We start from the raw sequence: 143,903 nt of genomic DNA, 5'->3' as shown, positions 1-143,903 counted from the left end.
CTAGAAAGGTTATGATCCATTTTATAAGAATAGTACATGTATTAAGTCAAAGACTTTTGCAGATCTTGATTTCTTTTCTAGCTGGGATGGTATTGTCCTTCCCACAAAGAGCAAAACTCTCTCTGAATACCACTCTTTTCATTCTCCCTTGGGGATTTACATGGGTACCTGAATATGTTGAAATGTTAACACTGTATTAAAATAGGACTCAAAGTATAATTATGTAATAAATGTTATGTCCAGGGAGGACAGAGTGGAATCATCTAATAATATAAGTAAGATTTTAAAGTTGAATGCAGGGGAAATTTGTAAGCAGTATGCCTACTCCCTTTGCAGCATCAGAAGGCATGTGTCAGGGTGGTTGTCATAGAAAGAGCACAGATTTTTCATGAAAATGTTCATAAAACTCTAAAATATTTGCTAAGTGATATTCTTGGGAGCTAGGGGTGACCATACACTATGAGAAAACATTACCATTTATGCTAAGAAGGCAAGAATGGTTTCAAAGACTCAGATGGAAACTAGGTCAGAAAAACATACGAGATTGCAGCTAAAGTTATAAAAATCACCTGTTTGAGTTTTTCTATTATCTTAGAGGGCCCAACAAGTGGTCTTCTAACATGAAAGTGCTTCCCACTTTCACCCTGAAGGTTTATTGTTGAGTAGATACTTGTTAATAGCCAAAAAAAGTTAACGATGTAAATGTAGCTGGGTGTAAATCATAATAACTTTGAAGCATATTGCACGTGGAGTACAGTGAGTTGTTCATAAATCTTGCAATGGTGGCTTAGGTAAAACAAAATTACTATTTGTAAAATGTGTAGAAATAAAGATACCAAGTCCATATTTTCTTGAGATCATCACTGTGTGGGTTATGGGCAAAGTGGACAAAGAATGGGTGAATTCTAAATATTGCCTTAGAATTCCGTATGCTCACTTACAGGCTAGTGAAAAATCACGACTTGACCAAATATAGTTAACCACCAGAGGACAAAGCTAGACAACAGTGCTTACACATTCACGCTAAGGAGGCACATAATATTATAGATTCAAGTGCTCATTGATAGTTAGCAATGCCTATTGTGGACAGGGAGCAATTGAAGAAAAAAAAGGACCATGGCCATATACCACCAATAGTACGTTCAGAAGTGAAATCCCAAGTATTGTAGTGATTCATAGAGGAAATCCAAGGCTAAATGCAGCTCTTTAGGATGCCAAGGTAGGAGGATCCCTTGAGGTGGAGTATTAGAGACCAGCCTGAGTAGCATAGTGAGATCCTATCTCTTAAAAAAGGAGGGAAGAAAGAAAGGGAGGGAGGGAGGGAAGGAGGGAGGGAGGAAGGAAGGAAAGAAAGAAAGAAGGAAGGAAGGATTAGCCAGGCATGGTGACATGCGCCTGTAGTCCCAGCTACTTGGGAGGCTGAGGCATGAAAATCACTTGAGCCTAGCAGTTTGAAGTTGCTGTGAGCTATGATGAAGCCACTGCACTCTAGCCTGGGTAACAGAGTGAGATCCTATGATAGAAAATTTTTAAGATGAGAGGAAACCCAGAAAGGTTTGGTCATCCAAGTTAGTCCTTCTTATTGACACAGATGTTTCAGGTAGTACAGATTGAGTACATACTTAACTACAAGGTATTATTTTTAATTTGTGGCCTCCAGAATTTATTATTAATAACCACATTCAAGAATATGTAGACTAAATTGGAAGGTATTCTATTTTTAAAAAGAGTTTAGCTAGAATTGATTTTCTTTTTTTCATTTCTAGTGAAGCCAACTAGACCTGAGTATTTCTTTGTGGGAATTCAATTTCTTTGCTTGTTATGGGTTTATTTAGATCTTCTATTCTTTTCTTGAGTCAGTTTTGGTAACCTGAATCTTTTTAGGGATGTGTTCATTTCAACTGAGACATTTAATTTGTTGGCACAAAGTTGTTAATCCTATTTCTTATAATTCCTTTAGCTTCTATAATCTATAATCTAGCGTCAGTAATACTGTTCCCCTCTTATTATTGATTTTGGTAGCTTTTGTTCTCTCTTTTTTATTGCCCGGCTTTTATTCTCTCATTTTTATTGTTGATAAAAGTGTATCATTTCATTTATATTTTCAAAGAACCAACTTTTGATTTCATTACTTTACTGCTTTTTTTTCTATTTAATTGAGTTTACCTTTGATCCTTCATATTTTTATCCTTGGGTTTAAGTGGCTCTTATTTTTCTGTGTGTGTGTGTGTGTTTTTTTTTTTTGAGAGAAGCTCAAATTATTGATATAAAACCCTGCTTAATTCTAATATGGGCATTAAAGCTATGTATGTTCCTCTAAACATTGCTTTGCTCTATCCCATAAATTTTGCCATATTCTATTTGTCATATTGATTCAATTCAAGACATTTTCTACTTTTCCTCACGATTTCTTATTTGATTTACTAGTTATTTAGTAGTTTGCTGTTTAATTTGCAAATATTTTTAGATTTCTCAAACTTCTTTCCATGGTTGGTTTCTAATTTAATAATATCATCATTGCAGAACATACATTTTATGATCGGAATCCTCTTAAATTTTTATTTAATTTATTTATCTGTATAATTTTGTTGGGTACAAATGTTACATGCATAGATTGTGTAGTGGTGAAGTCAGAGTGCTTAGGGTATCCATCATTCAAATAAGGTACATTATACCCATTAAGAAAATTCTCACTCACTTCCTACCACCCGACCCTTCCAGCTCTTCATTGTCTATCATTACACATGCCACATCCACGTGCACACATTCTTTAGCTCCCATTTACAAGTGAAAATGGGGTATTTATCTTTCTGTGTTTGACTTATTTCACTCAAGATAATGGCATCCAGTTCTACTCATGTTGCTGCAAGATATGAATCCAGTCTTTTTTAGGGACAAATATTATTCTATTGTGTATATATACCACATTTTTTATTAAATCATAACTGTATACATTAATGTATTTATGGGGCAAAATGTGCTGATTTGATATACAATGTGAAAAGCTTACATCAAACTTGTTAACATAACTATCATCTCACGTATTTGTTGTGGTAAGACATTTATACTCTACTCTTAATAGTTTTCAAATGTATCATTTCATTATGCACATTACATGTGCCACTAAATACCTCCCAGCCTCCTGCCACCCTCCCCCAGCCTCCCCTATCTCCACTCCTCTCCCTCCTCTTCCCTTCTTCTTTCTGGACTATAGTTTTGTTTTATCATTCATATGAATATGTAGGTGAATATATTAGTTTCATAATAGTATTGAGTACATTGGACACTTTTTCTTCCATTTTTGAGATACTTTACTAAGAAGAATATCTTCCAGCTCCATCCAGGTAAACATTAAAGATGTATGTCTTTATCTTTTTTATGGCTGTATAGTATTTCATGGTGTACTTATACTACAATTTGTTAATCTATTCACGGATCGATGGGCACTTGGGCTGCTTCCATGACTTGGCAATTATGAATTGGGCTGCAATAAACATTCTGGTGCAAATATCTGTGTTGTAAAATTATTTGGGGTCATCTGGATATATATACATAGTAGAGGAATTGCAAGATCAAATGGCAGTTCTACTTTTAGTTTCTTGAGTATTCTCCAAACTTCTTTACAAAAAGGACGTATTAGCTTGCATTCCCACAAGCAGTGCAGAAGTGTTCCATTCTCTCCACATCCATGCCAACATCTGAAGTTTTGAGATTTTGTGATGTGGACTAATCTTACTAAAGTTAGATAATATTGCAAAGTAGTTTTGATTTGCATTTCTCTGATGATTAAGGATGATGAGCATTTTTTTCATGTGTTTGTAGGCCATGCACCTGTCTTCTTCAGAGAAGCTTCTGTTCAAGTCTCTTGCCCAGAAAGAAATGGGGTTATTTGTTCTTTACTTATTGATTAGTTTGAGTTCTCTGTGGATTCTAGTTATAAGGCCTTTATTGGAAACATTAACTGCAGGGCAGCGCCTGTGGCTCAAGGAGTAGGGCACTGGTCCCATATGCCAGAGGTGGTGGGTTCAAACCCAGCCTTGGCCAAAAACCAAAAAAAAAAAAAAAAAAAAATGGAAACATTAACTGCAAATATCATCTCCCATTCCGAAGGCTGTCTGCTTTATACCACATTTTCCTTATCTAGTTATCTACTGATGGACATGTAAGTTGATTCCATTTCTTTGCTATTGTGAATAATGCTGTACAAGTGCAGATATATTTTTGATATAATGATTTATTTTACTATGGGTAGATATCCAGTAGTGAGATTGTTGGGTGAGAAGGGTAGTTCTATTTTAGATCCTTGAGAAATCTCCATTATGTTTTCCATAGAGGTTGTACTAATTAACACTCCCACCAACAGTGTATAAGTGGTCTTTTTTCCCACATCTTTGACAAGATCTGTTATATTTTGACTTTTTAGTAATACCTATTCTGACTGGCAAGACAATATCTCATTATAGTCTTAATTTGCATCTCTCTGATGATTAGTGATGATGAGCATTTTTTCTTATGCTTCTGACCATTTGCATGTCTTCTTTTGAAAAATGTCTAGTAATGTCCTTTGCCCACTTTTTAATGGGATTATTTGGGTTTGTTGTTGTCTGACGTGTTTTTTTGAGGCAGTGTCTCACTTTGTTACCTTGGGTAGAGTGCCCTGGCATTAGAGCTCACAGCAACCTCAAACTCTTGGGTTCAACCAATTCTCTTGTTTCAGCCTCCTGAGTAGCTGGGACTATAGACACTTGCCATAACACCTGGCTATTTTTAGAGATGGAGTCTCGCTCTTTCTCATGCTGGTCTTAAACTCATGAGCTCAGGCAATCCACCCAGCTCAGCCTCCCAAAATGCTGGGATTACAGGCATGAGCCACCATGCCTGGCTCAGTTTCTTATGCATTCTGGATATTAGTCTCTGTCAGATATATAGTTTGCAAATATCTCTCATTCTACAGCAGCCATTCTCAACCTGTGGGTCACAGCAGCCATTCTCAACCTGTGGGTCACAACCTCTTTGGAGGTTGAACAACCCTTTTACAGGGGTTGCCTAAATACATCCTGCATATCAGATATTTATATTATGATTTATAATAGTAGGAAAATTATAGTTATGAAGTAACAACAAAAATAATTTTATGACTGAGGGTCCCTACAACATGAGAAACTGTATTAAAGGGTCGTGGCATTAGGAAGGTTGAGAACCACTGTTCTACAGTTTGTTCACCCTGTTGATTATTTCTTTTTTCTGTGCAGAAGCTTTTTACTTTAATTAAAATAGTCCATTTGTCTATTTTTGTTTGTTTTTTCTTTGAGGTCTTAGTCACAAATTTTTTATCAGACCAATGAGCAGAAGAGTTTTCCCTAGGGTTTCTTTTAGTATTTTTACAGTATTTTTACAGTATCAGGTCTTACATTTAAGTTTTTAATCCATCTTTAGTTGATTTTTGTATATGGTCAGAAATAGGAATCCAGTGTTATTGGTGTAAATGCCAATGCTGCAGAGAGACAGCCTTGTAGCCTTCAGGAATAAGCTCGCTCCTGCAATGTTAAGAAAAGGGGGCAAGAAACAGACTACATAGCATGGGATGGCATGTAGCACAGTTCTTTATTCAGGGGTCTGATTTTATACACTTCTAGTCATGTACACACTTAATCTATCATCTGTTAGTTTCATCATTATCTTATTTTACCTATCTGAAATTAACTTGTAAGGAAATATCCTGTTATCACATCAACACAATCACTTCTGTAGTAAACATTCTTTTCTGGACACTGACTAATCTCTTGGGCAGGTATCTAAATAAAGATCACAAAGAACAAAACAGCCACAGGGGCACAGAGTTAATGGAAGAGTACCTTCAAGCGTTCACTCAGTTTACCCAGCATGAAGTAACGACTGCGTTTCTCCACAGGGGAGAACACCTATAGACCTCTGACAATGTTTTTAACATACGTCAACCCTCTGGCCCATATCTCTGAGGAGGAACGGCATGCCTTTTGGCCTCATGCTTAATGGGGTGCACAACTTCAGAGAATCGGCTTGTGGAATTTTAACTCTAGGCAAGTCAGCTCTGTGCGTGCCTCAGGGGTCTCAGGTCCCTTAAGCCTCTGTAAGAACAGCAAGCCATTTTAAACTCACAGTGAGTTCACTTTGTGTGCTTTATGTAGCATATGTTTATTTCTAAATATTATCCTACAAGTGTCATTCTGCATGTGGTCATCCAATTTTCCCAGCAACATTTATTAAAAAGGGTGTCCCTTCTCCAAGATATGTTCTTATCAACTTTGTCAAAGATTAATTACCTGTAAATATATGATTTTCTTTCTGGGTTCTCTATCCTGTTCCACTAGTCTATATATCTTATTTTTTATACCAGTATCATACTGTTTTGGTTATTATAGCCTTGTAGTGTAATTTGTAGTGTAATTGAAGCAATTTGATGCTGAACCTTTGTTCTTTTTGCTTGGGATTGCTTTGGCTGTTTCAGCTCTTTTTTGGTTTTATATGAATTCTAGAATTGTTTTTCCTAATTTTTAAAAAAATGACAATGGTACTTTGATAAGACTGCATTGATTCTGTAGGTTGCTTTGGGCAGTATGGCCATTTTAATATTAATTCTTCTGATCCATGAGCATAGAATGTTTTTCCATTTGTTTACATCATACTTAATTTATTTCATTAATGTTTTATAGTTTTCCTTGTAGAGATCTTTCACTTCTTTGGTTAAATATATTTCTATTTTAAAAAGCTATTATAAATGGATTGAATTCTTGATTTGGTTCTCAGTTAGATTGTTAGTTGTGCATAAGAATGCTACTCTTCCTTTCCTTTTCTTTCCTTACCTTTCTTTTTTCTTTCTTGACAATCTTGTTCTATTAGCCCAAGTAGAGTGCAGTGGAATCATCATAGAGCTTACTCCAACCTCAAATCCTAGACTCAAGTAATTCTCCTGTGTCAGACTTTTAGTAGAGATGGGGTCTTGCTCTTTTTGCTGAGATTGGTCTTGAACCCTTGGCCTTAAGTGATCCTCCTGCCTTGGACTTCCAGAGTGCTAGGATTACAGATGTAAGCTACCATGTTGGTGCTACTATTTTTTTGTATGTTGATATTATAGCATGAAACTTCACTGAATTCCTTATATGTAACAGTTTTTCTTTTCTTCTTTTATTATTTCTTTTTATTTGTTTATATATTATATTACTATTATTATTATTATTTTTTTTTGAGACAGAGCCTCAAGCTGTCACCCTGGGTAGAGTGCTGTGGCATCACAGCTTACAGCAACCTCCAACTCCTGGGCTCAAGCGAGTCTCCTGCCTCCACCTCCCAAGTAGTTGGGACTAGGGGCTCTTGCCACAACACCTGGCTATTTTTTGTTTGCAGCCATCATTGTTGTTTGGTGGGCCCGGGCTGGATTCAAACCCTCCTGCTCAGGTGTATGTGGCTGGTGCCTTAACCGCTTGAGCCACAGGCACCAAGCCTTTTTCTTTTCTGTTCCTTTCATTTCAATTCTTTTCTTTTCCTTCTTCTCCTCCTCCTCCTTCTTCTGCCTTTCTTCTTCTTTTTTGTGGAATCTTTAGTGTTTTCTAGATGTAAGCTCCCATTATCAGTGAACAGGGATAATGGATAATTTGAAGTAGAGGACAATGTGTGTTGTAGGAGGGTAGAGTGAGGACACTTAAGATCAACTCCTTACCAAATTTTGAGTAAACAATATAGTATTAGTAACTAAAGTTGCCATGCTATACATTAGAACCCAGAATTTATTCATCTTATAATGGAAAGTTTACCCTCTTTGACAAACATCTCCCCAAATTCCTTATTCCACAGCTCCCAACAGCTACCATTTTATTCTGTTTCTGCCAGTTAAACTTTTTTATACTCCACAAATAAGTGAGATCTTACAGTATTTATCTTTCCATGTCTGCCTTATTTTGTTCAGAATAATGTCATCCAGATTCATCCATATTGTCACAAATGACAGACTTCTTTGTTTCTTATAGCTGAATAATTTTTCATTGTATAAATATATATATTTTCTTCATTCATTTGTCCATTGATGGACACTTAAATTGTTTTTGTGTTTTGGCTATTGTGAATGATGCTTCAATGAAAATGGGAATGGAGGTATCTCTGTGAAGTACTAATTTCAATTCCTTTGGATATATATCAAGAAGTGGGCCATATATTCTTCTAAAAGTTTTACCATCCTAGCTCTCCCATTGATTCCTTTTGAATTATTATAGTGACTGAATGAATGGTCTTTTTTCATCATTTTACTATCAACCCATTTGTTTATAGTTGAATCAATGGATAATCTCAGAATCTCTACCCATTGACTGGCATATTTAGTGGGGGTCAGCAAGCTTTTCCCTTTAAAGGCCAGATAGACTTGATGTCTGTAGCTCAGTAGTTAGGGCACTGGCCACATATGCCGAGGCTGGCGAGTTTGAGCCTGGCCCAGGCCTGCTAAATAACAATGACAACTGCAACAAAAAAATAGCCAGCCATTGTGGAGGGTGCCTGTGGTCTCAGCTACTTGGGAGGCTGAGGCAAGAGAATCTCTTAAGCCCAAGAGTTTGAGGTTGCTGTGAGCTGTAATGCCATGGCACTCTACCAAGGATGACATAATTAGACTTTCTCAAAAAAAAAAAAAAAAAAAGGCCATGGTGGCACCTGTAGTTCAAGCAGCTAAGGCGCCAGCCACATACATCAGAGCTGGCAGGTTTGAATCCGTACTGGGCTTGCCAAACAACGACAACTACAACCAAAAAATAGCTCAGCATTGTGGTAGGCATCTGTAGTGCCAGCTACTTGGGAGACTGAGGCAAGAGAATTGCTTAAGTCCAAGAGTTCAAGGTTGCTGTGAGCTGTGATGCCATGGCACTCTACCCATGGTGATAGCTTGAGGCTCTGTCTAAAAAAAAAAAAAGAAAGAAAGAAAGGCCAGATAGTACTTGATAGTGCTTATTTTAGGTTTTGTAGGGCAATATCTGTTGCAATCATTTAACTTTGCTGTTGTAGCACAACAGCAGCAACAGATAATATGTAACTGGATGTGTTCCAAAAATCATTATCAAAACAAACAGCAGATAGAATTTGGCTTGTAGGCTACATTTGCCAACTCCTTCTTTAGACCGTTCACATTTACTATGAATATTGATATTGGATGTAAAAACAATATTTTGCAATTTGTTTTCTGTATGTTTCAGGTGGATTTTATTCCTCTCTTCCTTTACTCCCTTCTTTTATCTGAAATCAATAGCTTTCATAATCTCTAAACTTCTGTTGATTTTTTATAACAATGTTATTGAGTTATAATCTATGTACCACATAATTCACCTACTTAAAGTGTCTAATTCGTTGGTTTTTAAAAATATTTATTGTCCTCATAAGAAACATGATGTCTATTTCCCCTCACACTCCCAGCCACTGTCGAGCCCTAAACCATAAATTTCAATATAAATCAATATGCTTTCTGTCTATATGAATTTGTCTATTCTGGGCATTTTTTATTGCAGCCTGTGTCAGTGCTTCATTTATTTTTATTGCCATATATTATTCCATTGTAATTATAGACCACATTTTATTTATCCATTTATCATTTGATGGATATTTGGATTGTTTCTACCGTTTGGCCATTTTGAATAATGCTGTAACATTTGCATGTCAGCTTTTATGTGAGCAAAATTTTTATTTCTTCTGGGTATATACCTAGGAATGAAATTACTGAGTCTTATGATAATTGTATGTTTAACTTTTTGAAGAACTGCCAGACTGTTTTCTAGACTGGCTACCCATTTTACATTCCTATCAGCTGTAAATGAGGGTTCCAATTGTTCCCATCCTTGTCACACTTATTATTGCCTTATTTATTTATTCATTTATTTATTTAATTTTTGTAGTGGTGGGGATGTCTTCCAGTGGAGACCATAAAACCTGCTAGACAAATTCTAAAAGATCTGTAACACTTACTACCTCTTTTAAATGACAGGTATTCTAACGTGTGAGGTGTTATCTCATTGTGGTTTTGCTGTGTGTTTCTGTAATTATTAATGACATTGAACATGTTTACAAGTGTTTATTGACCATTTTTATTTCTTACTTGGATAAATGTGTGTTCAGGTCCTTTTCCAGTTCTGCTGTTGAAACTTGAATGCTTTTTTAAAAAAGTATTATTTTTAATTGTGGTAATATACACATAATAAAAAATTTATCATCTTAATTTTACATGTACAGTCCAATGTTAAGTATGTTCACATTATTGTGCAACTGTCATCACTGTCCAGCTTCAGACATTTTTTTATGTTGCAAAACTGAAATTCTGTATCTATTAGCAACAATTTCCTGTCATCCCTCTCCTATGCCCCTCACAACCACTATTCTGCTTTTGGTCTCTATAAATTTTAGGTAGGTACCTCACATAACTGGAATCACAGTATTTGACTTGTGCCTGACTTTTTTCACATAACATAATATTCTCAAGTTTCATTTATGTTATAGCATATGTCAGGATTTTCTTCTTTTTTAAAGTAGGTTAATATTCCACTGTTAATTATCCATCAACGGACGCTTGGGTCTCTTCCACCTTTTCGCATTTTGAGACAGGTTCTCACTCTTGTCACCCAGACTAGAGCACAGTGGCTCAACGCAACCTCAAACTCCTGGGCTGAAACAATCCTCCTGCCTCAGCCTCTAGAGTAGCTGGGGATAATTTTTCTTCTATTTTTAGTAGAGACAAGGTCTCTTGCTCTTGCTCAGGCTGGTCTTGAACTCTGATAGTCTTATCAGATATATGACTTGCAAAAACATTCTCCTATTCTGTATGTTGCCTTTTCATTCTCTTGATAGTAGTATTCTTAGAAGAACAAAGTCTTTAATTTTGATAAAATTCATACTCTTTCCTGTATGGTATCAGGCAAGACTTACAATTTCACTTGTTCACATGTGGGTCTTCAAGGTTTTCAATTATTGCTTGTCGAAAGTGCTCTTTCCCCCACTGAATGGTTTTGGCATGCTTGTCAAAAATCATTTGATCACATATTTGAGTATAAATTTCTGGGCTCTCTGGTTTTTTTTTTTTTTAGAGAGAGTCTTACTATGTCACCCTTGGTGGAATATTGCTGTGGTGTCACAGCTCACAGCGACATCAAGCTGTTGGGTTTAAGAGATTCTTTTGCTTCAGGCTCCCGAGTAGGTGTGACTACAGGTGCCCACTACAATGCCCCACTATTTTTTTTTGTTATAGTTGTCATTGTTATTTAGCAGGCCCAGGCCGGGTTTGAACCCGCCAACCACAGTGTATGTGGCTGGCACTCTAACCACTGAACTGCAGGTGCTGAACCTGGGCTCTCTGTTCTATTCCATTAGCCTATAAATCCGTCTTTATCCCAATTTCAGACTGTTAGGATTACTGTTGTTTCCTATCAAATTTTGAAACCAGGCAATGTGAGTCCTTTAGTTTTGTTCTTTCTCTTTTTAATTTAATTTTTTTATTTAGTCATATACACATAGATCATGAATACATTTATGCATATGTGGGGTACAATGTGTTGATTTTTTTATATAATTTGGAGTGCTTACATCAAACTAATGAATATAGCTTTCACCTCATTTACTTGATTATTGTCTTAAGACATTTATGTTCTACACTTGATAGATTTGACTTGTAACCTTGCAATATGCTCCATAGGTGTGGTTGCACTGATTACCCTCCCTCTATTAAACCTCCTCTCCCCTTTACCTTCTCACTCCATTTCTCACCTTCATCCTGGGCTATAGTTGTGATCTATCTTTCATAAGAAGGTATGAGTAAATATAAATTGGTTTCATAGAAGTACTGAGTACATTGGATACTTTTTCTTCCATTCTTGAGATACTTTACTTAGGAGAATATGTTCCAGGTCCCTCCATATAAACATAAAAGTGGTAAAATCTCCATTTTTTTTAAGGCTGCATAGTATTCCATGGTATATATATATATACACCATAATTTATTAATCCATTCATAGGTCGATAGGCCCTTGGGCTTCTTCCATGACTTGGATATTATGAATTGAGCTGCAATGAATAATCTGGTGAAAATATCTTTTTTGCAAAGTGAGTTTTGGTCTTTTGGATATACTCCTAGTAGAGGAATTGCAGGATCCAACTGCAGGTCTATTTTTAGATCCCTGAGTGTTCTCCAAACTTCTTTCCAAAAGGAATGTATTAGCTTGCATTCCCACCAGTAGTGCAGAAGTATTCCCTTTTCGCTACATCCATGCCAACATCTGTAGTTGTTATGTGGGCTACTCTTACTGGAGTTAGATGGTATCTCAAAGTGGTTTTGATTTCCATTTCTCTGATGATTAAAGATGATGAGCATTTTTTTCATATGCCTGTAGACCATACACCTATCTTCTTCAGAGAAGCTTTTGTTCAAGTCTCTAAGAGCTCATAGTGAAATGGGATCACTTGTTCTTTTCTTATTAATAAGTTTGAGTTCTCTGTGGATTCTAGTTTTCAGGCCTTTATAAGAAATGTAACCTGCAAATATCCTCTCCCATTCTGAGGGCAGTCTACTTGCTTTGCTTACTTTGTTCTTGGCAGTGCAGAAGCTTTTCAGTTTGATCAGACCCTAGTAAGGTATTTTTGGTATTACTTCAATTTCCCTTTGGGTCCTTCTCATAAAGTTTTCTCCCAGGCCAATTTCTTCAAGCTTTTCCCCTGCACTCTCTCCAAGAATATTTATGGTTTCATGTCTTAAGTTTAAGTCTTTTATCCAGTGAGAGTCAATTTTCATAGAGGTGAAAGTTGTGGGTTCAGATCCTTTGCAAAGCTGCAGGGGAAAATCTGCAGTCACCAGTCCCAGCTCTTTGGAAAAGGGCTGGTTAACCACAACCTCAAAAACCCCCAATCCAATATCACCTAACATTCTCATCTAGCCAAATGGTGAAAAACAATCATGGAGCAGAATCAGCATAAAAACTCTGGCTACATGAATAATCAGAGCAGATCAACTCCCCCAAAGAACAACAAAGCAGCCACACCAGAGGATCCCATTCATAAACAAATGGCTGAGATGTCAGAAATCGAGTTTAGAATTTGGATGGCAAGTACAATTAACAGAATGGAAGTAAAGTTGGAATTAGAAATTCTAGGAATAATTCAAAAGTTGTCTCAAGAACTCAATGAATTCAAAGACAAAATCATCAAAGATTTGACACATTGAGAAAAGAAGTTGCAGCCTTCCAAGATATGAGAAATACAGTAGAATCCCTCAGTAACAGAATGGAGCAGGCAGAAAAAAGGATCTCTGACATCAAAGACAAAGGTTTTGAATGCTCCCAAATGCTCAAACAGGAAGAGAAGTGGAGAGCAAAAATGGATCATTCTCTCAGAGAGCTCTGGAATAATTCCAAGAAAACTAATATTTGCCTTCTGGGAATTCCTGAAGGCAATGAGGTTGCTTCAAAAGGACCAGATGCTCTATTCCAAGAGATAATCGAGGAGAACTTCCCAAACATTACAAGAGATTCTGAAATTCAGATAGCAGACAGTTTCAGAACCCCAGCATCACTCAACTCAAATAAAGCATCTCCCAGACACATTATAATTAACTTCACCAAAGTTAATATGAAGGAGAAAATCCTGCAAGCAGCCAGACATAAAAGAAAACATAACCTATAAGGGGAAGAATATTAGAATGACTGCAGATCTCTCTGCTGAAACTTTTCAAGCCAGAAGAGGATCGTCATCTACCTTCAGCTTCCTAAAACAAAACAATTTTCAACCCAGGATTCCGTATCCAGCTAAACTGAGTTTGATTTCTGATGGAGAAATGAAATACTTTAATGACATTCACATACTAAAGAAATTTGCCATCACTAAACCAGCTCTCCAGGATATTCTCAGACCTATCTTCCATAAGAACCAGCACAAACCTCCACCACAAAAATAAACTCACTCAGAAACTTTTGATCAAACTCCAACTTCCACAGTGGTGAAAGGATTAAAAATGTCCACTGGCTTTTCAAAAAATTTGACACCCAAAATATTACCAGGCTTATCACTACCCTCAATTAAAGTGAAAGGCTTAAATTGCCCTCTAAAGAGGCACAGTTTGGCTGACTGGATACAAAAACTCAGGCCAGATATCTGCTGCATACAAGCATCTCATCCTACCTTAAAAGATAAATATAGACTCAGGGTGAAGGGATGGTCATCTATAATTCAGGCAAATGGAAATCACAAAAAACTCAGGTGTTGCAATTTTATTCACAGATACAATAGGCTTTGAACCAACAAAAGTAAGGAAAGATAAGGATGGTCACTTATTTGTTAAGGGAAACACTCAACATGATGAGATTTCAATTATTAATACATATATACCCAACCAGAATGCTCCTCAATTTGTAAGAGAGACTCTGACATGAGCAACTTGATTTCCTCCAGCACTATAATAGTTGGAGATTTTAACACACCTTTGGCTGTGTTGGATAGATCCTCCAATAAGAAACTAACCAAATAAATTTTAGGCTTAAAATTAACCATTAACAGTTGGATTTAACAGACATCTACAGAACATTTCATCCTAACAAAACTGAATACACATTCTTCTCATCAGTGCATAGAATATCCTCCAAAATTTATCACATCTTAAGTCACAAGGATAACCTTAGCAAATTTTAAAAAATATAAATTATTCCTTGTATCTTCTTGGACCATCAAGGAATAAAAGTTGAACTTAGTAACAACAGGAATCTGCAAATTCACACAAAGACATGGAAACTAAATAATCTTATGCTAAATGATAGCTGGATCGTAGATGAGATGAAGAAAAAAATTACCCCATTTTTGGAACAAAATGATAATGAAGACATGAACTACCAGAACCTGTGGGATACGGCAAAGGCAGTCCTAAGAGGGAAATTTGTAGCATTGCAAGCTTTCCTCAAGAGAGTGGAAAGAGAGGAAATCAAAAACGTAATGGGACATCTCAAGCAACTGGAAAAGAAAGAACACTCCAACCCCAAACCCAGCAGAAGAAAAGAAATAACCAAAATTAGAGCAGAATTAAATAAAATTGAAAATAAAAGAATTATACAACAGATCAATGAATCAAAAAGTTCGGTTTTTGATAAGGTTGCTAAAATAGATAAAACTTTGGCTAACCTAATCAGAAATAAAAGCAAAATCTCTAATTTCATCAATCAGAAATGACAGAGACAAGATAACCACAGACTCTGCAGAAATTCAAAAAATCCTTAATGAATATTAGAAGAAACTCTATTCTCAGAAATATGATAATATGAAGGAAATAGACCAATACCTGGAAGCAGGCCAGCTTCCAAGACAGCCAGAATCAAGTGGAAATGTTGAAGGGGCCTATATCAAGTTCTGAAATAGCATCAACTATATAAAATCTTCCTAAAAAGAAAAGTCCGGGACCAGATGGCTTCACATCAGAATTCTACCAAAACTTTAAAGAGGAATTAGTACCTATATTACTTAACCTTTCCCAAAGCATAGAAAAAGAAGGAATACTTCCCAACATATTGTATGAAGCAAACATCACCCTGATCCCCAAACCAGGAAAAGACCCAACAAGAAAAGAAAATTATAGACCAATATCTCTAATGATCATTTATACAAAAAATATTCAATAAGATCCTAGCAAACAGAATCCAGTAACACATCAAACAAATTATACACCATGACCAAGTAGGGTTTATCCCACAGTCTCAAGGCTGGTTCAATATACATAAATCTATAAATATAATACATCACATAACAAAATTAAAAAACAAAGACCATATGATTCTCTCAATTGATGCAGAAAAAGCTTTTGATAATATCCAGCATTTTTCTTGATCAGAAGAATACTTAAGAAAATAGGTATAGAAGGGACATTTCTTAAACCGATAGAGGACATCTACAGCAAACCCTCAGCCAATATTGTATTGAATGGTGTAAAATTGAAAACATTTCCACTCAGATCAGGAACAGGCCAGGTTGCTCACTGTCTCCACTGCTTTTCAAACTGTAATGGAAGTCTTAGCCATTGCGATTAGGCAAGAAAAGGCAATCAAGGTTATCCATATATGGTCAGAAGAAATCAAACTTTCACTCTTTGCAGATGATATCATTGTATACCTGGGAAACCCTCGGGATTCAACTACAAAACTCTTAGAAGTGATCAAGGAATACAGCAGCGTCTCAGGCTACAAAATCAATACTCATAAATCAGGACATCAGCATTCATATGTACCAGCAATAGTCAAGCTGAAAAAATAGTCAAGGACTTTATTCCCCTTACAGTAGTGTCAAAGAAAATGAATTATCTGGGAGTGTATCTAACAAAGCACATGAAAGATCTCTATAAAGAGAACTATGAAATTCTGAGAAAAGAAATAGCTGACAATGTTAACGAATGGAAAAACATACCATGATGAAGGCTGGGAAGAATCAACATTGTTAAAATGTCCATACTATCCAAAGCAATCTACAGATTTAATGCAATTCCTATTAAAGCACCCCTGTCATACTTTAAAGATCTGGAAAAACTAGTACTTCATTTTATATGGAAACAGAACAAACCTCAAATAGCTAAGACATTACTCAGAAATAGCAACAAATCAGGGGGAATCACGCTACCAGACTTTAGGCTATACTATAAATCTATATTGATCAAAACAGCATGGTACTGGCAGAAAAACAGAGAAGTAGATGTATGGAACAGAATTGAGAACCAAGAGACGATAACCAGACACTTATCGTCATTTGATCTTTGCTAAGCCTATCAAAAATATAAATTGGGGTAAAGACTATTTAACAAATAGTGCTGGGTTGATTTGGCTGGCGACTTGTAGTCAGTTTTGTTCTTTTTCAAGATTGCATTGCTATTCAGAATCCTTGAGATTCCACATGAATTTTGGGATAGGTTTTGCTATTTCTGCCAAAACCCCCAACTCTTTGCTTAGTTTTAATTGTGTTGTTTGTCTTTTATTGCTCAGTTTTAAGAGTTTTTAAATATATTCCAAATACTCTATCAGATATATGACTTGTGAAAACTTTCTCCTATTCTGCGTGTTGCCTTTTCATTCTCTTGATAGTAGTATTCTTAGAACAAAGGTCTTTAATTTTGATAAAATTCATTTTTGTTGTTGTTGTTGTTGTTGTCTGTTTCTGGGCTTTTGATGTCAAATCTAAAAAACAAATGCCTAATCCAACCAAGGCTACAACAATTGCACTTAAGCGATTTTTGGGTCATCTTCAGGTGACGTTTGTAGATAGTGTGAGGTGGTGGTGCAACTTCACTCTTTTGCATGTGGCTATCTAGTTTTTTCAGCAGTATTTGTTGAAGAGACTCCTCTTGCCTCTTTTGTTTGGTGTTCCCTTTCTGTGTCTGTTCATGTACTTAACGTGACCCACATTTCTCTGAGGTTCTGTTTTTCGTCAGGTTTTCTCTCCCACTATCTCTCCATCAAGCTATCTTTAAGTTCACTGACTCTTCTGCCAGTTCAAAGATACTACAGACCTAGCTCTTCAGTAAGATTGAAATTTCCATTTTTCAGTTCCAAAATTCTTGTTTTTGAAAACATGATTATCTCATTAGTGATCTTTATTTGATGAGCATTGTCATCAGTATCTTTTACTTTTTTTTTTTGGCCGGGGCTAGGTTTGAACCCGCCACCTACGGCATATGGGACCGGCGCCCTACTCCTTGAGCCACAGGCGCCGCCCAGTATCTTTTACTTTTAAAACATATTTTCCTTTAGCTCTTTGAACATATTTATTTCTGCTTTGAGCTCTTAATCTAACAGTTGTGTCCCCAATAGGTTTTGTACCTTCCACTCTACCCCAACCCTGTGTATGTGTCACATGTTCCCATTTCTTTACAAGTCTTACATTTTTCTTTTTTGAAACCTCGACACTTAACATATTACAGCAACTCTAAATATTGATTCCTCTCTTCTATGAGGCTTGTTTTTGTTTGCTTGTCTATTTTCTAAGTAACTTGGCTAGACGTTTTTAGCAAAGGCTATTCCTTGGCAGTATAACCCCTATAATGTTTATCCTGAATTGGTACAGTTTTGAGAATGCAGTCACCCTTGGGACATTAGTTATTGTAGGGCTCTCTTTCTCTCTCCCCTAATCTCTGTTAAGGTCTCTTTTTTTGGCATCACACCCAGGTCCACTAATTGATGACTGCTTAAAAAAAAAAAAGAAAAGTGGGGCATTAATTGCTCCAATTGGATGCAGTTGAATTCAGGTAGGACTTATACTTGGTCATTCTGTTTTTTCCTAATGCAGAAGTGCTCTTCTTAGCTGTCTTTCATTGGTTTTTGTCCAGTAAACCAGCTTACATTTTGTTTCTCTTATGAAGTTACAGCCCCCTTAACAGCTTTCCACTAAAAATTTCATTTTTAGGATACTCTTAGCTTGAGTTTCCCCACATTGTTTCAAAAAAAACCCAATTCCTTTGGAGAGCTTTGGGACAGTTTCCTTCTGGTCAAAATCTCTAAGCCACTGCTCTAGATACTAGGCTGGGGAGTAGGCAGCCTCTGGTCTTGTAGCCTGCCTCTCCTAATGGTGAACATTGAGAGCTGTGGTAAGGGCAATCGGGTTCGGTATTCTTGGTCTGCCCCATCTACGGTGGAATTTCTGTTCTATGCATGGAAGCTTGGTGGGGAAAGAACCCCCTAACTTTTGGCTGTGTTCACCAGGAATTTAGCCTCTGTAACTCTTGAAAGGGATGAAGGCTGCTAGCCCACCTATCCAGTAAGTTATCATATCCTTCGACTGCGAGTGGAGAGGGAGAGGAAACCATCTTCTTGGCTACAACCAGCTGGTGTGGATCATAAAGGCTAAGCTGAGGATGGCGGGGAGAAGGTCTTGACTCAGTGCCACAGGCTTTTGCTCTTAAGAGATTTAACTGTTTTTTCTTGAATGAATGATTCTTAATTTGCTGTATGCTAAGGACAATTTCCAGTGATTTTAAATGGTTGTTTTAAAAATATTTTTCACCAATTATGGTTGTTTTCATGGGAAACAGCTCGCAGAGATCCTTTTGTTGCTATTCTAGAAGTGGAATCTTCACTGTTTTTAAAAAATGTATGAGTGCAAATAACTTCTAGTGATAATGTTCTAGTGATTATAATGTGTTTTAGTTTTTATCTTTAGGGTAATATTATTTGATCTGGTGAACTACGTCAACTTTACTTCAACATAGCTCTATTTCCTTCCCTCAACATCCACATGCCCAGCTATTTTTAGAAACAGGGTTTCACTCTTGCTCAGACTGGTCTCAAGCTCCAGAGCTCAAGCAATCCACCCATGTTGGCCTCCCAGAGTGCTGGGATTACTGGTGTGAGCCACTAACCCACCCTTTATAGTCTTTTATATAAAAATTTACCAACAAACTTAACTCATTACTATCTGGTATAATTTTATTTAAGCCTTTAAGATTTTCTTTACCATTTCTCTTAAGGCAGGTTGGCTAGCAGTTAAGTTTTCTTTAATTTGCAAAGGTTTTTATTTTGTATATATTTTAAAGATAGTTTTGCTGGATGTAGAATTCTAGGTTGATGGGGGACCTCAACCATGTCACTTCTAGCCTCCATTATTTCCAGAGTCACAAATCAGTTGTTAAATTATTTTTCCTCTGTATGAGAGGCAACATTTTCTGGCACCTTTTAAGATTTTCCCTAACGGTCTAACTATAACATGTTCTCTTTGTATTTATCCCAGGTTTTATGAAAACTTGTGTTTATAGGCTATTTTTCATCAAATTTAGGAAGTTCTCCCTCCCCCCTCCCTCTTGACTCCTACTACATGTGTTCGCATGTTTGATATTGTCACATAAATCACAGTATGAAGATTACTTATAATGACATACTCTTCATGAAGAATCTACATTTTTCTGGTTCTATATACTCGAGTTAAAAAATGTGGTACTTACTTTTCCTCTCAGAACAGTAGGGGGGCATGGTACTTAGATTTTTGTTTTGCATACATGCCATAAGATGTGACAAAAGTTAAATAGTAATGATGATTTGGTTATGAAATGAGTAACCATTTCCAATTGCAATAGCAGAATTTTCTTCATGTACAGTGATTAAAAGGGAGAAAGAGGGTGGAACAGCAGTGTTCCTCTCCAGGAACAGACAATATTTATAAAACCTTAAATGTAATTTTTAATAAGTCAAATGCATTATAAAAAGGGGGTAATTATGAGTGACGGAGAGATAGCTATACATGCTTTCTAAAGAATGCCATATCTTTTATAATACAGATTTCAATGCTTTTGGCTACACTTATAAGTACTTTAAAAAAATAGAACTGTATCACCTAAATGAAAACCAATAAATATAATCAGTTCTTCATCAACAAAATAAGGTAACAACAGTAATTAAAATACTTTCCCTTAGATAGTCAAAATACTAATCTTTTCACTTACAAATTAGTAGGCAAATGTGTAATTACCAAACAATGTATAGCAAAGAAACAAGAAAAAGTGTTGTAAATCTAATTATGATAGGTTTTTCTAATACACATAATTATCAACAATTTATTATAAAAACCTATATATACAATACTTGATCAAAAGTTTTAAAAAATATATTCATAATAAAATGTGTAGAAAGAGACATTTCAAAGTCATAGCAGTTACTACTATTACAATATTTAATCATTTTTACAATAGGTCTGCTGGTCCATTTCAATCAAATTTGTTGGCAGAATCATCACATATCTTGCTGAATTTCATTTAGAGCAAAAGCAAGTTGCTTAATTTTCACTTCCATTGCTTTTTTGTTCTTGCATGTTTCTTCCAGAAGTCCACGCATTTCTTCTTCAACTTGAAGAACCTAAATCAGTATGTAAATTTTACATTTTAATTTCTTAAAGAAAATGTATTTTAATTAATTTATTTTTTATTAAATCATAGCTGTGTACATTAATGCGATCATGGGACACCATACACTGGTTATATAGACCATAGACCAGATATTTTCATCACACTGGTTAACGTAGCCTTCCTGGCATTTTCTTAGTTATTGTGTTAAGACGTAAGAAAATGTATTTTAATGATGCATCCTGAAAGAACAAAGTCAACCATTTGTTCTTACACATTTTGGAGTTTAGTAAAATGTAACTTGTTTAAATGGTAATAGGAGATGTATACATAATATATAAAGTACTTTCATGTACATTATCTTAGTTCTCATAAGGTTCTTGTGAAAAAAACACAAGCAATATATTTTAACTCTATTTTAGAGCTTAGAAAATTTGTTGATGGCCATGCAGTTTCTATATTATCACAGCTAGGAAAGAAACATTGTCTTCTGATTTATTCTATCTTAAATAATCACCTCTAAGCAATACCTCAGAATCTTCCCCTGTACTCAATAACTGATTATATTTAAGTTCTGGTGCTATTTCTCCAACTCTTTAACAAACATGTCCCTTTGCTATTCATTACTTCATACTGACAGGATGCCCAACACTCAACTCAGTTTTCTTTCAGTGAAGGGCCTAATCCTAAACTCTATTTTAGTATTACCTGATATAACATTGTTAAACATTCTATAGATTTTTTTTTTTTTTTTTTGTAGAGACAGTTTTACTTTATCGCCCTCGGTAGAGTGCCGTGGCATCACACAGCTCACAGCAACCTCCAACTCCTGGGCCTAGGCGATTCTCCTGCCTCAGCCTCCCGAGTAGCTGGGACTACAGGCGCCCGCCACAACGCCTGGCTATTTTTTTGTTGCAGTTTGGCCGGGGCCGGGTTTGAACCCGCCACCCTCGGTATATGGGGCCAGCGCCCTGCTCACTGAGCCACAGATTTTTAAATAAAACATATGACTGTCAAAACATCTGTTGACTTTATTTATTTTTTAAACTTCTTTTCCCCCCTTCCTTTACAAAATCCATCATTGTCTTTCCTTTTTTTTGAAGTTTTTGGCCGGGGCTGGGTTTGAACCTGCCACCTCCAGCATATGGGGCTGGCGCCCTACACCGTTGAGCCACAGGCACTGCCCTATCTGTTGACTTTAAATAAAGAACTAAATTTTGGACAGGTTCCTATTCCTTATGATTATTTCAAATACCTTATCTCCCTCTTACTTTGCATACAGTCTGGAGGATAATGTCATTTAAACACACACATTGCTTACAATTTCTACATGGAATATTACTTTGCCTTTCTCTTGGACTCTTTTCGAAATGCTGATTTCTGGATCTCTTGTCTTATAGATACTTTAGTTTCTTATTATACTATTTCAAAATTAGGAAAAATTAAAAATTCACAATAATCTCCTAATGTAGATTTCAATAGAGGGGTCACATAAGAACTACTTGTGGAATTTTAAAAATACCTGCATTTGACCCCAGACAGTGACTCATCAAGTCTCTGAGGTGACATTCATGAATGTATATTATTAAAAAGTTTCATAGATGGTCCTAACTTTGTCCCCAATTTAGCATCACCCTATACTCATACTTTGCCAATAATATCAAGATAATAAGTCTGATAATCTTGAATCCTAAATAATAAGGCAGCTGGGCATGGTGGCTCATGCCTATACTCCGAGGCATACTCCTCCGTTTTTGGAGGCTGAAGTGGGAGAATCGCTTGATCCCAGAAGTTAAAGACCAGCCTGAGGAACACAGTAAGACTAAATCTGTACCAAAAAATGGAAAAATTAGTAGGATGTGGTAGCGCATGTCTGCAGGCATTGCTACTTGGGAGGCTGAGGCAGGAGGATTACTTGAGCCTAAGAGAAAGGAAGAAAGAACTCTTTGATAACTTTTTCCAAGTAGTGATGAATTATCTTTAATACATTCACTTTCTTACCCTGTCTTTGTATAACTAAAGAGACTTCTATCCAAGATTGGTTAGATCTCTGGTTAGATACATAGATATATTTTTATCTAACAATCATGGAGCAGGTGAACACCAGAATCAAACTTATACCATGGTGGTTTAATTAGAATTATTTTTTATAATTAATGTAAGTATTATCAACACGTTAACCTGATTTTATGATAGTTTTGGCAACATCCTTCATATCTATTTAGTCATGAAATCATGCTGCCTTTTCTCTTTGTAATTCTCAAAGAGCCAATTTATTTAGTTATAACAATTAACAAGTGATTATCAAAGTATATTTTATTTATAGTACCTTGTAATTTGCAGTATCAATACATTTCTGCTTTTCAGTTGCCAGATGTGAAATTTCAGCCCGATGAGCTTCAACAATTGCATCAACTTGTTTTTTAAAGGCATCATCCATACTATGAAGCTTTTCTATTGCACTCCTTAAAACAATCAAAAACATCTGTGTATGTAAATCTACATGTATAAATTAAGATGTTACTTCCTTTCAGATGGCAGGTTTTACGTTCACACTTTAATGGAAACATAATTCAGTACAGTGAAAATATCAAAGGGCTATTATAGAGTAACTAAAGAGGTAAGTAGTTTACTATCCAATAAAATCTATTAGGTAAACAAGATAGGTTAGGGTAATATCATATTCTAAAAGCTAGAATACTCTGTTTCTCTATTTATTGTGAGTCTGAATATATTTTATAGGTACCTTCACAGATGACCACTAACAATCTTTTTTTCCTCTATGTATTTGCAATGTGATAATTTGATTAGGTTATATTACAAGGGGGTTTATGAGTATGTTTTTCTGATTTCCTAATGCTAATGCTTAACAGATAAAACACATTTAATGCTATTCATAAAATTTTATTTATTTATTTAGAGACAGAGTGCTGTGGTGTCACAGCTCACAGCACAGCAATCTCAAACTCTTAGGCTTAAGCGATTCTCTTGCCTCACCCTCCCAAGTAGCTGAGACGACAGGCGCCTGCCACAACGCCTGGCTACTTTTTAGACACGAGGTCTTGCTCTGGCTTAGGACGGTCTCAAACTCATGAGCTCAGGCAATCCACCCGCATCGGCCTCCCAGAGTAGTAGGATTACAGTAAGCCACTGCACCCGGCCTATTTACAAAATTTCAGTGCTAAAAGTATCTTGAGGCAAAACACTAATTCCTTTACATAAATATGAATAATGCTATTAAAAAAGTCTGGATAGTGAACATTTTCTGGTTGTGGTATACTCCACAGTAATAAAAGATTAAACATTAGGACATGCATTGAAAGCTGTTCTTTTACCGTAGTACTTAATAGCTGTGTGACTGAAGCCAAGTCACAAGCTCTGGTTGAAGTTTTCATAAAACAGGATAATCCTGCTTATTCTGCCAATCTTACAGAATTACTATTGTGTTCAAAATTAGATAGAAAAATGAATCAATCTGTAAATTATAGAAACCTATACAAAGAAAACCTATTAATAATAACTTGTAGGCTTGGCGCTTGTAGCTCAGCAGTTAGGCGCCAGCCACATACACCGGAGCTGGCAGTTTCAAATCCAGCCTGGGCCTGCCAAAAAACAATGACACCTACATCCAAAAAATGGCCAGGCATTGTGGTGGGCGCCTGTGGTCCCAGCTACTTGGGAGGCCGAGGCAAGAGAATCACTTAAGCCCAAGAGTTTGAGGTTGCTGTGAGCTGTGTCGCCACAGCACTCTGCTGAGGATGACAGTGAAATTCTGTCTCAAAAAAAAAAAAAAAATAAATAAATAAAATAAAATAAAAATTTGCTTATCTTATTATAATTTCATTAAATTAAAAATTATATATACCGGCTCGGTGCCTGTGGCTCAAGCGGCTAAGGCACCAGACACATACACCTGACCTGGAGGGTTTGAATCCAGCCTGGGCACGCCAAAGAACAATGATGGCTGCAACCAAAAAAATAGCTGGACGTTGTGGTGGAAGCCTGTAATCCCAGCTACTTGGGAGGTGGAGGCAGGAGACTTGCTTGAGCCCAGGAGTTAGAGGTTTCTGTGAGCTGTGATGACACAGCACTCTACCCAGGGTGACAGCTTGAGGCTCTGTCTCAAAAAAAAAAAAAATTATATATACCAATAACATAAAAAAATCAGGTCTACATTGTTTTGTTATTACTAACACGATAAAAATGGAATGTAAAAGATTCTGAAAATTCTTAGGCTTTATAAACTTTATTAGGGTTTTGTTAATTATAGAAAATAATTGTTTCTTTTAGGATATGAAAGACTCCTAATTGTAAAGCTGGATAGAAAAAGGATAGAAAATTGCAATAGGATTCAAGCCAAGGTCTCCATAACTATTTCAAGGTTAAGTTGAAAGCAAAGTGGAACAGAGTCCATTAACGACAAGTAACTATGCTATCAACCAAAACTTTTTGTAGAATATGATCATACTTTTCTATTACACTGAATTAAAACATAAGAAATCAAATCTCAGGTCCTATTAGATTTGACCTAGTAAGAACCTACTACTAGATGAGATTTTGGGCTAGCCACATTGTATCTATACCAGTCTTTATCTTGACATCAGAACTGATCTTTAAATGACACTGCCTATTTTTCAAGAAACCTCAATTTTATAAATTATTTTAACAAGTCTAGTTATGTAGTATACAAAATAAAACCTTATTTCCTCTTCAATATTTTATGGAATCCACACAAGGGCAGTTAGGCCCACATTTTCTTTTCTCTCTTTAAAATCAACTCTTGGGGGCAGGGCTTGGTGGCTCATGCCTGTAATCCTAGCACTTTGGGGGAGGCTGAGGTAGGTGGATCGCCTGAGCGAGTTTGAGACCAGCCTGAGCAAGAATGAGACCTCCATTTCTAAAAAAATAGCCAGCTGTAGTGCCTGTAGTCCCAGCTACTTGGGAAGCTGAGGCAAGAGGATCGCTTGTGTCTAAGAAGAGGTTGCTGTGAGCTATGATGCCATTGCACTCTACCAAGGGTGAAAGAGTGAGACTCCATCTAAAAAAGAAATCAACTCTCTAAGGTTGAGGTGGGTGGATTGCTTCAGCTCAGGAGTTCAAGACCAGGCTGAACAAAAGTGAAACCAACCTCATCTATAAAAATAGCTGGGCATTGTGGTAGATGCCTGTAGTCCCAGCTACTTGGGAGGCTGAGGCAAGAGGATCACTTGAGCCCAAGAGTTTGAGGTTGCTGTTAGCAATGACGACACCACAGCACTCTACCAAGGGCATCAAAGTCAAACACTCTGTCTCAAGAAAACCAACTCTTATTCTCAGTTTATGCTGGGATTGCTATCTAGATTGGCTCCAGCCTTTTTGGACACTCAATGATTTTCTCCTCTAAATTCCATTTATGACAACTACACCCAGTCCCTGGGTTACAAAGTTGGACGAGGTGCATTTACCTATTACCTATAGTTGCCCGTATTTGTACATATGAGTTATATGTAAGTCAGATTTTTGTAACTCAGGGACTGCCTGTAAAAATATCACTAGCTGCATTTAGTTTTAAAACAATATTATAGCAATAAAAACAAAATACTTGTACAGCAATTACTGTGTGTCAGGCACTTTCATACAAGCCATATATACTCACAACACACATACACATATATAAAAGTTCAATCTTACATCTAACATTGAAAGTAGGAACTACTACTATTTTCATTTTATAGATGGAATAGAAATAAAGTTCTTGGCAAATAACCATGTCCTACATGTTTTTTAGCCCCTCTTTCTTCATTCATTTCACCCATCATTAGTGCTTATGATTAAAGAGATCCCACATCCTTTAGACTTAATGCTTACTTTTGTAGTTCAATACTTTTGTCTCTTTCCTCTTTAAGTTTCCTTTCCTTGTTTTCAAATTTTACTTTCACGTCTTTTACTTGTGATTCAAGATGACACAGAAGCTCTCCTTTATCCTGCCACTTCTGATTAAGTGTACTAATATGAAAAGAAGTAATTTTAAAAGTAAGTTGGGTATACGAAATTATTAAGCCACACTTTTATATATTTTATATATATATAAGAAATATATATTATATAATACCTGTAAGCATTTCGAATTTCTTCAAGTTCTAATTCCTTTAGTTTCAATTGATGTTTTAGTTTTTCTTTTCTTTCATTGTGCTTTTCCAATTTCTCAAGTATACTATCCAGCTGAATACATTTTTCCTCAAGTTGTTCTTGATTACATTTTTCTATTTCAGTGATCTTTTCTTGTAATATTTTGATCTGTTCATCTTTTTCTTGTAAACACTTTAAGGAAAAAAATTAGTACTTTATTAACCTTAAATCTTAAATGCCTCCTATTCTGGTTAATTATGTATGATTTAAATTATAATTTAAGGATATTTTAAATACATAAAATACTAATTTTCTTGTGACCCCTAATCTTTTATTGATAGAGTATTTACAGTTATTCTAAGGCCACAATAAAATTCTCCATAAAACTCAAGTAAAATTCATTTCAAATTAATGAATATCATATAGAACTTTTAACAGTAAAGAAGCAGATATTATAAAAGGAAATACATTGACAGTCTGTCCTAAATTCTATAACAGTTGGGAAACAATGAAATGAGTATTTCTGGATAGTTTAATCCACAGATTTTTAAACATGTCATTTGTTCTTTAACCAAAATGTCAAACTTACATCTTTTAATTTTCTAATAGTTTGAGTTTGGTCTTCTATGATTTTGCACTTTATTCTTAATGTATCATTATTACTTTCATTTGTCTTTCGCAGACATTCATTCTCTCTACATAAACTTTCAATTTGGGCCTCCAATTTTCCACGATTTTGGGCTAGAGTAGATCCTAAGGAACAAATATCATCAGTTACAAACTTTAATACACCTTGAAGGTTTTGTATTTTATGAAAATTTAACAATGTACAATACAGTAAATAAAAAGAACTAAATAAAGAAATAAAACATAATTGTATAATATGAATAGTTAAGAAGTAGTGAACAAAAGGGCCTTCTAAACACTTGTGCCTATTTAAAAACTTTTTTTTTTCCTTTTTTCTTTTGGCCAGGGCTGGGTTTGAACCCACCACCTCCGGTATATGGGGCCGGCGCCCTACTCCTTGAGCCACAGGAGCTGCCCGCTATTTAAAAACTTAAAACCACGCATAGAGTCAAGAACAAGTAACTCAGATATGTAATACTTCATTCATGTTATGGTACTCAAACAGAGTCATATTTTTAATTCCTACAGTAGCCTGGGTGTGGTGGCTCATGCCTGTAATCCTAGCACACTGGGAGGCTGAGGCAGGTGGACTGTTTGAACTCAGGAGATCGAGACCAGCCTGAATAAGAGTAAGACCCGTCTCTAAAAATAGCTGGACATTGTGTTGGGCGCCTATATTCCCAGCTACTCAGGAGGCTGAGGCAAGAGGATTGCTTGAGCCCAAGAGTTTGAGGTTGCTGTGAGCTATGACACCATGGCACTTTACTGAGGGTGACAAACTATGACTGTCTCAAATAAAAATTCCTATAGAGAATAAATAAGCAATGCTCCCTTTAAGACCACCATCTAGTTATTCGTAATTTTTAAGGTTATCTATGAATGGCATAAAACGGTATATATCTCTTTATTTCATAGTGATTAGAAAGGCACTAGGTTTAGCTAAACCTGAAGGTGTTTTCATTCATACACTGCTTCACACTTCTGCATGTACAATAAAATGCTCCAAATGAGGAAAAACTTAAATGTTGCAAACTGTACAAATTACTTAAAATCACTGTGTAAGACTTATTTTTAACAATCTATTTAGCTGTAGAACATGGTTAGAAAGGTGACCAAATTGTGATGGAAGGAAAATAAAAAGAAAAGTCAGAACTATAATTTCCTAAATAGTGTAATAAATTATTTCCCATTTCCCAAGGGGACTTTATTATTGTTTGGCAAATACAGTCAAATTAACAGTGACACTTTCAGATAAGTGTCACCATTTTCTTGGCATCTCTAGGCAGAGTCAAGTTCTTCCTGTTTGAGTTTCCTCCAGTACCCAACTTTGTAATTTTAAGAATAAGCTAACATTTTCCCTTTAAAAATCTGAGAATTTTACCTTGTTGTGCCAGCTCATGTCCCCATACTTTTCTCTCAGACCTTAAACCAATAATTAGCGATTCCTTGGCTGCTAGCTCCGAAATAAGTTGCATTTTTTCGTGCTTCAGAAGTTCTATTTGAATACTCTTTTGCTTGTCATCTTCAATTAAAATTCCAAGGGTGTTCATTTGATTCTGTGTATTCCCCCCAAAAATTGGGGAATAAAAGCAAAGTAGTTAATCACTTATTTTCTATATTTTGCATTTCATAATGAGAAAAATATTACACATATCCAGAGTAAATAGGACCAAATTTTATACCAAAGTTTCAATTTTATTAAGTAAAGATAAATATATTTAAGGAAATAAAAGTCAAATTTTAAGAGGACACTCTTTTAAAGGTTCTGATTTTTAGTCTAAAATTGTAAAAGAGCAAATATAGTTTTAATACTCAAAATTTTTCACCGTTTATTATCAAGTATAAATTACTTTTTAGTGTTTAAAGTAACAGCAATGAAGATATTAATTTAAAAATTATTATAGCTATGTAGATCTAAGTATATCTACTAGTAACACACCACAACAAAACAGTAATCCAAGTGGTCTTTCTTAAAAAATGGTATCATCTTCACAATACTTGCTGTGTTACAACTGACACCTACTTAATTAACATGCTTCTCGAAAAAAAAAAAAAAATTTTTTTTTTTTTTTTTGTGGTTTTTGGCCAGGGCTGGGTTTGAAACTACCACCTCCGGCATATGGGACTGGCACCCTACTCCTTGAGTCACAGGCACGGCCCTGCTTCTCAAAATTAATCCACTTATTTTACTTAAATACTATTTTAAGATAAGCAATATGATCTGTGAAATTACGACTTTAAATATCCTTAGTTATACTACTTTTTTCATATACATCTCCATATTATAGTATCATTTAAAAGTTCCTTTTCTGTACTTTCTAAAATCATCACACTTGAGAAAATGATATAAAAAATTAAAAAGGAAATGCAATGTTACAAAGCTTTACCTGTAAATTTGCGGATGTTTCTTGTTTCAATTTGGAAACTTCTGCAAGTTTTGTTTTTTGCTCTTTCACCATACAGGTCAGATCTCTAATTAAAGAGGAAGACTCATTTTCTTTTCGCTGAGCCCAAATAAGAGCATGTTTGCTTTTTGCTAACTCAGTTGCAACATTTTCAAAACCATCTTTAACCTATATTTCAAAATTACATCATAAATAGCAGTTCTCTAAATAATTAGAAAATATTTGCTTCTGGAAACAATTTATAGCTTTTATTTGTGTAATCACAAAGTTTTAGCAAATAAATAAAATTTAGAGATGATTTGTTCTAATCTGTCAATACTAATTTCTAGATGATGAAACAAAAGACCCAGGGAGGTTATATATTCGCCCAAAGTCCCCTAAGGAATTGGTGTCAGTTCTAAAACCAAAACATACTCATTTAACAAATATTTACTGAGGGTTGCTGTATGCCAGACATTGTTGTGGGTGCTGGAATGCATAAATTAAAACATAGATTAAAACCTCTGCCTTTGTAAAGCTTACATTCTAGTGTAGTGGTTCTCAAACTGTGGGTCGCGACCCCTAAGACCATCAGAAAACACATCCTGCATATCAGATATTCACATTACGATTCATAACGGTAGCAAAATTACAGTTATGAAGTAGCAACAAAAATAATTTTATGGTTGGGGTCACCACAACATGAGGAACTGTATTAAAGGGTCGCGGCATTAGGAAGGTTGAGAACCACTGTTTTAGTGGGTAGAGAGTGACAATATAACAACCAGGAAAATAAACTATATATCATGTTAGATGATATTAAATGGTTGGGCAAAACAATATTAGAAATATATGAAGTGTGGGAGATACAGGTTCAATTTTGAGTAGTATAATTTTTGAGAAAGAAAACACTGGACAATGGTTGAATGGGGGCTATGTGACCTGAATGTTCTAGGCAGGAATGTCCCCGGGATGTTGAAGGAATAGGAAGAAGGCTGGCATTACTGGAGTGGCATAAATGAATGGGAGGATAGTAGCAGAGGGTTAGATTGTGAAGCATTTTGAATATCACTCCGAGTAAAATGAAGGGACACTGGAGGTCTCTGACTTGACTTACATATTAAAAGAACATTCTAGCTACTGTGTATAAACAGAAAGTTGGGTGGGAGGCAAAGATAAAGCAGGAAAACCAATTCAAAGCTCTTAATATAATACAGGCAAGAAACAATGTGAGTTATGGTAGAATTGCAGTAATAGAGGTGGTAAGGAATGGCCGGATGATAAAATCTCTTGAGGCACTGCATGTGGAGGGTCAGAGAAAGAGGAGTTGATAATAATTGTAGTGTTTTTTGTCCTAAGCACGGAGAAGGATGGAATTGTCATTAATTGAAATAGGAAGACTGTTGGCAAGTAAAAAGTTTGGAGGAGAGGGATCAGTGATTTCGTTGTTAAATAGGTGGTTAAACATACAAGCTGAAATTCAGGCAAAAGGTCTAGGCTGGATATATAATAAATAAAGCTGGAGAAATTCACCAAGAGAATGAGTGTATTTAGACGTTTAAGGACTGAAACTTGGGTATTCCAAAAATGAAATTTTGAAGAACGTAATGGAAACCTATAAAGGAAACTGAAAAGAAGTAAAATAACAGAAAAATTAAGAAATGTGATATGTTAAAAACCAAGTGAAAAAAGAGTATAGAGAAGGACAAAGAGATCAACCCTGTCAAATGCTGCTCCTAAGTCAAACCAAATGAGTAATTGATGACTTTCGTAGTGTGGATGCTCATTAAAAAAATCCCTTGTGGCTTTGACTACTAGAATAAAACTAGAAGAGCAAAGAAGAGAAGAAACAGTAAATACACATTGTTGAGAAGTCCTGTTACAAAAGGAAGCAGAAAAATGAGGTGGTAGCTAAAGGGGAAAGTGGAATTAAGGGAGTTTTTTCCAAGATGAGAGAAATCACAGCATGCTTATGTATATGTTGAAGGGGAATAATCCAGTAAAGAGTAAACATAACTAATGTAAGAGTGAGAAAGACACACGAAGCCATAGTCTTGAGTAGGCGAGATGAGATCTAGTGCGTACCTGCTGGGACTGGCCTTAGGAGCAAGATTGTTAATCTATGGTAGGAGTTACACTTTTTTTTTTTTTGTAGAGACAGAGTTTCACTTTATTGCCCTCGGTAGAGTGCCGTGGCATCACACAGCTCACAGAAACCTCCAACTCCTGGGCTTAGGCGATTCTCCTGCCTCAGCAGCCTCCTGAGTAGCTGGGACTACAGGCGCCTGCCACAACGCCCGGCTATTTTTTGGTTGCAGTTTGGCCGGGGCTGGGTTTGAACCTGCCACCCTCGGTATATGGGGCTTGCGCCCTGCTCACTGAGCCACAGGCGCCGCCCTACACTTTTTTTTTTTTTTAAAGAGACAGAAAATAACCTATTTGAATTTATAGGCCAGGCCATATGTCTCTGTTGCAAGAACTCAACTCTGCTTTGGTAATACAAAGCAGCCATAGATAATATGTAAATAAATGAACTTGGCTCAGTTCAAATAAAACTTTGTTAAAAAACAGGCAGTGGGCCATATCTGGCCTGGGGGCTTTAGTTTTGCCAATGCCTGCTTTATAGTAATAGGAGGAAATTTAAGTTTCCCAATTTCTATTCTGGTACTCTCTTTACCATTTATAATCTTACTTAGCTTTGCAACAACCAAAAATTATGGCTATTATTTATTTGCAGAAACTGTAGTCCTAAGAATCTATGTAATTTGCTTAAGATCATATAGCCAACATGTAAATACAGCTAGGATTCTAAAACAAAGTCTTCTCATTAAATCATATCTGGCTGATTCTGTTTTCAGTAAAGAGCTAGATGCTGATTCTTACATCTTGAAATCTTCTGGCTTCAACAGTTAATGCAATGCGAAATTCATTTTCTAGTTCCACATACTGCTGGTTTAATACATCAATTTTATCTTGGTATTCTTTTATAACTTGCTCATGCTTTTTCTCTTCTTTGGCTATTTCTTTAGCTAAGGCATCCTGAAACTCTGCATCATTAAAAAAATCCCTTGTTTCAAGTTCTTTCCTGGAATAAAAAATAAAAACCAAAGGATGTTTTCTTAAAAAGACAAACTTTTTAAGTCTTTAAATAGTTCTTAATATTCTATATTTCCTATTGTTAAGATCAACTTCTCATTTTCAAATTAAGAAACTGGGCATAGGTAGGTACAGAAAGAATATGAGTTTTATTTGATGTGTATATAATGGTGCTGGGGATAAGAGGAATATGCGGTCTGATGATTAATTTTGCAAACTCATCCAAGAAAAAGTGCTACATATCTCCCTGAATATCACTACAGTCATCTCTGAAGTACTCCCGTTCGGAAGCTATGTGCCCATGCCAGTGCTTAGTCCATCCTTCAAAGAAATTTTTGAACTCCTTCTGGAATAACCATCAGAGTTGTTAATGTATGGCAGATTAAAACATGTAAGAATAATGAATGCCACTCAACAAGACACCACCACACATCAACAGGAACACAGCTGTGAGACACTGGTATACCGAGGTTACAAAACCTTACCAAGCTGTCTACGTATGTGCTGCCAACCTAAGTGCATGGTGGCAGGTTCACAAACTTAACTGTCAGACTTTGTACAATGACAACTTTGATGGTCATTCCAAAATTTCTCTGAAGGGTAGACTAGGCACTGGCATTGTCTAGTCCACTCTACCAAAGGGGAGTACTTCCAAAGTGACCACAGTGATATTCAGAAATGAGGTATGTATGGCTTTTTCTAGGATCAGTTTGTGAACTTAATTATCAAACCTCATGTGTCCAATCTTAACTAAGAGATAGCTCAGAATCATTTTATGGCTTCTGAAATTCTTTAGGTACCTTTGCATAAGCTAAGTTCTGCTTTATCATAGTGACTACTCTGGCTGAGTCTATGATTTATAATACAGTCTGACTAGCATTGGTGGTTGGTTAATAGAAAAAGTCAGTTAAAATATAAAATTACTAATGAATTTTTTGCTATTGGGCCAGTTTTTTAAAAATTTAAATATGAGTTCATTCTTTAGCATTTTCTATTATTTTTCTTGCATGATTTAAATCCATAATGCAACAAAATTCATTATTCCTAGTTTTGGTTTCTTTAAACTGGAATGAGAACTTAAAAGATATTTGTTAAGGAAACTAAATGCAAGATGCTAGATTTTATGATTATTTCCCTCCCCATTTTTTTTTGTAGTGACAGAGTCTCACATTATGGCCCCTGGTAGAGTGCCGTGGCCTCACACAGCTCACAGCAACCTCCAACTCCTGGGCTTAAGCGATTCTCTTGCCTCAGCCTCCCGAGTAGCTGGGACTACAGGTGCCCGCCACAACGCCCAGCTATTTTTTGGTTGCAGTTCAGCCGGGGCCGGGTTTGAACCCGCCACTCTTGGTATATGGGGCTGGCACCTTACCGACTAAGCCACAGGCGCCGCCCCCTCCCCATTTTTTATAGTTATTGCTCCTACATACAATGACAGTTTTCCCCAGAGCACCAAAATTAATTTTAAGCATTAAAATTTTGTATAAATAAAAAAAAAAATTGGTTTGAAAATACATACAATTAACCTATGGCAATCACACAATTCAACTGGTAGGACAGGAAATAGAAGTTTATTGACCCCTGCTTCAGAGGAATAAAGAATACTAATTTAACAAGTAACTACTTGTTAAAAGTTATCTCTATATATGTATAATGATCAACTTTTGGTTGGGTTTGGAGAAATGCAATATAAGGTTTGTTGTAAGTCCAAACCTCAAACTCAGGTAACAAAGTCACCTACTTGTTCTTTAAGTTCTTGCTATAGAACTGATTCTAATGCACATGTTAACATGGTAATTTCCATGAGCTAATTCTGTCAAACTTCCAATGCTTAATGACTATCCTTAAATATGGAGGGGAGGAAGGAACCAATACCCTTCTTTTTCTATTTTTAATTGTCAATATTTTCCTAGTGCAGTTTTTATTTACCTGTGTTCCTGCTCTTTCAGTGCAAGAAGTTCATGAAGCTGTTGTACTTGTTCCTTTTCTTGATGAAGTGAAGTTCTAAGTAAGTTTATTTCTCTATCAGCAGCTGAAGCTTTGAGCTCTACCTCCTGAATAAGTCTTATCTAAATAAAATACACACAACTATAGTATTTAGATAACAATGTCCCCTGTTATTTTAATGGCAGTTCCCATAAAAAAGTGCCTTCTAGATGATAGGACTTACTTACTAAGCTGATTTTCGAAATTTATTAAATTGATGATGTTATAGTCACACTAAGTACAGTCCTTGGAAGCAACAAAGACTTATTAGCATTAATGACTGCCTACTTGTACTACATATTTTAATAATGATTTCCATCCAGAAAGCATGAGAATGAAATTTCTTCAAGCCCCCACAAAGACTTTTAAAAACTAGCTCTCTCAGAATAGAAGTCTAACTACTACTATTTCTACCAACTTTTCTTTTAATTGCTTTGGGTAAGTGCTAGTAGCCTTGATTTGGACACAATTCAATAGACTATTATCAGCAGTTCTCAATCTGTAGGTCGCAACCCCTTTGTAATAATGAAAATACATTGTAGCATTAGGAAGGTTGAGAACCACTGGGCTATACTGTTAAAATTTAATTTTTGTATATAGCCTACCACTTTTCAGATTTACTAAATGGTACAGTCTGTTTCAAGATAGAAGTTATGAATTTTTGTTAATCTGTGTCCCTGATACATTAAAATAGAAAAATACCTGTGCTGCCTGCTGCTGCCCTCTTTGTCTCTCCATTTTTTCTAATGCCTTTTCCAGGGTTCTTAAGTGTTTAAGATGATCCTCTTGTTGATCTCGTGCTTTCATTAATTCAATAGTTAGTTTTTTAATTTCATTTTGAAGTCTGTGCACCATAACTTCAAGTTGTGCTTTGGAATTTCTCTCTTTAAAAATAATTTCTTTTAGCCTAAAGTAGAAATTATGTGGTGTTAAGTACACTACCTATGTAAAAATGATAAAAACTGCAGTCAGTGTTAAAACTTACAGTAGAGAAGAAAATCTGAAGTATGTTTCTAACTCTAATTACAGTAAAAACTAGCTGAAAAACAATATCCTTTTCCTCCATCCCTGAACCCAAAAGGGAAAATGACCTACATAACCAAACTTTATCTTATGTGAAATTCAATAGCAGAACTTTACTAAATACCTAACTTGTTTCAAGTGCTAGACATTGACTTAAAAGCAAGGAAGATGAATAAGACACAATCTTTGTCTTGTAATAACTCTGAATCTAGCAGAGGGAACAGGCATGAATACATTTATAAAGCTGTATGACAAGCTAACTGCAAGTCAACTCTGAATTTCCCTCTATCTAACCCAGACACCAAGTATTAATTCCAGCTTTGTATAGATTAGAACCCTTTAATATAATGGAAAACTCTTAGCTGGTTTAGATAAAGAGGAGAATTTACTGACCCACATAAGCAAACTTAAAGGATAGGGATATCCTTTATTCTGAGGGATCACTGAAGCCCAAAACAAGAATACCATCAGGACTCTCTTTAAAGGATGATTCCCTAGAGGCTATAGCTTCAGTTTTTCCTCCTTCAGGCATCTTTATGTATGGGGTGGGGTGGGGTGGGGTGTACAAGTATCTTTGGAATCATAGTCCAACAGCTCTGAGAACCAAACAGGGAAGATTTCCTTTCTCTAAGAAGAGTTTTCGGAAAGGCTCTGATTAGTCCAATTAGATTCATATGTCTACCCTATGAATGAATCACTGTGGCCACAGGCTAAGGCATGTTTACCCAGTTTGGGTCAGGTACTCACTTATTAACTAAATACTATAAGGAAGGAGGCAGGTGGTTGATGATATACTACCAATCCAGTGTTTACAAAAGGGACAATGACAAAGACACAACCTCCTGAAGTAACTACTGAGCTAGTAATTATTCAAATGTGTATTTACTGTAACTTATAAATCACATTTAAAAAATGTATTCATCAACTTCTGTACTATGGTCATTTCTCCAGTTCTCATCCCTTATCATCTCTCTTCTTACCTTTAATGACTAGTCTCCAAAATGGTTTTCCCTTGTTCACTCCCTCAACTCCTGCTTAGTATGTTATAGGAAAGAGAGTTGGACTACATGCTGGATAGGAGCAGAGACACTCAAGACAAGCAGAACTGGAGCAATTACTTAAGCAAGAGATAAGGGCCTAAGCTAAGGTAATAGTTTTGGGATACAGGAGATAGTAATAGTTCAACATAGTTTAAGAAGTAGAAAGAAGAAGAGATCAATACCAATTGGCTATGGGATATGAGAAACAGCGAAAAAATAACTCCAAGTTTTTTAGCTTAGGTGGCTACCTAGATGCTAGATAAAACATCAGTTATTAGGGCCAGGAATATATAATAAGGAGGAGGAAGAGTGCCTCTAAGGACATGCTTATTTTAAGACACTTTTGAGAAATACAGACAAGGCATTTTTAATAGATACTTAGATGACAGATCTGGTCATCAAGGAGGTCTAGACAATAAAGATACCAAAGTAGTTAAGATTCAATTTTTTAAGGTAACATATACATGTAGCAAGACCTAGAAGCCAGACTCTGTATTAGGTACCAGGAGGTATACAGAGTCCCTACCAAGCCACATAAGGCAATATAAAGACTGGTGAGGATCTAATCTGGAACAAACATCTGGAGTAGAGATAAAAGGAGGATAAGAAAAGATTGAGGCTAATTTTTCAAGATAACAAATAATATGTAACATGGGAAACATGAGCACCATGGACAGGTTCAGTAAGGACAAAGACGAAGTGTGCTCAAAGCGTTCCAATTTAAATGGAATTTAGCTAAAAGTCCCACATAGCTTACTCTAATGTCTCACCAAGTAATACCTATAGAGTAAAGCAAAAACTCATACACATATACCTAAAAAACCCCAATAAAGATGATGTGATGTCAAAATCTGAGAGGAATTTCAGTTATAAGGCAAAAAGAACTAAACTGAAATAAAAACAACTCCTAGAACATTTAGGCTTTGCCTCAAAAAAAACTCCTTCATTCTGAAAAAAAGGATGACACACATTCTCTGTCTGTCCATGAGGGTCTCTATCAATCTGTCATTACCTAATGTTGGTTACCTACGTACCTATTGCAAATCTAGAGTGCTTCAAAGGTAAAAATAGTACTGTTTTTCAGAGGCAGAAATAGCACTGTTAATTTATCCATCCTTGCCCTTTACCCCAACCCAGTATCTTCTTCTATCAATTCAGAGGTAAGTTCCAAAACATAAATAATTATGGCAGGAAGTTGGTGGGTGGTGGTGGAAGGATGAGCAATAGCCATCACGAATCATGGCTTGCATAATTACTGAGGTTCTCGTTACACATGTTTAGACATCGTAATTTTCCTTATGCCCTAAAGGTATAACATGTGGGAGAAGCACATAGTGGGGTAGAAAATACCATGTCAGTATCACAAAACTTTCCCAGCTAAATGCTTAACACAAACTGGGAATTGGGCTGGAAATTATCAACAATTTACTATTCAAATGAGATCTTAGTTAAAAAGAAGAACTATCCATTGTATAATCACATAGGAAACAGAACCAAGAGCAACTTCCCAAACCCTATTTGTTGGCAAACACCCAGTCTACAAACCCAGTGCTCATTCAAGGATAAGAAGAGAAAAAAACCATCAGAATGTGTGGAAAAAAATCTATAACCATTTGAGAGAAAGTATAAATTAGAAATAATTGCTTATAGAAAACAGAAGAAAAAAATTCTTATTTAGAAATCAATCAAACAACACAGACCTGTATTAAAGAATGCAATAAAAAAAAAGTGCAGATAAAATGGGAGATGGAATGGGAAAGATAGAAAAATAAAAACATTAGAATTAAGAAACCTGGGCTATCTAGTACCAAAGCCCATTCATTGCATAAGGTGAATACATGGTAACTAACAGATCAAAAATGACTACAAAACTTAGTGTGCCAACCCATGTCCTTTACAGGAAAAGTGTGCCAACCCTTGCTCTAGGCTCTTCCTATTCTTTATGTATAATACTTATTATCTGATATTATCCTCCCAGCAAATAAATGTAGCCTAAATTCCTAAATGTAGATTTAATAAGTCATCTTCTAATAAAATTAGTTCAAATCAAACTAAAACCATGTATACTGTTTTTGATCAAACTATAGTAAGCTTAAACTAAACTATTTCAGTTCTAAGTTATAAAATATCTTTAGGTTTATATACTTTCCTCTTACCTATCTGTGGTAAGCAGAGCCAAGCTATGAACATCTTGCTTTTCATTTGCTTGCTTATGCAGCTCATCAATATAATCTATAAGTTTCTTTTCAGCTTGTTCAGCTTTCCATCTCTTTTCTCTCTCTTGGTCTAGCTGTTCAACAAGACACTGAAAGAAAGTAACAAAATTATATGAATTTAGAAAAGTTATTTAACTTCTCACTGCCTCAATTTTCTCATTTATAATACAGGAATATTAGTACCTCTTCAAAGAGTTATGGTGAGAATTACATTAATGGAAATAAAGCATATAGAATAGTGCAGAACAGGGCTTGGCAAATAATAATCACTCAATAAATGTTAGCTGCTATTATTGTCATAATGATTATTATTTTACCTGCTATTATTGTCATAATGATAATTATTATTTTTCTCAATATTAAAGTCTCCATAATTGAGAAAAAGGAGAGGAAACCAGTAGTCTGAATGGTGTGAAATATTTTGAAAGGTAATTCTATTACCAAAAGAACAGTGTACAGTACCATCAAAAGAATAACCATAACTTCAACAAATAAGGGCAAGTTAATGAAAAATATAAAATAACGAATCAACATGTTTCAATATAAGTTTCTCAATGTAAGAACTGTTAAAGCAAATATTGAAGAATTTTTATTTTACCTTTTTATTTTTAGATAGGGCTTCACTATGTCACCTAGGCTGGTCTTGAACTCCTGGCATAAAGTGAGCCTCCCACTTTCGCCTCCCCAAGGGCTGAGATTACAGGTGTGAGCCACTGAACCCAGCCTGAATAATTTTTAAATTCTCGAACACTGCTTACCTGCCATCCATGAGTCTAACATTTGATTTTAGGAGAGTCCATGAAAATCTGGAAATTATATGTAACATTTTTTTGAATGTATATAAAAGTATATTTCTTTGAGGAAAAGACCTCTAGATTTCCTTGATATTTAAAAGTGTCTAATACCCGAAAAAAGGTAGGAACTACCACTTCACGAAATAAAAATTTGGGGCGGCACCCGTGGCTCAGTGAGTAGGGCACCAGCCCCATATCGAGGGTGGTGGGTTCAAAACCTGGCCCTGGGCAAAATGCAACAAAAAATAGCCGGGCACTGTGGCGGGTGCCTGTAGTACCAGCTATTCGGGAGGCTAAAGCAAGAGAATCACCTAAGCCCAAGAGCTGGAGGTTGCTGTGAGCTATGACGCCACAGCACTCTACTGAGGGTGACAAAGTGAGATTCTGTCTCTAAAAAAAAAAAAAGAAATAAAAATTTGGAATATTAGAACTATCTCTCCCTCCACAAGCATGTGAATTCACTTAAAGCTGATCTTAAATAAATGTGCAATTTCTATTCCTTTAAAAAATTTACAAAACCAGGGTGGTGCCTGCGGCTCAAAGGAGTAGGGTGCTGGCCCCATATACCAGAGGTGGCGAGTTGGGGCGGGGGGAAATGACAAAAACAATAACATTTCACAAAATCTGAAATTTAGGAAGGGATTGTCATCACTCCAATAAAATTATAAACAATAATTTTTGCTCATGCAAACATACATAATTTTGGGGGGACTTTGTTTTTAAAACTAAGATTATTCACATTCATTTTTTTCTTAATCTTATAAATCATACCCGGTAAGTATTGTCTTCTGAAATACTTTGGTCTACTTTAATAATTTCAGTCTTTGGCTCTTCTGATTCTTGTAATATACGACAGTTTGCTAAAGATGATCTCACATATAAATCTCTAAAGTAAGGTTGCTTCGTTTTACGATTACAACTGTAAAGAAAAAAATACAAGAAATATGGGAAAGCAGAAGCCTAAAAGGTGCACACATTTGAAAGAAAGTATAGTGTTTATACTACTTTTACCTAACATTAACAGTTATAATCATATATGGAAAAAGCTTTTACAAAAGGATATTTATTAAACAACAGAAACTTGAAAAAACTTTTATGTGTAAAACTATACATTTTATAAAGGGTGTGCTTTGTTGATTAATTAATGAGTTCCTCAAGACTTTTGACAAAATAATGACTCTATAAATATTTAGCATTCAACGTACTCAGGTAGGGTAGAATTCTTGAGTATACCAGAATAATTTAAAAAGTATTCTAAGTATTCAAGACTATGGTAAGATGACACCCAAGAACTTGGAAAAGAGTAAATATAATTATCCTTTGGGAGTTAAAAGTTTAAAATCAACGCATAATAGATCAAAATAAATAGATTTTATTACTAGGCAAAGACCAAAGAGATTCCAGGGTATTTGATGCCTCATAAGTGAATATGTATCAAATGTATATATGTAAAAATAATTGAATAGCTATGGAAGAATTAAAACAAAACAACAAAAGAATAAATTTTAAAAAGGAAAGGAGAAATACAGAGTCAAAAGTTGACTGTATCTATCCCAGAGTACCAAGTATTGGTGATCTTAAGTGTGAAAATAAAGATATTAGACTCTTTTACCCTGACGGCATTAAACACAACTATCTTATTCACATCTGAGCCTAAGCTTAGTAAGTGCTGCCTGAGTAGGTCTTGGGTTCCATTCCCATCAGTATGCCCACAGAGAGAAAAGGCTAGTTATGGACACTCAGGTGTTTTAGTCTTATTTCCACTGTAAATGAATGTAGTGGAATTTTGGTTTTATACATTAATTTCACAATTTAGGTAATGACACAGAGATCCTTTTATATAAATTCGTATGAATGGACTGACCACACTTGGGCCACAAAGCCTAAAAAGTCAACTCTTTGCCCTTAGTAAAGGGAAAAAATATCACCATGAAATAACTAACTTTAAGGAATATGCCCGCCATATTAACTTATATGCCTTATTTGAATTTTTAAAACTATAATAAGTACCTTACAAAAGCAGGGTTGCAGTTTTTACTGTGGTGCTTAATAGTTTGAATAGTTTTGGCATAATATGGGATTTTTGATCTTCGAGGAACTTTTCTACTACACTCTTTTCTGTTTCCATAGTCACTGTCAGAAGTTATATCTGTGTCTCTTTTTGGTCTTATGTCTTTCTCAGGAATATTTTCTATTGAATTAGAAGTCTAGAATAAAAAAACCAACAAAGTTTGTTAAAAGTCAACTGAGTATAAAAAGATTGAAATGGGAAATTTAATAAATATTATGATTTTTTATAAGATTAAGGACTTATAAATTAGAAATGTTTGAAATTAATGATGGGGAATTTAATCAAGCAAGCTTCTGCCAGGTTGACTCCTTGCAGATAACAATTATAAACTCTGGGAAAAATACAAACCAAACCAAACTAAACCTACTTGAAGACTTTGAAAAGTGAATACATGTAGATTATACTACAGGAGAGTTAACACTTGGAAAAATGGACCAGAAGGGGTTGTTTCTGTTTTAAACCCAAGAATATATCACAATCAGTAGTACCATGCAGGGATTCTAAATCTAAGGCAGGAAAAAAACCACCGACTTTGGGGCCTGAAGAACCAGAGGGCAATAGGGGTATAATAGGGTCTGACTGCAAGTAGCCTGGTAAAGGAAAAGAAATAAAGTGAAATTTAAATTGTTGCCTAAGAGACAAATTTATAGTTTGAGTCAAAACAAGGTAAATTTTTGTTGAAACAGAAATGTGAATACTCTTGGAGAAGTAAAACAGAATCTAGAGTCACTCAAACATAACATTTGAAAAGGATGCATTCCAAAATTACTTACTATCGAAGAACCAAGAAAATGACCTATTCTGAAGAGAAAAAGAGATCAGTGAACATCAAATTTGAAATGACTGTTTGAATAAGCGAGCAAGAACTTTAAAATGATGATTATAACTATGCTTAATAAGATAATAAGAAAATATACCTGTTGGAAATAAGAAGATAAGGAAACTCAGCTAAGAAATAAAAAGTATACACAAATGGAAATTCTGGAATGGAAAATACAGTGTCTGAAGTAAAAATTGATAGATTGACAGTAGAAACGAAGCAATAAAAAGTAGATGAACTTGGCTGGGCATGGTGGCTCATGCCTGTAATCCCAGTACTTGGGGGGGCAAAGTGGGTGGACTGCCCAAGCTCACAGGTTCGAGACCAGCCTGAGCCAGAGTGAGACCCCCATCTCTTAAAAAAAAAAAAAAAAATAGTTGGGTGCTGTGGAGGGTGCCTGTAGTCCCAACTACTTGGGAGGCTGAGGCAAGAAAATTGCTTGAGCTCAAGAGTTTGAGGTTGCTGTGAGCTATGATGCCACACCACTCTATTGAGTGTGACAAAGTGAGACTCTGTCTCAAAAAAAAAAAAAAGTAAATGAACTTGAAGATAGTGGAAATTATTGTGAAAAATACAAATAAATAAAAGACGATAAACATGTATAGAGCCTTGAGGAATTGTGGGACAATATCAAAAAGTCTAAGTGGAATGTGAAAGAAGAGTATAAGGCAGAAAAATATTTGAAGAAATTATGACCATAAATTTCCCAAATTACATATAGACATAAATTTACAGATTCAAAAAGCTCAGAGAAACTGCAAGCAGGATAAATATGAAGAAAATCATCCTTAGGTACAATGCAGCCAAAATGCTAAAAACGAACAGCAAATTCTTGAAAGAAGCAAAGAAAAATGGAATAATACATACAAGAAATCAAGGATTCGAATTAATACCAACTTTGCACTCAGAACTATAGAGGACAGGAGATGGCAATGAAAAAGAAATGTGTTGATGTAAAATTCTACATCCAGCAAAAATGTTTTTCAAGAATGAAAGTGAAGGTTCGGTGCCTGTAGCTCAGCAGCCAGGGCGCCAGCCACATACACCGGAGCGGGAGGGTTCAAATCCAGCCCAGGCCTGCCAAACAACAGACAATGAAAACCAAAAAAAAAAAAAAAAAAACCCACTTCTTTTCAGTATTTCCCATATCTTTGAGTAAAGAAAAAAGATCTGGGGTGCCAGATCAGGTGAGTAGGGAGGGTATGTTAATTTACTGGCTAAAAACTCCCTAAACAGATAGTGCTGTGTGAGGTGGTAACAGCTATGTGATGTAAGAGCTATGTTGGCCAAGTATTTCAGCTAAAATTTTTGTAAGTATTTCTCTATCGATGTCTACTTGGTCTGCAATATTTCTCACAATCTGGTGATGATTTTGATGCATAATTCAACAAATGTTTGCAATGTTTTCATCAGTTCTGCTTGTTACTGGCTGCTCTGATCTCTCTTCAACAGTGATGCTTTCTCTCCCCTCAGAAAAAAGTTTAATACATTTGTAAACTGACATTTTCTTTACAGCATTATCCCCCTTGGACTAACATGTTACTGATTTCATGTCTACTCTTGCCAAGTTTAGCAAAAAAATTACTAATGTTTGTTGCTCTAATTCAAGCCCTGATATTCTAGTGACAGCACACAAAAACATGCAACAACAATGCCACTCAGCAAAACCACCATATGTAGACATGAACACAATACTGATATACCAAGGTTATGAAACCAAATGGAGTTGTTTGTAACAGTGCTGCCAATGTAAGCACACAGTGGCAAGTTCGCAAATGTAATTGCCAGACCTCATATGATGAAATAAGTATAAAATAGATATATGAAGAAGTTAAAATGTTAATAAATCTAGTTAATTGGTAAATATATTGGTATTCACTATGAAATCCTTTCAAATTTACTGAAGGATGAAAATGTTCATAATAGGGTGGCGCCTGTGGCTCAACAGAGTAGGGCGCCGGTCCCATATACCGAAGGTGCCAGGTTCAAACCCAGCAGCCCCGGCCAAAAAAAACTGCAAAAAAAAAAAAATAAATAAAAAAAAAAGAAAATGTTCATAATAAAATGTCTAGATAGAATTAAAATTAAAGGCAAAACAGCTTTTCAGAGGTTGTAATTATTTATAAAGTCTCATGATTAAGAAAAACAAATGTCCTTATTATAGTGCAGCACATGTTTCATGTTATGACTTTACTTATAAATTCATACTTTTGAAATAAAATCATTTGAGTACAGCTTAAACAAAATTCAAATCACATATTTACTCTTTATACCAAGCAAGACAGCAAACAAAAAGTTTCTTCTTAAACATTTTTAATATGTGGAGCAGGGAATCACATTTCTTTCCAGATAAACAGACTCCTATTCTTGGCTAACAAAGTAGAAAGAATTGTCACCATAGCAGAATAAGAAGCATGACATAGTGGAAAGAATGTGATTGGCTATCAGGAGCTTTGGGTTTGAAGCTCAACTCTTTCTCTTAATAAAAATATCCTCTGTTATTACTTTTTTTTGAGACAAAGTGCCGTGGTGTCACAGTTCACAGCAACCTCAAACTCTTGGGCTTAAGCGATTCTCTTGTTTCAGCCTCCCAAGTAGCTGTGACTACTGGTGCCTGCACAACACCCAGCTATTTTTTTTTGTTGCAGTTGTTTTTGTTGTTTGGCAGGCCCAGGCTGGGTTCAAACCCGCCACCCCCAGTGTATGTGGCTGGTGCCCTAGACGTTGAACTATAGGCGCTGAGCCTAAAATATTCTTATATAAGTTATTTAAACTCCTGAGTTTCTCTTCTATAACAAGGACAATAATACCTTCATCTTTATCTACTTGATTTGGGTTGTTATGAGAATGAATTGAGAATTGCTGAAGAGCAACAGAAAAGTTCACTTTGAATTTAAATTAAGCTTAAATGTAAGTTCTGACATTGGCAGAAGTCATCCATTAGAAAATGAAAAAACGACACCAAGGAAATGGAGTTGCCATATGTATCAATGATGTCAAAGAATATGTATGCCAGAATTCTTGTCCCACTTCTATCACTATCTACGTATGTAGCCCAGATTGAAATCTCTAGTGCTTTCTGACACACAGAATCCTCATATCCTTATTCACTCTTACTAATCTAAGGCACACCTCTTATTTATCCAACTTTGTTAATATTAGAAATATGACAGTAGTTCAAGATTAAAAAAAACCCAAAGTGCCATAAGCCATTCCATAAACATTTTTCACTCTTTCTCCCTCCCTATTTTGAGAAAAGAAATTTGAGTATTAAAATTCACTCAAAAATTTCTACATCTAACTAACATTTGACTAATAGCCTCTATGACCTGTACCATAATCTTTCTATCCTAAGCCCAGGTAGAAGGCAAACAAAGTAATAATAAATTGCAATCAGACGGTGTTGCCCAGGAAAACAACTATTGCTGTGAACCAGAGCAAAAATGCTGGAGCAAGGGTTAGAGAACCGAATAGCAGTAAATTCTAGAAATGTAATTCACCCAGTTCACAGAATCAGTAGCAGGGTGAAAAAGGATTAACAACTCTAATGGGGTGGTGGTCCGCTGAAAACTGAAATTGAAGCAGGAACTATATAATTAACTTGCCATTTTAGAAGGGGTTTTGACTATTAAATAACTGTAGAGATAGTACAAGCCAAAAGTAACTCAAATATCCTTTATGTTAACAAACATCGAGTCCAAATAGTTCTCAGCTTGCTTAAGGTTGAAATAAAAGGTGGGTAGGGTGGACAAGACAAAAAGATTACATAATGAAGATGTAAAAAAAGACAACAAGGAAAGGAATGAAAAAATGTATGTTACGTTTTTCTACCACTACTACTGTAATAAAATCCTATTTCTGTAAAGGAAAACAAAAATACACATATTGATGCATTCAATATAGATTGCTTCTGGTTGGTTAGCTTATACATAATTTTTATTTTACATTTTTTAACTCTTTTTTTTCTTCAATAAAGAAAAGTAGGAAAAATAGTTACTTCATTGAGAAGCTGTAAAAATTGATCATCTAGATTCTGAAGTTTCATATCACTCTGAAAATCAGTTTCATGATTAACTTTTTCTGGCTCAGAAGATGGACACCCAGATATAAAAGATGGCATATCAGTATCTGCTGGTGAACTTGCAAACTGCTCCAAATGAGCTAACTCACTGTCAGGTGCTGTTACCACTGGCATATTATCAATGATCTATGACACAGAAACAAACCAAAATCCTTTTAATTTCCATTCACTTATTAATTAAAATTTGGTATCTTTTATATTAGGAAAAAAATCAATACTATACCTCATCTTCACTTATATTTAGGGGAGATTCAGAAGAAACTAAATTATCCAAAAGACCTTCTAAGCACTGTAGGTGTGATGAATTTATTTCTGCCATATTTACTGGTTCACCAAATATGTTCTTACAATCTAGGATTCTAAGCTGTGGCAAAGTCTGGAGAATAATTGCTCTGTACCCTTGAAAACATTCAAAATAAAAATTTAAACATTAAAGGAAAAGGTTATTTGTAGAACAAACTAAACTTATCAGCTACCAGATACATAACATGGATGATATAATTAGTTCAAGAAAACAACCAATAAACTTGTAACAAATGCTATTTATTCAACTGCTTCAGCATCCAATTAACTTAAAAAACAAACAAACAAAGAAAAAACTCTCTCCACCCCTCCCAAATAACCTTCCTAATGAAAGTCTAAAAATTATCTTTAAAAAATTTAAAGTTATGGCTGGCCACCGTGGTGCTGTGGCGCTGTAATCCTAGCACTCTGGGAGGCTGAGGTGGTTGGACTGCCTGATCTCAGGGGCTTGAGACCAGCCTGAGCAAGAGTGTGATCCCATCTCTAAAAATAGCTGGGTGTTATGGCAGGCACCTATAGTCCCAGCTACTTGGGAGACCGAGGCAAGAGAACCGCTTGAGCCCAAGAGTTTGAGGTTGCTGCTGTGATACCATGACAGTCTACTGAGGGCAACAAAGTGAGGCTCTGTCTCAAATAAATAAATAAATAAATAAATAAAAAGAAAAAAATAAAAACAAACAAAAAATTAGTTATAAATGTATCAAACAAGTACAATTGTGTAAGCTAACCTTTTATTTTTAATATGAATAGTATAAACATAAATACTGTAAATAAACACAAAGCAGGATGATGTGAATAATGATCAAAGTGCCCAAATTTCCCTAACGAGGTATCGAGCATTACTAAAACATTTCCCTTTAAATTACATGTAACTAATATTAAGATAGGTCATCTACCAAGTATTAAAGAATATGTTTTTCTGGTTTGAGTTGGTGTTTGGATATTACAAAAAAAGAAATGTGTTTATTTTCCCTAAGAGTAATTAAATATGTGAAATCTGACAAATTAACAGTAAATTGGTATTTAGGGTAAAAGGAATGCTTTAATTTTCCTTAAATGTAATTTTAAAACTAAATATTTTGGCTCTCAGTGGTGCCAGCCACATACACCAGAGCTGGCGGGTCGGAACCCAGCCCAGGCCTGCCAAACAACGACAATGACAACAAAAAAATAGCCGGGCATTACTGAGGGTGCCTGTAAGTCCCAGTTACTTGGAAAGCTGAGGCAAGAGAATTGCTTAAGCCCAAAAGAATTTGAAGTTGTTCTGTCGCCACGGCACTCTACTGAGGGCGACATAGTGAGACTCTGTCTAAAAAAAACAAAAAAAAAACCTAAATATTTCTTACAAAGACCAATGGAGTGATTAGAAGAAAAGAACTCCAAAAAGAAGGAAAGAAGTCTGGCAAATTAGTATTAGGAATTTTCAGGGAAGATAAGTCATTTCAGGAATAAGTTTCCTCTCAATTCTGGAGGGAGGGTTACCATATTAAGTATCTAATTTAGAAAAGAAAGTAAAAATAAAAATTCAAATTGTAGAAACCAGAGGTTAAGACAAATTTATTAGGAAAAAAAAATCTAACCAAAGGGTTAGCAGAGAAAAGAAAAATAAGAAATTAATGGAAATCTTCTGCTAAGAAAAAGGTTTCCCCCAGAAAACTCACACCTGTCCCGATCTTAAGAAACTAATTCTTGACTATTATTTTCTTCTGTGAAGTAAAATTATCAAAACAAGTTTCTATATTGTGAAAAGCCTCTTTCTAGCTGCATGTGAATAACAAAATTGAGCTTCTGTAACAAACCCATACCCAAGCAGTTTTTTTTCTCCTTCCTACTGTAGGCTATTTAAGTTCCCGCAATGTTCATGCACATCTTTAAATGCATATTCATATTCTACACATTTCTGTCTTATTGGTGGTTAAGCAATATAAGATAAGCATATTCTAAAAACAACAGCCTAGTATGCTTTATCTTTCATAACTTGATTGATTCTAAATTGGATCAAATGGCATTTCAGCAGCATCATCTATGTATACAGAGTGGACACAAAGTTCATATGTAATTTAAAATAGTTTTACATAGTAAATTGCAACATGAACTTTAAGGACACCTTGTGTTAACTTGAAGCTTTAAAAAAATCAATACTATAATAAATTCAAATGGCATAAAATTAAAAAGATATACCCAAAAAGTATAATCTTTTCCCAACGTTACTTGATCTTGTTACCCAGTTCCCTTTCCTGCAGTTAGCCAATAATATTAGTTTTTCGATGTATTTTTCTAGATGTTTTCACTCATCAAATATGTGCTACTTTTCAATTTGCTTTTCTTTCTCCTACTCTATCTTGGAGATGTCCATTAGTAAAAATAGTCAATATTTTTTTTACGGCTGTAAATATTATATTAGAATATATCATAATGATCTAACTTTGAGATATTTACTTATCAAATATAAAACTATTTAAATAGGAGAACTACTGATCCATTCATCCTGTGTTCTTTTAAAAGCAATTTAGTTTCTCTTAATAAACTAATTTATTTGTTTCCCCAAAACATAATACAACATTACCAAGTTTAGACTAAAACCAAAGTCTAATAAACACCAATTTCAGAAAATGAAGCAGCTTTGGATGTTAACTGTTACAAAAAGCACTAATTGCTCATACCTGGTAGATGACAGACAGGATTGTCCTCTCCATCTTTTTCCAAAATAAGATTGGTCAAAAAGTGTAATCCTATCGTACACTGTAGTAAGTGATGAATACTATCTATACAATTACTATGTAGGTCTATATATTTAAGTTTATGCTTAATTCCATGAAGGGGGATCAACCCTGCAATAAGAAAAAAAGTTTTTAGATGCCACAGCAGTAGTCTTTTTGATAGCTAACTAAAAATAACTGTTACATAAGTTATACTTTAAGAGGCTAAGGAGTAACATTAATAAGAGCTTGCTTATTAATAAGATATTAATAACATATTAATAACATTAATTACATTAATTAATTAATAACATATTAATAACAGCTACCTCTAATGAATATAATATCAGTAAAGGTAATTGTTAGCCTGAAGAAACACAGGTTTAGCATTTCTTTGAGCTCCTAATTCTGAGGTTCCTAGGCTCTGACTCTCTACAAAACAAAACAAATTGAAAGAACCTTCCCACTCAATGCATGCACTTATCTGAGAACAAGCATGAAGCAATGGCTTTAGGCTCTTTCAACACATCATTTTTGATTAGCAGACATAAGCAAAATGCTGTAGTCCAATCCAATTTTGTCGGTTTGAATATAAAATAAATAGAAATAGCACTAATTTAATTTAGTTCTCTGGGAATTATCTTATCCGAGCATTTGGTAGCAGATACTATTGGTGCCTGGTCCACAAGGACTTCAGCTGTGGCTGCTGTGGACAAGGGTTACATACACTGCACTGGACTCCCATTCCCAACCACATAAAATCAACTCTCCACTCAGTGGCCAAAATGATCTTTAAAAACAAACCTTTCTTACATGGCAAACTTGATACTGCCTTAGTCTTTTCATGTTCTTATAATCTAAGTTGCTATCATTTACTGATGTATTTATGTATTTATAAATCATCATTCTAATAAGTATAGAAGTTACAAGGTTGCCTTTTATTTTCATCAGTCTTTATCATTATCTGATATTAAGTTACTAAAATCCACCCTTTTTAGGTGTAGAATTTGATGCATTTTAAAAAATATATGCAGTTGTAACTACCACTCTTCAATTGAAATACAGAACATTTCCATCATCCCCAAAGGTTCTCTCATATAATAATTTTTTTCTCATCTCCAGCCACTAGTAATCAATAATTTTTGATTTCTGCTTCTCTGTCTTTGTCAGAATGTCATAACTGGAATCATATAGAGTAGCCTTTTGAGTCTGGCTTCTTTGTTTTAGCATAATTCTTTTTTAGATTTATCTGTGTTGCTGCATGTATCATTGTTCATTTCTTATTTCCAAGTAGTATTCCACTGCATGGATATAGTGCAATTTGTTTATCCAGTTGTTGGACATATGGGTTAATTCCAATTTTTCAGAGGTTATGAGTAATCGTATAAATGTGGTCATATAAAAAGCAATAATATTAATATAGCACATGAATATACACATACAGGTCTTTATGAGGATATGTTTCAATATTTCTGGGTAAATACCCAGGAATGGGATTGCATGATTATATTTAAGTGTTCGTTTACCATTATAAGAAACTGTACCATTTTAAATTCTACCGGCAACTTACATAAAGTTTTAGTTGTTCCACAATCTTACCAGCACTTTGCCAGCTTTAAAAATTTTTAGCTATTTTAGGTGTGAAGTGGTCTTAATTTGCATTTCCTTTATCACTAAGGATGATTAACATTTTTTTCATGTGCTTACCTGCCATTTGTATATTTTCTTGGTGAGGTGTCTGCTCAAATCTTTGCTTACTTTGGGGGAGGGGTTGATATGATCTTATTTGTTTACTTGTTCTTCTTACCCACTATAATGTAAGCCCTGTGACTTTCTGTTTATTGTTATTTGTTCATCACTATAGAACAGTGTTTGATAGAGTGATCTTCAATAAATATTTGCTGAGAGAATGAACTACCTTATCCGATAACAGTCACATTTTTTAGATAAGAAAACCTCATCCAAAATGTAAAATATCTTGCTCAATATCATGCAGCAATAATAGGGCTAGGGTTGAAACTCAACTCTAATGCTTTCATATGAGTCTTTGGGGTAACAAAGGTTTTAAAAAATTAAAATATAGTTGCTACTTCAGTTTAAAGGTACAGACTAGGTCTTTATATTTTTGGTAGTCTAAGCAGCTGGCATAGGGTAATATTTTTCTAGTGGGGAGAAAAAGCAAGTTAATAAATGAATAAAACTATTTCAAATATGATAAAGATTATGAGGATAATTAGAGGAATTTTGCTAGTTTGAACAGATAATTTTAATAGTCACGAAATGTTGCTAAATTTATAAATTTTATCACTTTAATCAATTAAAAACAGTCAAATCTTCATAGCTATATCAAAGACAGAAAAAATAACTTCATTTGTTCCTTCATTTTTAACAGCCTTTGAAATGTCACATAACTTTACTGTTCAACACAGTAGCCTCTGCATGTGGCTTTTTATACTTAAATGTAATTAAAATTAAATAAAATTATAAATTCAGTCCTTAAGTTGCACTAGCTACACTTCAGGGGCTCAACAGCCAGATTGAGCTATTGGTTGGCATACCAGATAGCACAGATGTAAAACATTTTCACCACTATATAAAGTTCTGTTGGAACTATTCCACTCTATGTAACAGCATACTGATTAATTATGTAAGATTAAAACATTTCCCCCTAAAATGGGTCCTTCTCATCTGAGTTTTTCCTACTGTTTTTACTCAGCTGTGGCTTTGGCACCAAAAACATAAAACTATGAGTGAAGCACACTTTCCAGTTAGACAGTCAAAAACTGGGTTACTATTCCGAGATTTCTTTTTTTTTTTTTGTAGAGACAGAGTCTCACTTTATGGCCCTCGGTAGAGTGCCATGGCCTCACACAGCTCACAGCAACCTCCAATTCCTGGGCTTAAGCAATTCTCTTGCCTCAGCCTCCCGAGTAGCTGGGATTACAGGCACCCGCCACAACGCCCAGCTATTTTTTGGTTGCAGTTTGGCCGGGGCCGGGCTTGAACCCGCCACCCCTCGGTATATGGGACCGGCGCCCTACCGACTGAGCCACAGGCGCCACCCTATTCCGAGATTTCTAACATGCTGAGCTAACTCATCGCATGCAACAAACATTCAGCATTACAGCAAACATAAGCATATGTACTTACCACTAAGATCATTTATGTTGTTATAAGATAAATTTAGTTTAGTCAGATTTATTAGTTCTTCAAGTCCTAAAATAAAATAAAGTCTTTGTAGGATTTAAAGAATTAGAGAGATATAGCATTATAATATTATTTCAGACTATTTTGAAGCAAATCTATCTAGTCTTGTAACAGTGAAATCAATTTTATTGGTATTTTTGAAAAAATACTTAGTTTTTTGAAAAATTGATATTTTTTCCAAAAGACATTTTCTAGGGTTAGTTTTCAAAAGTTTATTCTAATATTTATTCCAGTCTTTTGGGAAGAAAAATGGACTTAAATCATCTTCCTTATGTTAAGTATTATATGAAAGTCACCTACAAACCTTCTATTCTTGTGATCAAATTGCAGGACAAATTTAAAGTGCGTAGTTTCGTCAGTGTGCTTAGCCCTTCGATTTGACTTATTTGATTAGATGACAGATCTAAATGTTGTAAATTCCAAATATGATCAATAGCTTTGATCTTGGAGATGTTATTGCAATGAAGATTGATGGCATGAAGGGATGAATCTAAAGATAATTCTGATATGCTACAAAATAACATAGATATTATTAAAAAAAAAAACAAGTAAAAAGTAGATTTTAAGAGTATGGTAGACTAAAATTAACCAAACAGCATGTAGATAGTAAACGTACCCTATTCATTCCAGAACGAAATCCTTATTTATGGTTGCTTTGAAATGTCTCATACAACACAGTGCTTCTTATCACACAAACCAGTATTCTGGACCATTTATGCCAATAAGAAACCATTTCTAGCTTCTATTTGCAAAATCATCAGCATAGAATGATAGCAGTATTGCATAGCAGTCAATAATTGTAAAGGCTCTGGAATACTAATACCCCAACTAAAATCTGTACCACTTTTTTGCTGTGCTACCTGAGCAAATAACATTTCTAAGCCTCAGTTTCCTTATCTTATTTAATTCTTTAAAATAACTCTAAGCAGTAGGTTATCAGAAGGAAACTCAAGTTTATAGAAATTAAGGCACTTCCCCAAATTCTTGCAGTTATTATGTTAACAGAACCCAAGTATAAGACCAGATCTTATGCTGGAGCTTACAAATTTATCTTCTTCACTGTCCGCACCGGCTATTTAATCCACATTGTAGCTGATTTTTCAAAGAAAGTACTGCTTATTGCTATTTCTAGTGAAAAAGTTCCTGTCTTTCCTTGTTGAAAGTTCGAGGGCACCTCCTCTACATAGAACTAATTTCTTCACTCCCTCAGTTACTATCTATAAATTCAAGCCTCTCCTGAAGGTAGTAGCTTCAGGAACACATAGTGTAGGTGCTGGATGAAGCTACAGTCAGGAACAGGGAAACACAATGTTTAGGTGTGTTGGATGGAGCTACAGTCAGGAATAGGGACACATAATTTTTAGGTTCTGCAGCAGCTATATCTAAGAATAGGAAACCTAACTGTATCAGTGGGGTATCATTTGTAAATTTCACACCAGTCAACCTCTAAAAGTGATCCATTGAAGCATTTCCTAATTATCTACCTTCCGTTCTTTACTAAGCTTACTTAGTACCAGACTTTATTTATGCTATTAACACACACTCTTTTTTTTTTTTTTTGCTTGGCGGGGGCTGGGTTTGAACCTGCCACCTCCTGCATATGGGGCTGGCGCCCTACTCCGTTGAGCCACAGGCGCCGCCCTTAACACACACACTTAGTGATAAACGCTTATTTTCTGACATACGTCAGTTTCTGGAAATAAATATGGTGCAGATAATGTAGGATAGTACAAAAAGCAGCGATTAGACATAAACAGGTTGGAATCTGAAGTTAATTAGTCACCAACTGCAAGCAGTTGGGCAAATTATTTAGATTTGGGGTCTCAGATTCATAACTTGTAAAATGAGAAAAATTACTACCTTGTACACACACACACAGACTGCATTCGGTACACGCAGCAATTATTAAATATAAATAACCCTTTGAAAAGCATTTTCTTGGGTTCATATGGCAAATTTTAGATCAGAATCCAAAACAAGATTACTTATCAGTTGCAATGTTAGCATAGAAAGGGTCACTCTACAAAGGAACAGCATGTGCAAAGGCACAGAGAACCTGACTATGAAACTGCCTGTATTTTAATATGGTTAATCTTAGAGCATTAATTGGAGAAATGGTAGGAGACGACTAAGGAGACAGAAAAGATAGAGAACAATCAGAAATTCAGAACAAATAATCTCATATGCCACGCACAAGTTTGGGCTGCATAAGACAGGAAAACAGCAAACTAAATATGCTATATTTAGTACTTTCAAAAACTATATGAACACATGTATTATAGTGCTATATAAAAGAGAAATTAGAATGGGAGAAAGAAAACTGAGGCAAAACTAATGCAATGAGGGGCAGCGAATGCTTTTTTCAGGGTAGGAGAAGCAGAGGAGACGAACACGAAATCAACAAAGAAACTGGACACAGTGGCCAAATAAAGTTGATTTTACTGCCAAAATAGGGGTGGGGGAGCAAAGAAAGGAATAATAACCAATTAAGAAAGAATAAACAGCAAAAGCAAGGGTGGTCAGGAATTGGGGGGGGGCAATTTCAATGCTAAGCAGAGCCGTGGGAAACGCCAGGCAGCAGACGAGGGCGGGAAGGAATGCAGGGCTCATTCAATCTGGCACCTGGATAGAGCACTTTCGGTGGCACACGGCAGCCCAAAGCCAGACTGCATTCATGTGCGGTCTTAGCGGGCAAAGCAGGGACGCCCCTCCTTTCCGCTGACGCCGCCCGCCGCCCACAATCCCAGGCTTGTGGGTGCGCGGGCCGCTCCCGACTGCGGAGCGCCCTTTACCTTCGCAGGCCTTTGTCCATGAAGCATATATCTGCGCAGCTGCTGACGCCGTCCTCATTTTCAACTTCTGCCTCCACCGCCGCCTCCATGGCACTTAACTGGCGACGGGGAGTAAGATCTTAACTGGCGTCCAGCGCTGGGTCCGAGAGACCGGAACACGCCTCCGGGGAGCGAGGCATGTCGGCCCGAGGGGGCGGGGCGAGGATTCTCCTCCAACCGACAGCCGGGAACTTTCCCGCCCCGACTCTGCCGGAAAGCTTGATCGTCACCAAGGGCTTTCCCTCTTTTACGGCATCTGTTGTGCTATTCTTGAGGCGTGCCGTATAGCGAAGCTCCTTTCTGGGCGTGTGGGAATTGAGGCGCGAAGGGATGTATCTTATTTCTGTATGATTTTTTTCCGTAATAGATGTGTGACTTCTGAAGCCGGTTTCATTATCTTACATAAGTGTAAATTGTTCCCTCACTGGCCATTGCACTTCCTGTTGATTCATCGGTGGGATGCCTTACTGTATGCCATCATTTTCCCTGTGGGATGAAGAATAAGATGAAGCCCATTATTGTTCCTGATCCAGTGAAAGAAACCCAGAATTGCTGTACAGCATGACGAATGCTACAGCTAAATAGCACAGGAACATCTAAGCCAACTGTAGAGTGTGGGTAGTGGGTAAATTTTCTAAAAGGTAGTGACGGACAACTGAGTAGTCTTACTAGATTAAGGGTATGGGGCAGGGGCAGGAATGATGTTATAGGTGGGAAAACAACACTTGTATGAGGTTAAAGAACTGCTGGCTAGATTGCTCCCTATGTCATGGTAATATTAAAAAATAGAGGCAAGGTACACTAGTCCTCCTTATCTGATAGGATTGCAAGACATTATAGCCCCCATCAGCCTGTCCCATAGATGCCTGAAACGGCAGATCGTACTGAACTCTGTTTGAACTATGTTCTTTCCTTCTAACATACCCATGATAAAGTTTAACTTATAAATTAGGCACAGTAACAGACTAACAATAAATAATAAAATAGAACAATTAGGACAATTTACTGTAATAAAAATTATGCAAATGTCTTCTTGTAGTGTACTTACCCCCCACCCCACTTTTTTAAATTTGTTTTGAGACAAGGTCTCACTGTCACCCTGGCTGGAGTGCAGAGGCATCATCATCATAGCTCACTGCAATCTCAGACTTCTAAGCTGAAGCTCCTCTTGCCACATACTTCTGAGTAGCTGGGACTACTGGCTTGGCACCACCATGCCCTCTCATTTTTCCGTTTTTTAGAAGAGCCGAGTGAGGGTCTTGCTCAGGCTGGTCTTAAACTCCTGGCCTTAAGTGATTCACAAGATCCTCATGCCTGGCCTTCAAAAGTGCTGGGATAACAGGTTTGAGCCACAGTGCAGGGCTTCTTCTTCCTTCCGTTTTTATTCCTTCTTCCTTCCCCATCTTCTTCCTATTTTTCCCCTCCTCCTTTTTCTTCCTTTTTCCTTTCTATTCTCCTCCTTTTCTCCTCCTCCATCTCCTCTTCTTCCAGAGAGGGTCTTGCTTTCCTCTTCTTTTTGTAATGATGTGAGATGACAACCTCAAGGGCTACTGAATCACTGATGGGCAGATAGCATATACTGTATGGCTATGCTGGTCAAAGGGATAGGGTGGAATGGAGCTGTTCAGTATTCCATCAGCTACTCAGAACAGCATGCAATTTAGAACTTATAAATTATTCATTTCTGAAATTTTCTATTTAATATTTTTGGATCACAGTTGGCTGCAGGAACTAAAACTGCAGAAAGCAAAACTGCAGATAGGAGGGAATTACTGTATATCTCAAATTAGTGGCTACTCATTAGGAACTAGATAAAAGTACAACTCTTTTCCTTTCTTTAAATTTTTTTCAAACAAAAATATCTTATTAAATACTTGTACATAGAAGAACACATTGCATTAGGTTGCCTATTTTATTGTTTACATGTAATGTGGAAAAATTGAGGTTAATATACAACAAAAATCTTAAAATTAATTTTGAGTATAATCTGATTTGATGGTTGGTATTTTATATTGAAAATGTTTTACTTTGTGTATTTTCTTTATATTAACAGTTCATTTATATGAACTACTAAGTCATAGTCCAATTATTTTATTTTATATTTAAAATTTTGTTTCCTAGCTTTCAAATCTAACATTGAAGATATTTCCAGGCTTAAATGCCTTAATTCAGCTACACCCACCGTATTCTGAAATTCATGGCCACAATTCACTGTTTCCTGCTGAAGGGTTAGGCCTTGATGCCCTATTCAACAAGAAGTTTAGAAATGACCAAAGTGCCTCCATTTTAAAAATACCTGTCCTTTGTATGACCTGAACAGCATAGCATAGCATAAATACACCCTGCAACTCTTTTTCTTCTGTTTTAATTTCCTGAAAGAAGGGTAACTAATGCAAGTTTAAAAGCACTAAGATAAATTCCTGTGTAGGAGCAATAAAGATTGGCATAAAAACAGCTGTCTCAAAAACGAGAGTATCATCAAACTAGGTACCCCTGTTGCACTTACATACATCTATAACCACCCTTCTTTCCCCCCTGCATATTATATTAAAATTAATGATCTGGCCAGTAGGGCAGTTACAACATACATTCCAAATTTCTTGACATCAACCGTCCATCAGTTTTGTGTGACCAAAAGGGAACAGGCTGTGGTTAGGTAATGGTCTTGGGGTAAAGGGTCAGTTCCAGTGGTTGGTAGGTTAAAGAATGACTGATTGGGACAAGTACATTATTGGTGGACAAGCTGGACATTACCAAAGAGTTTACAAGAAAATATATAAGTGTAAATCCATTCCTGGGTTGGTAGGCATTTAGGCTGTTTCCACATTTTGGAATGGATTAACAAGCTGTGGTATATGTATACCATGGAATACTATTCAGCCATTAAAAAAAATGGAGACTTTGCATCCTTCGTATTAATCTGGATGGAAGTGGAAGACATTATTCTTAGTAAAGCATCACGAGAATGGAGAAGCATGAATCCTATGTACTCAATTTTGATATGAGGACAATTAATGACAATTGAGGTTATGAGCGGGGGAAAGCAGAAAGAGGGATGGAGGGAAGGGGGTGGGGCCTTGGAATGTGTCACACTTTATGGGGGCAAGACATGATTGCAAGAGGGACTTTACCTAACAATTGCAATCAGTGTAACCTGGCTTATTGTACCCTCAATGAATCCCCAACAATAATAAAAAAAAAAGAAAATATGTAAGTGTAGAATTAGCTTTAGAAGGTGGTGTGTTGTTTCTCTCAACTACCCCTCCACTTACTGGAGCTTTTCCTTGTTTATCAGTAAAAATTCTTTCCTGCTTTTCCTGGTCTGTGATTCAATTCTTTGCATTACTGAGAACAAGAACTCACAAGAGAACTTCTTGGTGCCCAGTGTTTCATATAATCACATGCTTTGCAATGTGTCTGCAGCTCCTTCCAAAAGGAGGTGAAACTGGAATCTACTCACTGGCTTTACCATCCTCTAGGTCAGCCATTCTCAACCTGTGGGTCGCGACCCCTTTGTGACAATGAAAATACATCCTGCATATCAGATATTTACATCACGATTCATAACAGTAGAAAAATTACAGTTATGAAGTAGCAACAAAAATAATTTTATGATTGGGGGTCACCACAACATGAAGAACTGTATTAAAGGGTCGTGGCATTGGGAAGGTGTAGGTAATAAACTAGGAGTTGAAAATAAAATATTGAATAAAAGTTGTTTTCTGGATAAAAAGCTCCCAATCTAGGGAACTGCTGGGAGCCAAAATACCTCATGAAAATGCCCCTTGCTAGCTTGCTTGATTGCGGTTTTACGAGCAAACTATTCTCAGGAATTCAACCATAACAGCAACGGTACTTTCCCCTTGCATAACTCCTCAGAAATGCACCCCCCACCTTAGGGACCTTCTCCTAGTAATTCTCCAGAAACTAGCCCTCCCCCGCCCTGCTAGGAATAGCCCTTAGTTACTTCCTCGTTTGAATGCTTATAAGTCCAGCTGAAAAATAAACTCGTCGGAGCTTGATCAGACTCTTGACTTGCTCTCATTCTTTCGTGTCTCTTGTCCCCTCATTCGACTGACCCTTTTGTTTCCCAGGTCCCCATTGAATTCCCCATGGGCCAGGGCAATTGGCGCCCAAACATGGGGTGAGGGTACGGGGGTCTCATCGAACGTTGCTGCCAGTAAGGTTACCCTTATCATTGGATTGCTGCAACCCGAAGGTTGTGAGTGAAAATCCGCACTGTGATCGCCACGCCACAAGAAGGACGTGAGTGAAGATCCGCACTGCGATCGCTGCAGAATTGCCCACCTGTGAGTCTGATCCGTCAAGGTAAGAGAAAGCAACGAGTTTATGGGACAAACGTTAAGTAAACATGACTTGTTTATTCAGGGACTCAAGGAGTCCCTCAAGACATGAGGAACTCGGGTAAAGAAAAAAGATCTCTATAAATTTTTTGTTTTTATTGGTGATATCTGTCCTTGGTTCCCCCAAGAAGGCACTATTGATGTTCTGAGATGGACTAGAGTCGGTGATTGTCTAAAAGATTATTATAGAACATTCGGCCCTGAAAAAATCCCCGTTTAGGTATTTTCCTACTGGAATTTGATCTATGAAATTTTAAAAATTTACAACCAATGGCCTGATATCCAAGAGGTTGTTAAAGAAGGGGAGAAGGTGCTTAAAGAACACTCCAGACCACCCTCAGCCGGCCCTTCTGTTTCTGTTCCTATGCCTGAGCCTGACACTCCCCCCAATCCTGAACCTCCCAAACCTCCTGTTAATTCCCTATACCGCTCCCTCGAGGAGCCCCCCCGACTCCCTCTCCCCCGAAGAAACGACCACCCAGGAAGAGGAGGCCACTAAGTATCACAATTCTGACTGGCTTCCCTTCCCCTCGGTCCTAAATCATCCCCCTCCCTATGCTTCTGCCCCTCCATTTTGTGCTCTGATCCTAGGCATAGACACTCCAATTGAAAATGTCAAACACAAATTATGTCAAGAGGTCTCCTCCCTTAAGGACTTACTCCAAACAAGGAAGGAACATTTAAAACTCATTCAAGAGTTACGTGATTTAGAATTAGAATAAACCCCCCCACTCCAATGTTCCATAAACATAGCTCAAAGGAAAAACCTTTAAAGGCACTAAATGCCTTTCCTGTAACTAAAATTAAAGGGGACCCCCCTCCTGAATCAGGACCAAAACCTCCCTCCGATGGGGACGACCACCCCTCGGCACATAACGCCTCGGATAATGACCATGAGGCCTCTGATTCAGATGCTGAGAAAACAGAAACTGCTGATCAGCAGTATCTCTGCTTGAATTTCAAGCATGTTAAAGAATTAAAAACTGCTGTGTCCCTCTATGGCCCCACAGCCCCTTTCACTATATCTATAGTTGAATCTCTGAGCGAGCGGTGGCTTACCCCAAATGACTGGTTCTTTATAACCCGTGCCACCCTGTCTGGAGGTGATTATGTCCTCTGGAGAACCGAATATGCTGATAACTGCAAGCAGCCCATAATCTTGAAAATAAGACCTCCAAGAAATGGACTAGGGATAAACTCATGGGACGTTGTCCCTATGATACTAACATTATACAAGCTAAATTTTCTCCCGGTCTCCTGGCCCAAATACAGAATGCTGCCCTCAAAGCATGGAGAAAACTCCCTCCCAAGGGATCGGCAACTACCTCCTTGGCCAACATTCGACAGGGCCCTGACGAGCCTTATAGTAATTTCATCAGCCGCCTTACCCATGCGGCTGAGAGGCTCGTCGGCCAACACAAAAATGAAAGCGAGTTCATTAAGCATCTTGCATTTGAAAATGCAAACCCTGCATGTCAAGCCACCATACGGCCTCACCGCAGCGGCAAGACCATTTCTGATTATATTCAACTTTGTGCAGGTATCGGCACTGCTCACTCCATGGGACTCGCTATTGGGGCCGCCCTTAAAGAATTCGCTCAGGGAAACAACCCAAAAACTTGTTTTAATTGTAAACAACAAGGACACTTTTCTAGAGACTGCACGGCCCCTAAGGCCGAACGACCCATACCCCCCTCTCTTCGTCCACGATGCAAGTGAGGCAAACACTGGGCGTCCGAATGCCATTCAAAAACAGACGCCCAACGCAATCCCTTACCTCAGAAGCAGGGAAACTTCCTACGGGGCCAGCCCCTGGCCCCCAAACAGGCACAAACCCCTGGGGCTATCAGGTTTGTCCCCCAAAACCCGCCCCCTCAAGTCCAAGCCTCCTCTCCCTCTCCCGAGCAACTGCCAGCAGCACAGGACTGGACCTCTGTTCCTCCACCAGCGCAATACTAACACCTGAAATGGGCATCCAAATTCTCCCTACTTGGGTTTATGGCCCCTTGCCCCCCAACACTTTCGGACTTCTTCTTGGCCATGCCAGTACCACCCTGCAAGGCCTCACTATTCCCCCTGGCATCATTGATAACGATTACACCGGAGAAATTAAAATACTTGCTTCTGCCTCCCTTGGCCCTATAACCATTCACCCAGGCCAAAGAATAGCTCAGCTAACATTACGTCCCCTCTTACCCTCCAACCATCCTTATTCTCTAAAAACCCAGGGTACTCATAACCTGGGTTCCTCTGATGCTTATTGGGTCAGACAAATCACACAAGAAAAACCCCTACTTAAGCTACAATTAAACGGCAAAATTTTTGAAGGATTACTTGACACTGGGTCAGACGCCACAGTAATCGCCAGTAAATACTGGCCCCCTTCCTGGCCCCTCACTACTTCCCTAACCCATCTCCGGGGTATCAGCCAAACCTCCAACCCCCAACAGAGTGCTGAAATCCTCAAATGGACAGACGAGGAAGGCAACACTGGTACTGTCCAACCTTATGTTGTGCCTGGCCTCCCAGTCAATCTCTGGGGCAGAGACATCCTTGCCCAACTAAGACTAATTATGTGCAGTCCAAATGAAACCATCACCTACCAAATGTTGAAACAAGGGTTTCGTGCTGGTCAGGGATTAGGGAAATATTCCCAAGGAATAAAAGAGCCCATTCAAATAACCTCAAATATTAACTGCACTGGACTAGGCATAGAAAATTTACCCTGATGGCTATTGACCTTCCTGTACCCCACGCTGATAAGATTACTTGGAAATCCAACGAACTGGTGTGGGTCAATCAATGGCCATTAACTACAGAAAAATTAACTGCAGCAGCAACGTTAGTACAGGAACAGCTTGCTGCCGGCCATATTGAACCTACTACTTCCCCTTGGAATACTCCTATTTTTGTCATAAAAAAGAAATCTGGCAAATGGAGACTACTGCGAGATTTAAGAGAAATAAATAAAACAATGCTTTCCATGGGGGCTTTACAACCAGGTCTGCCTACTCCCGTGGCTATCCCTGCTGGATTTTATAAGATTATAATTGACCTTAAAGATTGCTTCTTTACCATTCCCTTACATCCGGAAGACAAGGCATGCTTTGCATTTAGCTTACCAATAACTAATTTCAAAGGACCCAAGCCTCGCTTCCATTGGAAAGTTCTACCTCAAGGCATGGCCAATAGCCCAACACTGTGCCAAAAGTTTATAGCCCAAATTATTGACCCTTTTTGAACATTATGGCCTGCTATCTATATAATTCATTACATGGATGACATCCTTTTAGCAGGAGCAGATACTTCCCAAGTACTCCTATGTAGTCAACAACTCTCACAGAAATTAATAGACCGAGGCCTCCAAATTGCCCCAGATAAAATTCAATTAATAGACCCCTATTTTAATTTAGGATTTGAGCTCCACCATCAGAAAATCACCACACAAAAACTCCAATTAAAAACCAGCCATTTAAAAACCTTGAATGATTTTCAAAAACTTTTAGGTGATATTAATTGGATTAGACCTTATCTCAAACTTACCACCGGAGACCTCAAGCCCCTCTTCGACATCCTTAAAGGTGATCCTAACCCCTCCTCCCCCCGCTCCTTAACCCCTGCAGCAATAACAGCCCTAAAAACTGTTGAGGTGGCCATCCAGAACCAAGGGGTCACTTTTATCTCTTATGACAAACCCTTCTCATTCATTATCTGTGCCACACCTCATATCCCTACTGGAGTATTTTGGCAACATGGTCCTCTCTTATGGACCCACCTTCCTACTTCCCCTTCCAAGATTCTCATCCCTTATGCTACCTTAGTTGCCAACCTTGTCCGTTTAGGACGCGAACAAAGTCGTCAGTTCTTTGGCAAGGATCCTGACAGGTTAATATTACCCTATACAAAAGATCAGCTAAACTGGCTCTTACAAACCACAGATGAGTGGCCAATTACCTGTTTATCTTTTTCCAGTGTAATTGACAATGATTACCCTGCCGACAAATAACTCCAATTCAGCAAAATTCACCCTTTTATTTTCCAAGAATAACTTCCTCTCAATCACTTCCTGAGGCATGCCTTGTATTTACCGATGGCTCCTCTAATGGTCTTGCTGCCTATACCATAGATGGACAAACAACCACTGTCCAATCTCCTTTTAAATCAGCACAACTTGTAGAACTTTATGTAGTAATTCAAGTCTTCTTAACCTTAACTAATCATCCTTTTAATCTATATACTGATAGCGCTTACATTGCTCATTCAGTTCCTCTCCTTGAGACAATTCCCTATATTAAACCCTCCACCAATGCCACCCCCCTTTTTATCCACCTCCAAAAATTAATCAACTCCAGAAATTACCCCTTTTATCTTGAACAACTTCGTGCCCATTCTGATCTGCCCGGTCCTCTCGCCAAAGGAAACACTTGTGCTGATGCGGCCACACGCCTCACCTTCCCTATTTCTGTAGATCCTATTGCATAAGCCCAGCGATGCCATGCCCTACATCATTTAAACGCCCAAACCCTACAGCTAGCTTTTAAAATTACCCGGGAACAAGAACGACAAATCGTTAAACAATGCCCAGCCTGTGTCTCACCCTACTACCTTCCCCTCATATAGGTGTTAATCCCAGAGGTCTATTTCCTAATGATATATGGAAAATGGATATTACACACATCCCTGAATTTGGCGATCTCAAGTACTTACATATAACTATAGACACCTTCAGTGGATTTATATTTGCTACCCTCCATACTGGAGAAGCCTCCAAAAACGTTATCGCCCATGTCCTTAATTGTCTCTCAGTCATGGGCAAACCTAAAATCATCAAAACTGACAATGGCCCCAGATATACCAGAAAAAACTTTCAAGAGTTTTGCCACCAAATGCAGATCAAACATATTACTGGCACACCTTATAACCCTCAGGGACAGGGCATCGTTGAACGTGCTCATCAAACCCTTAAAAATACCTTTCACAAATTAAAAAAGGGAGAATTATACCCCACGAAAGGATCCCCAAGAAACATTCTTCATCATGCCCTATTTGTCCTTAATTTTTTAAATATGGATGCCCAGGGCAGGTCTGCCGCTGACCGCCTTTGGCACCCAAAAACAAATAACAATTATGCCACAGTCCTATGGAAGGATCCACTCACCTCGAAATGGAATGGCCCAGACCCAGTTCTTATCTGGGGCCGAGGATCCGTATGCCTATCTGATACCAAAGAAAATGCAGCCAGATGGCTGCCTGAAAGATTAGTAAAGATTAGTGAAACAAATTGATAACAAGTCTAAAATCCAGGGAGAAGAACCTCCCTGAGATTATCTTTCTCCTTTCCCTTCCAGAACCATGGATTTCCATCCATGATGCTGCCTTATCTCCTGATCTTCTGCCTCCTGGCACTGGGCCAACCTGTTCCAGCGGTCACCAAGCCCTTTGCTTGGCGCTTCTATTTAACCGAAAACTCGACTGATGAAAACACAGATTAACAAACTTCATAAGCTTAGCTTAGATTTACAAAAACAAAAATTTTCTTCTGAGGCAAACGAGTGGTGGAAATCCTCCATGTACTCCTTACTCATGCCCCTTGCAGGTCCCCTTATTAGCTTGCTATTGATAGTCACCCTTGGACCCACTATTCTTAACAAAATCATGAATTTTATCAAATCACAGATTGACTCCCTGGCATCAAAATCCATTCAAGTCCATTATCATAGACTCGACCTTGCAGACCGGGGCCTTGCCGAACCTAACAACAAAGATATTCCTCCGGGAACTGCGTAAGCACTCAGAGCTATGCACGTTGACTCACCATCGTATGTGAGTACAACCTGGGTACCTTTTTATGGGGTGCAGTAAAGACACTGCAAAGGGAAGGCATAAACAGCCTCTCTGAGTCCCTTGGAAGCAAACCTGATTTACATAGAGGTTAGCGTCATAAAATTTCTCCTCTCCTCCCCAAAAGACGCTCAAAATTATCATGCGGTCATTATGCCCGCAGGAGGAATCAGGTCAATACTTCCCCCCAAAAGGTTAATGCCCTCTCCTCAATGCCGACAACTGACAGACCCCAACAAATTTAAAAACTAAAAGGGAGGAGATGCTGGGAGCCAAAACACCTCACAAAAATGCCCCTTGCTAGCTTGCTTGATTGTGGTTTTACGAGCAAACTATTCTCAAGAATTCAACCATAACAGCAACGGTACTTTCCCCTTGCGTAACTCCTCAGAAATGCACTCCCCGCCTTAGGGACCTTCTCCTAGTAATTCTCCAGAAACTAGCCCTCCCCCACCCTGCTGGGAATAGCCCTTAGTTACTTCCTCGTTTGAATGCTTATAAGTCCAGCTGAAAAATAAACTCGTTGGAGCTTGATCAGACTCTTTCGTGTCTCTTGTCCCCTCATTCGACTGACCCTTTTGTTTCCCAGGTCCCCATTGAATTCCCTGCGGGCCGGGGCAGGGAACCAAGAGATATTATTGTGTGGTTATAGATGTATGTAAGCGCAACAGGGGTATCTAGTTCGATGATACTCTCGTCTTTGAGACAGTTGTTTTTATGCCAATCTTTATTGCTCCTACACAGGAATTTATCTTAGTGCTTTTAAACTTGCATCAGTTACACTTCTTTGTCTTCCTTGTCATTGCCATAGTCCAAGGCCTTATCATTCTTTGCCTGAAATTTGCATCAACTTCCTACCTTTTTTTATCTAAAGAACCTAATTAGATTGTAAACACAGAACCACAAAACATCAGTATGACAGGCTCTCTGGTTTTGCTGAAGGGGAAACCAATGAGTTCAATGTGTCTGTGCTACACTTTCCTTGAAAAAAAGGGGCATAATGTTAAAGAAACTTGAAAATATACCTGCTTCTACTCTTTAGCCCTCCTTATTCTCTAAAGCTGACTTTGGAAAAAAACAAAGAAGTTTTGAGACAAAGGGAGGGGTCAGGGGTGGTAGTACTGGGAAGAAAAGTGAAGAAGAGAAGTCAAGGGACAGAAAAGCAGATAGATGCACTATTGTGCCAGCTGTATACAGGCGTGCAGGGCCTGTTTCACAGCTGGTGTAGCACTTGGGGCCTTCATGAGTAACACCTTCCCTCTTCACCTTGCTACAAATAGGGCTCCTCCTCACTTCTTATATCAAATGACTTTCATTCTCCCAAACCCACTCTGCTGCTTCACACTTTATGCCTTTTTATGGCTGTTGATACTTTGATTATTTCCCTCATGTAATTCTCAATACATGCTCAGGTCTGAGCAGCCTCCTGCATGTGAAGTGTAGCTGTGAGGTCAGTTTCTTAATGTTCTTATTGTTGGGTTTCCATAATGATTTCTGGTAAAGAGAGTTGATAAAATGGCAAATAGCAAGATTTATCTAATTGTATTTTATGTAATAAAATCTATTTTGCAGAGGTGTTTAATAACTGATAATGAAAAGTCAACTGTAAAAGTCAACTGATTGGAATGCTCAAATAACATTTTTTTCTTAATTTTTACTTACATAGAAAAATACTGTGACAAGTAAGCAACTGATATAAGGAACATGTTTTAAAAAGCTAGCAACTCTTAAGGTAAAGTCTGAGAATCAGCCTACAATCTATTTTTTTCTTTACACTTGGCATTTACATCAGTAGAATTGTGCAATGAAAACTAATGTTCAGAATGCATCATTAAGGAAGGATTTTATTTTATTTAATAGTCTAGTTAACAAAGAAAGAAGAAATATTGATATATTTTAGAAATACATATACCTGTTCTGGCAAGGCTTAAATAAAAAGGATTTCAGTTGCTCAAGTCTGTGTTACTGTGCTAGAACAATCAATTTCTTCAGACCACTGTTGAATTCATTTTGCTTTCACATGTAACCTGAAATTTCTAATTTATAAGAGTAGTTGGAAAATGTCTTGAATTAATATCTGATTTTCAAAAGAGATAGAGATCATTCTCATTTGTCATGACCTACTAGTGTAAAAATATTTGGATACGAAAATAAAATCTAAATCCCAATTTTATATCAGGATATTAAATGTCACTTAGCAATTTACCCAGGGATTTATTAAATTCTAGCAAAATTTAGTCTGTTCTCTATGAGAAGGAAAATCATTACATAGGTGTATCAAAGGGTCACAAGTGTGATGTAGAGGATTTTTCAGAGATTCTGTCATGTTAAAACCAAGAAATATTACACAACCAGATAAGTAAATTTGACTACATTAAACATATAAATAATGTTTAACAAAATATCTTTTATTGGTTTATTTAACTCCTGCCTTTTAAAATTTAGGACATTGTGGTAAAGTAATCATAGAAAGGAAAATATACAAAATAAAAGACAAATTTACTTTTAATAGAGATACATACATACAGATAATTTCTTCATTATTTGAATAGAAAATAAAATTTATAAGAAAAATACTAAAATTATCATAGACTAATGGCAATAGAAATTGGCCATTTCTATTGCCATTAGTGGAGAAAGGAAACACTGTGGAGAAAGGAAACACTGGCACACTGTGGGTAGGATTTTAAGTTAGGCACCTATTATGGAAAACAGGGTAGAGGTTCCTCAAAAAATTAAAAATAGAACTACTCTATGATCCAGCAATTCTATTACATCTAGTAATTGTGTATGTTCAAATAAATGAAAACAGAATACCAAAGAAACATCTGCATACCTATGTTCACTGCAGCACTATTCAATCTATATGTTTATCAATAGTTGAGCTGATAAAGAAAAAAATATATATATATGAGAGGACTTCAAAATTTTGTGTAAAAATGGAATTAAAAAACAAAAATAAGGGGGCGGAGACAAGATGGCAGACTGAAGCCAGCTTTCCACAGAGGCTACCGTCCAGAAGGAGAGTTAAGGGATGAAAATTTAGCAAGTAACCTGGTGGATTTGAGCTTCACCGAAAGAGAAGGTTGAAGAATGCACATCAACCCCGCTGAGGTGAGCTGCGACCACAAGGATGCAAACTAAAGGTACAAAATCCATCTCCAAGCAGACGGGAGTCCCCCCTTCCCCCATGAGACTGGCTCAAGAGCCCCACAAACAAACAAACGGGCAGAAATCAAAGGCCCTCCCACTACACTCCATGGGAGAGACCTTCTAAAAACTGGACCTACCTCCATGACTAGGGTGCCATGGCCCTCTCTTGCCAGGCATAAAACTGTATAAAACTTTAAATATCCTTTGCCTGCAACTCTGAACTCCCAGCACTCCCCTCCACTCACACTGAGGTCTAGAGGCCTGTCCCCCAGGAGTTTGGATTCCTGGGTGATTTCTCGAGGGGTGTGGACAGTGCCCAAGCTTTGGCTGGTCAGCTCTGACTCTGGGGCACGGGAGCGAGGAGAGGACAGGTAGCTCAGGGGGAGCCACACCAGGGTGGCGCTTCCCTGAGGTGTGGTGCAGCAGCCCTCCTTGGGCAGCAATACGGTCAGACATAAAACTGTGTGAAACTGTGTATCTTCCCTGCTTGCAACGCTGAGCTCCCAGCACTCCCCTCCGCTCTCATTCTGGGGTCTGAGGACCTGTCCCTCAGGAGTCCGGATTCTTGGGTGATCTATCGTGGGGTGTGGACAGTGCCTGAGCTGCACTGACTCTGGGGCACAGGAGCGAGGAGAGGATGGTCAGCTGGGAGGAAGCAGAGTTCCCTGGGCTGCAGTAACCTGGGATGTGGAGCAGCGGCTGTCTTCAGGCAGTGGTGCAGCCAGGCATAAAACTGTGTGGAACTGTGTGTGCTCGCTACCTGAAGCTCTGGGCTCCCAGCACTCCCCTCCACCCTCACTCTGCGATCTGGAGGCCTGTTCCCCAGGAGTCCGGATTTTTGGGTGATCTCTCGAGGGGTGTGGACAGTGCCTGAACTGTGGCTGGTCAGTGCTGACTCTGGGGCATGGGAGCGAGGAGAGAAGGGTTGGCTGGGAGGGAGCCACACCAGAACAGAGCGGTGGTTCTCAGAGGTGGATCAACAGCCATTTTCTTGTTAACAGCAAAACGGCTCACTCATGGATATTCTGAAGCCACACCCCCTGTCTCCCTGGGCAACCAGAGGAGGCCACCCATGAGTAAAGGATTTGCCTGAGGCGACTCAAAAAACCTCCAGGGCGGGGCTGACTCAGAGAAGTAACCAAATATAAACCTCTACCAGCAAAGACAAGACTTTGGAACTCAAAACAGCTTCTCTTCTGCAGGCGAATTTAGCAGGACAGACACAGAATCCCGCAAAGTTGTTCTGTTCTGTTCTGTCAGTTACATCAATCAGGGGTGGGGCTGGGCCTCAGTGCACAACCCCCCAACCTTCATCAAACGCCCAAGGATGTCAGACCTCACCTCCTCCTGCTAGATAGCGGCAGAGTGCGGAGGCCTGGCAGATTTCCTTGCGATTCAGGCAGGTGCAAACCCCTGGAGTATCTCTTCCCTACAGGCAACTGGGTCAGCCATCTGCAGGGATATCAGTGACTAGGTCCGACAGAGGGGCAAGGTGGGGAGGGAGGCATCAACCTTCCAAGAATGATCTATTTGCTGGGTGGCTCCTCCTGACTACACACAGAATGGGAGCAAGCCATATCACAGTAGTCACCAGACCCCTGTGATCCAGTTCCCAGAGACCTCTTGATCTCTCCCACCTGAGACAGGAGCTGACTGAGACAATTGATTTGGACCCTTTGAACTGAACCAATGGACTGAGGACTTTTCGGTTGGTGCCCTCGGTGTGCAGTTGTAGGGAGCTTTGATTTTCCTTTTCCAATTGTTGCCAGTGGCAGGTGAGGTGACTTTATTGCTGGTATTTCTCCACAGCTGAGACTTCAACTCAGAGTAAATGTTTCACTAGGGTCAAATATAAACCAGCTGAAAACAAGACAGACCCACTTATACCCACCACACCAGACAGGGCCCCAGTTTCTCAGGCCACAACACTGTACTGGCCCTTGTCAAAGGAAGTAAAACAACCATGGGGCGGAATCAGCGGAAAAACTCTGGTAGCATGAATAACCAGAATAGATCAACCCCCCCCCCAAAGAAAGATATGGCAGATGTAATTGAAGATCCCATTCATAAACAACTGGCTGAGATGTCAGAAATCGAATTTAGAATTTGGATTGCAGACAAGATTAACAAAGTGAAATTAGGAATTCGAGGAGAAATTCAAAAGTTGTCTCAAGAATTTAATGAATTTAAAGACAAAACCACCAAAGAATTAGACACACTGAAGCAAGAATTTGCAGCCCTCAAGATATGAAAAATACAGTAGAATCCCCTCAGCAACAGAATGGAGCAAGCAGAAGAAAAGATTTCTGACATTGAAGATAAAGCCTTTGAACGTTCCCAAACTCTCAAAGAGGAAGAGAAATGGAGAGCAAAAATGGATCATTCTCTCAGAGAGCTCTGGGATAATTCAAAGAAGGCTAATATCCAAATCATTAAAATTCCTGAATCCAATGAAGTTGCCTTGCTGGGCACAGAGGCCCTTCTGCATGAAATTATGAAAGAGAATTTTTCAGACCTGCCTAGAAATTCTGAAATTCAGATAGCAGACTGCTTCAGAACCCCAGCACAACTCAACCCCATAAGACATCCCCCAGGCATATCATAATTAACTTCACTATAGTTAATATGAAGGAGAAAATTGTCAAAGCTGCCAGGACAAAGAAAACCATTACCTACAAAGGGAAGAATATTAGAATGACTGCAGATCTCTCTGCTGAAACTTTTCAAGCCAGAAGAGGGTGGTCATCGAATTTTAATCTCCTAAAGCAAAATAACTTTCAACCCCGGATCTTGTATCCAGCTAAACTGAGTTTCATTTATGATGGAGAAATTAAATACCTTAATTACATTCATATGTTGAAGAAATTTGCCATAACCAAACCAGCTCTTCAGGATATTCTCAGATCTATCCTCCATAATGACCAACCCAATCCTATACCACAAAAGTAAACTCACTCAGAAACTTTGGATCAAACTCCAACTTCCACACTGGCGAAAGGATTAAAAATGCCCACTGGACTTTTGAATAACTTGATACCCAAAATTTCACCAGACTTATCAATATTCTCCATTAATGTGAACAGCTTAAACTGTTCTCTAAAGAGGCATAAGTTATCTGACTGGATACAAAAACTCAGGCCAGATATTTTTTGCATATAAGAATAACATCTTAACTTAAAAGAGAAATACAGACTCAGGGTGAAAGGATGGTCATCCATATTTCAGGTAAATGGCAATCAGAAAAAAGCAGGTGTTGCAATTTTATTTGCCCATGCAATAGGCTTTAAACCAATAAAAGTAAGGAAGGATAAGAATGGTCATGTAATATTTGTTGAGGGTAATACTCAATATGATGAAATTTCAATTATTAATATCTATGCACCCAACCAGAATGTGCCTCAATTTATAAGAGAAACTCTAACAGACATGAGCAACTTGATTTCCTCCAGCTCCATAATAGTTGGAGATTTCAACACTCCTTTGGCAGTGTTGGATCAATCCTCCAACAAGAAACTGGACAAAGAAATTTTAGATTTAAACCTAACCATACAACATTTGGATTTAGCAGACATCTACAGAACATTTCATCCTCAAAAACCTGAATACACATATTTCTCATCAGCCCATGGAACTTACTCCAAAATCGATCACTTCTTACATCACAAGTCTAACCTCAGTAAATTTAAAGGAATAGAAATTATTCCATGCATCTTCTCGGACCACCATGGAATAAAACTTGAGCTGAGTAACAACAGGAATCTGCATAGTTATACAAAACACATGGAAGTTAAATAACCTTATGCTGAATGATAGCTGGGTCAGAGATGAGATTAAGAAAGAAATCGCCAATTTTTTGGAACAAAACAACAATGAAAACACAAACTATCAGAACCTCTGGGACACCGCAAAGGCAGTTCTAAGAGGGAAATTTATAGCATTGCAAGCCTTCCTCAAGAGAGTGGAAAGAGAAGAAGTTAACAACTTAATGGGACATCTCAAGCAACTGGAAAAGGAAGAACATTCCAACCCCAAACCCAGTGGAAGAAAAGAAATAACTAAAATTAGGGCAGAATTAAATGAAATTGAAAAGAAAAGATTAATACAACAGATCAATAAATCAAAAAGCTGGTTTTTTGTAAAGGTGAATAAAATAGATAAACCTTTGGCCAACCTAATCAGGAAAAAAAGAGTAAAATCTCTAATCTCATAAATCAGAAATGACAAAGACGAAATAACAACAGACTCCTCAGAAATCCAAAAAAATCCTTAATGAATATTACAAGAAACTTTATTCTCAGAAATATGAAAATCTGAAGGAAATCGACCGATACTTGGAAGTACGTCACCTCCCAAGACTTAACCAGAATCAAATGGAAATGTTGAACAGGCCCATACCAAGTTTGAAAATAGCATCAGCCATACAAAACCTCCCCAAAAAGAAAAGCCCGGGACCAGATGGTTTCACGTCAGAATTCTACCAAACCTTTAAAGAGGAATTAGTACCTATATTACTCAACCTGTTCCAAAAGGTAGAAAAAGAAGGAAGACTATGCAACACATTCTATGAATCAAACATCACCCTGATGCCCAAACCAGGAAAAGACCCAACAAGAAAAGAAAATTATAGACCAATATCACTAATGAATATAGATGCGAAAATATTCAACACGATCCTAACAAACAGAATCCAGCAACACATCAAACAAATTATACATCATGACTAAGTCGGTTTTATCTCAGGGTCTCAAGGCTGGTTCAATATACGTAAATCTATAAATGTAATCCAGCACATAAAAAAATTAATAAACAAAGACCATGTGAGTCTCTCAATCGATGCAGAAAAAGCTTTTGATAATATCCAGCATCTCTTCATGATCAGAACACTCAAGAATTTGGTCTGGAAGGGACATTTCTTAAACTGATAGAGGCCATCTACAGCAAACCCACAGCCAATATCATATTGAATGGAGTTAAATTGGAATCATTTCCACTCAGATCAGGAACCAGACAAGGCTGCCCATTGTCACCATTGCTTTTTAACATTGTTATGGAAGTTTTAGCCACCGCAATTAGGGAAGAAAAGGCAATCAAGGGTATCCATATAGGGTCAGAAGAGATCAAACTTTCACTCTTCGCAGATGATATGATTGTATATCTGGAAAACACTAGGGACTGTAGTACAAAACTCTTAGAAGTGATCAAGGAATACAGCAATGTCTCATGTTACAAAATCAACATTCATAAATTGGTAGCCTTTATATATACCAATAGTAGTCAAGTTTAAAAAACAGTTAAGGACTTTATTCCATTCGCAGTAGTGCCAAAGAAGATGAAATATTTGGGAATTTATCTAACAAAGGACGTGAAAGATCTCTATAAAGAGAACTATGAAACTCTAATAAAAGAAATAGCTGAAAATGTTAACAAATGGAAAAATATGCCATGCTCATGGCTGGTAAGAATCAACATTTTTAAAATGTCCATACTACCCAAAGCAATATATAATTTCAATGCAATCCCTATTAAAGCTCCACTGTCATACTTTAAAGATCTTGAAAGAACAATACTTTGTTTTATATGGAATCAGAAAAAACCTCGAATAGCCAAGACATTACTCAGAAATAAAAACAAAGCAGGAGGAATCACGCTACCAGACCTCAGACTATACTATAAGCCAATAGTGATCAAAACATAATGGTATTGGCACAAAAACAGAGAAGTAAATGTCTGGAACAGAATAGAGAACCAAGAGATGAATCCAGCTACTTACCGTTATTTAATCTTTGACAAGCCAATTAAAAACATTCAGTGGGGAGAAGATTCCCTATTTAACAAATGGTGCTGGGTGAACTGGCTGGCAACCTGCAGAAGACTGAAACTGGACCCACACCTTTCACCATCAACTAAGATAGACTCTCACTGGATTAAAGATTTAAACTTAAGACATGAAACTATAAAAATACTAGAAGAGAGTGCAGGGAAAACCCTTGAAGAAATCAGTCTGGGTGAGTATTTTATGAAGAGGCCCCCCTGGGCAATTGAAGCAGCTTCAAAAATACACTACTGGGACCTGATCAAACTAAAAAGCTTCTGCACAGCCAAGAACACAATAAGTAAAGCAAGCAAACAGCCCTCAGAATGGGAGAAGATATTTGCAGGTTATATCTCTGACAAAGGTTTAATAACCAGAATCCACAGAGAACTCAAACGTATTAGCAAGAAAAGAACAAGGGATTGCATCGCAGGCTGGGCACGGGATTTGAAGAGAAACTCTCTGAAGAAGACAGGCGCGTGGCCTTCAGACATATGAAAAAATGCTCATCATCTTTAATCATCAGAGAAATGCAAATCAAAACTACTTTGAAATATCATCTAACACCAGTAAGATTAGCCTATATCACAAAATCCCAAGACCAGAGATTTTCGCGTGGATGTGGAGAAAAGGGAACACTTTTGCACTGCTGGTGGGAATGCAAATTAATACATTCCTTTTGGATAGAGATATGGAGAACACTTAGAGATGTAAAAATAGATCTGCCATTGAGTCCTGTAATCTCTCTACTGGGCATATACCCAGAAGACCAAAAATCACTTCATAACAAAGATATTTGTACCAGAATGTTTATTGCAGCCCAATTCATAATTGCTAAGTCATGGAAAAAGCCCAAGTGCCCATTGATCCATGAATGGATTAATAAATTGTGGTATATGTACACCATGGAATATCATGCAGCCTTAAAGAAAGATAGAGACTTTACCTCTTTCATGTTTATATGGATGGAGCTGGGACATATTCTTCTTAGTGAAGTATCTCAAGAATGGAAGAAAAAGTATCCAATGTACTCAGCCCTACTATGAAACTAATTTAGGGCTTTCACGTGAAAGCTATAACCCAGTTACAACCTAAGAATAGGGGAAAGGGGGAAAGGGAGGGGGGGGTGGGCAGAAGGAGGGAGATTGGTGGGATTACACCAGCGGTGCATCTTACAAGGGTATATGCGAAACTTGGTAAATGTGGAATGCAAGCGTCATGGCACAGTAACTGAGAGAGTGCCAGGAAGGCTAAGTTAACCCGTGTGATGAAAGTGTGTCAAACGGTCTGTGAAGCTAGTGTATGATGCCCCATGATCACATCAATGTACACAACTATCATTTAATAAAATAAAATAAAATAAATAATATAAACTTTATTTCTCAACATAAGCTCCATCAGGTTAAAGATACTTTTGTATGCCATGATACTAGCCATTTATTACATCCCTAAAGAATTGAGGGTTCTGGGAATTTAAACATGCCAATGCAGTCTTTTTTTTTTACATCATTAAAGAATAATTGATGGCTTGCCCGTAGCATAGTGGTTACAGCCTCAGCCACATACACTGAGGCTGGTGGGAACCTAGCCCAGGCCAGCTAAACTACAATGACAACTGCAACCAAAATAGCCAAGCATTGTGGTGGGCACCTGTAGTCCCAGCTACTTGGGAGGCTGAGGCAAGAGAATCGCTTGAACCCAGGAGTTTGAGGTTGCTGTGAACCGTGACTTCACAGACTCTACATAGTGAGACTCTGTCTCAAAAAAAAAAAAAAGAATAATTGGTATCTTTTAGAAAGTTTTTAAGATAAAGAAACAAAAAAGAAGGCATAAGGAGCCAAATCAAGACTGTAACATGGATGCCTACTGACTTTCCTTAGAAACTCTCACAAAATTGCCCTATTTGATGAAACAAATAAGCAGGAGCATTGTCATGGTAGAGAAGGACTCTCTTCTGAAGTTTTTATGGGTATTTTTCTGCTACAGCTTTGGCTACCTTTCTCAAAACACTTTCACAATAAGCAGATGTTATTATTCTTTGATCTTTCAGAAAGTCAACAAGTAAAATGTTTTCAACATCCTCCCCAAATGTAGCCAACACCTTTTCTCTTAAGTGGTCTACTTCTACTCTGACCAAACCATTTCTTTCTCTTTATAGCCATTGGTTTGATTATGCTTTGTCTTCAGCATTATACTGGTAAAGCCATGTGTCATACCCTGTTACAGTTCTTCAAAGAAATGCTTTGCTGCCTGGGTGGTCTCACATCTGTAATCCTTGCATTCTGGGAGGCCAAGGCTGATGGATTGCTTAAGTTCAAGAGTTCCAGACCAGCCTGAGCAAGAGTGTGACCCTGTTTCTAGTAAAAATAGAAAAATCAGTCAGCATTATGGTGGGCACCTGTAGTCCCTGCTACTCGGGAGGCTAAGGCAAGAGGACTACTTGAGCCCAGGAATTTGAGGTTGCTGGAGCTATAATGCCATGACACCACAGTTGGCTGGGACAGTGAGATTCTGACTCAATAAAAACCCAAACAAACAGGGCGATGCCTGTGGCTCAAAGGGGTAGGGCACCGGACCCATAAGCTGGAGGTAGCAGGTTCAAACCCAGCCCCGGCCAAAAACTGCAACAAAAAACCAAAAACAAAAACAAAACCAAACAAAAAAAGAAATAAAGAAATGCTACTTCAGAGTCTTAATCCCACTTCTTAAAAATTTCCATTGAAAGCCTTGCTCTTGTCTGCAGCTGATCTGGGTTCAATGGTTTTGGTACCCACTGAGTGAAAAGTTTGCTCAACTTTAATTTTCAGTTGGAATTGTGTAAGCTCAACTAATTGAGAAGTCTATAGTGTTGGCTGTGGTTTGTGCTGTTAATTGCTGGTCATCTTCAATTAGGTATGAACAAGATTAATTTTTATCCTCACAAATCACTGTGGATTATCTGCTGCTGTGGGCTTGGTTTTCAACATTGTCTCATTCCATAGTAAAAGGAGTTATCTATTTGTAAACTACTGATTTCTTCGGGGCATTGTCCTCAGAAACTTTTCATAAAGCATCAATGATTTCACCATCCATCCACCTGAGCTTTACTGTAAATCTGTAATTTTTTTTCTTTTAGACAGAGTCTCACTATGTCACCCTCAGTAGAGTGCTGTGACGTTACAGCTTACAGCAACCTCAAACTCTTGGGCTTAAGCGATTCTCTTGCCTCAGTCTCCCAAGTAGCTGGGACTACAGGTGCTCGCCACAATGCCTGGCTATTCTTTTTGTTGTTGTTGTAGTTCTTCACTGTTGTTTGGCAGGCCTGGGCTGGTTTCGAACCTGCCAGCCCCAGGTGTATATGGCCAGCGCCCTAGCTGGTGAGCTATAGGCGCTGAGCCTGTTTGTTTTTGTTTCAAATTTAGCAAAAGTCATCTTGCTCTGAAAGGGTTTTTTTTTTTTTTTTTTTCAAACTGATGTCTTATTAGTACCACAAACTAAGTCCTGTTCAGACATGCTATAACAAGTTCATATGAGTTTATTTTGCTGTACATTTTTTAAATCCATGCATAGCTTTCTCATACACTTTTTGAAAACTCCTCATCTATACAATGAAATACTATTTAACCATAAAAGAGAATAACATTCTATCACACACAGCAACATAGATGGGCCTGAAGGACATTATGTTAAATGAAATAAGTCAGGTACAGATAGATACATTTCTAATTTTCTCACTTCCATAAACTCATGGAAGTAGGAAGTAAAACTGTGGATATTCTAAACTATTAAGAGGAGGATAAGAGAAACAGTAAATTGATACAAAATTACAGCCAGATGAGAGGAATAAATTCTAGTGATTTATAGCACTATAAGGTGACTATAGTTAACAATAATTAATTTTGGAAAAATGCTTGAGGAGATGAATATGTGAACTGCTATGATCTGATCACTGTACAATGTATACACATGGTATGCTATCACTCTGTATCCCATAAATGTGTAAAATTAAAACAGATTTTAAAAAATACATAATATATACAGAGGGTGCCAAAAATGTATACACACTATAAGAGATGTTGTCTATGTATTAATATTACTTTTTGAAGTTGAATTGAAGGTAACCTTTTTGACCAAGAGTACCCAGACATGCAACACACATCTGTTTCACCTGAAATTTGTTCCCTTTTGGGGAATGATCAATTTTACCCCCGGTATTTAAGTACACGAAGGAATGATGAAAAGAAACAATGTTTCTCCAAGAAATATGTTTTCCTGCTATATGAATTAGGAGCTCCAGATATGAATATGCAATGAGCTAAATTCTTGGCTAAAGACTTCTGTACTCTTGGAGGAATCAGAAAGTTCATTACTGAGAGTGTTTTGGAGCCTGTTCCTTTCTTCCTGTATGTGAACACAATTCCAGTTAAGGAAATAAAGTAGATGACAATTAACTTCATATGATCTGAAGCCATGTCTTCAAACCTCAAACAATCAATATTCCTGAAGACTGAAAAAGGGCCAAAGGAAATAATTTTTTAGATGGTCTACTTTACAATACCAGGCATGGAAGGGCTGAGTCATAAACTCAGCTGACAGCAAAGTTTTGCCACCCACCTCAATAGCTGAGACAGTAAGGCCATCGGAAGTTAAATAACCTTGGGATCTGTTGACAGTGAAGAACTATGCTAAGATTCTAGGAAAGCTGCTCCCATCTCTGCATGAGGGAGAGTAGCTGGCAGAAAAACCAGTGTATGTGCAGCCCTAAGAGTTGGAGTGAGTCACTCACTGAATGAGGAGTATTTCAATACCCATCTGGGAGATGGAAAGATTCCTATTCCTATCATGTTACCTAATAAAAGCCCTGCTTCTTGGAAAAAATCCTTTGGGAGCTTGGGGCTCTCCATTTTTTCAATCATAATAATTTTCAAAAGGTCATTAGTAATGATAATTTTTTCCTTTCTGGCTTTTCAGGAGACCTCACTTAACCATCCGAAAAGAAATACAGGAGATTGTGATTTAACCATTATGTGTGAGATCAGTTCTACTTCCATTTAGCAAGTGAGTCTTTGGAGTAGTCCACGGTCTTGGAATGCTGAAAAATGAGGATTTTTATTTTTAACCTCTGTAAGAATCCCAATTGAAAATGATCAACCGGTGCGCCCAGCTCTGTGGTTAGGGTGCTGGCCACATGCTCCAGGGCTGGTGGGTTCAAACTGGCCCAGGTCTGCTAAACAAACAAACAAACAAATGAACAGCAACAACAACAAAATAGCTGGGCGTTGTGGTGGGTGCCTGTAGTCCCAGTTACTAGGAAGGCTGAGGCAAGAGAATCTCTTGAGCCCCAAGAGTTTGAGGCTGCTGTGAGCTGTGACCCCACAGCACTCTACTGAGGGCAACAAAATGAAACTCTGTTTCAATAAAAAAAAAAAGATCACCCCGTTTAAGAAATTTTAAGTGTTTTAGTGATTTCTAAGAAGGAATTTTAATTGAAGTTTTACTGTAGACACAATCAGTTGTGTCTATTTAATTGAGGTTTTATCATAGATGGATCACAAAAGGCAGAGGATTGAGGCTAAAAAAAATGCTTTAGCTAATGACTGATCACACCTGCCAGGCAGCCTTCACTAAAGTGCTGGCTCACGCAGTAGTCCAAGAAGCAGACTAAAGAGGCTGAAAGAGATTCCTGTAATAAAACCTGGAGTTTGGCCCCACATTTGAAAACAATTTACTGGAAAAAAAAATTGGTAGGAAATTGGGCAAAGATGATGTCTGGTGCTTTCAGGACAGGGGCTTTGTGATACTAGACATTACGAAATATCTCCCCACCCAGTGAGAACAAATTTGCCATTTTATTTAAACAACCATTGGAGGGGAAATTTTATGAAAGTGGTGAGGAGACTTTGTGCATGTCTAACCTATCAAAACATTAAAAAGTTTTCGTTTTCCATATTATGTTATCAAAGTTCCATCTGAGACCAGATGAGGCTGTCAATACCAATAACTTCTAGATAGAACCTGAAAACATATTGTTTCAGAACATTGCTTAGTATGGAAGTGCACAATGGGAGAGAGAAAAAAAAAAAGAAAAATATATAAGATATGTGTATATATAAAATACACCATAATTTAAAAGTCAAGACTTAAAAAAAAAATCTATCTGCAGTTATACTGATTCCTTCTCCCAGAGGAAACCACTTTCTATTCTTTTCAAAGTTTGTCTCCATATTTCCAAATAATATAATTTTGTTGTTATTTAGAAAAAATTCTGTTAGATGTTAAAATAGGTAACTAAAAAGATTCAACTTTTTTACACGCATGCACTCACCACTTCCACTATTTTCTATTTGATAAATCAGTATTTAGTTTTTATATCATTATTATTTTTTAAATATTATTATCCCCTGGGCAATTCATTAAATTTATATTTTTTCCTTATACTTTTCTTTTTTATATTCTAATTTTTCTACATACTTATGGCTAATTCCCACATATTCCAGCAGAACTGCTATCTCCTCTTCATACCTTCAAACAGCAATTTTATTTGTTGATTTGTTGTTTTTCTTTTTAGATATTCCTTAGAGTTCTCCATCTGTCCCGCCAATGTGAACTAGTAGCTTTCTATTTTCACATCTGGAATCCTGAGATTTCTCAGCATGATTAACCTGGGAATTTCCTTTACCACTTTCCTTTACTCAGTATTGACCAGGTTGTAGTTTTTTTCTTGATTATACTCCGTTGGAGTACAGATCCTACAATAGCTTCTTGAGAAGGGCTGTAATTTTAGAAGAAAGGTGCCTTCAAGTTTTAGATATCTTGGGGTTCACCCTCTTACTGGCTTCCTCTACAGTCTTCCTTAGTTTTCAACTTTCTCCAATGGCAATGTCACTTGTTATCCATTCTTCTTCTAAGTTCTCAAATGTTCTTACATCTCTTGTCTGCTGCTGTTTCCTGCTATTGTCTTTATCCTTGCATTATATAATATGCATATTTTATTCCCTTACCGTCATCTCAGTGGAATTATAGGAAGGAATAAGTAGCGGCACATTTGTTCAACATACCACATTAAATAGACATTTTTCATCAGTTTTTTAGTTACCAGGACTCTAGAATGACTAATTCAGTGTCTATATGTAAAGGGCAGAGTAGCTCACACACACACACACAAAATTAAAATAAATAAATAAAAATCATTCTAGAGCCAGATGATACTTTAAACTGCTACCACCAGATGGAGACTGTATATTTCCACTGTTGAGTATGTTGTGAATTTTTTGCTTTTTGGTTTTATTTGATTTTTAATTTTACTAAACAAAATGGGCACTAAGCTCTATAAAAGCATAAATATTCAGAATATTCCATTTGGTTAAAAAAATTGAATGCATAAGATTTAAACACTTTTTTTTAGTTACTAGAAAGTGAGTTTAAAAACCACTACTAGCCATTATGAAACTAATTAGAAACATAAATTTTCCAAGTGTCCTTTGTTGTCAATAAATATTTACCGACTATACACCAAAGGAAAGGTACAGGGTGTAGGGCTGCAGCTGTACTGAGAAGCAAAACAGACACAACGTTGTGAATGTGGAATTTATTGGCCAAGAATTCAGAAAGTAAACAAATGATTACAAATGATAAATTAAACAGTTTCTAGGATGCACAGTTCTGGGAAAAGATATAAAGTGCTCTTGGAATACATAAAAGGACAGCTTAGGCTCAGCACAGTGATTATGGTGCCAGCACGCACACCGAGGCTGGTGGGTTCGATCCCCCCCCCCCAGCCAGCTAAACAACAATGAAAACAACAACAACAAATAGCCGGGTGTCATGGTGGGTGCCTGTAGTCCCAGCTACTTCAGAGGCTGAGGCAAGAGAATCGCTTAAACCCAAGAGTTTGAGGTTGCTCTGAACTGTGACACCACAGCACTCTATCGAGGGTGACATAGTGAGACTTTGTCTCAGGAAAAAAAGAAAAAAGGACAACTTAGATTGGATCAAGGAGGCCCAACCTGAATTTTGCAGGATGAATAGACAGTTGAGGCAGCTGGCTGAAAATAGAAAATTGGGCATCATTTAACACAACTTCCAGGTTATCCATTGTAGATATAAAGTTAACTTGATAAGTACAGTATTGGTAACAATGATTCTTATTGATATTGACCTACTTTGTATGTTTTATGCAGATTTATTATTTCAACACACACATATGCATTTTGTACTATCCTTTAAATAGGTTGTAACATACTGCTGGCTCTCTCAAGAATTAATGTCTTGAAAAAAATTGACTAAGATGATGGATTACAAGCAGCTGGTACATGCTACTGCCATGGAGAGGGTTAAAAGTGGGGAGTGGATATTCATTTTCAGATTGGTCATCTAGGAGAGAGCAATAGGAATCAACAGAGAGGTGAGAGGAGGCCCCAAAACAACGGAGAGGAAAGATTGCCCACCATTCTGTGGGAGACAGGCATGTGGGGGGCACCCTCATACAGAGAAGAGACAGAAGAGACAATGTGGGGGCTCCACCCCCACCATGGTCACTGCAATCTGATTGGACCATTTCTAAAGCGAAAATAATAAGAATCCAGCTATATGAGGAAAGACTAGATGATGCTGGCTTGAGTTACCAATCTTACTATTTGACAGTGATGATGAGGGGAAACATATGATTTGCTCTGGGGTTTATGATGCAACTTTCCACAGTCTGTTGAACAAGTTAAAAGAAGAAATAAGATTTACTTCAGAGGACAGGCATACTAAAGTGTATAAACTATCTCTGCCCATGAAAGATAGGTAACCTATACTCACAAGTTCATATTTAGATGATATTGTGAGGAAAACATCTCTCTGATCCTATAGGTGATATTATACATGAATTCTGTAGTACTGTTTAAACTTTAAAATATGGTCATACTGGCTGGGTGCACTGGCTCACACCTGTAATTCTAGCAGTTTGAGAGCCCAAGGAAGGAGTATTACTTGAGGCCAGGAGTTTAAGATGAGCCTGGATGAACACAGTGAGACTTGGTCTCTACAAAAAATTTTAGAAATCAGCCATGCATGGTGGTGTGTGCCTAGCTACTTGGGGGACTGAAGTGGGAGGACGGCTTGAGCCCAGCAATCCTGCAGTGAGCTATGATGGTACCACTGCACTGAAGCATGGGTGACAGACAGAGACCTTGTCTGCGGATGAGGGGAGAAGGTTATATTAACAGTTCACCCATAGTGTCCGTGAAAAGGCCTAGAATGCAAAGCTATGTCCTTCTGTAAAAGAGGGGGAAAGGTCTCATCCAGAAGGTGAGGCATACAAGGTACTGGTATCAGTCACCTGGGCAAGGAATGCATGCATCCGGATGGATAGGAAGAGAGGGTAATGTGTAGGGGGATAATCTGGCCCTTTGGGTCTGAGCCAAGAGGGCAGCCAATGGTTTAGGAGAAGCTACTGGGTGAAAAATGTTAGAATAAATAGTAATGGCTCAGTGCCTGTAGCACAGTGGTTACGGGGCCAGCCACATACACTGAGGCTAGCAGGTTGGAACCCAGCCAGGGCCAACTGCAACAAAAAAATAGCTGGGCATTGTGGCAGGCACCTGTAGTCCCAGCTACTGGGAGGCTAAGCAATAGCATCCTTTAAGCCCAGGAATTTGAAGTTGCTGTGAGCTATGATGCCACTGCACTCTACAGAGGGCAATATAGTGAGACTCTGTCTCAAAAAAAAAAAAATAGAATAAGTAGTGAGATGATACTCCCCACATGGAAAGAATGCAAAGTGGGCTCAGCGCCTATGGCTCAAGCGGCTAAGGCGCCAGCCACATACACCTGAGCTGGCGGGTTAGAATCTAGCCCAGGTCCACCAAACAACAATGACGGCTGCAACCAAAAAATAGCTGGGCATTCTGGCAGATACCTGTAATCCCAGCTACTTGGGAGGCGGAGGCAGGAGACTCGCTGGAGCGCAGGAGTTGGAGGTTGCTGTGAGCTGTGATGCCACTGCACTCTACCCAGGGTGACAGCTTGAGGCTCTGTCTCAAAAAAAAGAACATAAAAGTGGAGGGTAAAGGACCTAGCCAAGGTCCTAGTGAAGCCTAGGAAATAGGGTTGCTTTTAGAGTATAACCCATATGCTTTAGCTTTTATTTTACATTAGTTGGGTCACACTAGGATAGGTGGTTAACACGATTATTATCGAGAAATATCACAAGTGCCTTCTTCCTGCATAACGGTGCTCTCCTATCTGAGGATATGAAGACGTATCTATACTAAAGTACATGGATTTGACTTACAAGCAATTTATTTTAGTACTAATAAAATAATTCTCATTTCTAATTCTGGGAGTCTTGTCCATTGTTTGCTTTCTTTGGGGAACCATTTCACTTCCAGCCCATTGGCTCTTTGTATCTGAAATAACAATATGATTGTGATATTTCTCTCTTTGGCTAACCTTATGTGTGCATTCCTCTAGATATTCAAATTCATACAATTGCAATATTCCATAAAATAAAATAATTTCAAATTTCTTGTGTCCTGAGGTCTCTGTCATAGATTTCCTTACAGTGCGTTAGTTGAATCATCGATGAGAGAGGATTAGAGATCATTGATAGCCACTATTGTCAGAAATATTTACAAGAAGGAACCTTTACAGTAACCTTACAGTTGGCACTTATGAAAACAGAGGGGTGAGAAAATGGCCATTACAAATGACTTTTTAAAAAACAGAGGAAAGGAGCAAGTGAAATATTTTCTAAAAAACCTTATATGCAATGATGCTTCTAAAAAGTTATGTGTGTGTTGAATGTTGTCTTAGGAACTCTTTATCTTCCATTTCTGCTGATTCCTGTGAGGGATGTTGTATAATTCACTGAATAAAAAACAAAACAAAACAAAACAAAACTGATGTTACGGTAGTGGGTTTGAAATGCTCAATGCACCACAGTATACAACCTTAAAGTTAAGCTCCCTTTTCACAGCAACCACTGTATAGCTCCTCAAGCGTCTTTGGACCCAACTGCATGTACACACTGAGGCCCCCTGGTCTTTGATGCACCGTTTAGAAGTTTTGTTGGTTACATAGGCACAAACTTGTGGGGGTTTTTCCTTCATTTGAAAACTCAGCGATAATTTTGCTGCAAGAGGTGAGCGGCAGTGCCCCCTAGGAAAGCACTAGTGGGATTCCGATTATTTCACAAGGTAAAGCAGGGGTGGTACCTGTAGCCACGAGGTCAACTAAACTGAAAGATTGCATAGGCTTTGACATGGCCATAAGTTCTGGGGTAGCCGCTAAGCTGTGCTAGGGAAGAGGTGGCAAGTGAAAAGAATGCATGGGGTGGTGCACTGAGGATGGCACACGTCTGTAGGTTTTCTTGTTTTTTAGACAGTCTCACATGGTTGCCCCAGGCTACAGTGCTGTGGTGTCAGAGCTCACAGCAACCCCTAACTCCTGGGCTTCAATGATCTGATCCCCTTGCCTCAGCCTCCCCAATAGCTGTGACTACAGGTACCTACCATTTGCCCATCTAATTTTTCTATTTTTCATAGAGACAAGGTCTCCATCTTGCTCAGACTGGTCTCCACCTCCCCAGTTCAGGCAATCCACCCACCTCAGCCTCCCAGAATGCTAGGATGACAACCATGAGTTATTGTGCCCAGCCAAAACTTTGTCTCACCTGAAGCCTCTCACTTTTTTATTTTTATTTCTTTCTTTCTTTATTTCTTGCAGTTTTTAGCCAGGCCCTGGTTCGAAGCTGCCATACCCCTTATGTGGGGCCAGCACCCTACTCCTTGAGCCAAAAAAGCCTCTCCCGTTTTTAAAGAATCTATTCTTATGCCTCTCTGAGCTTACAAATAGGACTCATATTTTTATAACAACATTATTACTTAACAACCACAAATTTTAAATGAGAACTGCTTGTATGACCGTATGTAATTATAAGGGTGACACAATGTGCCAACCGCATTATAAAGCACTTTACAAATATAAACCCTTTTAATGCCCACAGCAATTTTATTAACACAATCTTCATTTCATAGTGAAGGCAAAGGAGCCATTGCTTAAATAATATTCCCGAGGACTCACAAAGAGTAAGTCACAGAGCTGGGAGAGAATCCGGAGAGTCTGGTGCTAGAATCCTGCCTTACCATTACCTTCCATTACACATTTCAGAAAAAACTAGAAGGAAGAAACAGAACAAACCACGGGAGTCTGTACTCTCCTCCAACACTACCACGAGCAAGGAGACTAAAACCTTCTTTAGAGAATCTAAAATTTTTTTTATCAAAAGTGAAGTTTCTCCAACCCACATTCCCTCAAATTGTGGTGATGAGGAATTAAAATCATTAGTACTCTAAAGTCAAATGATAACAGAAGATGCTTCAAGCACATGGAGGAGCTAGTGAGAAACACCAGGTAGTGTAAGTTTAGGGTAGTGCTGCTGCTAGCAAACTAATCAATAGGAGTAGAAAAGAAATTACTACTAGTCTAATCCAGACCATCTGAGCCACGACAGTGTAGGATGGTCCTCGGGTCCAGAAAATGTGGCTTGGGCAGCAGCAATTAAGCTGTTATTGATGGTCATCTCCTCCAAGTCGATTGTTCTATGACAACTGAACTCTAAAAAACACATCTGTTCTGGCATTTTCATAACCCTTCAGGCCGTCTGCGTCTCCAGAGTGGAGTCGGCAGGACAAACTCTACCACCATAGAGAAACCTGCGTGCACCCCTTTTGCCAGCCACCCTTTTCAGCTGGACCAACCTCTCCTCTTCCTCCCCCTGCTCAGCCAGCATGAGTGGAGAATGAGGATGAAGACCTTTGTGGTGAAACACATCCACCTTTAGTAGTAAAGATCAAGTGGTGTTTTGTCCGGTGTTGGTATCAGGGTGAAACTGGTGGCACGAAGTCAGTTTGGAAGTGTGCTAAATCCATGCCACGAAGTGTAGAAGGACAAAAAGAATTAGGAAGCCTTTTGAAAGCAGATACGAGACAATCCTCCAGATGTCATTCATGAGGTGGTCTTTGCAGAAACTCTATACAGGAGAGATGGAGCTCCACACAGCTCCCTTGAGTTCACATAGATAAGCGACAGCCTCAGATCATGAAGAGTTTCATGTCTGTGGCATCCATGCGTTCACAGAGCACACTCTCAAAATGATACAGACTAGCCACGACAGCTATAGAGAAAAATCATGAAGAAAACTGATAACAATATGGAACATGCATTTATTTAAGTAAAAGCCAGGGCTGAGGAGCAAGAAATAAGGGATATAGATGACAGGAAAAGGGAGTGTCAGGGCGGAGTAAATGAACAGGATTCCAGGGGGGTGTAAGGGAGTGGCAGGGGAGAGTAAATAAAAGTAGCTCAAATGTGGACACAGTCCCAGGACAGGTCTCCTTGGCCTTGATGTTGTTTTGGCCTATTGAAATGGTGGCTCCAGCTCCCAGGAGAAGTTGTGGCTGCAGGACAGAGAGGCAGCTATGAGGCCACCAGGAACAAAATTCAGGTCCCCCGCCCAGGGTCTGCCTGGCAGGCTTGGACACCCGGCGCTCAGCAGTCACCATGCGCCAGGGACTGTTGGTGACCAGGGAACCACGGCCACAGGCTCTTTGCAGCTGGCGACCAGACAGAGTCCTGAGCAGGGATGCGCAAAGGTCCCCCTACCCACCGCCAACCTTTGCAGGCACTCACATATTGTACTGGTCCAGTGGCTTCATGGTTTGGAACCAGGACTGAAAGTCTCTGTCCGGTTGAAAACAGAAATTATTGGCAGTCACCTGCAGCAACTGCAGCTGCTGGACGATCTTAAAGGCCTGGAGCCAGAGAGAAGGATGGATACTGACTGGGCCGGGGGGAAGATTCTGAAGGGGCCATGTTGGGGAGGGCAAGGGGCCGATCTCTGGTGCCTTTCTCTGGAGTGGTTCCCTTCTCCCCTCCCATCCTCTGAAGGCCCAGTCCGTCCTCAGAGTTGGGTATCAACTGCCTTTCTCCAGGAGTTGGTTTTCATTCCCATCCTGCACGTTTCATGGGGTGGACTGCCCCTTCCCTGTACGTCAAACCCTCCCAGGAAATCTACGATGTGGAGGATGCAGCCAGGAAATGTCCTCCCAGGGCAGTCTCTGACTGCCACATGTTGTGCTTCCCCAGAGAGAGGCCCCCAGTTGCCCACCTTCCCCTTTTTGTTATGTTGAGCACATTTCCGTGCAAGGCACAGCCAATGCCCGGGTGAGAGGCCCCCCATCCATGACTCCCCCCTCCTTGGGCTCCCTTGCTGCGTGTCATCCAGGCTCACCGGCCAGGGGACCTGCACAGAAGGCACTTGCACCCACATCATGCTGTGGGTTGTGATGAAGGGGGTGTGGGGGCTGATGCTCAGGGGCCCTGTGACCCAAAACTTCCTCATGACAAGTAGGGGCACACAAAATCTCCTTGCACACAAAGAGAGTTTGGAGCCACATGGGAGCTGCCTGAGTGTGGAGTGGGCAGCACCTGAGGGAGAGGCTGAGTCCAGCTCAGCCAGACACTCGGGCAGCTCAGCAGTCAGGCAGCTCTGCAGCTTCTGCCTTGGGAGCAGGGACTGGAGGCTGACGTCGGGCCTGATACCCCAGCTCACAGGGCTGCCTGGGAGCAGTTTTGCGGAGTGCTGAGTTCTCAGGGCTCCATCCAGGAATGTCTCCCCCCAGCCTTAGGATTCTGGTCCCCAGTGTGCCAGCTCTAGGCTCACTCACAGCCACATTATTCTGCGTCCACTTCTGCAGCTGAGTTAGGTCATCAAGGAAGATTCCAAGAAAGGGAATTACGCCCTGTGTCATTGGGGTGGGAGTGGTGATGAGCACCCACCTGCAGGTGGCCTTCCCCATTCTGTTGTCCGGAATCTCACACCCCACCCCGGTCTCCTAGACCTCTCCTCAAGATCTCTGACTTGGAGCAGCCAGAGACCTTCAGCTTCCTCCTTCCATTCTATCCCTCTCCTCCCCCAGCTGCACCCATGGTCACCTACAGCCCTGGGATGTTCACAGGTCACAATGTCTTGTGGTCCCGGACCCCACCCTTCCCGTAGGGCATGCTGAGCCCAGCTCTTCCAGGCCTTTGTCCTGGTCCCTCTGCTGAGGGCATTTCAGGCACCAGCTACAGGAAGGAGGGCCTAGGAGGAGGCCCTTGCTCTCCTGATGGGGAGACTCCAGCTGGGGGGGAGGCCCTGCCTTCCATCCTAGTGGCCCTCCCCACCCACACCAAAGGAGGCTCACCTTCCGCCTCTGCTGCCTCATCTGGGCTCTCTGAGGGTTTTTTTCCTGGCGGGCAAGCTTGGAGATCCCCAGCTGCCAGGGTCAGGACAAGGTCAGTGAGACTATCTTGCCCTCACTCAGCTACTCCCAGGACCCTGACCTCGCACTGTGGACACCTGGCCACAGTCAGCTGGTGAGGTGCTACAGTCACTCAGTGAGCTCTGGTTCTAGACCCAGCCCTGTGTCCTACACCCACTTGCTGTGTTACTGGGCATGCAGCTCAGCCCCTCGTTTGTCTGGAGACCCTGCCCCAGCTGCCCACACCACACACCAGCAATAGAGGCCCGGCTTTCTGGAGAATTTCTGGCTGGTTTCAGGAAAGAAAGAAGCCACCACCACCACCACCACGACATTTCCCCATCGCCTGGTGGAAGCTCCATAACCAGAGGGACCAATGCAAGAGCCAGAGCCCTGCTAATTATCCAGCTCGTCCCTGATGAACAGCCAGGAAAGCCCCTTCTCTCTTCTGAACAGGACTGGCGACTGGTACTTTTCAGGTAAACGTTGAGTTAGAAAATTAACCAAAAATCACCCAGCCCGGTACCCTTTCCAAATTGCCCTCTCCCTGCCCTCTAAACATTTGCCCCCAGCCCCAGCCCCCCTGTACCTTTATCAGCTTCTCCCGGGTCATCCTGACATCGCGTGTGCACAGTTCTTTATACGCTCTCGCGCTTTCCCTTTGCAGAGGGGAAAGAAAGTCGGATAAATCGGGGAGTAGCGGGGAGGAGGGCGAGTTCACATTCCTTGAACTGGGAATGAAAAGGATCCAAACCAGCAGGATTTGTGTTTCCTCTGGGCTCCTGATTCCCAGAGGCTCCACAGGACTGGGGCGGGCGCTGACCTGGTGTTCATCTGGCTCAGCCCAATGTCAACTGTGCAGCTCAGTTTCTCAGTTTAGATGTGCTGTGCGCTAGACATGGGAATATCTCCAATGTGGCAAAGACCCGTGCCCCACAGTGAAGAAAACTGGGTGCTGAGTTAGACATTCGGTGCTAACACCCAGTGGACTGAGAGACTCTGGCAGGCCACCCATTCCTGCCTCCGGAGGTGCTGGGCTCCCCTCCCCTCCCAGTGCAGTGAGGGAGCATGGCAGACCCGGGAGCGGTGCTGGGTGCAGCTCAGGAGACACACGCCCACCCACCTGGATACTGCTCTCCAGGTTTCCTGGAGACTATGGATGGGCGCAGCCTTCAGGGCTGTGACTATGCCATGCAAAGATGAGTAGTTGCTCAACTTATTACACTCCTGGGGAGGGAAGAGGATGCATCGTGAAGTGGGGAGTTGGAGCCCCACTGCCCCAGCTGTGCCCCTGTGCTGACCTTTCCTCTGTGGGGAGGCAGAGGCCCAGGGAGGCACAGGAGAGCAGTCTGGGCCCCACTGAGTTTCACACTCTGGGAGGACAATTACAGTTCAACCCAATGTAGGTGTCCAGGCGCAAAGGGAGCACCAACACTGGGCATGGAAGTCAAGGTCAGTGTGCCCCGGACAGGAACGGGGCTGGGGGCTGTTGAGGGGCTTGGACTCTGTTCAGCAAATTTGACATCGTACAGAGGAGAGAACGAGTGTCCTAGGGCCTCCCATGCTTTACCGGGGCCACCTGGATCCAGAGCCCCAGCACCCTGGCCCTGTCTCGGGCCCTCCCACGGCTTACCCTGGCCACCTGTATCCAAAGCTCCAGCACCCTGGCCCTGTCCTGGGCTTTCATGGTGTGGGTCTCCAAGCACGTGCTTATCACAAAATACACCACAGTATCGAAGTGAATCAGGGCAGCGCCCACTGTGGGTGCCACCAGCGCTATGTCCATCCCCTCCAGCTCAATCAAAAAGGTGTCCAGGCACTCCCACGGCAGCAGCTTCTTAAATTGCTCCTGGGGAGGAACAAAGATCCACATGGGCACCGCCCAGGGCAGCTCTGAGTCTAAAGTCACCCCTTGACTCAGGCAGGTGACCAGATTCTCAGCTTTGGCATTGGCTCTCCCAGAGTAGTCGGAGCCCCGGGTTTCATTCCCCTTTCACGGAGGGCGCGAAACGCATAGAGCCGGGCAAGGAGAGAACAGCACGTGGTGTTTCCCCCAGGCCGGCCTTCCGGAGCCCACACTCTGCAGGGTGCTCAGCCCGGCCCTTCCTGAGGCCACCTGTGTGCCAGGCCTTCTTTCTGTTGAGACGCACGTGGCCCGTGGCAGCCACCTCCAGGGTCTCAGTGCGGGTGTCTGGTCTGAAATGCAGTCTGTGCCAGATGTGTAGTAATTGCTGAGGCTGGTGAGGCTTCCCGGGCGGGGGGCTTAGCAGCCGGGGGGCCATGCTAAGTGGGCCACCCCTGCATCTAGTGGGCCAGGCCCCCACCCTGTGCTCTGTCCCCTCCCATGGGATGTGCCCAGCAGATGTGTGTAGCTGCCACAGACACAGGGACCGTAAATACAGAAAGAAACTCAAACAGCTGGCCTGGCTCATAAGACGTGCAGCAGGGTGGGACCAGATCGCTGGCCTCTGGTCAGGGAAGGGGTTTGAGCAGCTGCTCACCGCATCCAGCAGCGTGAGCTGCTCAGCCACTTGTTTCCCTGTGTACGCCAGGATGCTAGACGGCCCCGCCCTGTGCAGCATTTGTTCAGGCACAGTCCTGGGCTGGCTGAGGCCTACGATTGCCTTTGGTTGTGCCTTTCCAGTTTTCACTGGCTTTCCAGATGGCTCTGTCCAGGGTGCTGCCCTTGACCCTGGCCCTGGAGCTGACTCCATATACATTGGGAGATCCAGGGATGCAGGCACCCCTGGCTCCAGAGCAGGCCTCTGCTCGCCCAGATCTGCTGGCGGTGGCGCTGGTTCTATGGCCGGCACTGGGAGCGCCTGTTGTTCTGGAGATTGAGCAGGAGATGGAAAAGGAGATAAAGTCAGCCGCATCTGTCACTCCCTACTGGGTTATCCAAACACACCATTACCTCCCCATGACAAAGAGAATTTCAGCCCCAAACTCTACCTTTCTGAAGCTGGTAAACTGCGGCCATCCCACCCTCTGCGTTTGTGAAAATGGGCCCGAATTGGTACAGCCAGGCAACGGCGATGGTGGCTTGATTCCCCAGGTATGATGTGGACACGGTGACCTGCATGTCAGCCACCTCAAACCTGAGCCTTGGAATGCTCACATACTGGTCGCAGACCACAGGGCATGAATCTGGCCAGGAGACGTAGATGGAAGAGGTGCTTCTGGGGATGACAAGCGGAACCTGAGTCAGAGGCCTGGCTTTACCTCTGACACCCTTCCCAGGACAGTCCTGTGTATTTATGTGTCCCTGGGCCTGCTCCTCCAGTCTAGAGGACAGGCTGAACTTCCCTGGCTGTCTCTGCTGCCCTGGCAGGGACAGAACTGGTCATGGATCAGGATTGGACACACTATTGTGAGCCTCGCCCTCCCCCTGCCATTGTCACTGCAGATCAACCGCAAGGACCTCTGCACCCCTGAGCCCTCAGGGCTGTGACTGGAGGCCGGAGGGTCAGCAGGGTGCTCATCATCACACCAGTGTGGGCTCCTGCTGCTGTGGTCGGGGAGGGGGTGTGGGCTGGAGGAGACAGGCAGAGCTGGGAAGGAACTGTGCTGAGGATGGGCCCCTCAGGGGCAGCTCTGAGCCCCGCTTCTCCTCTCTGCAGGGAACTGCCACCCCCCCCAGCTCTAACCGACTCATTTCTTCCTTGAAATCCCCTGACCTTAGCCCTCTCATGAGCATCCTCAAGTGGCTGAGACCCAGGTTCTGTTTTGTCTCCCCAGGCACAGTCCACAGAGCCCCATACTCTGAGTGGAAAAGGAGTTCTTTCCTTGGACCACAAAGCATGCCTTTTGAGTTACTCGTGCGTTTCGTGATGGAAAAATCCCAGAATCTGGGATCTTTCTCTGTGCATAGAAGATGCTGGGTGGTCCTCCAGGAGGAGGACGTTACCTCCTCGTGTCTGCTCTGACTTCCTGCCTCCCTGCACAGAACTGCAGCCCGAAGACTGTCATCTTCTTTGTTCATTAAATTAAGTTTTTAGCATATGCCTTCACAAGCAGCTGGTTACTGAATGACTCCGACAGAACCTTGGCAGATATCTAAGTGGTTCTCGGGACTCTTTCCCCACCCCAGGAAACCCCTGTTCTCTCAAGGACAGGGGCAAGGTGGAAGGAAACTCAAACCTCTGCGAGTGGGACCAGGTTTGCTCTCTCTGTGCTTTTCCCACAAAGGGACACAGACGTATGGGCTACTGAGGTGTGAGGCAGAGGGCGCCTTCTGTGAGGAGACAGACGGTAAATGCGAACAGCCACAGCAGCCCCTGAAGCCTCTCCACAGAGCCAGGAGCGAGGGACCCACCTGCCACCTCTTATTCTATTTATTTTCCTCCAAAACTTCATAAATGTAATTGTCTGACCACTCCACTTTTCAGAGGAGTGAAGCGAGGCTCAGGGGAACTGAATGACACCCACAGACCCAGTTGGCAGGTGGGGGCAGCACTGTGCCTTGGCCACTCACCTCCTGACCAGTTTCTCTAGGAACCGTGCCATGGTGTTGATGTCGTGGTAGGAGCCCTGGGAGGTCACGGAGCAGATGGTTTGTGCCGAAAGAACTGGCACGAGAGAGCTCACCAGCATGTCCCAGGTGGCTGGCTGGGAGGTCCTCATCACTTGCAGCTCCGTAAAGCAGACAGCCGACTCATTTCCATACTAGCGGGGACAAAGAGGGACATACAGTCAGTGACCCTGACCCTCCAGAGAATGGGGTCTGATGCTCAATGCAGGAAGCTCCAGCCCTTCAGAGACTTGTGCCTTTAGAAGTCATGGGTGTCCCCAATTCTACACTTAGGACGTAAAATGTGATGAGCAAGAAGAGCTGCATGAAACCCCTGATACCCTGCAGGCTGCTTCAGGGGGCTTGTTAGGCAGAAAAAGAATGCCCCTGCTCAGACACCCTGTATGAAGAGCACAGTGCCCGTGAGTCCCCAAATGACCCTCACTGGGCAAATGAGAAAATTCAGGCTCTGGAATGTCACCTGGCTGTTACCCGCACATGGGTCAGAGCTGTGGCCCTCCCAGGGAGGGCTGCATGAATTTTCCCCTAAGCTTGCAGCAGCTCAGCCTGTTCTCACTCAGGGAGAGGGTCTTGGCCCAGCCTGTTTCCCCCCTCTCTGTGGAGACCATGCACAGGGCCATGCATCCTAGAACAGGATTCTCCACTGAGAACCGAGCATGTGTCTGTCTTAAAGCGTGTTACTTTAAAAGAAGTCTTCAGAGGCAGCCTGAGCAACTCTCGGCTTGGCATAGGGGTAAATGCAGTGAGACCCCAGGGTGGAAGAAAGCTTGTTACAAGTCCACAGGGCTGAGGAGGTGACTTAGCGGGGAGAAATCTCAAATAGGTATGCAGAAATGTATAGGGAAGACTGAAATATGACTCCCAGGTGTCGGTTGCAAAACTGGAAACGGAAGCAATGATGTGATTGCATTTCCTACCAAACCTACACCGGAAAACACTTCAAACAATATTAAAACCAGGGAGGCTGGCTGCAGAGCAGCAGCGACATTCAAAGACCACTGCTAACCAGTCCGTGCCCCAGGAAGTCTGGAGGTTATACTGAACAGTTGCCAAGCACTCCCTTCCTGGGAGCCCACCTGAGCACATGTCATGGGCCGAAATTCATAACTTCATGTCTGATGTCCCCAGAACATGACGGCATTAGGACAAAAGGTCCTTGTAGTTACATGTCTCTAATAACATATGACTGGTGTCCTTCTAAGAGGAGGTGCTAAGGACACAGACAGGCATGACAGAGGACCTCTCTGTGAATGCGGAGATGAAACGTGGCCATAGAAGCCGAGGAGAGAGACCTCTGAGAGACCTCCCCAGCCAGCAGCGTCACGTGGGACTTCCAGCCTCCAGAACTGAGAGGAAGTCAATTTCTATTGAAGGAGCCCTTCGGCCTTGGGGCTAAGTTCAGCCAGCTCCCCGAACTGTCCCAGCCAATTGGGACACAGCAGGTTCCCTGCAGCATGGCTGACTGAGAAATAGGATTGTGTCCAGTCAGGCTCCGCGGGCATTGAAAGGCTGGGCAGCATTGGGAAACGGCCTCCTTGAGGGAAAATGGCCAAGACCGGAGGGCAGAGCACCTGCCTGGTGGGGCTACAAGGATCTGTTCCCGAGATGTCACTTTGCAGACAAGAGCAGGCAGCAGCATTGTCTCCTTCTGTGTGTGACCCCTCCCATTTTGTTTAGACCCCCTGGTTTAGTGTTGGCTGTTAGTGTTGGAGAGGCCTGGCTGGGAAGGGAACTGCCTGCCTATTCCGGGAGACCCCCTGGGCCATATTAAAGCTGTGAGAGCAGCAACCACATGGGGAACTATCCCTGGACTAGTGTAAAATGAAAACTACAGGAAGCATTTTCTCTGACATCCCCACAACTACGTGAGTAGTGAACGTGCCTCTTACCAAGTTCCCACTGGGGAGACACAAGGCCGGAATATTTAGGGAGTGGATTGTGGGTCACTCAAGGGGTAAAACTGCCAAGGACAGAGCCCGGGGCATCCCTCTTTGGGTCTGTGGAGCCCCTTTGCGCCCATTCTCACCCCAGTCTGGCGCTGGCCACGGTCAGTGGCTTGGTACACCAGTTCTTTATCCAAAGACAGAGATTGTGCGGACTCCTCCAGCGGCTCCTCCTGGATTACCTCCAGGGAGCTCTGGAAAGAGAGGCCCCGACGTCGGGCTGAGAGCCTTCGATGGCAGCCAGGTGCTCTCCTCAGGGGAACCACCAATCGAGACTCATCTCTATTCTAGCATGGACAAAGAGAGACACACAGTCAGTGACCCTGACCCTCCAGAGAATGGGCTCTGATAATCAATGCAGGCAGCTCCAGCCCTCCAGAGACTCGTGCCCTTAGATGTCATGGGTGTCCACGATTCTACGCTTTTCACCTACAACGTGATGGGCACAAAGAGCTGCATGACACCACTGACACCTTCCAGGCTGCTTCAGGGAGGTTGTTAGGCAGAACAACAATGCCCTGCTCACACACCATGGATGAGGAGCACTGTGCAGTGAGTCCCCAAATGGCCCTCCCTGTGCAAATGAGAAAACTCAGGCTCTGGGATGTCACCTGGCTGTCACCAGCATGTGGGACATGGCTGCGGCCCTCCCAGGAGGCCTCCATGATTTTCCCTCTAAGCTCACAGAGACTCAGCCTGCTCTCACTTGGGGAGAGTGTCTTTGGCCAGCCTGTTTTCCCTCTCTCTGTAGAGACCATTCCCGGGACCAGATGTCCCAGGAGAAACTCTCTACTGAGAACAGCGCCAGTGTCTGTCTTTGTTACATTGAACGGGTTCCTGAGAAACAGCCTCAGCAACACTGGGCCTGGCATAGGGGCAAATGCTATGAGACCCCAGATTGGAAGAAAGCTTGTTACAGGGCCACAGGGCTGAGCAAGTGACTCAGGGGAGAGAAATCCCAAATAGGTATGAAGACACTGAAATGTGACTCTCAGGTGTCAATCACAAAACTGGAAATGACAGCAATGATGTGATTGCATTTCCCACCAAACTTACATTGGAAAACACTTAAAACCACATTAACACCAGGGAGGCTGGCTACAGAGCAGTGTGACATTCAAAGACCACTGCTAACCTGTCCGTGCCACAGCAAGTCTGGAAGTTATACTGAACGCAGCCAATACAACTCTCCAATGTAAACTGTTGGCAAGCACCCCCTTCCTGGGAGCCCACCTGAGCACATGTCATGGGCCGGAATTCAGACCCTCATGTCTGATGCCCTCAGAATGTGACTGCATTAGGACAAAAGCTCCTTGTAGTAACATGTCCCAAATAACATATGACTGGTGTCCTTATAAGAGGAGGTGCTAAGGACACAGACAGGCATGACAGAGGACCTCTCTGTGAATGCGGAGATGAAACGTGGCCACAGAAGCCGAGGAGAGAGACCTCTGAGAGACCTCCCTAGCCGGCAGCATCACTTGGGACTTCCAGCCTCCAGAACTGAGAGGAAGTCAATTTCTATTGAAGGAGCCTTTCGGCCTTGGGGCTAAGTTCTGCCGGCTCCTCGAACTGTCCCAGCCACTTGGTACACAGCAGGTTCCCTGCAGCATGGCTGACTGAGAAATAGGACTGTGTCCAGTCAGGCTCCATGGACATTGAAAGGCTGGGCAGCAGCGGGAAATGGCCTCCCTGAGGGAAAATGGCCAAGACCGGAGGGCAGAGCTCCTGCCCTCTGGGGCTACAAGGATCTATTCTAGAGATGGCACATTGCAGACAAGAGCAGGCAGCAGCTTTGTCTCCTTCTGTGTGTGACCCCTCCCATTTTGTTTAGCCACCCTGGTGTACAGTGTCTGTTAGTGTTGGAGAGGCCTGGCCGGGAAGGGAACTGCCTGCCTTCTCCGGCAGACCCCTGGGCTGGATTAAAGCTGTGAGAGAAGCAGCCACATTGGGAGCTCTCCCTGGACTCGTGTAAAGTGAAAACTACAGGAAACATTTTCTCCGTTATCCCCACGAGTATGTGAGCAGTTTTGATGCATCTTACCAAGTTGCCCTGGGGACACATGATGGCTGGATTCTTTAGAGAGGAGATTTTGGATCACTCAACTGGGAAAACTGCCGAGGATAGAGCCTGGGGCATCCCTCTTTGGGTCTGTGGGGACCCCTTCTGTGCCCATTCTCACCCCAGTCTGGCGATGGCCGTAGTCGGTGGACTGGTGCACCTGTTCTTCATGTGAAATCAGAGATTGTGTGGAGTCCTCCAGGGACTTCTCACGGAGGTCCTGCATCCCCACGCACCTCTGCAAATGGAAGGCCCCATGCCGGGCCGAGAGGCATCAATGGCTGCCTGGCACTCTCCACAGGGGAAACCCCCTGGGAGATTCTGCTCCCCAGAACACACACGCAGTGGGGGTCTGAACAGACCTCCCACCAGGGAAGAAGACAGATGACAGCTGGATGTCTAGGGATGACATCTCAGTAGACAAACTTGTCCTTGACACTCACCTTTCTGTCCCAACAGCCAGGACCTGGAGTTCTGAGGTATCAAACTGACAGCCCCACCAGGATTCCCATAGGTGACAACCTGCTCCTGTTCAGTGGGAAACCCCTTGTCTCTTCCTTCCCCAAACATAGTGATATGAGGCGTGTGGACCTCCCCAGATGGGCTCACAGGTGAGACCTTGCCTGCAAGAGACTACCTGGGGCTGCCCTGTGTTACCTGTAGATGCCCCCTGCCAGGTCTCCGCAGGCAACGGGAGTAGAGGGAGCGCCAACATCGGACAATTCGGACAAGGCACCCACTTCGGGCTTTCTGGACATGAGGATTAGGAGAAGGTGCGACGCAACAGGAGAACATCTTGCTCTCTTGAGCGTCTCCCACAAAATGAGCCAGACACAGGTCTGTGTCTAGAATGTGGGTGCCTGGCTACCAAGGGTTCTAAGTTCTGTTGGGGTCTGTCACCAAGGAAGTGAGGTCACTTTTCCAAGATTCCACATTTGGCCCTCACCCTCTTCACTATGTCTACTCCTCACCTGTACACTGTTATACAAACACAGCCCCTTCAGTGCATGGTCCCCCACCCTGTGGAGACAGGGCTGGCTCTCAATCTCCCTTCCTGACCTTGAAGGTCACCCTAGACAAGTCCTGTGTGTTTTTCCATTCTGTCCCCCAGTCGAATACATGCACTGTGGGGATCATGCTATCCTCTATATCCTAGGGAATTCAACAAGTGTACTTGAAAACAACGTAGAGAACTCACAGTGTCTTGTCACCTCTGGATAACACACAGACTTGTGGGTGGAAGAATCAAAGAAGGGGTGGAGACAGAACACTGAATGGTACCAGTTGATGAGGTTATTCAAAAAGCCCACCAGATGTTTGAAACAGCTACAAGTTTACCATGTTCTGGTATTAAAGGGATATGAATTCCTTGGTGGAAAAAATAAACACATCTGCTCTAATCCCTGAGAGCACTCTGAGGCAGGGGAATGCAACTGCACAGGTGTGAGTCTCCACCTTCCCTACACTGTCATTGTCTGGGTTTCATATAATTGTGATTTCCCGTCACTTCAAAGCAGGGATAGTCGAAGTGTAAGTCAATCACTTTACAAATAACCCAGGGACACGGAGAGAACAAGAATGTCTTCTAACCATCTCTCTAACTGCATAGCATTCTAGAGAGAAACTGAGAAGCAGATTGTAAAGGGAGATTATACAAATCTGGAGCCCAGCAATATGTGCATGTATTATAGTGTAAATGCAGAAATTGTCCCTTTGGAAAATAAACATGTATCTCAAGTGGACCTATGAACAGTGTAGAAGATTTAATCAATTCTGATAGACATTCTATGTATTCACTCTATTAAACTATGAAGCAAGATATCCTTATAGGATATTTTACTGCACAACTTAGGAAAACGTTCCCTAAGAAAAATTTCCATATTTAATGAGAATGTCTCCAATTCAAAAATGGTCATGTGTAGGATAAACAAGGAAGGTGTTTTGATGTAGCCTTGGTGTAATGATTGGTTGAAATTATGACGATGAAGAAAATCCCTCAAAGAAAATAAGAATACACCTTCCATGATACCACTGACAGCAGATCATCTGCTCAGATAAGTTTTAGATTTCTCTCTTAATTCCTTCTTGTTTTATTTTTTTTCTTTTGACAAGATCATGAAGTAAAAACTGTCCCTAAGGGACCAGAAAATATATGAGCAAATTGTGAAAGTTGCTGTATACCATTTCAAGTTTTCTGTTATGATTTTTATTAAAGTTAATTTTTAAAATATGTAATGATCTTACAAAAGAAATGATTTCCTTTTTTGTGACAGAGTCTCACTATGTTGCCCAGTAGAGTGCCGTGACATCACAGCTCACAGCGGTCTCCAACTCCTAGGCTTAAGCGATTCTCCTGTCTCAGCCTCCCAAGTAGCTGGGACTTCAGGAGCTCGCCACAGTGCCCAGCAATATTTTGGTTGGAGTTGTCATTGCTATTTTGCAGGCCTGGGCTGGGTTCAAATTACAGTCACTGGGCCACAAAATAAATTATTCTACAAAAAAAAAAAAATGCAATACAAATGCATTAAACATAAACACTCCTAAAACTTTACATCAGGGAACTATATCTTGTTCAGCCAGCAAATTGTTATTATTTGGTTTCATATGTTTAAAACATGTCAATATTTATTTATTTATTCATTCATTCATTCATTCATTTCTTAGACAGGATCACACTCTATCACCCTGGGTAGAGGGCTATAGTGTCATAGGTCATAGCAACCTTAAACTGGGACTTAAGCTATCCTCCTACCTCAGCCTCCCTAGTAGCTGAGATTACAGGCGCCTGCCAGGACACCTGGCTAATTTTTCTATTTCTAGTAGAGATGGAGTCTTGATCCTTCTCAGGCTGTTCTCCAACTCATGAGATCAAGCAATCCACCCAGCTCAGCCTCCCAGAGTGCTGGGATTACAGGTGTGAGCCACCCGCCCAGCAGCAATATCTAGACATTTAAATCACTTTTCTCAATCTCAGCTAAAGAAAGATGCTGCGAGAAAGCTGAAACCACGTGGGAACTTTGCAGCATGACCTGCTCACTAATGGTAAAGCAGAAAAGAGCAGGAATCAGGAGTCTGGAGTTGGTCACACGAGCCTTTCTTGAACAGTATTCTTACCAGAACTAATAAAATCAATGTGATTTACAAAATTAAGGGTTCTATACACACACATGTATGTTCATGTGGTGGGAAACCTGTGGCCTTCTTGATCCTTGTATGCAACTTTTTAAATGAATCCAAATTTTACAGAGCCAATTATTCTCTGGCAGTGCCTGTGGCTCAAAGGAGTAGGACACCGGACCCATGTACCTGAGGTGGTGGTTCAAACCCAGTCCCGGCCAAAAACTGCAAAAAAAAAAAAAAAAAATTCGATTTTATTCTGTGAAATTTGGATTTGATCAAGGGACCGTACCTGGGGTTCTGAAGGGCCATATTGGCCTGAGGCTGGTTTCCCCACCTTTCAAATCTGGATGGTACCGCATGCTGCAAGCCTAGGCTGTGGGACATGGCCTAATGATTTTGGACTACAAATCTGTACAGCATGTTCTGAAAATAGTAGGCAATCGTGACAGTAAGTATTTGTGTGTCTGAATAGGTCTAAACTTTGAAAAGGTGGACTAAAAATACAGTATAAGAGATTGTTTTCAATGGTATCCCTGCACAGGACACTCAGCATGAAGGAAGCTTCCAAAATTAGAAGTAAGTCTCTGGGTAAATCAGCGAGTTAAGGAGTGGGTAATGTTAAGGGTTAGGGGATTATCATATACTGTTGTAGACTTTATAAATACTGTACACTTAGCTACACTAAATTTATTTTAAAAATTATTCTCTCTTCAGTAATAAATTAACCTTACCTTCCTGTATTGTTTCATTTGTACATGTTTGAATTTTGTGAACACACTTACTTTTTTGTAATAAAAGTTTACATAGCCCAACTGTACAAAAGTATTTTCTTTCTTTATATCTTTATTCTATAAACTTTTTCTATTTTTACGATTTTCTTCATCTATTGTACATAATGCAATGGTACATGTTAAAACTATTCAGTGTGGAGCATAAATGTCTTACCATGAAAAATGAGCAAGTCGGGTGCTGGTTATGTTAACAAGTTTGAAGTGAGCTTTGCAACCTGTATATCAATTTAGCACAATGTACCCTATAAATGCATTACTATACACAGTCATGATTTCATAGAATTAAAAATGAAAGTCATTTTGATTAAAAAAAATTGAAGAAGGTAATCAATGGCAAAGTGATTTGCCAAAGGTCCAACAGAACGTGGCTAATAAAGGCAGCATTTAAAACTTAAGAAAGGATTTTCTTCTGACCTTTAAAGTTTTTTTGTGACTGGATGCAGTGGCTCATGCTTGTAATTCTAACACTCTGGGAGACTGAAGCTGGTGGATCGCTTGAGCTCAGGAGTTCAAGAGCAGCCTAAGCAAGAGTGAGACTCCATCGCTACTAAAAACAGAAAATCCTAGCCAGGCATTGTACCAGGAGCCTGTAGCCCAGCTACTTGGGGAACTGAGGCAAGAAAAGATTCCCTGAGCCTGAGAGTTTGAAGTTTGAGGTTGCTGTGCACTGTGACTCCATAGCACTCAACCCCAAGGCGAACGAGTGAGACTCGGGCTCAAAACAATAACAACAATTTTCTTTTGTTAAATACTCAGATGCAGGCACACACAGGGTCAGGATCATTATTACCCCCTTTTCAGCACCACATGTTGTCCCACTGGAAGGTCTTCAGGGAAAACAACATACACGCAGACATGTCCTACAATAACAATGCCTTTTTCTGAAATACCACCTGAAAAACAAACCGAACGTACCAGAGATAGAGTTTTGGGGCAAGGGTCTATAAAAGGAAGAGGAGGCCAGTTCATGGATTGGGAACACTTTATTAGCAGAGACAGGAGAGAGAAAGGGTAGAATGGAGTGAGCCCAGGGCTCAAAAGTTTGAAGAGACTTTTATTATCCCGTGTCCGTAGGGCAGAATGTGGCAGAGGGTTCAGGGAGTCATTCCTTCTACAGAGACACTAATTTTTATACTCCAGGAAAATCTAGGAGTTGTTCCCTTAATTGGCCACTGGAGTTAACAAAGGTGTAAGAATAAAGGTTACTGCTCAGGAAGATGCCTGACTGCAAACCTCGGCAGAGGCTCCTGACCAGAGGAAGGAAAAGTGGACAGAATCAGATGCTATGAAGCCAACGGTGGAGAGCTGAGCCAAGAAAGAAGTTCAGCAAGCTATGAGTCCAAGGAAGAACATTAAAAAAAAAAAAAATTACAGATACAAAGCCTACTGACTGGAGGACAGGAGAGCCCTCCTCTACGTAGGAGGCCCACCACAGCCTCCGAGCAAGCAGGGAACAAATGTTCTCTCATTTTACCTCGCTGGAGAGAGCCACTAAAAACCAGATTTCTTTCTCCAGATAGGTCCCACTTATGAACCTAGACACAACACCACCACACATAAAACTGGACAGACATTTCCCCCCACAAGTCCAAACTCCCAGTCTACCCTTGCCACCTAGCATGGCGGTCTGAAGTTCTGCCCCCTGCTGAGGGCACAGTGTTTGGTCTTTTCCTGAGCGATTGGGGCATAGTGTTGACCACCAAACATCAGGATGAAATCTGTGTGTACCAGGGGAAAAAGAGGTTATGAGAATAAAGGGATACTCAACGGGAGAAGGAACAGTGCCCTGGTTATGACTATGCACAGCCAGTGGTGGTATTGACCCTGAGTTCGGGCTATGCCTGGTGGGATGGGGTGCAGAACCCACAGTGGGACAGTGGTTGCCCCGTGTGGACTGAGCTCGGTAGGCAGGGCTGGGCCTGTGAGCAGGGTCTTGCCAGGAATGGACTGAGTCCTGAGGGCAAGAGCATGTTCCCTGACACCAACAGAACCCTCCAGCAGAAGCTTTTTGGGTGTGACGCAAGACCCGAGGGCTGGGGTGTGGTCCCCTGTCTACAGCACGGCAGTGAGCAGAGGATTTCAAGACCAGCCTGAACAAGAGGGAGATCCTGTCTCTTCAAAATAGCCAGGCATTGTGGCAGGTGCCTGTAGTCCCAGCTACCAAGGAAGTTGAGACAAAAGAATCACTTGGAGCCCAAGAATTTGAGGTTGTGTGAGAATCACTTGGAGCCCAGTAAATTGAGGTTGCCGTCAGCTATACCATGGTACGCTACTAAGGGCAGAAAAGTAAAATTCTGTCTCAAAAAATAAAAAAAATTAAAAAATAAGCAGGGTTGAGTTGCCAGATCCACCATTTCTAAAACTCATTTCATCTCTGGACTACTATGTCAGTCAATAAATGCTCTTATTTTTTTTGAACAAAAAAAAAAAGAGAGAGAGAGACAGAAATACTTGAAGCTTCATTGAATTTCAAAAAGTTAAAGCATTTGTGGGCAAAATCTTAAAGATTACAAAATAGGGGCAGCAGATGTATAAAAAAGAAACGCAATTAGTGAAATCATGGCTTCTGCATTCCAAGGAAGCCAGATATGGGACAGTGCAGTGAGGTGAAGGTAAACAAATATCTCATCCAGGAGCAACTGGGTTTAATCAAGAAAATCGCTAAACTCCATGTTCCTAAATCTAGTCCCTCCAACTGGCTGCCGAGCTACAAACCTGAGAAGTCAAGAACATTATTATGTTAAGATAAATTGAATAAATTGCTTCACACTTTGTGATTCACACATAAAGAGAAATCAACAGGAATCTATGGAAAAATAATGCATAACAAGCAGAAGGAAATACCATCGTGATGATCCAGAAGGTGGAATGATGTGGGAAACAACATTATCACTGAAAGCAGATGCAAAATCATTGTTAACCTTTGACATCTTCCATAAATTATAAGTAGACATCTCCATAAAGAAATGTAGAGAGCCATCCGGGTACAGTGGGGTGATGTGACTGAAAGGCAGGATCAGGCTAAAACAATAAGATATGAAAAAAGAAGTGGAATAGGCCAAGATAAAGATGGATTTAGAAGGCATTCAATTTTTAAGCTTCAACCTACATTAGAAATTGTTTGAAACAAAACAAAAGAAAGTCAAATCAATTTCATAGAAGGCAAACTTTATAAGTTTTTCAAAAGTATAAAGAACAAGGAAATAGAGATATCATAGAATGAAGGAAAATAATGGATATTAAGGAAAATGGCTAGAGCAATTGAAAAAGAAGGAATAAACAGAAATGAAAGTGAAAGTAAACCTTAGACTATACTTCAAGTGTTCAAATGGCTCACCGAACAAGTAACCTGGTGGATGTGAGCTGCACCAAGAGAGAAGGTTGAAGAACGCACATCAACCCCACTGAGGCGAGCTGCGACCACAAGGATACAAACAAAAGGTACAAAATTCATCACCAAGAGGACAGGAGTCCCCTCCCCCATGAGAACAGCTCAGAGTGCCCCACAAACAAACAAGCAGAGTTCAAAGGTCCTCCCACTACACTCTACGGGAGAAACCCTCTAAAACCTGGACCTCCCTCCCCTACTAGGGTGCCACGGCATTCTCCTGCAGGCATAAAACTGTATAAAACTGTGTATATTCCCTACCTGCAACTCTGAGCTCCCAGCACTCCCCTCCACTCGCACTCTGAGGTCTGGAGGCCTGGCCCAAAGGAGTCCAGATTCTTGGGTGATTTCTCGAGGGATGTGGACAGTGCCTAAACGGCAGCTGGTCAGTGCTGACTCTGGGGCACAAGAGTGAGGACAGGATGGTAGGCTGAGATGAACCACACCCAAGCGGCAGTGCCCTGAGGCACAGAGCAGCAACCGTCTTTTAGCAACAATACGGCTCACTCCCAGATATCCTGAAGCCACATACCCTGTCTCTCTGCGCAAACAGAGGAGGCGTGGCATCTACTCAGGTTGCAACCACCACTGAACAGATCTGGGACGGAAACGCAGGCCCTGTGAGTAAAGGATTTACCTTAGGGGGTACCGACCTGGGTGGAGCGCAGGGACTAGATACTCACTGGCAGAACCGGAAGTTCCCAGGGTGGGGCTGACACAGAGGACCGCTTTACTGAGCCAAAGACGACCCTGCCCTCAGGGGATCGTCAGCCTATAGACAAAGGAAGGCAGCAGGATAGAACTGACAGGTAACCAAATACAAACCTGCAGGAGCAAAGACAGAGCCTGAGGCAAAGGCTCTGGGAACTCAAAACAGCTTCTCTTCTGCAGGGGAATTTAGCAGGAACAGAACAAATTCCCTCAAAGTTTTTCTGTTCTGTTTTGTCAGTATCATCAATCAGGGGCGGGGCTGGAACTAAGTGAACACTCCCCAGCCTCCATCAAGCGCCCGAGGTTGTCAGGCCTCACCTCCTCCTGCTAGATAGAGGCAGAGCACAGCAGAATGACAGCAGAAATAGATTTCCTTGTGATTCAGGCAGGTGCAAACCTCTGGAGTATCTGTTCACTACAGGAAACTGGGTCAGCCAACTGCAGGGCTATCAGTGACTGGGTGTGACAGAGGTACAAGGTGGGGAAGGAGGCATCAACCTTCCAAGACTGATCTATTTGCTGGGTGGCTCCTCCTGACTCCACGCAGCACTGGAGCAAGCCATATCAGAGTAGTCACCAAACCCCTGTGATCCAGTTGCCAGAGACCTTTTAAACTCTCCCACCTGAGACAGGTGCTGACTGAGACAATTGATTTGGACCTTTTGAACTGAGCCAATCGCCTGAGGACTATTCAGGTGGTGCCCTGGTTGTGTGGTTATAGGAAGGTTTCCTTTTCTAATTGTTGTCTGTGGGGGGCGGGGTGACTTAACTGCTGGTATTTCTCCACAGCTGAGACTTCAACCCAGAGCAACTGTATCACTAGGGTCAAACAGAAAGCAGCTGAAAACAAGAAAGAACCACTTAGCCCCACCACACCAAACAGGGCCCCAGTTTCTCAGGCCATAGCACTTTACGGGTCCTCGACAAAGCTCCAGGGGAAAAATCAAACGGTGTAAAACAATCATGGGGGGAATCGGCAGAAAAACTCTGGTAACATGAATAACCAGAATAGATCAACACCCCGAGGAAAGATATGGCAGATGTAACTGAAGATCCCATTCATAAACAACTGGCCAAGATGTCAGAAATCGAATTCAGAGTTTGGATTGCCAACGAGAGTAATAAAGTGGAGGAAAATTTGGAATTAGAAATTCGAGCAGCAATTCAAAACTCGGAATTAGATATTCGAGGAGAAATTCAAAAGTTGTCTCAAGAATTTAATGAATTTAAAGACAAAACCATCTAAGATTTTGACCCACTGAAGCAAGAATTTGCAGTATACCAAGATTTGAAAAATGCAGTAGAATCCCTCAGTAACAGAGTGGAGCAAGCAGTAGAAAGGATTGCTGACATTGAAGACAAAGACTTTGAACACTCCCAAACTCTCAAAGAGGAAGAGAAATGGAAAGTAAAAACAGATCATTCTCTCAGAGAGATCTTGGATAATTCGAAGAAGGCTAATACCCCCTCATTGTAATTCCTGATACTGATGAAGTGGCCTTCCTAGGCACAGAGGCCCTTCTCCATGAAATTATGAAAGAGAATTATCCAGACGTGCCAAGAGATACAGAAATTCAGATATTAGACCATTTCAGAACCCCAGCATGACTCAATCCCAAGAAAACATCCCCCAGGCATATCATAATTAACTTCACTAAAGTTAACATGAAGGAGAAAATTCTCAAAGCAGCCAGACATAAGAAATCCATTACCTACAAAGGGAAGACTATTAGAATGACTGGAGATCTCTCTGCTGAAACTTTTCAAGCCAGAAGAGGGTGGTCATCGACTTTTAACCTCCTAAAGCAAAATAACTTTCAACCCCGGGTCCTGTATCCAGCTAAACAGAGTTTCACTTATGATGGAGAAATTAAATACTTTAATGACATTCATATGTTGAAGAAATTTGCCATAACCAAACCAGCTCTTCAGGATATTACCAGACCTATCCTCCATAATGACCAGCCCGATCCTCTACCTCAAAAGTAAACTCACTCAGAAAATTTGATCAAACTCCAACTTCCACGGTGGCAAAAGGATTAAAAATGTCCACTGGAATTTCAAAAAACTCGATACTCAAAATTTTACCAGACTTATCAATAGTCTCCATTAATGTGAATGGCTTAAAGTGTCCTCTAAAAAGGCAGAGGTTAGCTGACTGGATATAAAAACTCAGGCCAGATATTTGCTGCACACAAGAGTCACATCCTACCTTAAAAGACAAAGATAGACTCAGGGTGAAAGGATGGTCATCCATATTTCACGCAAATGGTAATCAGAAAAAAGAACGTGTTGCAATATTATTTGCAGATACAATAGGCTTTAAACCAACAAAAGTAAGGAAGGATAAGAGTGGTCACTTCATATTTGTTAAGGGTAATACTCAATATGATGAGATTTCAATCATTAATATCCATGCACCCAACCACAATGCACCTCAATTTATAAGAGAGACTCTAACAGACATGAGCAACTTGATTTCTTCTAGCTCCATAATAGTTTGAGATTTCAGCACTCCTTTGGCAGTGTTGGATCGATCCTCCAATAAGAAGCTCAGCAAAGAAATTTTAGATTTAAATCTAACCATCCAACATTTGGATTTAGCAGACATCTACAGAACATTTCTTCCCAACAAAACTGAATACACATACTTCTCATAAGCCCATGGAACATACTCCAAAATCCATCACATCTTGGGTCACAAGTCTAACCTCAGTAAATTTAAAGCAATAGAAATTATTCCTTACATCTTCTCGGACCACCATGGAATAACATTTGAGCTCAGTAACAACAGGAATCTGCATACTCATACAAAAACATGGAAGTTAAATAACCTTATGCTGAATGATAGCTGGGTCAGGATGAGATTAAGAAGGAAATTGCCAAACTTTTGGAACAAAATGACAATGAAGACACGAATTATCAGAAACTCTGGGACACCGCAAAGGCAGTCCTAAAAGGGAAATTTATAGCACTGCAAGCCTTCCTCAAGAGAACGGAAAGAGAGGAAGTTAACAACTTAATGGGACATTCAAACAACTGGAAAAGGAAGAACATTCCAACCCCAAACCCAGTAGAAGAAAAGAAATAACCAAAATTAGAACAGAATTAAATGAAACTGAAAACAAAAGAATTAGACAACAGATCAATAAATCAAAAAGTTGGTTTTTTGAAAAAGTCAATAAAATAGATAAACCTTTGGTCAACCTAATCGGGAAAAAAAGAGTAAAATCTCTAACCTCATCAATCGGAAATGACAAAGAAAAAATAACAACAGACTCCTCAGAAACTCAAAAAATCCTTAATGAATATTACAAGAAACTTTATTCTCAGAAATATGAAAATCCAAAGGAAATTGACAATACTTGGAAGCATATCACCTTCCAAGACTTAGCCAGAATCAAGTGGAAATGTTGAACAGGCCCATATCAAGTTCGGAAATAGCATCAACCGTACTCCCTAAAAAGAAAAGCCCGGGACCAGATGGTTTCACGTCAGAATTCTACCAAACCTTTAAAGAGGAATTAGTACCTATATTCCTCAACCTGTTGCAAAGGTAGAAAAAGAAGGAAGACTACCCAACACGTTCTATGAAGCAAACATCACCCTGATCCCCAAACCAAGAAAAGACCCAAAAGAAAAGAAAATTATAGACCAATATCACTAATGAATATAGGTGCAAAAATATTCAACAAGATCCTAACAAACAGAATCCAGCAACACATCAAACAAATTATACATCATGACCAAGTTGGTTTTATCCCAGGGTCTCAAGGCTGGTTCAATATACGTAAATCTATAAATGTAATCCAGCACATAAACAAATTAAAAAACAAAGACCATACGATTCTCTCAATTGATGCAGAAAAGGCTTTTGATAATATCTAGCATCCCTTCATGATCAGAACACTTAAGAAAATCGGTATAGAAGGGACATATCTTAAACTGATAGAGACCATCTACAGCAAACCCACAGCCAATATTGTATAGAATGGAGTTAAATTGGAATCATTTCCACTCAGATCAGGAACCAGATAAGGCTGCCCATTGTTTCCATTGCTTTTTGATATTGTAGTGGAAGTTTTAGGCACCGCAATTAGGGTCAGAAGAGATGAAACTTTTGCTCTTCGCAGATGATATGATTGTATATCTGGAAAACACCGGAGATTCTACTACAAAACTCTTAGAAGTGATCAAGGAATACAGCAGCGTCTCAGGTTACAAAATCAACATTCATAAATCGGTAGCCGTTATACATACCAAGAATAGTCAAGTTGAATAAACAGTTTAGGACTCTATTTCCTTCACAGTAGTGCCAAAAAAGATGAAATATTTGGGAGTTTACCTAACAAAGGATGTGAAAGATCTCTATAAAGAGAACTATGAAACTCTAAAAAAAGAAATAGCTGAAAATGTTAACAAATGGAAAAACACACCATGCTCATGGCTGGGAAGAATCACCATTGTTAAAATGTCCATACTACCCAAAGCAATATATAATTTCAATGCAATCCCTATTAAAGTTCCACTGTTATAACTTAAAGATCTTGAAAAAACAATACTTCGTTTTATATGGAATCAGAAAAAACCTCGAATAGTCAAAACATTACTCAGAAAGAAAAACAAAGCAGGAGGAATCATGCTACCAGACCTCAGACCATACTACAAATCGATAGTGATCAAAATAGCATTGTACTGGCACAAAAGCAGAGAAGTAGATGTCTGGAACAGAATAGAGACCCAAGAGATGAATCCAGCTACTTTCTGTTATTTGATCTGTGACAAGCCAATTAAAAACATTCAGTGGGGAAAAGATTCCCTATTTAACAAATGGTGCTGGATGAACTGGCTGGTAACCTGCAGAAGACTGAAACTGGACCCACACCTTTCACCATTAACTAAGATAGACTCTCACTGGATTAAAGATTGAAACTTAAACGTGAAACTATAAAAATACTAGAAGAGAATGCAGGGAAAACCCTTGAAGAAATTGGCCTGGGCGACTATTTTATGAGGAGGACCCCCCGGGGCAATGGAAGCAGCTTCAAAAATACACTAGTGGGACCTGATCAAACTGAAAAGCTTGTGCAGAGCCAAGAACACAGTAAGTACAGCAAGAAGATAGCCCTGAGAATGGCAGAAGATATTTGCAGGTTATGTCTGACAAAGGTTTAATAACCAGAATCCACAGAGAACTCAAACGTATAAGCAAGAAAAGAACAAGTGATCCCATCACAAGCTGGGCAAGGGACTTGAAGAGAAACTTCTCTGAAGAAGACAGGTGCACAGCCCACAGACATATAAAAAAATGCTCATCATCCTTAATCATCAGAGAAATGCAAATCAAAACTACCTTGAGATATCATCTAACTCTGGTAAGATTAGACTATATCACAAAATCCCAAGACCAGGGATGTTGGCGTGGATGTGGAGAAAAGGGAACACTTCTAAACTGCTGGTGAGAATGCAAATTAATACATTGCTTTTGGAAAGATGTTTGGAGAACACTGACAGATCTAAAAATAGATCTGCCATTCAATCCTGTAATTCCTCTACTAGGCATATACTCAGAAGACCAAAAATCAAATCATAATAAAGATATTTGTACCAGAATGCTTATTGTAGCCCAATTCCTAATTGCTAAGTCATGGAAAAAGCCCAAGTGCCCATCGATCCAAGAATAGATTAGTAAATTGTGGTATATGTACACCATGGAATACTATGTAGCCTTAAAGAAAGATGGAGACTTTACCTCTTTCATGTTTACATGGATGGAGTTGGAACATATTCTTCTTAGTAAAGTATCTCAAGAATGGAAGAAAAAGTATCCAGTGTACTCAGCCCTACTATGAAACTAATTTATGGCTTTCATATGAAAGCTATAACCCAGTTATAACCTGAGAATATGGCGAAGGGGGACAGGAAGGGGAGGGGAGGAGGGAGAGCGGGTGGAGGGAGGGTGATTGGTGGGATGATACCTATGGTGCATCTTACAACGGTACATGTGAAACTTACTAAATGTAGAATATAAAGGTCTTAACACAATAATTAAGAAATGCCAGGAAGGCTGTGTTAACCAGTGTGATGAAAATATGTCAAATGGTCTATAAAACCAGTGTAGGTGCCCCATGATTGCATTAATGTGCACAGCTATGATTTAATAATACATTTTAAAAAAAGAATATCTCAAATGAAACTGGAAGGTTAAAGAGACTAGGATCCTGGGGTGTAGCCTTAAAATAGTTTTTATCCCGTTGAGTACTAACCATTTCAGTCAGCACCAGTTGCTTAAAGGGCAGTGAATCTCCAAAAGAACAGGAGTATTCATGTATTTCAGATCTTTACATTGGCAGAAAAGTACATATGACTTTACTAATTGCGATACTCCTTAAGCATCATTGTTTATAATACAGATAAACAATAATTTAAAAAGTAAACCCAAGGTTTTGATATTTGGGAGTGCTTTAACTAAACCAAGAGTGCATTTGTTAAGGTCTTCAGTTTCAGGTTCAATTCTGGTTGTGAGTTTGCTTAATTTTTCTAAGCTCAATGAAACTACAGCACGTAGTTTTAAATATACCTTATTAGGGAAAGTACAGCTAAGGATTGTGCTAATCTACACAATGCCAACACCATTGAAAAGTGAAATGTGAAATCAGTCAATTGGATTTTTTGGCAACGAGGTAACATGCAACCTAAATGATATTCTATTTTCATTTTAATTTCTGATTTTTAAAACTATATCTACAATTAGCCGGGCGTTGTGGCGGGCGCCTGTAGTCCCAGCTGCTCCGGGAGGCTGAGGCAAGAGAATCGCGTAAGCCGAAGAGTTAGAGGTTGCTGTGAGCCGTGTGACGCCACGGCACTCTACACGAGGGCGGTACAGTGAGACACTATCTCTACAAAAAAAAAAAACAAAAAACTATATCTACACTAATTTGATTAAATTCATTACGAGGCTTTTGAAATCAAGGACATGGGATTCTTAAAAAGGAAAGTTTTATTATTTTATTAAATCCATGAAAAATGAGGCAAAAATCCACATATGCATTTTTAGGTTTGCTTTGTTTTTTCTTTTTTTTCTTTTTTATTGTTGGGGATTCATTGAGTGTACAATAAGCCAGGTTACACTGATTGCAATTGTTAGGTAAAGTCCCTCTTGCAATCATGTCTTGCCCCCATAAACTGTGACACACACCAAGGCCCCACCTCCCTCCCTCCAGGTTTGCTTTGTTAATTGCTTACATCCTAGCAAAGGTTAAAGGAACAGATGCTTTCATCTGTCTCCAGGCATGGTTGAATGATGCAGAGCAATTCTCAAAACAGTAGGACCCCGGTAGCACATACAAGAACCACCAGGCAAGCATTCCATACGATTTTGATTTTACTTTTAAAATTGTCATATCATTGTCAAATTACATTTGAGATTTGAACATGAGATTTGTATGCTTAAGAAAATAGAACAGGGGATTAAAAGGTTGAAAAGCACTGGTACATATTATTGCTAAAAATGAAGCACTTAAAATGGATGATTTCTGCCACCATACACTATTCATTACATGTTTTATAGTCTGTCCTACACTATTCAACAACATGTATTAATCTTACATAACAATGCCAGGTCCTGGCTCAGCAGCTAGGGTGCCAGCCACATACACCAGAGCTGGCGGGTTCGAATCCAGCCCGGACCTGCCAAACAACAATGACAATTGCAATAAAAAATAGCCGGGCATTGTGGTGGGCACCTGTAGTCCCAGCTACTTGGGAGGCTGAGGCAAGAGAATTGCTTAAGCCCAAGAGTTTGAGGTTGCTGTGAGTTGTAATGCCATAGCACTCTACTGAGGGTGACATAGAGACACTCTGTCTCCAAAAACAAACAAACAAACAAAAACAAAAAACAATGCCAGGTCCTGATATTATCTTACTCTCTAGAGGCTGTAATGTCCAAGATCAAGGTGGCAGCAGGGTTCAGTTCCTAACGAGATGGCCTTCTTCTTGCTGTGTTCTCACACAGCCTCTCCTCTTGCTGGTGCATGCCCACTAAGGAGGGGAGAGAGAGAGAGAGAGAGAGAGAGAGAGAGAGAGAGAGAGAGAGAGAGAGAGAGAGAGAGAGAGAGCTCGTCCTCTTCTTGAAAGGCCACTAGTTCATCAGGACCTAATCTAGCCTTCATTACCTCCCAACGGCCCCATCTCCAAATCCCATCACCTTGGAGGTTAGCGCTTCAACAGATGCATGGTGGGGGAGTGGGGACGCAAACAGTCCTAACACTACAGCAGTGGGGTCTTTGGTATAATGCAGGATTTTAATCTGATATAAAAATGCCAGGTCCTGGCCTATCAGATGAACCTCCAGACAGCTTCTAAATATCTCAGTTTAGTGGACTTTGGAAGATCCCAGGGACAGGAGCATTGACAGTGATACACCTAAAATGTACAAGAATGTACATGTGGGGTTATTTTTCAAAATTGAAATGGATCTGCAAAAAGTAGTGCAGTATCAGTCTCGTTACTATATCAAACGTAATGCATAAGGTTATTTATTGGAAGACCATACAGGAGCAGACCATCTTAAATTCCAAGTAACATAAATGTTATCTTTTATCTGCGTTTAAAGTATAGATTGCTAGCCAGAATAATCCGAATTTAGGACACTTAAATGACCTGAACCACATAGACATGAAGTCACTTAGCATATCTGGAGATGTAAAAATGGAACTTCTCTTGGTTGCCACAAAACAGAAATTTGTGGCTTTTACATTTGGAATCCCAGTCTAGATGAAAATAACTGTGCAATGAGAGTTTATATTCCAGCTAAGATCTGACTCTACCTTATGCTCCATTGCTTCTGTAAGAAAAGTAATAGTCCATTCTGATATAATTGGTCTAGGTACAACTTGGCCATCAGTATTTGTTTAAAGGTCTCCGGGTGATTTTAATATGCAAGTTGGATGGAAAACCCAGAGCTATCATGTTCTGGGTTGGGAACAAGAACACATTAATAAATTATACCTCTATTTTGAGTGCTGGAGATTATCTGCCAAGCATTTAAAAACATTTTCTGGTGCTCTGCAACCAGCAGCCTGTTTGTGCATGTTCACTGATGAAGATGGGTAGCCTGATGGTGGGAGCATTCGTTCTCTGGAGAGTATGGGACCACACCGCACACCTTTTTGGGAGTTGCACTTTTTTAGTCTTATCTTTGTATTAAAAACATGTATCTCTCTGATTAGTATTCCAAGGACCTTAGAACCTGTTTATATGACACCCTCTTCTCCAAAATGAGTTCTATTCTAAAAGTACTACTCATATGTTTATTCATCACTATGCCTGCCTGGCAATAAATTATATTGTTTGAGAGGGAGGTTGTCCATCATAAAGATGAATTGAGAAAAATCCTTTCAGCAATTCAAGTATGATAATTACCACAAGGTTAAAGCTGTGTGATATCAATACATGCGGACATTTAATCTGGATGTTCTATCTATATAACACCAAATATTCTAATATTTACAACTTCCAGATGTTCTCCAGATGGAGAAAATATTTAGATGGTTGAATTTTTGCTTTTCATCATGGCATTTTTTTTTTTTAAGAGAGTTTTACTCTGTGACGCAGTTTGGAGCGCAGAGTGCAGTGGCACCTTCATAGCTCACTCAAACTTTCTACCTGAGCCTTCTAAGTAGCTGAAACTATAGGCATGTGCCACCATGCCTACCTTTTTTTTTGACAGTCTCACTCTGTGAGTTGCCCTGGCTAGAGTGCCATGATGTCTATACATCACGGAAACCTCAAACTTTTGGGCTTAAGTGATCCTCCTGCCTCAGCTTCCCAAGTAGCTGAGACTACAGGCATCCACCATGATGCCCAGCTAGTTTTCTGTTTTTAGTAGAGATGGGGTCTCACTCATTTCAGGCTACTTTTGAACTCCTGAGCTCAAGCAGTTCACCTGTCTAAGCCTCCCACAGTACTAGAATTATAGGCATGAGCCATCACTCCCAGTCCCTAGCTAATTTTTAAATTTTTTGTAGAGACAAAGTTACTATGTTTCCCAGGCTGGTATCCAACTCCTGGCCTTGAGCAATTCTCCTGCTGCGACCTCCGAAAGTGCTAGGATTATAGGTGTGAGCCATCACACCGTGCCATCATGGTCCTTTGACAAGTATAGACTCATTAATACTTAGAACATAAAGGCAGGGTGCCTGTGGCTCAGTGAGTAGGGCGCGTGCCCCATATACTGAAGGTGGTGGGTTCAGCCCCTGCCAAACTGCAACAAAAAAATAGCCAGGCTTTGTGGCGGGCGCCTGTAGTCCCAGCTACTCAGGAGGTTGAGGCAAGAGAATCACCTAAGCCCAGGAGTTGGAAGTTGCTGTGAGCTGTTATGCCATGGCACTCTACCGAGGGTGATAAAGTGAGACTCTGCCTCTACCAAAAAAAAAAAAAGCAGAAAAAAAGCACATAGAACTTTTAAAAATATCTTTAAAGCTAAGCCATTTATCTTAAATCTAGTTGTAAGCTAATTTTATTATAGCTTTAGTTTGAAATTAAAACATTATGAGTAGATACATTTTTCTACACTTCAGCTATATTCATTCCATGATTTCTTGCAATTCTTGTCCACATGTACCCATATTATTTCTATAGTTATAATCAAAGTCTGGAAATAGTTTTGCTTTTTACCATTAGCATTAATAAAACTTTTTTTCTTTTCTTTTTTTTTTTTTGACCTGGGTTTGAACCCACCACTTCTGGGGTCTGGGACTGGTGCCCTACTCCTTTGAGCCACCGGCGCCACCATAAAACATTTTTTCATGTCCCTTATACTTCATATTATAACTATTATTAGCTATGTAATATTGTATTTGTATGGGGCTGTTTAGAATCTTTCACATTATAAACTATGCTATATATGTATCATAGTTGCTAACCTTTGAATTCTTCTTTAAATACTTTTGATGTTCTTTTTATTTTTCTCGCATTATAACAAAATAAATATTCTTTTTCAGAAATGGCCCATGAGATCAAGATTATACATCGGTGCTACTGGTCAGTTTCTGAAGCATTGTGTCTCTGGAGAAAAGGAAAATCATGATAAGAGTCCAGCAGACTCACAGCCTTAGGCTCTCTGTAATGGGAGCCGGTAAAAGTGGTGGCTATTGTTTTAAATGCTATGAAACAATTCTATGTTTATTATTTCAGACCTAACAAAAGTCATTTCTGGGAAAGTTTACATATGAATGCATAGTTAGATGCTCAGATTTATCTAATGTGAATGTGGAATGAAATCATCAGTCTTATATAAAACACACAGCTTATCTATTCAGTGTGAGTTCCTACTAAACGCAAATAATTGTTTATATATTCAAAGAATGCACAAGTTCTCTGTAATGTATCCATTACAAACTGAATAGATGATACCTATTGATACAGTCTGCCTGGTTGAAAAAAATAAATTTGGGTTTGTAATAGACCAGTATTCCATTTTTGTGAAAACCAGATTGTGCTCATAGTCGGTCTAAAGCCATTTCAGTTGGAAAGTGCAAGATTATTTATTCAATTTAGTTAAGTATGTGTGAAAAGACCATTGTAGTAATACAAAAATGCAGTAACTTCTATTCAGTATTTTTCCCTTTTAGAAAACTTAGAGTATTAGAAATGGTTTGTTCCTTAGGAAAGGGCTTGGCCACTTGCTTAGAGGGGTATTCAGTATCTTATTATGCAAATTGTGGAAGGCACTAGGAATCCTGACAGCCCAGTGGGAACAGTAGACCAGGTGTCACTGAGCGGCAGCACTAATCACCCTTCCTGATCAGTCCACATCCATCCCAGCCTGCTTCAGGTTCTGCATTAGATGAGCAGGTTTAGTGCAGCCGCTCTGGAGAGAGTAGGGTGTTCGGGGCTAGCAGGGGTCTCAAGTGAACCCCTGTGACCCTTCTTACTGTCAGTGCTGTGATCAGGCTCCTCCCCTTGTCAGTTCACAATCTATTCCCAAGCTATTCACAATCTACCTGCTTTGCCACTATGAAGTGGGAGAAATCCATTCTGATTTGGAGTTCTGGGAAGGATCTGTACCGTGAGAGGGTCTGAGAACACAGAGTGACTGTGCTGAGATGAATTCAGGCTGGAGCAGACACTTAATAATTCCTGATAGGAATCTCACCATAGCCTCCCCTGTCACACTGCACACTGACAGGTGCCCACGGAGCAGCAGGGCTGGCTAACTGCACCAGAGGCTTCAGTTTTCCGCAGAGGTGTTCATCAGGAACACACCAAACCCTAAAACAATGGGGTTCCATAGAGACATCTAACAAAAATGAACATCAGACATGTCTTTGCTGATTTAGATTCCCTTTTACCGACCTTTCTTGCTTTTGTCCTCAGTCTTTACTATTCTCCTTTCCAACTGTGTTTTGTTTTTACCTCAGTTTTCTTCTAGCCTCTGCTAGAAGAAGTGAAGGGAAAAGATCATTAGGGCTGTGTGCTGTCACTCATGCTTGTAATCCTGGCACTTTGGGAGGCACAAGTGGGAGGATCACTTGAGGCCAGGAGTTTGACACCAGCCTGGCAACGTAATAAGGTACCGTTTCTAAAAAAAAAAAGAAAAATTAGCCAGACATAGTAGTATGCGCCTGCAATCCCAGCTACTTGGGAGGCTGAGGCAGTAGGTCAGGAGGATTGCTTGAGCCCAGGAGTTTCAAGCTACAGTGAGCTCGATTATACCACTGGCTCCAGTCTGGGTGACAGGAAGACCCCATCTTTAAAAAGAAAAAATCATTTGAAGGTAAGAACTATTATTCACTTTTTTTCAGGTGAACATGACCATGTGTTAGCTCATATTTGATAGATTATAAATTAGATTATTTGAATGTGAATATACTTTTTAAAATGAAACTTTGTACATATTAAAATGTGGCAAAGATATTTGCATTTTTAAATATCTGTAAATGTATTTATCTACTCATATAATATTGAAAGGAATAAAAATTAAAACGAGATTTGGATTCAGCCATTTACTGTTGGCTGAATTCCACACCATAAGAAGTTATTGACATAGGCCAGATGCAGTGTCTCACGCTTGTAATCCCAGCACTATGGAAGCCCATGGTGGGTGGATTGCCCTGAGCTTAGAGGTTCAACATCAGCCTGAGGAAAAGCAAGACCCTCATCTCTAAAAAAAATAGCCTGGTGTTGTGGCAGGTGCCTATACTCCCAGCTACTTGGGAGGCTAAGGCAAGAGAATCGCTTGAGCCCAAGAGTTGGAGATTGCTGTGAACTATGATGCCATAGTGCCCTACTGAGGGTGACAAAGTGAGACTCTGTCTAAAAAAAAAAAAGTTATTGACATAAACACCAAAAATAATCTTTATCTTAAATGAAATTAAAACTTGTTTAAATTTACCTCAAACTGAGTTGCATACACTAAATTTGATAGCAAGAATTTGAGAGGAATGGGCTCAGCGCCCGTAACACAGTGGTTACGGCCCCAGCCACTTACAGTGAGGGTGGCAGTCTCAACACCAACCCGGGACTGCTTAACAACAATGACAACGGCAACAAAAAATAGCCAGGCATTGTGGCAAGTGCCTGTAGTCCCAGGTGTTTGGGAGGCTGAGGCAAAAGTCCAAGAGTCTGAGGTTGCTGTGAGCTGTGACACCACGGCACTCTACCAAGGATGACATTGTAAGACTCTGTCTCAAAAAAAAGAATTTGAGAGAAAAGACTTTCTTATTAATAATGCTTATGTATTAGTTTGGCTACAGTTTTTAAAGCATTTAATTAGGGAAAAAACTATGACTTTTGCTCAATACTTAGGCTTTTCTAAATCATCTTTGCCTTTCCTGCTAGTAGGCTTTGCCTGTAATGGTATTACTTGTTATTTCTTCTTGTCCAATAACAAATGCAATGTCAAAGAAGTATATTTGTCACAGATTTTCATAACATTTTATTAAATTGCTAACTATGACAGCTTTTGATAGGTTGGAATCTCAGAGGAGAAAGGTTTAAAAAGGAGCATGCTGTTTTAGTTAATGGTGTATGGTCAGGATAAGGGATATTATAAAAATAAAATGAAACACTAATTTGAAAATTACTTGGATATTTAACGAACACTAAGTAAAGATATGAAAATCTTTTTAGAAGGTAGATACCTACTTGGTGTTAGCTTCTTTACTATGCCGACATTAATGGAGAATTATCAGGACTGGGAGGGGAGGTATATTTGGATCACAGATCTCATAATCTGCAGGGAAATCCTCAGTTATGTTTCTTTCAATTCACTCAGATCTCCTAGAGATAAGATACTCAGTTTTAACAGACTTATAGAATTTTTATTGTTTCTTTTTCTGATTACAAAAATCTGTGTAGTGTAGTTTATATGTCAAGCTATATTAAAAAGTATATGTACACTTGTTTTAAAAAATAAACTTAACAGGGTGGTACCCATGGCTCAGGAGGTAGGGCACCGGCCACATACACCGAGGCTGGCGGGTTCCAACCTGACCCATGCCAGCTAAACAACAATGACGACTGCAACAACAACAACAACAACAACAAAATAGCCAGGTGTTGTGGCGGGCGCCTGCAATCCTAGCTACTTGGGAGGCTGAGGCAAGAGAATTGTTTAAGCCCAAGAGTCTAAGGTTGCTGTGAGCTGTGACGTAATCTGATAAACGTTGCAGTCTACCGAGGGCAACATAGTGAGACACTGTCTGAAAAAAAAAAAAAGAAGAAGAATGGATTGGAAAGTGAAAGTCCTGTGGTGAAGGTGAGCATTTAGACTGGAGTCAAGGCAGGCTATCTCTTTCACGCATTAATTGGTAATAAAAATGAGCGGTTTTATTTTGAGAAGGCTTTTTTGACCAAACTAGTCCAATCTACAGTTACAGATGACCTAAATATTTGCTTTCATATGTATTCATGGAGAACTTATTTAAATTTAGAAGAGCCTGTGCAAAAAGAAGATAAATTCTGATTGACTTTTCAGAAATTCACAGTAATTATTTTCGTTGAAATTGCTTCTTGGGTTAAATTATTCAATAATTTCTATTTCTCTCAAAGGGCCTCATTTTACATTCACAAAATGATCAATTAAAGATTAAGTATTCAGGCTCTAGTTTAAGTTCTTTTTCAGGTGATGAGCGGGGAGGAAATCTGTGTGTTTTCCAGCACATTACTTACCCTTTTTACTTTATGCCTCGGTATATCATAGTGTCATTCTGAGGAAATAATCCAATATAACAAAACATCTCTGCAGTGGCTAATGTGATTCACTCAGAAATCGACACAATATTTGGCATCGTGACATAAGACAAGTAACTTGTTGGCTGTATCTACAATTGTATTGCTTCTCAGCTGGCAAGGAGAAGAAATTACAAATCAAACAAATTGTTCCTGATTCCAATTTACCTATTAGATATTTTGAGAGATGGCTTATTCTAAATGTTCTTTTCTAACTATGTGTGGATTATTGCAAATTATATCAAACATGCATTTTGTTTAAAAAGCTATGAACTTTGACTCTTCTAACACTGGCAGATTCTGTCTTGGTGACAAATTCATGTTTGTTTGTTTTTTTAATTATTGCTGGAATGTGACTGATACCTATGGTTTCACAGATAATTTAAGATGCAATAAATAAACTATTGATGTCTTTCTCCAGTGTACACACTTTTGATTTTTTAGTTGCTTTGTTGTTGTCATTTTAAAAGTATCCAAAAACCAAGATGGCAAAATGTTAAAAGGGATACTAGGGAAATATTGTAAAATTGTTTATCTCGAAGACAATATGTACTTTTGTTAAGTCATGTTTGCTGTTGGTCTTATATGTGACTATTGTACTGAAAAATAAATGTCCTTTAAGTCCTGTAGATTATGACTATGAGCACCACACAGATGGCACTGCAAAATAGTTGGGAATAAAGGACATTAAGTATTCTTGCCTCACTACATAAACCTGGGAAGGGTTTCCTTTCTTATGTTTACATAAGCCTTAGTTTCAACTCAGAAGAGAAACTGGCTTAGTGAAATATACCTCAGTCACTCAAATGCTTTCATTATAAATTATAACATAGCATTTAGTTGTCAGAACCTTTTAAATTGTAAACTGGAGTATAATCTTAGCTATTAGACTTAAAGATCATGTCAGTAGTCATTTCCCGTGCACAAGAATGTTCCCTGAAGGGACACATGTGTTCTTGCCCTCCCAGGACCAAGAAGTTTGTCCTGGGGATGAATTTGAATCACTCATCTCCACTTATTTGGCCTTTGGTAACTGGGCGCCATTTCAAACAATGTGAAGTTGAAACAAAAATTAATTTCAACCATTTTTATCTTTAAATTCAGAAATCACTCGATATAAAAATTTATTTTTTATTTCAGATTAATATGAGGATACAGATGTGATTAGGTTACATGGTTTGCATTTGTTAGGAAAAGTCTGAGTTGTATTTGAGTTCTTCATCTAGCAAGTGTGTGCTATAATAAGGCATCTTAATTGTGTAGACGGGTATGTCAGGGGGGACAAAATATATTTGTATGATATCCTATTATTAAAAAAGCAGACCTTACTGTTGTGCAATTGGTTAGCACATGGTACTGATATAATAAAAAAGCAGACCCGTGCAAGATTGTTCCTATTCTGTGTACAGCGCATCTGTACCCTGACTACTGTAAGCCCCTGAAATGTGGACAACCATCAAGTAAAAAAGGTGGTATGTGATGGTAGAGGCAGGTGAGTCTAGAGAGAAAGAAAAGTGGCAAGTGCAAAGCTCTCTGCAGATCCTTTCAGCAAGAAGAGGCCAGTTCTACCAGTGTCCAGTGAGACTATCTCTTTGATTATATTATAGGGAGACAAAGGAGAGACTGCCTTGAAGAGGAGACCTGACTTCAGTACCAGACTAGACCAGACCAGAACAAGAAAAAAGGCTGCTAATGCTGGGCCACACTGAGAGGTCCAGTGAGCAGCCGCACTTGGCATCATGAAGATGGGGCCCAGTGGTCCTTTTTCCCTCCAGCCAGAAAACCAATGCCAGAGAATGGACAATGTCTAGGGTGATGGTGGTAATAGAAATGGCTTAACCCAGGAGAAAAGTTCTTGTTGTCTTAAGCAATGACTGCCTGTCTCTCCCTTTCCTGTACCCTGTGTAGGCACCAAGCAGGGTTCCATGCTTTGCTAACATGTAAGAGAGTGCACTGTCTCTTCCCTTGTTGAAAGGAAGCAGAGCTTCCTATAGGAATGGACAGTATCCTTCAGAGGTGGCAGGTAAGAGCTTGTTACTCAAGATGGAGATTTAATCAAACTGATAGAAGGAAAAAGAGAGAATTAAAGAGGTGTAGAAGAAGAAATAGATTCTAGAAAGAAACCTAGATCGTGCTGCTTTTTTGTTTTTGTTTTTGGAGACAGTCTCACTCCATTGCCTGGGCTGCAGTATAGTGGCAGGATCTGAGCTCACTGGAACCTTGAATTCCTAGGCTCAGAGGGTCTGGGAAACCTGACGAGGACTGCCCAGCTGGTCAGTGGCATAGCCTAGATTCAGACCCTTGCAGTCTGGCTCTGAGAATCTGGCTGCTGCCCTAGGCTGCCTGCTCCGTTAGCCACCTGAATGCCCTCTAGTCTGTGCCCTGAGTTTGGTTGGAAAACAACATCCTTTGCTGCAGGTCTCTCACTGTGGTAGGAACTTGGCATAGGGTTTCTTCTCAATAACTGTCCCTTTCCTTTCGCCTTCTTCCCCTCCGCTCACAATGTTGACATGAAATAATAGCTGAGAGCTGGGTGCAGTGGCTCACGCCTGTAATCCTAGCACTCTAGGAGTCCAAGGCAGATGGATTGCTTGAGCTCAGGAGTTAAAGACCAGCCTGAGCAAGAGTGAGAGAGTGACCCCATCTCTACTAAAAAAAAAAAAAAAAAAATCTAGCCTGGTGTTGTGCTGGGCACCTGCAGTCCCAGCTACTGGGGAGGCTGAGGCAAGAGGATCACATGAACCCAAGAGTTTGAGGTTGCTTTGAACTACAACATCAGAGCACTCTACCCAGAGTGAGATGCTGTCTCAAAAAGAAAAAAAAAAAAAAAAGAAAGAAAGACAGAGCATCTGAGAAAGCGATTGTCGGCAGCTCAGTGCACATCAGGTGTGTCTTCTCTGGCTGGCTAACTCTAGTAGACGAAGATGGCAAAGTGAAGTGCGATACAAAAACCACAAGATGCCATAAAGGAAAAGATAGGTAATTTTGACTACATAAAAAATAAATTCACAAAATGAAGAAGCCATAAACCAGGTCAAAAGACCAAAAACAAACCAGGGGGGAAAGTCACAACACATATGAAATCAGAACAGTAGTTCCCTTTCAATAAAATTGATTCTTAGAATTTAAAAAGAAGAAAAAGACCAGCAACTCAAGAAAATTCCACAAAAGGTATGAAGAAGCAGGCTTGGCGCCCATAGCTTAGTGGTTAGGGCGCCGACCACATACACTGGGATTGGCAGGTTTAAACCCAGCCCAGGCCTGCTATACAACAATGACAACTATAACAACAAAAAAACAGCCAGGTGTTGTGGTGGGCGCCTGTAGTCCCAACTACTTCGGAGGCTGAGGCAAGACAATCACCGAAGCCTAGGAGTTTGAGGTTGCTGTGAGCTGTGACAGCACTGCACTCTACTGAGGGCGACATACTGAGAAAAAAAAAAAGTTATGAAGAGGCAGTTCATGAAAAAAACTAAACAGCCAACATCTTTACGAAAAGATATACAAACTCACTTAAAATTAAGAAGCATAAATTCAGAAAGCAATGAAATAATGCATATGCTACCTATGATACTAACAAAAAACATCTACATTGGTTGGTGAAGGTGGAGAAACAAGGACTTTTGTGCAGTTAAAGTGAAGTTCTTTTGAATACAATTTGGCAAAATCACTCATTATTTTAAGTGTACATACTCCAGCTTAGCAATTCCATGTTAAACAATTTGCCTACCAGTATACTTACATTCTCCAAAGTATGTAAGAATAGTTATCACAAGTATTCATCATCTTTCACCCTATAATGTGGAGACTTAGCAGTTTTCCCAACCTTTAGTATTGGCTGCACCCAAGTAACCTATCAAAAATACAAACCTAAATATGTACCATAGTTGCTTCAGTCCCTTCGGTGGTACCCCATGATTTAAGGATGAAGTCTAACCCCGTAACTTGACTTACGAACCACCTTCCTGTGTCACTGCCCTTATTGTCCACCACTTCCTACTTTATATTTTAGGCTGTAAACACACACACGTGCACACACAGCTATTTCATGCTTCAGTGCCTTTGTTCATCACTCATCAGTTGATCCACAAATGTTTTTTTTTCCATTCTTTTTTTTTTTTTTTTTTGGTTTTTTGGCCAGGGCTGGGTTTGAACCCACCACCTCTGGCATATGGGACCAGTGCTCTACTCCTTGAGCCACAGGCGCTGCCCACACAAATGTTTTTTTTTAATACTATGAAAGTCACTCACTGTTCATTGATTACTAGAATCAGTTAGGAATTGCATTCAGTTGCTAAGACCCAACTATAGTGGCTTAAATAAATTAGGACCTTATTCTCTCATGTAAGAGAAATTGTCTGGTTCTACTTAAGGGTTGGATAAAAGAAAAAAACAGAAAAGAAGTCCATAAGTAGGCCATGTCCAGGACCGGTAAGGTGGCTTCATGGAAAAGTCAGGGTCCAAGCCTTCTACTTATTCCTCACTGGCTCATTGGCCGAGATTGGGTTCAAGGTCACCCCCACATGTAAGGAAGGTATATCAGTCTGGATATGGTTGTGGCACATGCTCTAGCTAATTGTAAAAGAAAGGGGCTTATTATAGGTTACTAATAACTTAAAGATTCATGAGATGAAACTAAGGCTGGATTTATAGTCAAAATTTCTGAAGGCACTCCATGGAACTGCCAAGGCAGCTGATATTTCTGCCTCATGGTTTATTTTTTTATGTAGTCAAAATTACCTATCTTCTCCTTTATGGTATCTTGAGCTACCAAGAAGTATCAGCTGCCTTGGCAGCCCAGTTCCATGAAATGACAAATGGGAAGCTGCCCCTACAGTAACTGACTGCAAAAGCATGCTGCCTTTGCTACATATGTGTAATGGTTAATTTTTGTCAACTTGACTGGGCATAGGGATGCCCACAGCTAACTAAACATTATTTCTAGATGCTACGAATGTTTCATTTTATATGTTGAAATCCTAACCCCAATGTGATGATATTAGGAGCTAGGCCCTTTAGGAGGTAATTGGTCATGAGGGTAGGGTCCTTGTGAATAGGATTCATGCTCTTATAAACAGATATAAGAATGGGCGGCACCTGTGGCTCAAGGAGTGGGGGGCGCCAGTCCCATATGCCGGAGATGGCGGGTTCAAACCCAGCCCCGGCCAAAAAACCACAAAAAAAATAAAAACAGATATAAGAGATCTTATTTATAAAAAGACACCAGAGAGCTTGTTTTCCTACTACCCCCCCCACCACACACACACATGCATCATGAGAGGATAAAGAAGAAAAATTCCAAACCAGGAAGCAGGCCCTCACCAAGCACCAGATCTGCCTGCACCTTCAGGTGGTCAATCCCAGCCTCCAGAATAGTGAGAAACACATTGCCATGGTTTAAGGCCCCCAGTGTGTAGTTTTTTTTTTTTTTTTTGTTATAGCAGCCCAAACCAATGAGGACACAGGGTGCAATGGTGCGGATGTTTCCAGAAGGGATTTGAACTGACATGCTGAGTGAAGTACATGATCCTCCCCTGGGTGAGGGGGCATCTGTTGGGGGCCTGAATAGAACAAAAGGAAGGTGGAATTTGCTCTCTGCTTGAGAGAGCTTGAACTGAGACATTACTGTTCTCAACACTCCTGGTTCTCAGACCTTCAGACCTAGACTGGAATCTCTACCACCAGCCCTTTGGTTTTCAGGCCTCTGTACTATATCACCACCTTTCCTGGGTCTCCAGCTTAGAGATGACAGATGATGGGACTTCTAAGCTTCCGTGTATTGTGTTAGTTTATATAAACATGTACATATAAATTCATATATATTTTTGTAGGCTCTGTTTTGCTGCATAAACTTGGCTAATATGATATTCATCAGCAAAATGCATGCCTCTTCGCCTTTTGTTTTTGGTTTTTTTTTTGGAGACAGACTTTGTTGCCCAGGGCTAGAGTTGTCATGGTGTCATCATAGCTCACTGCAACCTCTAACTCCTGGGCTCAAGTGATCCTCCTGCCTCAGCCTCCCAAGTAGTTTGGACTAGGAACCTGCCACAACACCTGGCTAATTTTTCTAGTTTTGTTTTGTTTTTTTAAATAAAGATGGAGTCTTCCTCTTGGTCAGGCTGGTCTAGAATGCCTGAGCTCAGGTGATCCTGCTACCTCAGCCTCCCAGAGTCCTAGGGTTACAGGCATGAGCCACTGTACCCAGCCCCTATACAACTTGATTTAGAATTCAGGTCTTGCATGAATGCATTTGATAGGCAGGACCTAATTCATATCCAGAATCCTAACTGCAAAAGAGTCTAGGCAGTATAATACTTAGCTTTTCAGTCTCTGAAGTATCCAATGACCAATAAAAGGAAGCTGGACTAGCTATTGAGTGAGTCTATGCCCAGCATCTACCACAGAAGGCAGGGGAAGCAGATAAATGGGTTGAAAGAAAATGAAATATATGTCGCTTAACGATGGGGATGGTTCTGAGAAATTGGTCCTTAGGTAATTGTGTCATTGCGCAAACATCACAGAGTGTACTTACATAAACCTAGCTGGTATAACCTACCATGCACCCAGGTTCTTTGGCATAGCCTGTTGATCCTATGCTACCAACCTGTACAGCATGCTGCTGAACTCAGAATGTAGGCAATTTAACACAATGGTAAGTATTTTCATATATAACAAAAATATATCACAGAAAAGGTACAATTAAAAAATAGGGTATTAATCGTCTTATGGTACTAATACGGAATCCCTCATTGACCAAAACATCGTTATAAAGTATGTCACTGTAATGGGCCTGGCCCTAGGACTAAGCCCGTAACATAAACAAAATCAGTGTTTCTTTATCAGGGAAGAAGGCTGAGGATGTCTCCTGGGATGGCAACAAGACTGTCTGCCATAATCCAGTTGTAAGAGGTCAGGGAAGGCAAATAGGAGAAGAACCTTCTAGGTATAGGAAAAAAGCAAAAGAACATGATGCTTTCAGGGAGGAGATGAATACTTGATATGTATTATTTTATTTAATTCTCAAAATCCTAGGAATAAATATAATACTATATTAGTCCATATTCTCACATCAAGGAGAGCCTTGATGGGTGGCACCTGTGGCTCAGTGAGTAGGGCACCGGCCCCATATACCGAGGGTGGCAGGTTCAAGCCGGACCCTGGCCAAACTGCAACAAGGAGAGCCTTGAAAGGCATGTTAAAGCACTTGAATTTAAGGGTTACCAGAAATCGTTCATAGAGATGCAGAGGTGAGGGCCAGTAATCCCAATGGATTACTAATCCTTAGTGGCTCACGCCTGTAATTCCAGCACTTTGGGAGACCGAGGCAGGCAGATTGCTTGAGGCCAGAAGTTGGAGACCAGTCTGGGCAACATAGATCCCATCTCTACAAAAACTATTACATTAGACTAGGCACGATGAAGCATCCCTATAATCCTAGCACTTTGGAAGGCCAAGATAGAAGGATTGCTTGAGGTCAGCCTGAGAGAGAGTAAGATCTCCTCTCTACAAAAATAGAAAAATTAGCTGGGCATAATGATGAATGCCAGTAGTTCCAGCTACTCAGGAAGCTGAGGTTGGAGGCTCACCCAAGCCCAGGAGTTTGAGGTTATAGTGAACTGCGATCATGCCACTGTACCCCAGCACGGGTGACAGAGCAAGACTCTGTCTCTCAAAAAGTAAAAAGAAAGAAAAAAAAATAAAAGAAATGCAGAAGTGCTGGGAGCTACTGGAAGTAGAGAGAAGAGTACAGTCTGCCAAACAACATAAAACTCCATAAATATAATGAGAAACAAAACAGACTGGGAAAAGTTACTTGCAAAGCATAGAACTGTTAATTTACAGAAAATTAGTACCCAGGATATATAAAAAAATCCCATAAACCAATTTTTAAACATACAGATAACTCTAAAAAAAAAAAAAAATCAGACAAGGTGGCACCCATAGCTCAGTGGGTAGGGCACTGGCCACATACACCCAGGCTGGCAGGTTCAAACCCAGCCCGGGCCAGCTAAAACAACAATGGCAACCGCAACAACAACAAAAAAATAGCAGGGCGTTGTGGCAGGCGCCTGTAGTCCCAACTACTTGGGAGGCTGAGGCAAGAGAATCACTTAACCTCAAAGGTTGGAGGTTGCTGTGAACTGTGACGCCATGGCACTCTACCCAGGGCAACAGCTTGAGACTCTGTCTCAAAAAAAAAAAAAAAAAATCTGACAAAAGCTATGAGGCTGTAGTTTATAGAAAAGAAAACCCAAATGACCAAAAACATATGAAAAAATGCTTGTAGGAAAAAACAAAAATAAGCATATGTAAAATTACCTTTCAATGTCATGGCAAATACACACTAAAATAAGAGTAAATATCGTTTGGTGTCCATCTACCTTCCTGGCCACGAGTCCGGGATGGAATAGTCAGGAGCATGCCAGCTTCTGGAGTTGGAATTGATCAGACTAAAGGCTGCCATTGCTGTTGTCATAGCAGCAAACTGTACATCAAAGGTGTTTAGAAAGATTGCAATGGCCCAAATGGCCTGAAAGGGGAAGAAGCAGGAGGCAGAATAACATAGATTTCAACACTCCATCATCCTCATATGATACTCGACTTTTGCCAGGTCCTATGCTTTAATGATTTGTCTCATTCTGTTGTCCCAAGATTCTACTATGGAAGAAGAAGGAACCAACTCAGAGAGAGGGTCCCACGCTGCCCAACATTACATTCTGTTATAATATGAAAGCCCAGTTACAAAGGGAGAATTATCAGGATTTGGAGATAATTCTGATAATTGTTTGGGGACAGGCTGGGTCTTCAAAGCTAAGCAGGAATCAACAAAAAAAGGAGCAGATATAATACATGAGCCAATGAGAAAGTAAGGCCTATGCACATTGAGAAAATATTTCCTATTTGACAAACTGCGTGATTTATTTGTGACGGCCATTACAAAGTGGAAGATGGTCATTCATTTGGTTTTCTTTTAATGGGACCTTGCTATTTGTATTTGTGTCCTGTGTGGTTAACACAAGAAGATAAGGAGAACATAATCTCACCAGTGGACCAAGTTTTCTAAGTTCCTGGGTGACAGATCATACATACACAAGTATGACACCCCGTGAAAGTTGACTTTTGTTTGTAGTCTCTGACACACATATATGTAAAACACACAAGAACAAATGTGTAAATACACACACACTGAGGATATTCACATGTTTTCTACATAGTTATACCTTCTGGTTAATGATTCCTTCCAGTTAACATACTCCTTGTCAATCATCCTTTTTCCCTTGGAGACTTTTGAGAACAGCATACTTATTGTTCCTTAAAAGTGGAGCTAGTAGGATTTGAGAAAAGAGCTGTTAAGTTCGTATTGTAACTCACTGAAAGGTTTAATGGGATGTTAATTTCAGGACATAATTTATGTTAGATTATCACTGGGGTATGAATAGCATCATAATTTTCAATTAGTTCCACCTCTCAATGCTCCACATCATTATTCTTGAATAGTTGTTTTAAAGAATAAGAAAAATGTATTATTTCACATAACAAGAAGTTGCTCCCTAGCTAGTTCATTCTAGTTAATTCGGTGACCATTCAGTATCTTTCAGTTGCTGGTTCCTTCTTTCCATTTTACCATCTCTCATTTAACAGGACAGTTGCAACAGTAAGGGACAGGCGTTCTTTCACAGGTAAGAATGTCTGGATGAGAGTGTCTTAGGAAAGAAGAGCGGCTTGTCTGCAAACAGGTATCTTCATCAAAGAACAAAATTGTCTCTCAAGTCCCCTAGCAGACTTCCCACCAGGTCTCAATGGCCAGCTCAAGTAATTTTAAAACATCCCTTTACATTCAGAATTTCTAACATTTAAATAGTTATTTTCAAAGTTTATTCTTAATGTAAAAGTTAAATTTTTAAACAGAAAAGGAAAACACTAGTGTCTCCCATTGACAAAGTCACTGTGGTTAACTCCTTATTTTAGATCCTGGCAGAAATCATAAGTAATTAAGGCAATTTTCACCAAAATTATCTCGGGAAAGTTCATGTACTTCAAGTGTTTAAGAATCAACTTTCATTCAGATCAGTTCCCTATTTTCTGACAATTTAATACATTTTTCCACAGATTTGGAACTTTAACCTTGACGAGAAGTATAAATACTATGATTACCTCAATGTCAATATTATGTTTAAAAATAATCTTGCCTGAGGTAAAAGAATCTTACATAGAAAAGTCATGCATCTGTGACTAGGATCATTTACATTTTGCTTGCATTAACTCTGTTTTGACATGCTTACTATCCAGCCAGGGAAAGCCCGAGGATGTGGCTTTTACAGACAACTTCCTACCAGTTCCAACCTCATTTTATACTGCAAACATCAGGAGACGAGGTTCTCCAAATGAGATTTACATGTGTAAGTGCAGACCATAGATTCTGACAGCTTATAAGAAAATAATATCTTACCTGCTCCTGAATCCACTTGTATCTACAAAATATAAAACTTTCTAAGTTAATCATGATTATATTACTAAAGAATGGCTATTTTTTTTTTTTTTTTAAATTTTGAGACACAGTGTCACTCTGTTGCCCTGGGTAGAGTGCCGTGGATCACCGCTCACAGAAACCTCAAACTCTTGGGCTCAAAAGATCTTCTTTCCTCAGCCTCCCAAGTAGCTGGGACTATAGGCGTCTGCCACAAAGCCAGGCTATGTTTAGAAATAGGGTCTCACACTTGCTCAGTCTGGTCTCAAACTCCTCAACTCAAGCAATCCACCCACCTTGGCCTCCCAGAGTGCTAGGATTACGGCGTGAGCCATGGCACCCGGCCTAGAATTTTTAAAAAATTACTATTAATAAAATTCTATGCTGGGTGGCGCCTGTGGCTCAGTCGGTAAGGCGCCGGCCCCATATACCGAGGGTGGCGGGTTCAAACCCAGCCCCTGCTGAACTGCAACCAAAAAATTGCCGGGCGTTGTGGCGGGCGCCTGTAGTCTCAGCTACTCGGGAGGCTGAGGCAAGAGAATCGCTTAAGCCCAGGAGTTGGAGGTTGCTGGGAGCTGTGTGCTGCCACGGCATTCTACCAAGGGCTACATAGACTGTGCCTCAAAAAAAAAAAAAAAAAAAAAAAAAAATGCTTCTAGCAAAGTTACACTCAGCTGTTCAACCCAAACCCGAAGGCCAGACCTCCGGTCTGGACCTAGTGTCTACCCGCACTGCGCATGGACGGGCGGGACTGAGTCCCGGAAGGGGCGGGTCTAGCCCCGGAGGTCCAACAGCTACCCGCGGACAGCGGCCTTCTTTTCCGCGCGGCAGCCGAGGGAGGACAATTCGGGAATAACTGCTAGCTATGCGGGTGGGCGGGAAGAACCGTTAGCTATGCGGGTGGGAAAGCGGCTGAGCCTGCCAGTCGGTAGCTGGGCTCTTGGAGGTGAGAGCCATCGCGGTCTTAGTTCCTCCTCTCCTACGTGCCGGGCTCTCCTTCGTGGGTACCGAGCGCGGCGCCGCCTTGCTCCGGCCCAGCCGAGCTGCGGCGCCGCAGATTTGGCCCAGGAGGCGACGCTCCCCGCGCGGTCAGGGGCCACGAGCCCTCCGGCCACCTGAGCGGGCGCTTTTGTGAGCAACCACCTGGAAGTCTTAGCGCAGCCTACTCCGTAAGTGCTGATTTTGACTCTGAGCCCAGAAGTTAGTATAAAGGGCCTTGCTTGACTCGGGAACCCAAGGTGCCTGGAAGGAACGGCCAGGTAACTTAGTGCTCCGCCCGGCCTTTGCCGGGTCCCTTTTGTACCCCTGCAAATCTGAGCGTGCGGCATTGGCTTGTTCAGGTTTCCTTTAAATGGGCGGCTTATTTATCATTTATCAGGGAGCAGTTTATACGCGGGGGAGGTGATTATCTCCTAGGTAATAAGACGACCCATCCCTAACATTACTTTGTGGTTTTGAAATTTTCTTTTTTTGTGTGTAGAGACAGTCTCACTGTACCGCCCTCGGGTAGAGTGCCGTGGCATCACAGGGCTCACAGCAACCTCTAACTCTTGGGCTTATGCGATTCTCTTCCCTCAGCCTCCCGAACAGCTGGGATTACAGGGAAATTTTATTTTCTTACTTTTTTTTTTTTTTAATGTTGGGGATTGATTGAGGGTACAATAAGCCAGGTTACACTGATTGCAATTGTTAGGTAAAGTCCCTATTGCAATCGTGGGAAATACTTTCTAAAGGAAGTTTACTGTGGGTCTATGCTGGTCTCTAGCCATAAGTGGAGCCAGTGGCGTTTTCCTGTAAATTTCCTTGTAAATAAGTTCTGAGAAAAGACATTGAAATTGGAGAACAGCCCGTGCAGGTCTGGAAGGCCCTTAGGCTGTAAATGCCTACCGTCATGCCTGTGCTTGAATTCACAGGGAGATGGGTGTTTCCGGACGTGTTATCAGTGAACTGCGGGGAGACTGGAAAACATGCTGCCAATTCAAAAACGTTTAAAAATGGTAAGGCATCTGTGAGACGTGGTATATTCCTGGGTTTTTTTTTTTTTCTTCCCGATTTGAAATACATTGTTTCATTTGAAGTAATTTTAAGAGTTAGCTGTCAACAGGATGAATGTAATGGTTCTATAATCCGTGGATTCCTTAATTTTAAGCCCTATGTGGTTTGAATTGTTGCTAAGTGCTGGGATTTCTAGAAATTTACAATCTAAGTGTTTGATAAAAATACGGGTAGTGCATGAAAGTCTGAAACATAAATACAAAAGAACTCAATGACCCATTTAAAAGCGGTAATATTGCCAATACTGTGTTACCTCCCACCCCCATTCCCCTGCCCCCCATCTAGTAGTACCTATCTCTAGTTTTGTGTCCATCGGTTTCTTGATCCTGTGGCTGGGAGGTGAGATGGATAGTTTATTATGTATCTTTAAACATAGGCATTATAAGAATGAGTATGCATGTAGTTGTCTGTAGTTCCTGTGAATCATAATACTAAACTGAAATTTTCCAAATTAGAATTATTCACAAGCAGTAATTTTATTCCTCATACTCAAGTGAAATATTTCAGCATTTCAAGACATGAAAATGCTGATAGCTTAGCAGGGTCCAAACTTGTATGTCTTCATAAATCATATCAATAATTGTCTAGCTCAATGATTTATACTCCTGAGGTGCTGTGTGACATTTTGTGTGGCCCTGGCCATCTCCTTTGCCCTGTTTGTGTACATTCAGTTAACTTAAACTTAATTCTATAGGAATGTGTCTGCTAATACTGACAGTGTAAGGCATCCCTGCTCTAAAACTACTAGATTTGCCATTGTACTGTTTTCAGATGAAAATCTTCACACTAGTTTCTGTACATCTAGCATTTAACCTGACTTAGTGCATTCTAGTCAAGCTCTAAGACAAAAGCAATGGTTGTCTACTCGTTAGGACCATTGTGTCTTAAAATCAATACTGTGATGATGAAGGATATAAAATGTTTCCATCATTTATGTAATTTTTAGGTACTAACCAATTAAAAGATTTGAAAATAAGTCATTAACAGATGTTTTTAAATTTTGAGTTTGTCAGTTAATACTATCAGAAGTAATTGTCAGAAATTGTGTTCTTTTATTCCGTTAGAAATGTATTGAGCAACAGATACTGGTACTTTTATTAAAAAGTGGGTTGGAGTCCCAAAAGGTAAGTTGGGTTCCTTACCGGAATGACATTTTTTTGTTGTTGTTGAGACAGGGTCCCACCCTATGCCCCTGAGCAGAGTGCAGTGGGCGTGATAGCTCACCACAACCTCAGACTCAGGCTGCAGGCACCCCGCTGCCTCAGCCTCCAGAAGCTGCTGGGATTACAGGCAGTCAAGGCAGTGCCCGGCTGGGTTTTTCCATTTTTTTTCATGAGTCGGAGTCTCACTGTCGCTCAGGCAAGTCTCTTAACTCCTGAGCTCAAGCGACTGATTCTCCCTCCTCAGCCTCCCACAGTGCTGGGATTACAGGCATGAGCCACCGCGCCTGCCAGGTATGAAATTTTTATTAGACTATTCCTTCATATAACATGCCAAAAAAATGTAATTACAAATGGGAATTGACAGTGAAAATTTAATTTTTAGGTCTGACAAATCCTGTGAGTTTTGAAGGTGTGTGAAGGTCATTGTGACAGATGTTTTCCAAAAGCTTAACAGAAAATGGCAATGAAAAAGTAGAACCACCACTGCATATATTGAGGTACAAAAAGTGTTAAATGACATCTTTTTGGGGATCGTGGTGCTCTTGTTACTAACAAGCAATACACAAAATGTTTTTTTTTTTTTTTTTTTGTAGAGACAGAGTCTCACTTTATGGCCCTCGGTAGAGTGCCATGGCATCACACAGCTCACAGCAACCTCCAACTCCTGGGCTTAAGCGATTCTCTTGCCTCAGCCTCCCAAGTAGCTGAGACTACAGGCGCTGCCACAACGCCCGGCTATTTTTTTGGTTGCAGTTTGGCCGGGGCTGGGTTTGAACCCGCCACCCTCGGTATATGGGGCCGGCGCCTTACCGACTGAGCCATAGGCGCCACCCAATACACAAAATGTTTGATGTGTTATTGACATTGATAATGGCTGGCACAATGATGACTTAAATTTTTGCCGTTTACCCAGCTGAGGGTATCTTTGAAGAAATAATTTTAAGACTGAGATGTCAGTAATCTATATTGGTTTATGTTAATGGTATGTAGTACAATTTTTTTACTAAGAGGCTAAATGTTCTTTCTCCTTAGCACATAGGTAGCTGCACATGGATGTCCTTTAGCTGCAGTTTTTTGAAATACTCCTTTGTTGCCTCAGGTAAGTAATTGTAACTAGGAAAGCGACCACATCTGTTGACAGTTAAAAGTGTCTGATAAATCCAAGGGATTGGGTCCGATAGCTGTTGCAGTTGCCTTTGCATGTCAGGATATGGTTTCCTTTTCTCAGCATTGAATTTTTTTTTTTTTTTTTTTTTTTTGAGACAGTCTCACAAAGTGTCTCCCTGGGTAGAGTGCCCTGGCACCACAGCTCACAGCAACCTCAAATTCTTGGGCTTCAGCAATTCAATTCTCTTGCCTAAGCCTCCCAAATAGCTGGGACTACAGACGCCCACCACACCGCCCAGCTATTTTTTGGTTGTAGTTGTTGTTTGGCAAATATGGGCTGGATTTGAACCTACCAGTCTTGGTGTATGTGGCTGGCGCCCTAAGTGCTGAGCTACAGGCACCGAACCTCAGCAAAAAGCCACTGTTTGAGGTTATGTGGTTAACTTTATCTTTGATTATGAAATGATTTTCACTGTTCTGATTTTTTAGAGGTGTGCCATGCAACATTATGGAAGAAAGGACGAAGACTGCAAGAAAACAGATGAACAGAAGCAAATGATGAAAATGAATATTTTACTTGGTTTTACTAACTTCATTATAAATGATATAGAAAATAAATGAGTAATTATTTTAATTGCTGGGCACTAAAGTCTCTTTTCTTTTAAAATAGCTTTATTCTTTTTTTTTTTTTTTTTTTTTTCAGACAGAGCCTCAAGCTGTCACCCTGGATAGAGTGCCATGGCATCACACAGCTCACAGCAACCTCCAACTCTTGGGCTCAAGAGAGTCCCCTGCCTCGGCCTCCCAAGGAGCTGGGACTACAGGCGCCCGCCACAACGCCCGGATATTTTTTGGTTGCAGCTGTCATTGTTGTTTGGCGGGCCAGGGCTGGATTCGAAGCCACCAGCTCAGGTGTACGTGGCTGGCGCCTTAGCTGCTTGAGCCACAGGCGCCGAGCCAAAATAGCTGTATTCTTAATAGTCACTACTAATCAGACCTGTTTTTAGCAGACTTTAACAATGTAATTGGCTCATTTGTGGGTGGTGATCTCAATGAGATAAAGCATGGTGAGATATTTCCTGTACTCCCTCCCCACTTTCCCTTTGTAGCTTTTGGTAATTTCTGGAGAGGCCCTAATCGCTGCATGTGTCATATCTGGCTTCCCCTTTGTAATTCTCTATTGTACCTGAAAAACCAGTAGGAATCTTGAATGCTTTAATGCAATCAAATTGTCCCTTATGTGAAAACTATCACCTTTCTGTGATTATAGATTTTATTTAAGATTTAAATTTTAAGGGCCCAGGCACTGTGGGTCACCCCTGTTGTATTCCTAGCATTTTGGGAGGCTGAGGCGGGTGGCCTGAGCTCTCAGGTTTGAGACCAGTCTGACCCAGAGTGAGACATTTCTGGCCACATGCACCAAGGCTGGCAGGTTTGAACCCAGCCAGGGCCCGCTAACCAACAATGGTAACTGCATAAAAAAAAACAATTGGGTGTTGTGGTAGTCGCTTATAGTCCAAGCTATGTGGGAGGCTGAGGCAGGAGAATTGCTTAAGCCCAAGAGTTTGAAGTTGCTGTGACAGCACAGCGCACTACTGAGGGCGACATAGTGAGATTGTCTCAAAAAAAAAAAAAAAAGGTGGCATAGTGGGTGCCTGTAGTTCCAGCTACTTGGGAGGCTGAGGCAAGAGGATCATTTGAACCTAAAAGCTTGAGTTTGCTGTGAATTATGAGGCCATAGCAGTCTACCAAGTGCAACAGTGAGCCTATCTTAATTAAAAATTTTTTTTTTATTTTATTCAGTTTGACTTCATCTTTGAATACAGTAATCCTAATCTTAGTACAAGTAATAATTGTGTTATGTTAGGAGAAACTGGGCCGGCAGGTCTGTCTAGGATTAAAAGAATGGAATTTGAAAACTAGATTTCTAGCTAGGTGAAGATAAATACAGGGAAGTGTTCTGCCTTCATCCCATAGAGAACCATAAAAGAGTTGTACACGAGAAGCACAAGATAAGCATCTTGCTAACTGGTAACATAAAATTGTAGTATGTAAACGTTAAAAACTGGCTTTTCCTTCTAACATTGTCCCTGGCACTAGTAGGTGTTCAATGATAGTGATCTAGATCCCAGAGAGTTGGTGAGTGGTCCTGCTGTTTGGTTAAGAAACTGAAGTGCCAATTTTGAAAGATATGATGCATGATAGCATCTTGGTTAATAAAGTGGCAGTTCGGTGATATTTTGCTTTTCTGTGAATGGATGTGATCTTTCAATAAGGCTTTGAAGAATGAGAACTAAAGATTTAAGAATTTTTTACAAGATACGTTTTCTCATGATGTTTCTGCCTTTTCAGAGCAGAAAAACTTTCCTTCGAAAATGAGGACTGGGGGTGGTGCCTGTGGCTCAGTGAGTGGGGCACCGGCGCCATATACCGAGCTGGCGGGTTTGAACCCAACCCTGGCCAAACTGCAATGACAACAACAAATTAGCCAGGTCTGGTGGGCTCCTGTAGTCCCAGCTACTCAGGAGGCTGAGGCAAGAGAATCACCTAAGCCCAGGAGTTGGAGGTTGCTGTGAGCTGTGACACTATGGCACTCTACTGAAGGCAATATAGTGAGACTGTCTCTAAAAATACAAAACTGAAGACTGGGCTTCCAAATTGATTTCTTTGCCTTATGGAACCTTTCTTGTAACTAGTCAGGGCTAAGTAGCCAATTTATAAATTATAGTCTCCTTGATAACGTAAATTTTCATTTAACCTGACAGGTGCATAATATATGTGGAATTCCCAAGGCTTTTCCAGATTCTGTATTTAGGGCTTGTGAAACTATGTCATAGACATGTCCAAAAAAGCATGAAAAGGCCTTAAATTTGAAGTTTAAGGTTATGTAACTTTTTTTAAAGTTTTGGTCTACCGCCAGGAGTCATACAAAAGGTTTTATATATTATTTACTCATTAGTTTTGAGAAGTTCACAAGTGTAAGGGAAAAAAATAGTTTAACATTATCTATATATAAAGCATTATTGCCATCTTGTGACAAATATAGTGGACTACATAAAAGTTATTTTTCACCTTGTTCAGCTTATTTATATTTTTTTCTATTCACCATTGATATTCTGAACTAACCAGAATTTGTTTCTTAAGTAGTATTCTCCTTGACAACTTTATCACTTACAAATTGTCCACACTGTTCTAAGTTTTAAAATTCTGCTGTTGGCTAGAGAGGTTTGGATTAGTATTTATCCCATTAGGAATTAATTTTGAGGAGGCCATACTTAAATTTTTAAAAAATCACTCTCAAATACACTTTCTCCCCTGCTTAGGTAGGAATGAAGAAAAACAGATTTCCTCAAGTCACTTATTCATCACTAGGGAAGATACCTGTCCCTGGTCCATACGTGGCAATAAACTGTTCAAGCTGTCATTGGCACTGAGTCAGGTAGATATCCCTTTGCTCTAAATACTCTTCATTATACAATTCAAATGGAAATACTGCATTTGGAGCAACACAAAATACAGCGGCTCCTAAAGAAGGAAACAGAATGTAAGTGAGGAATACTTAAAATGCCGAATGTGACGGCGGTGCCTGTGGCTCAAGGAGTAGGGTGCCGGTCCCATATGCCGGAGGTGGTGGGTTCAAACCCAGCCCCGGCCAAAAAAAAAAAAAAAAGCCAAATGTGAAATCACTCTATCAAACAAAATAATGAAAACATAAAAATTAAGTTCTGACTCATTCAATAGAGTATGTCGATAATCATCTAAATCTGACACTTGTTCTTTTAAACTAAGGAAGCGGCTTTAGTTTGGTACCAACGGAAGAAGTATTTTGATGTCTACATTTTAAAGCTTGGAAATTGTAAAAAGCATTAGTTTTGAAGCTGAATAGTAATGTTTAGAGGTGAAAATAGTAGAAAAAGAAAGTATTGGAATATGGGTAAAAAGAATAAATGAATGATCAAGGATAAACACATTGCAGTACATTTCTCAGTTGTTAGAACCATTCATGGCAAGGTAAATATCTAAATCTATGGACTAGAATAGCCCCTGAAACTGGCATATCTCAAATGATTTTGAACAAGGGTAGTAAGATCATTTTATGGGGAGAAAAAAACAGGAGTTGGAACCTGTTCGTGGAAAAAACATGAAGTTGGACCCTTAGCTTACATCATACGCAAAAATTATCTCAAAATGGAGCATAGACCTAAATGCAAGAGTTCTAAGACTTTAAAATGTAAACATTAAAAGACTAAGTCTTAGAAGTAAACACAGGAAGAAAGTTGAATCATTTTGGATTTGACAGTGATTTCTTGAATATCACACCAAAAACAGGCACAAAACGAAAAATAAATTGGACCACATCAAAATTAAAAACTGCATCAAAAGGTACAATCACTGGTGAAAAGGCAACCCAGGAAATAGAAAGTTGCAAATCATATCTCTGATGAAAGACTCTGCAAGTCAGTAAGAGTACAACCTGATTTTTAAAATGGAGGTCATGCAAGGGGATTAGAGTGGAGGGGGCGGGAAATAGGTGAGGATTAAAACATACATTTCTCAAAGAGGATAAACAGATGACCAATAGGCATATGAAAAAGATGTTCTGGGCGGCGCCTGTGGCTCAAGGAGTAGGGTGCTGGTCCCATATGCCAGAGGTGGCTAGTTCAAACCTAGCCCCGGCCAAAAACCACAAAAACAAAAAAAAAAAAAAAAAACTACTGAAAAAGATGTCCTACATCACTAATTAAGGAAATAATCAAAAATCACAATGCTGGTCACTTAATTTTGGTCAAGGGTATAATACAACAAGAGGACATTTCAATTCTAAACATTTATACACCTAACTTAAATGCTCAGATTTATGAAAGAGACCTTTTATGAAAGAATTGAAATTATACCTTGTATCTTTTAAGACCACAAGGTAATAAAGGTGGAACTCCAACAAAAATTTTAAGCCCCATACAGAGGCATGGAAGTTAAGCAGCCTTATGGTGAATGACAATTGGGTCAAGGAAGAGATAAAGGAGGAAATTGTTAACATAACACCAATGAAGCTACAAGTTACCAAAACCTGTGGGACACTGCAAAAGCAGTCTTAAGAGGGAAATTTATCATATTAGATGTCTATATCCAAAAAACAGAAAGAGAACACATCAATAACTTAATGAATCATCTTAAGGAAATGGAAAAGGATGAACAATCTAATCCCAAACCTAGTAGAAGAACAGAAATAACCAAAATTAAATTAGAAATAAATAAAATTGAAAACAAAAGAATCATTCAGAAAATTAATGAAACAAAAAGTTGGTTCTTTGAAAAAATAAACTTTTGGCCAGATTAACTAGAAACTAAAAAGAAAAATCTCTAATAACTTCAATCAGAAATGAAAAGGAGGAAATAACAGATATCACAGAGATATAAGATATTGTCTCTGACTATAAGAAACTATGCCAGAAATTTCACAATGTGGGCTGGGCACCCATAGCTCAGTGATTAGGGCACTGGCCACATGCTGCAGGGCTGGTGGGTTCAAACCTGGCTGGGACCTGCTAAAAAAAAAAAAAATACCCAGGCATTGTGGCGGGTGCCTGTAGTCACAGCTACTAGAGAGGCTGAGACAAGAGAATCACTTGATCCCAAGAGTTTGAGGTTGCTGTAAGCTATGATGACACAGCACTCTACTGAAGGTGACAAAGTAAGACTCTGTCTCGAAAGAAAGAAGAGAGAGAGAGGGAGGGAGGGAGGAATTGTTGAAGGGGGGGAGGGAGGGAGGAAGGAAAAGAGGAAAGGGAGGGAGAGAGGAAGGAAGGAAGAGAGGACAGGGAGGAAGAGAGGGAGGGAGGAAGGAAAGAAGAGAGTGGGGGGGAGGAAAGAAGGGAGAGAGGGGGAGAAAAGCACTGAGATCAAAGAAACAGTAAAAAAATCTTCCAACAAAAAGCCCTGGGCCAGATGGCTTCACACCAGAATTCCATCGAATCTTTAAAAAAAAGCTCACACCTATAATGCAGAGACTATTCTAAAACATTTAGAACAGTGGTTCTTTTTTTTTATTTTTTGTAGAGACAGAGTTTCACTTTATCGCCCTTGGTAGAGTGCTGTGGCATGGCATCACACAGCTCACAGCAACCTCCAACTCCTGGGCCTAGGCGATTCTCCTGCCTCAGCCTCCCAAGTAGCTGGGACTACAGGCGCCCGCCACAGTGCCCCGCTATTTTTTTGTTGCAGTTTGGCCGGGCCGGGTTTGAACCCGCCACCCTCGGTATATGGGGCTGGCGCCCTGCTCACTGAGCCACAGGCGCCACCCAGAACAGTGGTTCTTAACCTTGCTAAAGCTGTGGCCCTTTAATATAATTCCTGTGGGTCCCACAGGTTGAGAACCGCTGATTTAGAAGGAAGGTCCTTCCCCAAAACATTGTATGAAGCAAACATCACCCTGATACCAAAACCAGGAAAGGATCCAATTAAAAAGGAGCACTACAGACCAATTTCATGAATTTATATAGATTGAAAAATACTCAATAAAATCCTAGTCAATAGATTACAGCTACACATTAAAAAATTATACGTCATGATCATGTAGGCTTCATCCCAGGGAAGGAAGGGTAATTTAACATATGCAAATCTATAAATGTAACTCACCATATCAATAGAAGCAAAAACAAAGACCATACGATCCTCTCAATAGATACAGAAAAAGCATTTGATAAAATTCAGTATACTTTTCTAACAAGAACTCTTAAGAATATAGGCATAGTGCGTACATTTCTTA

General features: G+C 39.9%; 2 protein-coding genes and 2 non-coding genes across 15 annotated transcripts; 1 reads left to right on the top strand and 3 right to left on the bottom strand.

Annotated features, from left to right (window-relative positions):
• Positions 1 to 9,909: 9,909 nt before the first annotated feature.
• On the bottom strand, positions 9,910 to 9,973 carry LOC128564131 (U7 small nuclear RNA). Its single transcript, XR_008374005.1, has one exon. It is a non-coding gene; the product is annotated as a U7 small nuclear RNA (small nuclear RNA).
• A 10,187-nt stretch (positions 9,974 to 20,160) lies between these two features.
• Positions 20,161 to 56,487, bottom strand: LRRCC1 (leucine rich repeat and coiled-coil centrosomal protein 1). Of its 7 annotated transcripts, XM_053559115.1 has the most exons (19): positions 56,087 to 56,482; positions 53,599 to 53,804; positions 53,238 to 53,303; positions 50,052 to 50,219; positions 47,309 to 47,484; positions 47,002 to 47,211; positions 42,124 to 42,320; positions 40,885 to 41,032; positions 39,260 to 39,408; positions 35,743 to 35,947; positions 34,984 to 35,123; positions 32,842 to 33,043; positions 29,962 to 30,147; positions 28,956 to 29,130; positions 27,537 to 27,700; positions 26,931 to 27,139; positions 26,687 to 26,824; positions 23,169 to 23,304; positions 20,161 to 20,852 (listed from the first exon to the last, which is right to left on the bottom strand). In XM_053559115.1, exons 1-19 carry the CDS (start codon positions 56,173 to 56,175, stop codon positions 20,730 to 20,732), a joined length of 3,087 nt encoding a protein of 1,028 aa, XP_053415090.1. In that variant the 5' UTR covers positions 56,176 to 56,482; the 3' UTR covers positions 20,161 to 20,729. The 7 variants fall into 7 exon arrangements, with proteins under 7 accessions (XP_053415090.1, XP_053415091.1, XP_053415093.1 ...); XM_053559116.1 differs by lacking the exon at positions 23,169 to 23,304 and having other exon boundaries at positions 56,087 to 56,487; XM_053559118.1 differs by lacking the exon at positions 53,599 to 53,804 and having other exon boundaries at positions 56,087 to 56,483.
• Positions 56,488 to 90,546: 34,059 nt separating this feature from the next.
• LOC128563701 (uncharacterized) lies at positions 90,547 to 133,411 on the bottom strand. 6 transcript variants are annotated; one of them, XM_053559129.1, is made up of 10 exons: positions 106,349 to 106,523; positions 102,407 to 102,442; positions 99,222 to 99,338; positions 97,122 to 97,325; positions 95,039 to 95,229; positions 93,517 to 93,743; positions 92,198 to 93,394; positions 91,688 to 91,791; positions 91,154 to 91,223; positions 90,547 to 90,579 (listed from the first exon to the last, which is right to left on the bottom strand). In XM_053559129.1, exons 1-7 carry the CDS (start codon positions 106,493 to 106,495, stop codon positions 92,547 to 92,549), a joined length of 1,770 nt encoding a protein of 589 aa, XP_053415104.1. In that variant the 5' UTR covers positions 106,496 to 106,523; the 3' UTR covers positions 90,547 to 90,579; positions 91,154 to 91,223; positions 91,688 to 91,791; positions 92,198 to 92,546. The 6 variants fall into 6 exon arrangements, with proteins under 6 accessions (XP_053415104.1, XP_053415106.1, XP_053415105.1 ...); XM_053559132.1 differs by lacking the exons at positions 102,407 to 102,442; positions 106,349 to 106,523 and adding exons at positions 115,036 to 115,150; positions 119,268 to 120,155 and having other exon boundaries at positions 90,571 to 91,223; XM_053559133.1 differs by lacking the exons at positions 102,407 to 102,442; positions 106,349 to 106,523 and adding exons at positions 115,036 to 115,150; positions 119,528 to 120,155 and having other exon boundaries at positions 90,571 to 91,223.
• Positions 133,412 to 136,903: 3,492 nt separating this feature from the next.
• Positions 136,904 to 136,988, top strand: LOC128564163 (small nucleolar RNA SNORD87). Its single transcript, XR_008374031.1, has one exon. It is a non-coding gene; the product is annotated as a small nucleolar RNA SNORD87 (small nucleolar RNA).
• Positions 136,989 to 143,903: the final 6,915 nt, after the last annotated feature.

This window comes from Nycticebus coucang, chromosome 13 (assembly GCF_027406575.1).
Source record: "Nycticebus coucang isolate mNycCou1 chromosome 13, mNycCou1.pri, whole genome shotgun sequence".
In the NCBI taxonomy this organism is placed as follows: domain Eukaryota; kingdom Metazoa; phylum Chordata; class Mammalia; order Primates; family Lorisidae; genus Nycticebus; species Nycticebus coucang.
Note: the sequence above shows the minus strand (reverse complement) of the source record. Positions and strands in the feature narration are given on the sequence as shown.

What these genes read in the sequence shown, in the direction of transcription:
- LRRCC1 (XM_053559115.1), bottom strand. Translation starts at nt 56,175, where the DNA reads ATGGAGGCGGCGGTGGAGGCAGAAGTTGAAAATGAGGACGGCGTCAGC. An exon ending in TTTTACAGCTTCTCAATGAA is followed by an intron (nt 42,321 to 47,001) that starts GTAACTATTTTT and finishes TTTTTATTCTAG; the next exon opens with ACTTCTAATTCAATAGAAAA. An exon ending in ACATGAGCTGGCACAACAAG is followed by an intron (nt 27,701 to 28,955) that starts GTAAAATTCTCA and finishes TTTGTTCCTTAG; the next exon opens with GATCTACTCTAGCCCAAAAT.
- LOC128563701 (XM_053559129.1), bottom strand. Translation starts at nt 106,495, where the DNA reads ATGGGGGAGGGGACTCCTGTCCTCTTGGTGATGAATTTTGTACCTTTT. An exon ending in TCCACCAGGTTACTTGTTCG is followed by an intron (nt 102,443 to 106,348) that starts GTGAGCCATTTG and finishes TTTTTTTTGCAG; the next exon opens with TTTTTGGCCGGGACTGGGTT. An exon ending in GGTTTGAACCACCACCTCAG is followed by an intron (nt 99,339 to 102,406) that starts GTACATGGGTCC and finishes TTCCATTTGCAG; the next exon opens with AGGTGCGTGGGGATGCAGGA.